Source organism: Urocampus carinirostris, chromosome 1, assembly GCF_059441175.1.
Source record: "Urocampus carinirostris isolate Australia breed hairy pipefish chromosome 1, RoL_Ucar_1.0, whole genome shotgun sequence".
In the NCBI taxonomy this organism is placed as follows: domain Eukaryota; kingdom Metazoa; phylum Chordata; class Actinopteri; order Syngnathiformes; family Syngnathidae; genus Urocampus; species Urocampus carinirostris.
Genome location: NC_142349.1, coordinates 31,683,149 through 31,812,595, shown reverse-complemented (window position 1 = coordinate 31,812,595; position 129,447 = coordinate 31,683,149). Strand labels below are relative to the sequence as shown.

Below are 129,447 nucleotides of genomic sequence, written 5' to 3'. Positions count from 1 at the left end.
TAATTACTTAAGATTTCTGGATCAAGGTTGGGTCGTTTCAGTGTGGGTTTAATAACGGCGGACTTAAAAGCTGCTGGAACTACACCTGAGGAGAGTGATATGTTTATAATATTTAGAACTGAAGGCCCAAGGACGCCAAAAAGACTTTTAATAAGTGAACCTGGGAGCGGGTCGAACTGGCAAGTTGTCGGTTTGGCCGCATTCACCACCTGTTTGAGATCATCAAGTGACAGTTCACTAAAACCGGACAATTTCCCAGGACAGCCACCCTGTCGTGCATCTGTAGATTTCAGCCCTTTAATATGTGTGGTCTTAATAATGTCTTTAGCAATTTCTTCCTGTATGCATTGAATCTTCTTAGTAAAGAAGACCATTAAGTCATGAGCAGAGTGCGTCGAACTATCTGCGATAGTCTGTTGCCTTGTAAGCGATGCTACAGTGTCAATAAGGGCTTTGGGATTGTTCTTTTGAGACGCAATCACCTTCGAAAGGTAGGCCGATTTTGCAGATTAAAGGGCCGCTTTATACTTTAACAAGCTGTCACACCAGGTTTGATGGAAAACCTCAAGCTTGGTAGCGCGCCATTTTCTTTCCAATTTCCTGCATTCTTGTTTAAGGGTTCTAGTTTCATCAGTAAACCATGGCGTGCGTCTTTTAGGACGTGATTTTAGCTTTATGGGCGCTATTGAATCCAGGACACTAGTCAGGGTGGTATTGAACTCATTCATGAGTGAGTCAATCGAGCCATTGTATGAAGGAAAGGACGCAACTGCTCCAGGAAGGAGTTCAAAGAGCTCAGAAACTGTGCCAGTGCTTATATTGCGTCCGCTAAATCCTTCAGCTTTTTTAACACTACATTTAGCTAGCACCTCAAATGTAACTAAATAATGATCCGAGATAACGGTAGTACACGGTAACACCATAATGTTTGAGGTTAAAACTCCTCGAGTCAGAATCAAGTCTAGCATGTTCCCATCTTTATGGGTTGGCAAATCAACCAGTTGATTAAAACCAAATGCATCAATTAGAGACCTAAACGCAATAGTAAGTGAACTGAGTGGGGAGTTCATATGAATGTTAAAGTCCCCCATAATTATAATTTTGTCTGCATAGGTTACTAGTTCAGACAAAAGTTCAGCAAATTCGTCTAAGAAAGTTGTGTATGGCCCAGGTGCGCGATAGATAGTTATTACATAAATTGACAATAGAGAGGACCGTATCACAAGAGCCTCAAACGCCTTGTAATTATTAGAGGTATGAGGATTAAATTTGAGCGATTTTTCAGAAATTAGCGCAACACCACCACCCATTTTCAACGTGCGTGCTATATGGCTACTCTCATAGTCTGGGGGAGAAGCATAATTTAGCGCTAAATACTCATCCGAGCGTAACCAAGTTTCACAAAGACCCATACAGTTAAATTTATAATCACGAATAATGTTATCAACAAGTAAAGCTTTTGGAGCAAGCGATCTAATATTTAACAGACCAAATTTTAGCTTTGCGGAATCATTTGACTTAGCTGAACTCTTTGTAGTCTTTGTCGAGATCTTCAAAAGTTGCCGCGGTTGCGGGTTTTCGTGTGCGCTGAGTGTAAAGCTTCGGTTGTCCGCCGAGGAATGAATGGTGAAATTAGTTACATCCTCGCGTCTATCTTGCTGCTTAGACTTCGCACGCTTCACACATCTACCTGCACGGCAACCACGCTTCTGTTTTCTGTCCTTACGGCGCCGTTGTCGTCGTTTATTAAGAGGAATAGCTGTCCACAAGGATGCCGGATCTCTTTGAAGTTCGCTCGGTATATCATAGGCGGTATAAAAAGTGCCCGAAAAGTCGAAATTTAGACGCCCACCCAACCGAATAAGTTCGTCCCTACTGTAAGTGTTTTTGGCCACGCATGTGTCCAAAAGTGAAAGCAAAAAAGACAAGAGAACGGCAATGAATAGAAGATTAGCTGGAGAGCAACTAGCCGCATGCATGCATCCATGCGCCGCCACGTTGAATCCAAAGCATTATATTTTTTTCCTTACAAAATACAAAACAATTTTACACCATACGTATGTTTTCAAATGCGTGTATTTATGTACGTAGTTGGTTGTTATTAATTATGAAGCAGTTATCATTTGGTATTTTACACTTGTTTCATTATATTCCTCTATATACACGAAGTTCACGGTTCAAGTATCCCAAAACACTTCCTGTGGTGTGTGTTGGGCAAATACAGCCTGGTGCCGGTCATCCCTTACCAGGCGTATTTTTGGGGTAGGGGTTTGCTGCCCCATGTTGAAACAGATTTCAACAGGTTTCAATGGTTACTAGAAGCGGGAGAGGCCTCCTAATCTTGTCGGTGTAAAACATGCTTCGACTCTTCAGAAATAACCTCTTTTTAATTTTGAGAATAACGAAAAATAAAAAATCACAATTCCGATTTTAAATGTTTCTGTTTGGCCACATTCACATCAAAGTAAATGCTTAAAAATAGGTATATCTTTATTGCTTTAACTACTACTGTGCTCTTTGTGGTATGCCACTGTTACGTTCTTTGCTATAACTAGCATATAATGTCTTGATGAATCTTCTGGTTCTTTTTTTAGAGGCAAAATGAGCATCCATTAATTGAAAAGTCTTTGAATCCTAGAAACCGAAAACAACAATTTTACGTTTTTGTTGCCAGGAACAGAATACAAATATTGCACACCTTTCTTCAAGGTTGATATAAATCCTTGGATTTTCATGATATTTGTTCCCCCCTCTGTGATGTTTGCCTCTTGTATAGGACTTACAGCGTTCCAATTCAGCTTCGAACATTTCGTCTTATCGATTGTAGCCCAAAAAGTTTTAAACTATGCGGCACTGTACCTCTGCTGTGTTCACACGTGATGCAAAAAATGCAATGAGAAATACCAGGGCGGAACACGCATATGGACAGTAGCATCAACTGCATGTTTTGTTTGAAACAAAAAAATGAGACTCTTGAAAGAAAAAGACAAAGAACTCGTTTGATTTATTGTTTCTTGATAACCAGATGGTACCTTCTCAGGGGTTGGTGGTGGATGGATCCCATGATCCTAAGGTCATCGGGGCACTATATCCTGTGGTGTGTCTTGGGCATGTACCCATCCCTCTCCAGGTAAAATGGCAAATTTGTGTTTTTCCGTACAGATTTTCTTCTACACCAAACACATAAAAAATGTACTCTGAACGGCAGAAACCTACTAGTTGATGGGTATGTCTACCGTGACGAAGTAGTACAAAAAAATGGTTTCAAAGAAAAACAAATGGTGCCATTTAGACAAAAGTAGAATTTGGCTTTCACATTTAGTACCTTGTGTCAAGGGACTATGTTGAAGTTGGTCAGTGCTTTATCCTATGTTCTGTAGCTTTATAGGGGAATAATCTGACACGAGACCTTATGTGCTGCAGGAAATTGCCCTATTTTTTCAATGCAAAAAAGCAGGCTACTTATCATTATCTTTGCTTTTTTCCAGTGATCAATCGTGTAACTAACATTTACCGATGGCAGCAGATATTTATGTTTTTGTTTTCTCACCTAATGCGAAAGATCCACAGCGAGAGACCGGATGGAAACACATGTTGGTTTGGAGAGGAATGGGTGCCACTAGGCTGTACTTGCCCAAGACACACCACAGGAAATAGTGCCCTCATGACCCTAGTGGTTAAGGGATCCAATCAACCAACTAATTATGTGCCTACGATATAGTACAAAACTCAATTCCAATGAAGTTGGGAAAGTGTGTTAATTGCAAATAAAAATTGATCCAAGTAAATTGCAAATTCTTTTCAACCCATATTTAAATGAATGCACAGCAAAGACAACATATTTATTGTCTTCACTCATAAACTTTATTGTTTTGGGAGAAAATCATCAACTCTGTAATTTGATGACAGCAACACGTGCCAAAATAGTTGGGACAGGTGTCAATAACTACTCAGAAAGTGGATGAATGGAAATCAACCAACTATTTGCAGGTGAACAGATGAATTAGCAACAGGTGAGAGTTGTTACTGGGTATAAAAAAGGGAGACCCGAACAAGCTAAGTCATTCACATGCAAGGATGGGGCGAGGTTCACCTCTTTGTGAACAACTGCGTGAGCAAATTGTTGAACAGTTTAAAAACAACATTCCTCAAAGTACAATTGCAAGGAATTTAGGGATATCATCATCTACAGTCCATAATATTGTGAAAAGGTTCAGGGAATCTGGAGAAATCACTGTGCGTAAACGGCATGGCCGTAAACCATTATTGAATGCCCGTGACCTCCGAGCCCTCAAGCGGTACTGCATTAAGAACCGACATCAATGTGTAAAGGACATCACCACATGGGCTCAGGAACACTTTGGAAAACCACTGTCAGTCAATACAGTTCGACGCTATATCCGTAAGTGTGGGTTAAAACTTTATGTTGCAAAGCGTAAGCCATTCATCAACAACATCCAGAAACGCCGCAGGGTTCTCTGGGCCCGAGCCCATCTAAAATGGACTGATACAAAGTGGAAAAGTGTTCTGTGGTCTGATGAGTCAGTTTTCCAAATTGTGTTTGGAAATTGTGGACGTCGTGTCCTCCGGTCCAAAGAAGAACAGAACCACCCAGACTGTTATGCACGCAAAGTGCAAAAGCCAGCATCTGTGATGGTATGGGGGTGCATGAGTGGCCAAGGAATGGGTAACCTGCACATCTGTGAAGGCACCATTAATGCAGAAAAGTACATTCAGGTTTTGGAACAAAGTATGTTGCCATCCAAACAGAATCTTTACCATGGGCGCCCTTGCTTCTTCCAGCAGGATAATGCCAAGCCACACACTGCACGTCTCACGACAGCGTGGCTTCGTAGTAAGAGGGTGCGGGTGCTTGACTGGCCTGCCTGCAGTCCTGACCTGTCTCCCATTGAAAATGTGTGGCGCATTATAAAGCGCAGAATAAGACAAAGGAGACCCCGGACTGTTGAACAGCTGAAGCTGTACATAAAGCAAGAATGGGAAAGGATTCCACTATCAACGATTCAACAACTAGTCTCCTCACTTCCTAAACGTTTATTGAGTGTTATTAAAAGGAAAGGTGATGTAACACAATGGTGAAGAAGCCCCTTTCCCAACTACTTTGGCACTTGTTGCAATTATAAAATTCTAAGTTTATCATTATTTGCTTATGGAAATAAAGTTTATGAGTTTGAACATGGATAATCTTGTCTTTGTGGTGTATTCATTTAAATATGGGTTAGAAAAGGTTTGCAAGTCATTCTATTCTAATTTTACTGACATTTTAAACTTTTTCCCAACTTCAATGGAATTGACTTTTGTACAAAGAAATATATGTATTAACTTATTTGGTTTGATGAGTGGTTAATATTACACTGCATACAAAAACAAAAAAAATCCCAAAAAGAAAGGCAGGGAATAGCCTGGCTGCTGGTCCGGCCTGCTGCTACGCTAGCGTACAACCAGCAAGCTGCTCAGTGCCATAGCTACACAGGCCGGGTGGCTTTAACTTCCATGACGGTGTGGCGAAAGTCCAAGTATTTCGATTTCTGCGAGGGGGGTGGGGTGGGGGGGTGATTAAGCCTGGACCGCTCAGGAAGTGCATGTTAAAATAAGTGGGGGGTCTTCGCTCATACCGGAAGCTGCATGGGCTTTTAAAGAATGTCCTCTAATTTCATTTTAATTTTATATAATGACAGAAAAATCATTCATTTAACTTCAATTATTTTTTGTGTGTGTTATTTTTTGTTGAACTACAGTTATTTCACTACAGTCGCTCAACTGTCAGCCGGTAATGAGCTTTTACGAAGGGGGCGACGCGAATTTGCGGATTCTTCCTTTTCGCGGGTGTTTTTGATCCCCATTAACTGCAGAAACTGAGGGATCTCTATCAACATTAGCAATATTTAGTTTACAGTAAAGTACAGTTGAGAGTGAGACTGTGTGTGTAGTTCTTAAAGCTGAGGCACAAGGCTCCCTTTCACACTACCAATTCATCAGTCTGCACCCCCACTGCTTTTTCAGTCCCACCAGCCCGAAAATACGCACACACTCTCACTCACACACGCATACACAATATCCTAAACTTAAGATCCCCCACTACTTCATCCCCCCCACTACACCCCCTGTCCCCCGATCCTTTTGGCTTTAGCAATTCTAGCAACCTCGTCCCCTCCACCCTCCAACTCTCTTTTGTCCCCTAAGCTTTGTGCACTAATTAACTACAGTTCAGTTCCCAGCAGGCTCGGGTCAGCCCACACTGTCGGGTGACGTGATTGACAGCTCCCCTTTGGCCAGAAGTACTCAAACGCAGAAAAAGGATACACGACGTTCTTTTTGCACGGTTTCCAGTTGTTAAGAGCAGGTAAATAATAAGGTAGGCAAGGGCAGACATCAGAGGCTTGACTGTAGAAACGTATCAAGTACACATTTTTTGCCAGAGCCTCTTTTTGGGTTTTGTTTCCGCGGGGTGCTGTAAGAATAATGACTTAATGTTTCTTGACAAAATAACTAAACATTCTTGAAGTAATTCTAGCAGAGTCCTTGTATAACCTAGTCTTGCAGAATACAGTATTGGGTAGGCAAAAGCAAATAGTGTAAAAGAAAAATCAAGGTTGGAAGGGTTACTTTACAAATGCAATCAGATACTGTTAGTAGTTACCGTATTTTCCGCACTATATGGCGCACCATGTTATAAGGCGCACCTTCAATGAATGATATATTTTAAAACTTATGCCATACATAAGACGCACCCCATTATAAGGCGCTATAAGTGCATGCTGGTTTAAGATCAGGTAATTGTGCAATTTTGTAATTGTAATCCTGTGCAGTCCTTCGAGACATTTTTGGGATTAAGGGCTATTTACGGTAAATAAATGTGACGACTTGACTACAGTAGAGAATGTAGTTACTTCATGCAACCTCTAGATGTTGCCACGCTCAAGGGAATGTCAACAAAATATTCAAAAAGGTCAAACTTTATTAACAAACAAGCTTTCCACAACTCCATTCACTCCCAAAATAAATAAACAGCCGTTTTATTATTTTCTCTGAGGTAAAGCATTTTCGTGACACATCTTTGACATCTTTGAACAACATCGACATATCATTTTATTTTTTTGTCCATTTAGTCAACACGCAAAGAAAAAAACGTCTGATACTGTTATTTTAAATGAAACGTTAGTGCAATCGCAATAAAGTGACACTCGTAATGTGCAAAAACAACGAGTGCAAAGCAATAACATAATAACTGTAAAATGTAAAACGTAAACACACAAAAGAAAAACAAAGATCACTCTATAAGCTCCTCATCGACGAATCCCTCGAATTCTTCTGCTGTGTTCGAATTGACCATATCTCAGTGAATGGGCCATCCAACACGTCCGGTGTTTTTGTGCCAGCGCTGTTGCCTTCATACGTATAGTTATCGTACTGACACTTCTGCTTGCCGCTCTTTGTTGAACAACCCACTGTTCAAGTGTCTCCTCTAACTCTGGCCATCTTGCTTTATTGCCACGGAAACTTTGTTGAGTTTTCCTTACTTGGCGGAGCTTATCTTCATCCTTTCTCCACTTCCGTACCATCGATTCATTTAAGTTTAACTCTCTCGCTGCCGCTCTATTGCCGTGTTGTGCTGCGTGACTGATCGCTTTGAGTTTAAACTCGGCGTTGTACGCGTGTCTCTTAACAGGAGCCATTTTCTTATACAAATGCACGTATGAAAGAGAATCTCGCTCTCTCTCTCTCTCTCGCTCTCTCTCTCTCTCAAACGTGACATTCTGAATAATTCTGCGTTTGTTTAAGGTAAATTGTGCTTTACATCTTCACCAGTCATAACCCTGGATTCAGACAAATACTGTATTTGTTGAATATGAATTAAGCAGTTTAATGGGGTAGCCATTTTGCCACTTAGTAAACAAATACAACACGAGCCCCGGCAACTACCAATCGTTTAATATTTCCCAGTATGCACAGCGCGAAAAATGGAGTCGGCGGCTGTTTCTCGTAGTTGGAGACCTTGCGAATTTAATATTGAGCCATATATAAGGCGCACTGTGTTATAAGGCGCATGGTCAGCTTTTGAAAAAAAACAAGACTTTTAGGTGCGCCTTATAGTGCGGAAAATACGGTACCTGTTGAAAAGTGTCATCAGTATCATAATCCAAATACCATAATGTTGCAGTAATGTAGCTTGATTACTTTTGAATTCCTCCAAAACTAATATGCAAATAAAATACAAAATAAACATAACAAAACAAAACTTTCTCTTTCACACGGCAGACTAGATATGATCTGTTTTAGTTTACATCAAGATCACATTCCTCCAGTGATTGTATAGTGGATTTTGAACAACAATCCAATTAGAAATACAAAAAGAAGGTAATCAAATTTAGTAAACGTTCCTGTACGTATCACTAACCCACTAATACACACACACAGACGAACGAAACTTCAAGCTGGTGCTAATTCAACAAAACAAGTGCTAAATTGAATTAAATACAGACAAAAAGTGCTTTTACCTGCAACACAGTGGGACGAACATGCAGCTGTGAATTAGCTAGTTGGTTGTCTGTGCAGTTTGTGCAACAAAATGTATGTTACTACTACGCACGCACATTGTGTTTAAGCTCCATCTCTCTCTGTCAATCTATTGTCAGTGATTGAAATTATGATACAATTCGTCAATCGGCACATGATCTGTACGTAAATACACTTTTGAATGAAATTGTAATCACAAAATAATCCCTCTTTCAACTAAATATACCTGTAATTTTTTTACGTCTTTTTTGTCTGTAACTGACGGAATACAGTTTCAGTTTTTATCCTAACTACAAAATGAGGTTACATGTATTCCATTACTCCACAAGTCTGAGAAAAATCAGTAGAAATGATATTCGTTATTGAAGCTAATCAGGTCAGAAACCATGGCAATGTCAAAAACTTACTAAAATAGTCAGTTGTATTTTATATATTATATAAAGCCATATTTTAGCCATATCCCCCCTAGTGGGAGGTGGCTAGAGTCATTTCTGACTCTTTTTGGGAGATTGATTCAGAGGAGGGGATTCCCAGCCCCTTCGCTCAACCCGACTGAGGTGTTGGGAGTCATTAGGTGACCAAACCCCCCAATTCCAACCCCTAATGCTGAACGCCAAGAAGGGAGGCAACGGGTACCAATGTTTAAGTCTTAGGTATGACTCGGCCGAGGCTTGAACCACAACCTCCCAGTCTCGGGGCGGGTTGTATTTTAAATACATGAATTCTAATATGCTCACACTCACTCACTAAAACGCCAGGGTCTTTGGGCACCACTTCCGGTGGTGTATCTTGGGCAAGGCTAGCCTGTGTGCGCCTATCACTCACCAGGTACGTTTTTGGGGTAGGGTTTGATGCGATATTGCGTATTGTTTCGCGCCTCCCTGTGTTTGAAAAAAAACGTTTTAAATAGAAAACAATATCATATTAAATAATTAGCACAAATACATGAACTATTATATAAATTAAAATTTATAAATATTGGTGGGTCGAAAAATTTGTCTGAATATTACCTAACAATAAAGCCTACCTAGAGGGAGCTGACATGATTATTGTTACGGGAACCCCCAAAAACAAAAAACCTTTTGAAAGGTTGGGCAAAAAAAGGGAAGAATATTGTGCAATTTGGTTGCATTGAGAGCTATCATAGCCTACCCGTATGGAGTTTGCATGTTCTCCCCATGCCTGCGAGGGAATCCTCCGGGCACTCCGGTTTCTTCCCACATTCCAAAAACATGCATGTGAGGTTAATTGGCCTCCGTCCAAATTGTCCCTCGGTGTGAATAAGCGAGTGAGTTGTCCGTCCCTGTGTGCCCTGCGACTGCCTGGCAACCAGTTCAGGGTATCCCCCTGCCCGCAGCCAAAGAATAGCTGGGATGGGCTCCAGCCCCACCGCGACCCTACTGTGGATAAGCGGTGCAGATAATGAATAATGGATGGGTTACATCAAGGAATCTTTTGCATCAAAGCACTCGTTTTCAGTTGCTCTACCGAATGCAGCAACATCTAGTGGTCAAATATTACAGGGTTCCTTTAATTATAGTTTAGGAATGTTCATTTTTTTAGGTTCTCCTCAAAGTAAGAATTTAGAAACTGGGATGTTTTAGCCTGATAGAAAGTAAGGAGTTAATTTTGTATCTGTTAACACATCCTTCTTTACTTGCTTAAAAAAGTTCGTATTCAAAAAGAGCAAGACAATTTGTTGCCTTAGAGACATAAGGTGTAATTTTGATGTCAAGGAAGTTCGTGCAAGAGAAAATCCCATTTCGAAATAAATAGTGCTTTATTTGCTTCATGGTGGCAAGTGACAGAAAAGCTAACATGAGCTAGCAAAGACATTTTTAATTGTATTAAATGAACCTAAAAAGAATCAAAACTACTCCAAATGCTACTTTGGAATATTGACTGTTTGGCACGGAATACCACTGCCAACATAGCAATTTATTTATCTGTTTATTTTCTCTATTTACTCAGATATGGCTTTTGAATATTTTGACCGTACTTGTTGTTCTGGCTGGGGGAAATATGAAAAACACTGACTAAAACTCTTCTAGCTTTACAGTTGACAAGTCAGGAGGGTTCATAGTCTATATTTTAGGCAGCCAGAGACACAAGAAACCCTGGTGCAAGTGCAGGAAATGAAAAGCAGCTCTGTGGGGCGCTAGTGTTAAGCCGACAAGAAGCGTTTGACAAAATACCTTCAAAAACCGCAAACTTGAAACTACTTGTGAATTATGATGTCGCCCCTGCACCAATAGCGTGTCTACGCGGAGGATAAACAACGTGTGAACGCCGAACTGCATGTTGCGCTTGTGCAGCTGCAGTTCTGCCGTTAATCTTAAATGAGTGTTCCGCCTCATGTTTTACACGAGGGTGCCATGTGTTTCCAATCTGCACTTAAAAGTCAAATAGCTAGCAAGGCATACAAGCCACTAAACCACTGGTAAAATGAGATTTGGTTTACAGAGACATTTAAGAAAATATCCTGGTCATTTTGCAGGCATAACATAAACTTTTTTCATTTTTACAAATTAAGAATAGATAACAAAAAAAATAACAAAGTAAGGAAAAAATGTATTAAATAACTATAATTGCTATCAATTCTAAACCCTAAACCAAGGGTCTCCAACCTTTTTCAAGAGCTACTTTCTGTTACTTATTACCGGGACGGGCACCCAGTTTGATGCATTTTTTTAGAATAACAACTTATTATGTTATTACTCTGTTATTACTATGTTATTACCAGGATAATTATTGGCAGAAGGGTTAGTAAACCACAAAAAATGCTTTACTAGAAAATCTAAATGATACAGCACTGGTGAGCTATTGTCAGAACAGGTTCGTGCGCACCTCAGCTGTCGTTAGGGACACCAGTTGGAGACCCCTGTCCCTAAACAAACTGAGCTCAGGCTAGCTGTGCAAGTAAACTACATGTTTAATTCTTTACTTAAGTACTTGTTTATCTGGGTACATGGTCATTTCACAATCTCCATGCAATAGACAAAAATCAAAGTATCAACTGTGTATGATTTAAAAATGATATAATAATAATAATCATCATCATCATCAACATAATAATAATAATAACAATAATAATAACAATAATAATAATAATAACATTAGCTTTTATTTAACAGCGCCCAAAGACAGACAACAAATAATAACAAAGACAGTTAAAAAGGGAGGACCATTTGAGGCTGTTAATGATGGAAATGTATCCTTGCATTTTTCACGATTACTTCTTCCAAAAGGTGGGGTTCAGCTTTTGTGACAGAATTCAGGCAGAAAATGGTGTTTAAATTGAAGTTAGCTGGTTGGCTAAATTAGTGAGCTAGTTGCATGTTGCATGATCAGAAAGTAAGTGAAGCTGTGAGATGCCACCTAGATATTTTAATTTTGATACATTTTGCACCATCTCTGCGTAGATTATTAAAGAAATCGATTTATAAATTGTGATAGGAAAACACAGTGTAACTCCTGCACTGTAAGGTTTCTTCATTTACCTCATGTTGAGGTTTTGAATTTTTCCTTTCCCTTATGTAGGTTTTAGATCAGGGGATGGTGTAATTATAGTCTGTAGTTTGCAATAATCTGTGGTCTGTGCAGCCCTTTGAGACTCCTTGTGGTAAAGGGCTATACAAATAAACGTGATAAATTGACTAGATGTTGCTGTATTGTGTAGTGCAAGGGAAAATGAGTGCTAACAAGCACCAAGTAAAATACAAATTCGGGCACACTGTCATGATTGCCCATTGCCCTCACCTTTGCGCGCTCATTTGGCACCAGCTACTGCTCGTTACCTGATTGGTTCCCCTCCTATTTAAACTCAGTACTCCATTCACTCCTTGTCAGTCCGTCAGCAAACCTCTGCACATGCAAGGCAAGCACGATTTGACTCTGGCTCCCGTCTGTCCCCTCCTGTTTGTCTCATCCTGTCCAGTGTCTTGCACCAGTATCCGGTATCGATCCCGTCTGTTCCGTCCGGTATCTACCTGTGTGTCCTGTATCGATCTCATCAGTTCTGTCCGGCCTCGATGTCATCTGCCTCTGACTTCTCTGTCTCACGATCGCCGCATCCTTGGCGTTTGTGTTCACGTGCATGACTGCCCCATTCTCGTAAAATAAAGCTTGTGTGAAAACTTTACGCGTCTGGGTCCTCAATGCATGTTTATTGGAGTTAAGACTGTTTCCATGCGCTGTACATCTCAATTTAATTATACAACTATATTTTCTTTCTTTTTGTTTTGTTTGTCTGTGTTTTTGTAATGCTCACTACATTATTATAAGGTTTTGTTGATATTTGTTATTTTCAACATCAAGCATAGTGTCACATGCATGGAAAACATCCAGTGCTAATCGTGAAATAATGAGCTCTGATTTACTAAGCACTAAACCAAAACTCATTATCAACAATTTCACTGTTGTAGGCGCACGACGGGGTTTGTTTCAGAATTACTCACAGAGGGTGATATTGATGATTCGCCACAATCTGTAATTTTTCCCTCTATTTTCCTTCTCCATTATTCATATTCTCCTCCTTTCTAATCTCTGTTGAGCTGACTCAGAACTCGATTGCGTTTGCCGACTGCCGACCGTTTGCCTCTCTAACGCTCTTCTGTGGCATTGATTAAACAGGCACCGGTGAGGTTGCGCTTTCCAGTCTTCTTCCAATCTTCCAATGAGTAGAGTTTCATTCAGATAAACAGGGTGTGGGCTAGATTTGATGGTTTCTCTGTGTATTCACTTGGCTCGAATGGGGTATATTTGCTGCAATTGAACAATTAGTTTATTTGGCAAAATCTTTGCTTTCTCTCTATTTGCATCCCTCGCCAGAGCAAGAGGCCAACACAGCTCCCACTGGAAGCAGCACAGGGAATAACGAATGTTGAGAATGAATATAGACAATTACGATCAGCAGCCGCAACAGAAAAAAAGGCACGTACAAACAGGACAGAGATGAATTACATGAGTGATCAAATTGGAAGGCAGCATGGTCTCCTTTCCCGCCTCTGAAGTGCTCTGGAAGCAAGGCCTCGCATTTCTTTATTTTTGGTAAATAATTTTTGGTGTGTGCAAGATAATTATGAGACCATATGGACTCACCAAAGATTGGATTAGTGAGTCATCTCATAGTAAAAGATGCTTTGAGATTCAATTGCGTTACCACGGTCTGAAAAATACAGGGACATTTCGTATTATTTTGAGCCTCCAAGTGGTAAGAAAAAAAAATCATTCGTTAAAGAGAAAATAGATTTAAAGAATGAGCAAAAATACACAAACTATCATACAAAAATGCATATTTTTAAGATACTCATTAGTCGAAAATCTTTTTTTCTACATAACATAAGGCGCACATGATCGCCTGTTATCTTGCTGCTACAGCTATACCCAAAAACGAAACACCATCGAAAAGGCTGGGCAAAAAATTTAATAAGAAAACTGTCGCGGTTTGGTCACTCCAAGTCTTCGTGGCTTGTATTCTCCCTCGTTCTCTGTTGCGCTCGTTTTCAATTGCACTAAACAATACAGCGACATCTAGTGGTCAAATATTACGCACTGTCCCTTTAAGAAAAAAACTCATTTACAATAATGTGCTTCAGTGCAACAAATTTCGAATAAAAAAAGTGATTGAAAATTGATTTAGAATTGTGTGTTAGTATTTATCAGAGCTTTAATAATAGTTAAATGAACAGTCCTTTCATAACCCACTGTTCATTTTTGCACAGATCCATTCATCGTTTTATCTCTTTTTCTAATGGATGGATATGAAAATGGGGCACATTTTGGTTCTTCTCTATCTGACAGGTGGCTTGTCCCACCAGGATGTCTGCTCCTCTTCCTACACAATCCACAAGGTTCTGCTGCCTGAAAGGTCACTCAGCAGGTCATCTTTTGGGGCCATTTGGTCAATGTACTATTGCGTTTTTGGATGTTTCATTCTGGACCGTGCTATTGATGCTTACTAGTCCTTGTCCTCTGTCTTTCCTTTAAGCAAACAGCCTCAGGGTGCTGCACTTGGGTGAGGAAAGTTCTTGTCTTCATGTCAGTGGCTTCTATCTTATCGTTTGGCCATCTTCTGCTACCATTTGGGTATCTGATGAGTGGCAGTGCGTTCATGGTTCTGACTTTTCAGGACCTGTCTTACTCTCTGGAGATATTTGACTGTGGGTGACTTCCTTGTGACCTCTTTTTTTCCATTAGCCTGTGGGATGCCAAGGTACTTGTAGCTGCCTTGGATGTCACCTATTATGCCATCTAGTAGGTCGGCTCTCTCTGTCCCAATCATCTTGCCTCCCTTTGCGTCCTTCCGGCCACACTTGTCTAATCCAAATGGCATCCCTATGTCATTGCTGTAGATCCTGTAATCTGGATCATTGGGTTTATTTCTCGCTCACTCCTGACGTACATCTTGATGTCATCCATGTAGTGCAGGTGAGAGATTGTTGTCACACTATTGAATCAGTACCCATTGCAGCGCTTTGCGATGATTTCACTGAGGGGGTTCAGGCCTATTTAGAACAGCAGTAGTTATAGCGGATCTCGTTGGCATATGCCACACCTGATGTTAACTTGGGAAATTGGCTTTGACTTGGCCTCTAGGGTTAACTTTTTCATTTCCACCAAGTTCTGGATAAGAGCTCTTAACTATCTGATGATCTTATACATTTCCAAACATTCCAGTATCCATGTATACCGGCCGGATATCGTAAAATTCTTTCTTGTGGTCAATCCAAGTAGTCCATAGGATGTTCTGTCTTACAGTCTCGGGCAACTGACGTAACAACTAGTAGCGAAAACTTGGCACTTCCAATACGTATCTGTGCTTTGCTCATGTATTGGGGCAAATGTTCACTATTAGGGTTGTTCATGATTAGGAATCTCATGCCTTGGGTCAGCCACTCTGGATGGTTCCCATCCCTCAGTCATGGGTCATCTGTGCTATTAGGCATTCATGGAATGCCATGAGTCTTCAGCAGGTATGCATGGATCCTATCAGGCCCTGGTGGTGTCCAATTCTTCATCTTTGACACTCTTTCTTTGGTGTCTTCTGTTGTGATGGGTCTTGTTTCTTGTTCTGGGATGTTGTCACTGTGGTCAGATCTTAGGTCCACTAAACATTGGGCATTGATGTTGTCAGACGTATATAAGAAAAGAACATCAGTTATTTTGCATTCCTAATATTTATTCAATTATTTTCCAGCTGCTTGTTCTCACTAGGGTCACAGGGGTGCTGGAGCCATCACAGCTGACTTCAGACATTGGGCAAAGGACCCCAGGACTCTTTTCCAGCTAGTTGCAGGGCACATGAAGATAGACAACCATTTACATGCTCACTCTAACCTACTAACAATTTTTACCTGATTTTTTATGTTTGAACATGATTGACCCGTCATACTAAATAACATTTTTAGTAACTGCTATTTAAGGTACATAGAGCCAGAAAACATTATTGTTATTTACTCGGAAAGAGGGAAGTTTTTACTTATGGGGCTTTAGTAAATTCAAAATCCCTCTGGTGGGAACCACCAGGAAAAGTATGTGTGTGTGTTTGAGTGTGGAGTCAAACTTTGGAACAATTTACAGGACAAGATCAAACAATGTCCAGATATTCATGTGTTCAAATTTAAATACAAAAAGACATTACTCGCATAATACACAGATGACGAAAATGGAGTATGAGTGATACTAGATATTGGAAATATTGCGTAGCAAATGGATGATTTACAACTATAGTTTACCTTGTTGTTATTGTTACTATTATTATATCATAACTGTTATTACTGCTATTGGTGTCTGATGATATTTAGTGACTATTAGCATTATAACATTAATAGATGGCTACTACAATGTTTAGAATATAACATGTGACTAAATGTAATTAATAAGGAAGATAAAGGGATAGGGAAAATAAGCATATGCTTGTTACTACCCCTTTTCGAACATGTTATGTTAACATTATTTTTGACGTTGAGTCAATGTTTTTGTCATAATGTTCGAAATAAAGTTTTCATTCATTCATTCATTCATTCATTCAACATAAAACAGTTTGACACAATTTAAGATGGGCAGACTCAGGTTTTTTAATTGAATTGTCTCCATTGACATTGATATCAATGTTTTCAAGCATTGTATGCAACAAGATTAGAAATGGCACTCCAGGGTAAACGTAATTAAGTAAAGTAATAAAGATAAAAAAAAAGATAAAATGACTGGCCTAAGTTGTAACAATAGTGCAAGATATATTTGTGAATGAGAAAGAATGGTGCATCGTAACAATAGTGCAATAAAAAGTAGTGAAATAACATTCAGTAGCAACAGAAAAAACAAATAAGTCACAAGGTATATATAGTCACAGTGCCATGCAATAATATATATTTTCAGTTTAATTTAGCAGTAGCAAAAAAAACAAAAAAAAGTCACAAGATATGTTTTCAGTTTTATGCGCTTGTTTAGGTTGGTGTTGGCCCTAGAGGAGAAGCTGTCTCTGAACCTGTTCGACCTTGTTCTGAGGGACATATAGCGCTTACCTGAGGGCAATAGGTCAAAGAGGTTGTGCCTGGAGTAAAAGTTGTGTTTTATAGTCTTAATGGCTATGCTACGGTATTGCAAGCCGGAAATGTCCTCTAGACTGGGTAACAATGTAATAGCCAAGCCCAGGTGAATACAAAATTAGATTAATGTTACTAAAATATTTAGTGCAAAGGAAGAAATGTTCTCATTAACTTTCTGTGAGCATTGATCATTATTGACAAGTGCTGCAGTCACATCGAAAGTTTAGAGACAATTGTTTATTGGTTTTATTCGCGCCAATCCAAACATTGAAATAATGATGATATATTAAAGAGACAAAAGGTTTTGCCTCTTTAAAAGGTTTAGTAATATTTGATTTTCAGGTTATGGAGGCAGTAATTTCAAGGCAAAATTTGTTTGAGAAAATTCAAGTCACCTGTATTTTATATGTGGTTTTCCCAACCGTCCACGGTCTACTCATCTTTCGTTATTATTTTGTGAACTGAATGCTCTGTAAGTCAACATATTAACCTGGGTATTGTAACAAGTTACATTATATGCATCTAATAAAGTCCTCTTGTCATCTGTGTTTTCAAATGGTCATTAACTTCCTGCATGATTAAGGCAATCGTGATCATTTTGGGTTTATCTTGCTTGAAATTGGCAGATGAAAAGGAAATTAATGACCCTTTCTTAAAATACAGAAGTGGATCATTTCCTTCCCCAAACTTCAGTCAGCCTTCCCATGACTTTGGTTAATCTGGTGGAATTACAGTCGGGTATTCCTTGTGCTCTTGTTAATGATCAGTTTGGGCCCTCTGCTGTAGCCTCTTTAATTTCTATGTTATCACTGTTTTGAAAATACAGGCACAATATAGGTTATTTGGTTGGATTTATTGGACCACACCACCAGATGAGATTGTAAATAAATTCAAAGATCCTTAACGCATGACAATATATTATTTTTTAGGAGATGCTATGCTATAAGCAGTATACTTTAAGGGGCACTGTGTAACGTGACCACAAGATGTCCCTTAGTGCAACCAAAAATTATTGCTTAAAAGCATAAGAAAGAATATTAATCAAAATGACATAATGACAAGAACCCGAACAGGATCAGGACTCAAATGCATGACGTTTCTCACACAAGCCTTTTATTTTACGGGAAATTGGGAATCATGCATGTTAGGCAGCAGTCTGGCATGGAATGATTGGAAGCCAGAGGCCGACGAGATTGATACCAATTGCCTTAGCGGATATCGGACAGATGGGGTCGATACCAAACAGGACGGGACAGACAGGATAGGTATCAAAACAGGATATCGAAAAAAAACAGGACAAACTAGACGGGAACAAAACTGGAAACTGATATTAAAGAACGGGACAGACAGGATTGATATCAAAACAGGATATCAAAATTAAACAGGTCAAACTAGACGGGAATGAAACTGGAGATAAATAATAAACAGGACAAAAATAGACGGGAACAATACTGTGCAGGAAACCGCACAGAGTCAAAACCCACGTCTTGCGGGGCAGAGGTTCGTTGACGGACTGACAAAGGGAGGGTGAGAGCGCTGAGCTTAAATAAAAGGGAAGCCAACTGTCGATGAGCCGCAGCTGGCGCCACATGGGCCGGGCCAATTGGGCGCCATGGCAACCGTGACACCAAAGCGCACCATTTTTCTTCTCATTTATTTGCCCAGCCTGACACAAAGTTTTTGGTTTTCTTCTCATTACAAACTACTACTACAGTAATATTACGACAGCAATACTACTAAATACACATTTCGACAAATACTACAAAAGTACGACTACAGTAATACAACAAAAATACTCCAGATGTACGACAAAATGATACGATGGAAATACTATTAAAGTACAACAGAAATACTACAATTAAAAATACGAAATTACTACTGCAAAAATAGTACAAAAATTAAACTACAGTGATACAACAAAAATACTACTAAAGTCAGACAGCAGAAATACTACGAAAATACTAGAAAAAAATAAAAATACAGTAATACTACAAAACTAAAAATACCAATTAAAACAGGGACCTACTACATTATTTCGTTTTAATTGGGGCCGTTTCAAAATCAATCTGATGAATCGATTTTAAAACAAATATAAATGAATATAAAATTTAGATATCGTATGTATATTTATTCATAAATGAAAACAATTCAATAGGTCTCCATGATCGGCTCTTAGCCAAATTTATTAACCCAAATGCGGCCTATGACTCCAAATAGTTGCCCACCCCTGCTCCGTACATAACTGGAGTTTTTTTGTTTTACCTCTGTGACGTTTAGCAGGACACTCACAAAGATTGCATCAAAAGCCTTTTTACAAGCTTTTACAGACTCTTTTTGAAATTAGACCGGAGTGCACGTGCGCGTCTTTGTGTGTGTGCTTCAAATAAAGTTTTAGTGTTTGAGTGGATTAGACTGACACGGACCACGGGGCTCTTTCATGGTATACTTTAAGTGCACGTTGCACAAATGACACCACAAATTAATCTGTACAGTACATAAAAACTATATTGGTCATGACAGTAAGAGCATGTGACTGCATGCCCCTTTGTAGTCTTCCACTTCTCATCCCTGAATAGGGTGGTGACAGAGGCCGAGGGGATACAAAGCCCTGCTTGCTAGCTACTCAAACACAAATTTCAAATCAGATTATAATTTAACCAGGCAACTAAACACCGGGCGACTGAATCATGATGCAAAATGATGTCTGGCCTCCTCTACGCGCTTCGTGGAATCCGAGCGTCTTCTAGTGGAGAGAGGTAGAAGTACAATATTTTTTTATTTTAAAAAGTCATTCCCGAAATGGTATATCCCAAGGAGTAAACATGCAATTATCCTCCCAGAAATAAAAAAACAAACAAACGAAAAACACAGAGACATACACACTAACACACAGTTTTATACAATTATGTATATTCTTATTTGGTAAAACCCATTTAATAACATTTTTTTAATGCGTTTCCCCCAAAACCTTAACTGAACTTAAACAGTGTTGTATTTCAAATATGCATAATTTCAGTGCACAGGTAATCCAAACATTAGATGAGGATAGAGCCTACCCCCAGCTATCTTCGGGCAGTGGGCAGGGGACACCCTGAACTGGTTGCCAGCCAGTCACAGGGGTTAGAACCAGCCGGAGTTCCCGGGAGGACATGCAAAGGTTACAGTACCTGGACTTGAACCCAAAACATCTGCACCGTGGGGCTGCGTGCTAATCACCCAGCTGCCGTGCAGCCCTAAAAACTAAATATTTCTTCTATTTGTTTTGTTTTGTTAGAGTTTGATATACCTTCTACCACCATAGGGCCCTAACTGGGGTTTGAACTGGTGAGGCTGGTCATCACACACTTGCTCACAATTATCTTAAACCCTTTAAAAGGACATTTCGATCAGCAAACTGTTAAGTCATGGCGTCCTTTCATTCCGGCACCACACAAGGTTAATTTGTTTATTTGTTCGTTTTTTTCGTTTCTCTACTCATTGGCAGTTACTAGTTTTGGTTGTAGTTTCTAGTTTGAAGTTTTTTTGTTTTGTTTTTGTTTTTCTTGTTTGGAACTTTTTTTTGTAGTTGCTTTGTGCCCACTTTTTTGTTTGCTACTATGGTACTGGTTTTGTTATGAAATACAAGCTTCTTTTTAAGCACCCCCCTACCTGCAATTCTTTCCCACATGGGTCCATATTCCTCCAAACTAAACAGAATGACTCAATGAATGTGCCAATCAAAATGTCCTTTTTGAAGGGGTTCAGGATAATTGGGCACAGGTGGGTGTAAATTGGCCACACCTGTGCCTACCTCAAACATTAAGGCCCTCTGGTGGAAGGCGTTATGTCTGACTCTAAAATTTTTACCAATATTAAAAAACAAAAATGCTATTACACAATTATGCATGGTTTAAGATTGATCATTTTCAACTTTGTCATCATGGCAGCTGAGGGGTTAGTGTATCCGCCCCACAGTTCAAAGTTCCCAGGTTCAAATCTTCTGGCCTTTCTGTGTGGAGTTTGCATGTTCTTTCCCACATTCCAAAAACATGCATGTCAGGTTAATTGGCTGGTGTAAATTGTCTTAAAGTGTGTATGAGCGAGTAAATTGTCTGTCTCTGTGTGCCCTGCAACTGACTGGCAACCAGTTCAGGGTGTCCCCTGCCCACTACCCAAAAATAGCTGGGATGGGCTCCAGCACCCCGCGACACTACTGAGGATAAGCGGTGCAGAAAATAGATGGATGGTTATTCAACATGTTTTCCCAGTAAAATAAGGATACTCATCCTAAAAATGAACAAATGAATGATAACAGATAGTGGATACTTTGTTCTCATAAGATTTTTTTCTCTATCAAAATTGTAAAAGTAATCAGACTTTCTAATTTTACTACAAACAGGTTGAAGAATAGAAACATTAATTAGATACCGGTGAATATAAATTACGTTATAAATCCCTGTGTGCGTCCGTGCTTGCGCGCGCTTGTGTGCATGTAAGTAACTTATAGGCTCGAAACGGCCGAACCGATTTTTGTCGAATATTACACAGTTGTACTTTAGGCCTTCGAGTGTCTTCAGCTAGGTTTCATGTCAAGGCACCCCAAAAAATACCTACAAAATCGATAAACATCTGCTTTTGTTTGGCTTGCTTTTGTGGGGTCTCTACCGCCCGATGGTGGCCGGATTGAGTTACCAACCACTGACCATTCCAAGCAGCCGAATCCAATCTACCATCAGCCAGGCAACATCTGGCCATTTTGCTTGTCATTACGTAAAATAATACTTTAAAAAAATAAAATAACTTCTTATCCTGTGTTCCGGCTGTTTAATATAACAAAGTGCTATTTCTTGTTAGATGAAGGGCAACAAGTGGACACAGTTTCATTGGACCCTCTAGAAAGCAATCCTGCTAACTGCCTGCTTTTCCCCTTTGTTCTTAGTCTCTTTCCGCTCCGTAATCTGGTGTTACCATCCCCATCCTCTCCTCACCTTCACTACCTCCTCGTCGGATTAGATTCTGGTCTCCCACACCTACAGTCTAATTATTTCAAAAAATCCTGTCCTGTGAAATTGATACATTAACATTTTTTTTCCACTGGTCATCATATACAAATGCAGTTTTTTGACTCACTATATGAATATTTCTAAGTCTGGTGCTGGTTTAAGAAAGAAGTTAGCTGGGTTGTGAGTTTATTAAGTTTTTGTGAAGGCCACATGGAATATATCTTTTTTTTTTTACCAAGTTAGGTCCCACATGAGCAAAATAGTCATTAAATTTATCGGTAATTTAATTTTTTGTTAGAAAAGATCTGATTGCTGTGTTTAATATATTCAGGTTGTGGGTTATTAGTTTGCCTGTTTGTGATTGTTTGATTTATAATGTCTCACAACTTTGAGTATACGTTTGATTTAGTTCTATTTGTTTATATATGTTATTTTCTGATGCTTCTGTCCTCTCTTTGAGTCACATTGTGCTCATTGAGTCTGTTAGTTTGAGTACCTGACGCATTTAGCCGCCTATATCAGTCGGGCCTTACAATTACAGCGATAAGTAGGATATAGCAAGATTTTTATTTATGGTGACGCATTAAGTCAGTATTAAATATTTATAGAAAAACTTGTGTATCTTGGTCAGTTATCTCCAGTTATTGTCATGATGACTGATTAGGATCACCTGTGCCCGCTCATTTGGCGCCAGCCGCTGCGAGCTACCTGATTGGTACCCTGTCCTTTTCTAAGCCCAGTCCTTTCACTGACCTGTTGTCAGTCCGTCAGCGAACCTCTGTTTCTACAAGGCAAGCACTTTGACTCGAACTCCCGTCGGTCCCGCGGTTAGCACCCGTTTTCCACACGTCTGTTTGTGATTTTCCCATTTGTCTCCGGCAACGACCTGGTCTACCCTTTGTTCTGGACGGGACAGTTATTCAGTTGTTGTAAACAATTGATCGATAGAGAAGATCTAGTCTTTTCTTTTTTTGTACATTGCAAACACTGTGTGGCCTGCCTTTATTTATAACCGCCATACATGCCTCACCTCACACAAACACAACAATCAATCTCCCTGATGTATGTTCTTGCCGCGTCGTCATAACTTACGTGAGCTTCCTTTTGTACTTTTTTTTTAGCCCTCTTTTTTTGGTGGCCTTACAAAAGAGTTGTGGGATTGGGTTGGAATCCACCCGGAACAAGGCAATCGAAATGACATCCGGTGGACAAAGAAGCTTCCCTTGGTGAATGATGAAATGTCATTTTTGTAGGTAGCTGCTACAGTATACAGTAGCCGCTGCCTTTGACTGAGAATCACAGGGACCAACACGAGCACTACTTGTTGTCAAAAAATAATCTTACAATCTTTTTTTTTAAATTAACTCAGTGTTTCTAATCTGGGAAGTCCTTAACTTGTGTGCACAATCGTGAAAAATGATAATACGTCCCAGTGTTTTTCCTCAACTGATGAGTCAGGACTCAAAAGTGGTTATGAGTCACAAGCCTTTGCCACGGCAAAATAATGCTAAGAAAGGAAAAGTGTAACAAAGGGTTATTTTAACTCCTTAACAGCACATGGCCAAAATTCCTTGCAAATGCGAGTTGACATCCCCTATTTTACACCACAGAAAAGGTTTGTTTACACATGTTAAGCATGGCCAAACACAGATACAGCGGAAAATACAAGAGATATGGATTTTATTTTTTTGAAGCCACTAGAGAGAAGCGTTTTGGATTTTTGAAGAAGCTGTACGTAATTTGCAACTTTGTTGATTTCTGCCGCCGTCTTTTGGCTTAAAGTCATGATTGCAGCCCAAGTAAGCTCATTCCTTATGCGTGTGCAAGTAAGGGCATTTCTTAGACGCACTTGAATAAACTCTTCTTTTTTAATCTTTCTAAAGGTTTGGGTTGCCGTTTGGACAGTAGTTGAAGAACTTTTATTACTTTAACCATTCTCATGGTACACCTACAAAACGTTTTTATTTTTCACAAACACGAGGACAAGCATGACTCCACTCTCCAGCACTCTCCCCGGCCCCCATTTCTTGAACCTAATGAGTTTTGCCCTGAACAGCTTTTAAAAGTAAGATGAAAACAGACAGGTGCAGTGGAAAATAAAGCATTAGGGCTCTTATGGGAATATCATAAACACATACCTAATAATGAAAATATTGAACTCTTAACTTTTTAAGGACACCTCAAATGACGCACCCCACCTTTAAAATTGCAGCTAATTGAGTATTGAAGGGAATTTCATTACTTGTGCAGCATGGCGGCGCAGTGGTAAGCGCTTGTGCGGAACAGTTCTGAGGTCATGAGATCGAACCTCCCTGTGTGGAGTTTGCATGTTCTCCCTGTGCTTTCATGGGTTTCCCCCGGGCACTCTGGTTTCCTCCCACATTCCAAAAACATGCATATCAGGTTCATTGGCCGGTCCAAAATTGTTCCTAGGTGTGAGTGAGCGAGTGCGTTGCCCATCTCTGTGTGCCTTGCGACTGGCTGGCAACCAGTTTGGGGTGTCCCCTGCCCACTGCCCGGAGACAGCTGAGATGGGCTCCAGCACCCCCGTGACCCTACTGAGGATAAGCGGTGCAGATAATGGATGGATGCATAATTACGTTGTTTTGGTTTTGACAGACTTTTTTATGTAAGTATATTTTACTGTCTCTGGTTCAAACTGCGCAAACCTTTCATTTAATACATTTGTAAAGGGGAAATTGTTTTAATGATTTGGGTCGAGGCTTGTGTCTAGGTTAGATTTTTGGGTCCAGTTAAAGACCAATGGTGTAGAGCAGTGGTTGGCAACCACCGTGCCGCGGACCTGTACCGGGCCATAGGTCATTTGGTACTGAGCCACACAGAAAGAAAAATAATGTGCCTTATACTTTGCCTACACTTTATTCATGCATACACACATGTTTTATACCCACAAAAACTCTAAACGCTAGGTTCACACGGCAGAGCTTAGATTTTAGGGGAAATCCAATTTTTTGTGAGATTGTTCTCATTTCTTCCTGTGTGAACGTGACACGACTGTCACGCAATCACAGAAGATTACACGTGGCGTCACACGCAATGCACTCATGTCTGCGGAAGTACTCATGGATGTTACCAGCGGAGCGTTGTCCTCCCAAATACTAATCAAATCCAAAACCTCGCTTTCCCTAATTGAATGCTCTGTGTGGAGGGATTTGAATGTAAATATTGTTAACTACCACAAGAGAATACCGTCGTTCTATGAATGAACTCGAGGGACATGTTGTGAATTCGCGATGCAATGTTGGCTGTCCTGTAAGTTACAAATGATTCATCTTCCATGAATGTATGATTTGATGACATTCCGTGTTTTTGTTCACCGTGGTTGTTCTCTGCTTCCTCCCACCTGGTTGAATAGTGACATCTGCCATTTCTGTAACGTGTAGGTCGCATAATTGCGTCTTGACCGTTCACACAGCAGTCCCATTCCAAAATATCGGATATGTATCAGATTTGGACCACATATGAAAGTGGCCAGGGTATGGTGTGAAAAATCGTACAGAATTTAACAGGTCAGATAAATGTCGCGTCCATGTAAAAAAATAAATCCCATTTACCTGCAGTGTGAACCTGAAGTTTGGATGAGCGTTATACCTACATTTCACATGAGTACACCACCGTAAATAAGCAGTACTAGATCAGTCGACAAATATCGCTGATCTTACATGCCAAGCGTTGAATGCACCGAGAATCAAGCCGAATTGCGGCGGTGTGAGCGCTGAATTCTACCCAACAAGATTGTAGATGACAAAGGAAAAGGCATTATATTTTATGTCATCATCACACTATTTTTACACACAATGCTGCGTTGTACAATGTTGTAATGGAGCATTATGGGAAGGAGTTCAGCCAAAACAATGTTGTACAGCGTGGCACTATGAGTAAAAATAGGGTAATGATGAGGTAAAATCTAATGTATTTTCCTATGTCATCCTCGTTCCTAGTGATTTAATGATTTCCCAGTGGAATTTGGAGAATTATTATTGTTATGTTATTGACATCATTACTTTTTTTTTTTTTATCGGGCTGGGCCGTGATACTATCATCAAACATTAAACGCGTCGGTGGTACAAAAGAGGTTGCCACCCATTAGTTTGGAGAACACCTTAAACAGATGTGTGGTTTGGAAATAATACACTTGCTGATGTCACTGGCACTAAAACAGCATAACTTGTACATAGTAATTCAAATTTGCTGGTATGTCTGAATGTAAACCAAAGAAGCAACAAAGAAAATGGCACAAGGAGGAATAACCTCAAGGGAAAAGAAATACAAAAACAAATAAGGAAAACCTATGCTGTGTCCTATGCTGTGTCAAATGATTTTCATTTGTGAGACTGCACATCTCTAAAAGCTTTACTTATCCTCTTACCAATCAATCCCTTCTTTAATATCAATACAAATCTGTTTTTAGGTGGATATTTATTTTCCAGATGATCTCAGACCTGAAGGTGAAGCTCTCTATCTTTATACTCTCTTTGACAGACCCTTGATGATTGTCCACACCTTTCCAATCCTCTTTATCCGATATGTTTTCCTCCACGCTTGCCTCCGCTGGGACACTTAGCTTTTATTATCTTTTAGGATGTGAACCGGAAGCTTTTTTTCCCATCTCATCGTCTCTTCGATTGCTTTTTCCCTCTGCGAGACCACAGCGGTGCATCAGAGAGGAAAACAAGGTCATAGATTACTTTGACCTTCAATGCGTCCAGTTTGAGCTATAAAACACCTACAGCACTGCATTATATTCCTTATTCCATTTTTTCTTAAAGTCTCTAAAAACTATGCACAAAATTAAGTGTTTTTAAATGTCTGGGTAGCAATAAATTGAGGTCTACAAGCTTTTAATTATTTGCGGCAGACAGGATAGCGATTTGGATTATTGGGTGTTTTTGTGGACGAAAGTTCGAGTCCAACAAATGTCCTTGTGTCCCCATTTTGTTTGTTCATTATTTGAATCGCCCCTTAATGGTTTATCAAAGAGTTATTACACAAATTTATAAATTTGACAATTTTAAAGGGACAGTGTGGATTATTTAGCACCCGCTATTGCATACCTGTCAACCTCCACGGCTCCATACCCGTACAAACTGTCGAATTTTCCCGTACAAAATACAAAATAATCGTACACCATATATATATTTTTTTTCTGAATGACGCATGTTGGGAAATCCCCAGGCGGTAGACGCATGCGATTGACAAATTTGCGTTTTTCCGCACAGATTTTCTTGTACGTCGTACTCATCTTAAAATGTATAAAAAACCTACTTTGTACGGCAAAACCGTACAGGTTGACAGGTATGCTATTGGTAAAAACAAAACATCATTCATGAAAAGGAAACAACATTGATTTAAATAATAAGCAAAAATACACAAATTCTCATTTTTTAAAATACTCGTCGGTGGAGAAAGATGCATTTATTTTTTACATCACTAAAGGTTCACTTAGAGCAGGCATGTCAAATATACGGCACGGCGGCCAGGTCTGCCCAGCTGGATGACACCCAAAATTTCTGATTATGTCAACAATGGGCAAGGTTCTAGCCCATTTCCATCAAAAGTTATGTTGTTTTTTGTAAATAAATACAAATCAACTACTCCTTCCAGCGCTAGATGGCAGATAAGGTGTGAAAATGGTCTGGTTTCATGTTAAAAGACAATTGTCTGGTAATTTTTCAACTTTAGTAGGCCCAGCCAAGTAGTTTGATCTGGTATGATTGCCTGTTAACTGCTAAACTCCCAAATTAAAAAATATGTATATAGTTTTTCCGTACAGATTTTCTTGTACGTTGTACATGTCTTAAAATGCATAATAAACGTACTTTGTACGGCAAAAACGTATAGGTTGACAAGTATGCATGCTTGACAAACGGTTTAACTAAAAGCAATTTAATAAACATTTCGTGAATAAATGAGTTGGTCACATGGCCAATTAAAAAAACCCTCCCCAGACAATTCTCTCTATCCCTTTTGTCGCCCAAGGGTTAGGGAAAAGGAGAACCATGGCTTGGTTTTGCCATGTTTCCTGGCTGGGGAGACGAGGCTGTGGCTGTTGTTTTATTGTCATGTATTTTGTGTATCTTTTTTGTATATCTTGCCGTGTATTTAATTTTGTATATATTGTTGTGTATCTTATCATGTAGTTTGTCATGCATTTCGTTGTGTATTTTGTTATTCACGTTGTATGATTTTCCATGTATTGTATTTTAATGTATATTGCCGTGTATTTTGTTATGCATTTTGCTGTGTTTTAGTGTGAAATTTTGTGTATTTTATTATGTCACCCGTCATTTATTTCTTTTGGTATTTATTTTGACACTTATTTTGTCGTGTATTTTGCAGGTCAAAATGTCTGAGCTTTTCACCCATCGGTTGATTGGTGTAGTAGCGGATTCGTTTATCACTGATCAATCAATAGGTTGAAAGCTCAGGTCACTGTTGTTGTGACCTAATACACAACAAAATACATGCCAAATAAATAAATGACATAAATAAATGAAAAAAAATGTATTTATGTCACAAATTTGGGTATTGTGTGATTTATTCATGCATTAATGTGCTTATGTCTTTGCATGCCATATATTTGTAGATCTTTATTCATCTATACATTTGGCTAGATCGGTCATCCATACATCTGTGATTTGCCAATGATACACACAAAAGGAGGGAAAGAGAGAGAGAGAAAGAGAGAGAGAGAGAGAGAGAGAGAGAGAGAGAGAGAGAGAGAGAGAGAGAGAGAGAGAGAGAGAGAGAGAGAGAGAGAGAGAGAGAGAGAGAGAGAGAGAGAGAGAGAGAGAACACATTGTGAGCATCCGAGGCAGTCATGGCACATTGAGCCACCAAGATTTACCATTCTGCATTCTGACCTGTCACGAGGACCAATATCTGAACTTTTATCCTTCACCTTTAAATATATACCATTTCCTGGAGAGTCACAATCTGCAGGTGTGTTTTCCTTCTCTATCATTCTCATAAGTTGAAATGTTTCATGTATGAAGAGCGCCTATGAATGCATAGCTGATTTATTGTAGTCATTTTCTTAGTGCTTCTCCACATTGAACTCATTAATATTGAGATGGTAATTCATTTCTAACGAACTGATATTTGAAGTCCGGCAACAGTGCACGAAGTCTGTGGGTTTTATTTTTGGTGAAGTTGCTCTAATCCATTTATTTATCTATTATCTTTTCACACAACACTTTACAATGGAAAAAATAACGCGCCATTCTTGGCTGCTGCAAAACAGCAAGCAAGGGGGGAGGACTAATGTCTGATTACATTATGTATTGCTGTTTTAAAAAAAATATAATTTTAATGATTGTCATCATTTCATTTTGTGGTGAAATGGTCGAAATGAATGTGAACAATGCGACAGTTACACATTAATGCGTATTTCGATAAGGAGTTGTGTGAATACATCCATCCATCCATTATCTTCATTGCTTATCCTCAGTAGGGTCACGGGGGTGTTGGAGCCCATCCCAGCCATCTTTGGGCAGTGGACACCCTGAACCGGTTGCCAAGCCAGTCGCAGGGCACACAGAGACAGACAACTCACTTGCTCATTCACACATTTAAAAAATGGCTGGATTTGATCCCATGACCTCAAAGCTGTGTCGCGTACGCACTAACCACTCAGCTGCCGTGTTAGTGAGAATAACTTGCCATTTCGAATTTTATGACATTATAACGATATGAAAACGAGAATTCCAGTGGCTACATAATCTAATGTTAGTTGCCATGGTTGTGTTGCTACGTGGCATTTTTTTTTTTCAATTATAGGCAACTTTGTAGAGTTCTCCACTTCCCCACAATTATCGAGTCCTCTTAAGAGCATTTCAGCTTTCTATAAGAGAACCGTTTTTTCTTTAGGGACTAGAGGGTACTCTTCCGTTCATGACCTTGAATACTTTGAAAAACGTTGAAAGGAATGGTCCAAATGCGTCAGACAATGAGAATGCTAATGGAGGGTAAATTCAACAGAATCAAGGAAGGACAAGAGTAAGGCAATGGCGTAAAACAGACAGCCCACAAGCCATATCAGTCCCATTAATGGATTCAATCCGGCCGGTGAGACAAATGACAACATGAATTTAACGTGGCAAACTTTGTAGATGAATTAATCTCGTCTCACCTTTTGATCACCAAAATAGTTTTTAGATATTTTTATCTGGAAAATATCCACAGAAAAACTCATAATCTCATAATTCAAAGTGTGGATAAATACACAATTTAACTGTGAATTCAACATAGTTTAGGACAAGGGTCTCCAACCAGATAGCCTCCTTAGACCACCTGAGTAGCCTGCGGACACGTTCTAATAATATCTCCCCATTGTGATATTAAAGTAATTTGATTTATTAACTCCCTTGATGTTTTTTAGTGGTTGACTGGGTCAATTTTCCTTTCATTATTTACACCATTTCAATATTGTTTGAACAACATACTTTAGTAATAAAATAAGTAAAATAAGGAATGTGTATCAAACTTGTAGCCCTTCAAGCTAATTAGTAACAAAAAGTGGCTTTCAGCTTTAAAAAGGCTAATGACCCCTGTTATATGAGTTTATGGATAGAAAATATTTCACACGGCATAACTCGCCTCATTTATGATTCCGTTTCTGTTGCCCTCAAGAAAGAGCAAGGACAAAGTGGGCGCAATGTCACAAACGTTCTGCACCCTCGCAAATCGTTCGGCGACAAACGTCTCCACTGACATAGGATGCCCCAGCGATGCCCTTTTGTGCAGCCTAAACATCTCCTGGTTCCTAGAGAATGCCACCCAGCAGGACATGGATGAAATGTGCTTGAGCGAAGAGGTCTACATGTCCATGCAACTGGGGCCCCCGAGGTCCCCAGTGTTCCTCCCTATCTGCATTTCCTACCTGCTCATCCTCCTGGTAGGCGTCCTGGGAAATTCCCTCACCTGCTCTGTCATCCTACGCTACAAAGAGATGCAGACACCCACCAACTACTACCTCCTGAGCCTGGCCGTGTCCGACCTCCTGGTGCTGGTTCTGGGCATGCCTCTGGAACTCTACGACATGTGGCAGAACTACCCGTTCTTGTTCGGGGAGGGTGGCTGCTACTTCAAAACGTTCCTGTTTGAGACGGTCTGTTTCGCCTCCATTCTCAACGTCACGGCTCTCAGCGTGGAGCGCTACTTTGCTGTGGTGCACCCGCTTAAGGTGAAGCAAGTGAGCACATCAACGCATGTTAAGAAGGTGGTGGTGGCGCTGTGGGCGCTGTCCATGCTATGCTCCATACCTAACACCAGCCTACACGGGATTGCGGTGCTGCCTCCCAAATTTGGGCGAGACTTCCCCCGTTCGGCCATCTGCCGTAAGTATGTCGTGTCGCAAATGTACACTGCTGCTTAAAAGTTTGAGGTCACCCAGACAATTTTGTGTTTTCCATGAAAAAGTCACAATTTTAATAATTGTCCAATGCCTGTGTTCTCTTGTTCATATCAATTTCTTCCTTTCGTTCGCCAGTCTCACATGTGGCTTTTATTTTGTCACTCTGCCCTAAGGGCCGGCATCTCGGAGGCACCTCTTCACAGTAAATGTTGGCATTGTTTTTTGCGGGTACTATTTAATGCTGCTGATGACCTGTAAGGCGGCGATTTTTCCAACTGCAGACTGGAATGTACTCGTCCTCTTGCTTGGTTGTGCCTCCCACTTCTCTTTCAACTTTGGTTCGAGGCTGGTTGTTCTTTTCTCTGAAAGGGACTAATACATACCGTTGTAGGAGATCTTCAGTTTCTTTAAGCTATTTGCCACACTAGGTAAAAAGACCATTTGGGATGCCACAGCCTTTTCTTTGAGTATTTAAAATGTCAGACTATGTGCCTGGTTTTGAATTCACAGAGAGTCCAACACAGTATGGTAGCTGGTAGCTATAATGGGAGAGGCCAAAAAGGAGACTTAAAATGCGTTTCCACTAAAATTATTTTTAAACTTTAAGAAAAAGCATCACAGGTTTGATTCATTTGTAATAATGCCTATATAAGTTAGTCTGAAATGGCTTCAAATTACATGTGACTTATATGTAAAGTATTATCTAAATTTAGTCGAGTAATATACCTCAGAGTATAGTTTAGGAATCTGTAACCAATGGCTCCCAAGCAATATGCGGCTCTTTTCATGAGTACATATAGCTCGGAGATATAATACAATTAGTGCAATTTTTATTAAATTGCTTTTTGTTAAACCATTTGTCATACATGCATACCTGTCAACCTGTACGTTTTTGCCGTACAAAGTACGTTTATTATGCATTTTAAGACGTTATGACGTACAAGAAAATCTGTACAGAAAAACTCAAATTTGTCAATTATGTGTACCATCCGGTATACACCGATTATCGCGAAACGGCAAATCAATCAAGTCAAACGAGTTCGCTGCGTTAACCTCTATCTCGGTATCGTTTTTTTGTTGCAAACGAAGCGAGCGGTTTGATGCTACTGTGCCATGCGCACAGTAAGCATCAAACCACCTCGGATTTTATGTGGTAGTTATGTAGTGAAAGGAACTCTTTTTAGTGAACCGGCTTTTTTGGCTCAACAAATTAAAGAGAGCCGGCTCTCAAACGGCTCACTTGCTTTGATGCATATTACGAACTATTGTTGTTGTATAAAGTTAAGAAAAAAAGGAAGTATAAAAGGAGAAAATGAAAAAAGACAGGTTTGTAGTTATCTCTTTTATCAGTGTATTACCAACAATAATTGAATGCAGAAAAAGAATTAATAATTTGAATTAAAAAATACATTATTCTACTTAATTACATTTGCATGTATTTTTTCCTTCTACAGTGATGGCCAAGCTACTTAATTTTTGAACTTTTTTAAAATAAACCTCAGTACCTCACAACAAAATGTTAATTACCAATATATATGATATAACGAAACACATGTACAATATAACATATTAAACTACATAAATAAACACGTTTGAAAAAAATATGGTGTAAGATTATTTTGTATTTTGTAAGAGAAAATCCGACAGTTTGTAAGGGCATGGAGCCATGGAGGTTGAAGCCGAGACAGTACATACGAGACAGTGTAAATGATAATCGAATGTTTTGGTGCCATTTTTGTTCCAATCGGTGTTCTTTTGTCTATTTGTTATCAATATATTTATCTAATGTGCAAAAAAGCACTTTTGCATTTAGTTTTTTTTAATGGCTAATATAAAATGTAAGAGGCAGTGGTTAGCGCGTGTGCGGCACAGTTCTAAGGTCTTGGGAACCTCCTGTGTGGGTTCAAATCCAGCTACCAGACTTCCTGTGCGGAGTTTGTATGTTCTCCCCGTGCTTGCGTGGGTTTCCTCCGGGCACTCCGGTTTCCTCCCACATTCCAAAGACATGCATTTCAGGTTGATTGGCCGGTCCAAATTGTCCCTAGGTGTGAATGAGCGAGCGAGTTGTCTGTCCGTGTGCCCTGCAATCGGCTGGCAACCAGTTCAGGGTGTCCCCTGCCTACTGCTCGATGATTTCTGGAATGGGCTCCAGCACCCCCGCGACCCTACTGATGATAAGCGGTGCAGCTTAATGAGATGAGATGTACAGTGCATTCGGAAAGTATTCACAGCGCTTCACTTTTTCCACATTTTGTTATGTTACAGCCTCATTCCAAATTGTATTAATTGAATTTCTTATCTCAAAATTCTACACAAAATACTCCATTATGACAATGTGGAAAAGTTTTTTTTTAACTTTTTTTGAATTTATTAAAAATAGAAAACTAAGAAATCACATTAACATAAGTATTCACAGCCTTTGCCATGAAGCTCAAAATTGAGCTCAGGTGCATCTTTTTTCCACTGATCATCCTTGAGATCTTTCTTCAGCTTAATTGGAGTCCACCTGCAGTAAATTCAGTTGATTGGACATGATTTGGAAAGGCACACACCTGTCTATATAAGGTCCCACAGTTGAGTGTGCATGTCAGAGCACAAACACCAAGCATGAAGTCAAAAGAACTGTCTGTAGACCTGCGAGACAGGATTGTCTTAAGGCACAAATCTGAGGAAGGATACAGAAAAAAAATTCTGCTGCTTTGAAGGTCCCAATGAGCACAGTGGCCTCCATTATTAGTAAATGGAAGACATTTGGAACCACCAGGACTCTTCCTAGAGCTGGCCGGCCTTCTAAACTGAGCGATCGGAGAAGAAGGGCCTTAGTCAGGGAGGTGACCAAGAACCCGATGGTCACTCTGTCAGAGCTCCCGCGTTCCTCTGTGGAAAGAGGAGAGCCTTCCAGAAGGACAACCATCTCTGCAGCAATCCACCAATCAGGCCTGTATGGTAGAGTGGCCAGACGAAAGCCACTCCTTAGTAAAAGGAACATGGAAGCCCGTCTGGAATTTGCCAAAAAGCACCTGAATGACTCTCAGACCATGAGAAACAAAATTATCTGGTCTGAGGAGACAAAGATTGAACTCTTTGGTGTGAATGCCAGGCGCCATGTTTGGAGGAAACCAGGCACCGCTCATCACCAGGCCAATACCATCCCTACAGTGAAGCATGGTGGTGGCAGCATCATGCTGTGGGGATGTTTTTCAGCAGCAGGAACTGGCAGACTAGTCAGGATAGAAGGAAAAATGAATGCATCAATATGTAGAGATATCCTGGATGAAAACGTGCTCCAGAGCGCTCTTGACCTCAGGCTGGGGCGAAGGTTCATTTTTCAGCAGGACAACGACCCAAAGAACACAGCCAAGATCTCAAAAGATTGGCTTCAGAACCACTCCGTGAATGTCCTGGAGTGGCCCAGCCAGAGTCCAGACTTGAATCCGATCGAACATCTCTGGAGAGATCTGAAAATGGCTGTGCACAAACGTCTCCCATCCAACCTGATTGAGCTTGAGACTTATTGCAAAGAAGAATGGGCAAAACTGCCTAAAGATAGGTGTGCTAAACTTGTGGGATAATATTCAAAAAAACTTGAGGCTGTATTTGCTGCCAAAGGTGGATCAACAAAGTATTAAGCAAAGGCTGTGAATACTTATGTAAATGTGATTTCTTAGTTTTCTATTTTTAATAAGTTCAAAAAACATAAAAAAAAAACTTTTTTCACATTGTCATAATGGAGTATTTTGTGTAGAATTTTGAGATAAGATATTAAATTAATACAATTTGGAATGAGGCTGTAACATAACAAAATGTGGAAAAAGTGAAGCGCTGTGAATACTTTCCGGATGCACTGTATACATGCATATATATATATATATATATATATATATATATATATATATATATATATATATATATATATATATATATATATATATATATATATATATATATATATATATATATATATATATATACTGTATATATATAATTTTTTTTTGTATGGCTTTTTGGATCAAAAGGGTTTTAGAGCCCTGGTATATCTGGTGATAAAATCCAATATTTATTTGTTAGAAAGCAGCAAGTTTAGGATTTTGGATTTCCCTACTTCACTCATTGTAAGATTTCTATTCTCAGAGTTGGTGAAGCCAAAATGGATGTACAACCTGATCATCCTGATTTCCACACTGGTCTTCTTCCTGCTGCCAATGCTGGTCATCAGCATCCTCTACCTTCTGATTGGGTTGCAGCTGCACAGGGACAAAACGCTGACCACGGTGGAGGACAGAAGAACCTTCGGTCCAGAAAGCCTCAGCAAATCCCGCAGGCAGAAAATGAGCAGACGTAACCTTCAAGTCACCAAAATGTTGTGTGGGTATAAATCTTAAAATATTCTTTTGTTTGATGAAAAACGTCACTTACATTGGAAAAACGTCGATACAAAACACGCCACTATGAATAATGCTATTACCGAACTGTGTTTTTGTTTCTCGCCACGGTAATGCTACTAATTACTTTTTCTGCTGTTGCATAGCTATTACCGTTATAGACCGTCACTAGTGGCGTGTTCCAAAGTTCTCATCTCATCTCATTAGCCGTACCGCTTATCCTCATTAGGGTCGCGGGGGGCTGGAGCCCATCCCAGCCATCTCCGGGCAGTGGGCAGGGGACACCCTGAACTGGTTGCCAGCCAATCGCAGGGCACACACGGACAGACAACTCATTCGCTCATTCACACCTATGGACAATTTGGACCGACCAATTCACCTGAAATGCATGTTTTTGGAACGTGGGAGGAAACCGGAGTGCCCGGAGGAAACCCACGCAAGCACGGGGAGAACATACAAACTCCGCACAGGAAGTCTGGAGCTGGATTTGAACCCACGACAGGTTCCCATGACATGAACTGTGCCGCACAAGCGCTAACCACTGCGCCGCCGTGCTGCCTTGTGTTCCAAAGTTTTTGTGTGTTATTACGTACGTTTTTACGTCCATATTCGTGTGAGTTTATGCTCGTTTTTCCGTGTAGTTACGTATGTTTTATGTGTTCGCGTTGTGTGACGTATGTTTTATGGGCATGGTTACATACTTTTTGTGCGTGTGTATGTACGTTTTTGCACGTAGTTTAGTACGTTCTACGTGTTTACGTACGCTTTGTGTTCTGACGTTTGTTTTCTGTGTTTTTACGTATGTTTACATACTTTTTTGTCCGTGTTTGCGTAAGATTTTGCAAAATAATAGTTTTGATTGTTTTTTTAAAATGCGCATTTTTACCTGAAATTTAGACAAGAGTAGTGGAAGATAAATTGGTCAGTTATACTATTTCAATGAATATCAATGTTGTATATTCAGACTGGTGTAAAGTTACAGCTCTTTCAGATATAAAAAAAATGTTGTTCGAGTCATTGATTGAGTCATTGGAAAGTGGCACTCCACACCGAAAAGGTTGCTGACCCCTGATGTAGTGTGTTGAAGGAAAGGTTGACTGCTGGTGGCTTGAGGCTTTTCTGAGGTCGCTGGCTTTGTCCCACTGGTTTAGTCGCTAGCTTAATCAAGCATGGCTGCCGATCTGGCATGGCTCGCTGGCTGCCTGTTGAGGTGAGACCTGGCCAGGGCCTTGATCCAGCTTATTCTCTTAGGACATGCCGTGCCTCCTTGTGGCTGGCCAAATTCAGACTGCCCTTGTGAGGTGAGACGTGTACCAGCTCTAGTTCCCGGGTTTCCGGGGATGGCGGACCCCCTGTGGTGGAGTTGTAACGGCAACCTTTGATACGCAAATTAAGCCCTTCCTAACCTCACATTCCAGCAGTATCAGTCAGATAACCTATCTATGTGATTGACTTCAAACACAATACAGGTATGCACTTCACATGTTTTGACATTGTTTGATCATTTTCTGACATTGCAAAACAGAATTCTGACCAAACGTTGAATACTCTACTGTATGTTTTTGTGAATGTTTACGTACGTTTTAATGCTTTTGATGTACGTTTTTGTGCATGTTTATGTACATTTTTGTGTGTTTTTATTGATTGTTATTTTAAAATATTGTTTGCTGTTTGATAACACAACTATCTGTCTGTTCAACTGACTCGAATACTGCTCAGAAAATTCTTTGACATACAAAAACTTCTTTGAAAGTAAGGTAGATAGTTATTTCCCCGGTAACTAGTTTCTTTTACTATAGAGTAATTCAGTCACTGACTTGGTTTTTGAAAGAAGTAATGAGTAACTACAACTAATTACTTTTTTAAAGTAATGCATCCCACACTGAGCACCACTCATCCAAGCATGCTCTTTGCATTTAGTGAGTCATACACAAGCAGAAAAATGAACTTGTTTTTATCCATCTAAGCGGCAGCCATTTTGTTGTTTGATGATTACTGAAAATTATTTAACCATTACCAGTGACGCTTGTAAAATCCACAAGAGTGTATTGACATGACACAAACAGGGGTTTTAATTATCGGGTAGTTGGGCTGGGTATCATTGATACTAATTTCTTGATTTATTTTTGACATTTTTTGATATTTAAGTCGCTCTAATTTATCTGATATCAAACAATGTGTATCGTTATGAAAGTTACATTCCATTCTGCCCAAAGCTAATTGGGGTTTTAATACCTGCGAGCTCGGGTCGGGCTGGATTTTTTTAGGCCTGATCTTACCTCTGCCGCCTCTATCCTGTGTGTCCAGGTGTGCTGGTGATAGTTTTCGGCATGTGCTGGGCCCCCTTCCACATGGACCGCCTGATGTGGAGTCTGATGGACACTTCGCTGGAGCGGCACCTCCAGATTTTCGAGCACATCCACATCATCTCGGGCATCTTCTTCTACCTGAGTGCCGCCATTAACCCCATCCTCTACAACCTCATGTCCACTCGCTTCAGAGAAATGTTTAGACACGTCTGGTGCTTCTCTAAAACTTGGAGGTTACCCTCCAATTTGGAGATGACGCTGCACAGCAGCCTGAGCCACAAAAGACAGAGATCTTCGGTGTTGGCCCGAAATAAGATGAACGGGGATCTTTAAAACAATGCTGTAAGCAGTTTTGTGCTACTTTTGCAAGATTTCAATATATTTTTGGGTTTGTGTTGTATTTTACGGGGAAGAAGAATGTCAAGCGTAGGATTATAGTTCCTGCCCTCAACACGACTATGTAATTTGAACCAGTGTCGTCGTGTAAGAGGCTATTTAATTTTTTAATAAAATGGAAATTGTAAAAGGCAAAATATATCTTTAAATGTTTTTTGGTAAGGAAGGTAACTCTAAATCTATCAAATCTAAACAACTTTATAAATCCCAATTGGTGTTTGTGTTAAAGTATAGTAAGTTAACTTGATACTACTGAATATAAATAACATTATCAATCTGTGTGTGTGTGCATGTGCGTGCACATGTTTGAATGTAACTTATTGGCTCCGAAACAGCTGAACAGATTTTTGTGAAAATTGACACTCTTGTACTTTAGGCTTCCGCAAGTGTCTTTAGCTAGGTTTTGTGTCAACGGACCCCCAATAAATGCCAAAATAATCGATAAACATCTGCTTTTGTGTTGTCTGCTTTCCTGGGATTTCTAACGCCCTCTGACTGGCAAATTGGGTACTTCAGCTCCCGACAACTGACCACTCTAAGTAACTGATCCCAATCTTCTATCGGCCATAGAATGCCGGACCGTTTTGCTTGTAATACATGGAGAGTTAAAGTGAGACTATGTAAAATTTGAAAAAATAGATGTTGCTGTATTGTGTGGTGCAATCAAAATCGAGTCCTTCTGAGCACAAGGAAGAATAGAAACTCAAGAGATTCAAAGTGACCAAACTGAACTATATTTTTACTCTTTTTTTTACACAGCCATTCAGAGGGTTTTTGGGGATATCTTTAACAGCAAGATGGCAGACAATCATGTCGTCTACCTCGACGTGAGACTTATGTTACGTAAAAAAATAGAGATTTCTTGACCTATGAGGATTTAAAATAAGCATGTTTTTATGATAGTTCATGGATTTTTTCCCTCATTTGTCAAATCAGTATTGTTTTTTTAATGGATGAAGTTTTTTTTTAAACCAATCAGAGGTGCTAAATAATACACAAGGTCACTTCAAAGATGAGTGAAATGATTTTGCTTATTTGGGGTGTATTTACCAGGTGCTGATTAATTGAAACGGCACTTGTTTACCTTTTTTTTTTTAATGCTAACATATTCAACTCAATACATATATAATGCAAACATACTTTGAAAACAAATGACCAGTACAATAAAAACTAAATAATGATAAATAATACTACTACTAATAATAAGCCTTGTAAGGATCGGTGTTACTGTCCCTCTGTTGTCCACATTGTTGCTTATCAAAAAAAAAGGCAAAAACATGTTCATAAGCACCAGAAAGGTTTTACATTTATCTGCGTATGATGTGAGGATTGAATAAATCATTTAATTACTTTTCATCACAGAAAATTCTACATTCCAGCCAAGGTTTTACCGTTTACCACAACTATACAAACTTCATTGGGGCAACATTTCCTCTTTATTTATTCCTATCATCAATTGTATATCAAAGATTGATTTTTTTTCATGACATTTGGGAATGTTCGTTTCACCCATTTTACATGTTGTAAAATTGCAAATATTTATTTATTTTTTCTTTGAATATTTAATATATTAATATTCATGAATTGGAGGCTCTGTTATGCTGTAATTCCTTAGCCTCCAGAGATAGTTTTTTTTCAAACACCAAATAAGAATTAAGAGACTGGTTGCATTTGACTTTTGGGCTATAGGTACAGTGTGTATTCTTTCTAGATTTTTGGTCAGACACAACATTTTGCCATTCAGGAGCATCAAGCTTAGGAGGTTCAACTGTAGATTTTGTAGGAGGAGACTTTTATCACATTAGCTAGCAAGGACCTCATTTCTGGGGGTATAAATGCCTTTAAAGGTGGCATTTGATATTATTATTGTTGCTAATGTTTCACATGTTGGTATCTTAAAAGCGTTAAATGTTTGTGCTATTGTGTTCATTTGTCCCATTGTGTTTACGCTAATGTTATTGTTATATTTTGAAATTATTTTAGCTGTCTTAATGCAGAGAGTCAATTTATTTTACCCGCTCTTTCTTATTTAAAGGACTTGCACTCTGTATTTTGCAAGGCACATTAGTTAAAAAGTAAACATGTAATCTTGCTGTACTGTGAAATTCTATGTACGAGATTTCGTTCTTGTGTTGCATCCTCCGAATGCCGCTTTTGTCTGCTCATGATTGAGGGCATTTATGCTCTTTAGCCTTGGATTGACAATTGCATGAGCTCCACTTTAAGCATTTGTGAAGCTTTTCTGCTCTTTGTTCTGCCCTAATGAGTCTTGGAATTTGTTTTCATATTTGCATCAAAACATGCTTCATTCAGCACGAAAATGCCTCCTGCACACAGCAGTTGAGGCCCGACTGGCTGAGGGACTTAATTAAAAGTATCTTTCATTAGGCGGTTTCTTTGCAACTCGGTTTGAGGATTTATGGGGCCACAACATTGAAGCAGGAAAAACAAAAAGATGCATGAGGACATTGTAATGAGTTTGTATCATTATCAGCAATCAGTATGGAGCCTTATCTAATCATAGAGCACATCAATGATAATCACAAGGGGCTTGCTCAAGCAAAAATAAAGGACTGATTGTGTCGTTTTATGCCAGATTTTTTGTGTGTGAGCTTTGAATTTGAAATAAACAGGATTCATTTCTTGAAGATGTGTTGAATTTGTGAAATGATCGCACAAACTAAAATGGACGTCACATAAACTTCGCCTAGCCACCTTTAACCGCGCATCAAGTTGGCAAGATGTACACTGCAAAAGGAAAGCGGATTTTTTTGCACGGATGCGACCTGTATCCGATCTGATAATGTCTGTCTGAGCGGAACATATCCGCTTTATTTTACACCAGACCTTGGTCCCTTTTATGTGTGGTCCTAAATCTGAATGGGACTGTTGTCTGATCAGTCAAGGCGCATTTATGCAACCTGCACGCCATCGTTAAACGTGGAAGACGTCACTATTCTGCCTTCAACCAGGAGGGAGGAAGCAGAGAACTCAACAACGACAGCCGAAAACACAGCGTTATTAAATCACACATTCATGTAGAATAAACTCTTTATTTTGTAAGTCACGGAACAGCCAACTTCGCATCACGTATTCAATACATGTCACTCGAGTTCATTCTTTACTCAATAGTATGCTCTAGTGGAAGTTAACATAATTTACATTTAAATATCACCACACAGACAGTATTCAATTGGGGAAAGCGAGGTTTTGGGTTGAATTAATATTTGGAAGGGACAATGCTCTGCTGTTTACATCCATGAGTACTTCCTCAAACATGAGTGCATTGCGTGTTACGTTACACGGGAAGATCAAATCGCATACAAGTCGTATTTACCGTAAATTCCGGACTATGGAGCGCACCTGATTATAAGCCGCACCCACCACATTCTAAGAGGAAAACCGATTTTGTACTTACACAACACAAGCCGCACCTGTATACAAGCCGCACGCGCCCACATTAGAAAATGTTACACGAACACAAAATTAACCCAAACCCGACTTTAAGTCCCGCGATTGAAACTAAATGTCCTTCATTAAAGTACACAGTCCAAAAATCACAGCCGGCAAAATGAACGGAAAATGATACCGGTACTTAAGGTTTGATGCAGACCTGCAGAGTCCGGGTCCCGTAAAAGTAATCCAAGGAAAAAAGTCTATATTTCCAAAGGTAAGGGTGGGAAAAATATATATCCACTATTGTCCGCTGCGTCCACATACAGGTCTCACCTTTACCCCACTTCCCGTCACCCCGCGTTTGTTCCACCCCTTCTTTTCATTCGCCTGTGCAAAACATATCAGAATAAGTGTCTAAAATATATACAAATAAATACATTACAAAAATATACAGTTGCAAATACATATTATTCATGGTTACACATATTTACAAAGAAAGACGGTACACCGAGAGTTTTCAAAGCTTTAGGTTGGATCCAACATGGCAACGCGTATGGACGTTGTGGCTAGTTGCTCTCCAGCTAACCTTATATTTACTACCGTTCTCTTATCCTTTTTGCTTTCTTTTTTGGACACATGCGTGGCCAATAAGACTTATAGTCGGGAGGAACTTATTCAATTGGTTGGGCGTCTAAATTTCGACTTTTCGGGCACTTTTTATACCACCTATGATATCCCGAACGAGCTTAAAAGGGCTCCGGCATCTCCGTGGTCGGCAACCCCAATTACGAGGCGACGGAGGCGCCGTAAAGACAGAAAGCAGAAGCAGGGTTGTCGTGCAGGGAAGTGTGTGAAGTCGAAGAAGCAAGAAGGACACGAAGATGTGTCTAATTCAACCATTATTTCTTCATCGATCTTGCGGGTCAACCGACATCTGAAACTCAACGCACCCGAACGGCGACATCTTGTGACGATCTCTACAAAGACTTCATGTCACAATCACCCGGATCGGGAACACCTGTGTTCAGGATTTGGCGCCAACAGCCAGGACAGCTGATTGGCGCACCCTGTATATTTTAATCCCCAGCTTCCGGTAACACTTTGTTCGATTGTACTATGCGATCTGTTGCCATCTGCTCAGAAAGCCCGTACCTCCGACTCTTTGCCTGCCTCCTGTTTTTCTACCTGATCTCCGTTGCCGACCCGTTTCCGAATCTGCCTACGACCTGCCCTGCCCGCCTGACTCCTGATCTCTCTTCCGAACACAACGACGCCCTTCTTCTCCAGCCCCAACCAACAACACGACGACTACGCCTGTCCGCGACCATTCCCGCCAAGCCTTCACCCGCCTGTCAAGTCTCGACAATCCGTCAAACAACGGATCGAAGATTCACGTCTTGTCATTCCTTCCTTCCAATAAAAACCAAGAAACGAGTGCAAGTGATCTCAGTTTTCCTTACATCCTGCCTGACACTTCAGATAAGTTAAATGATTCAGCAAAACTAAAATTTGGTCTTTTAAATATTAGATCGCTTGCTCCTAAAGCTTTACTTGTTGATAATATTATTTGTGATTACAAACTTAACTTGATTGGTCTCTGTGAAACTTGGTTGAGACCAGATTAGTTTTTACCGTTAAAAGAGACTTCTCCTCAAGACTACGTGAGCAGCCATGTAGCACGCACGTTGAAGAAGGGTGGCGGTGTCGCGCTAATTTCTGAAAAAAAACGCTCAAATTTACTCCTCGTACCTCTAATAATTACACGGCGTTCGAGGCTCTTGTTATGCGGTCCTCTCTATTGTCAATTTATGTAGTAACTATTTATCACGTACCAGAGCCATACAAAGCTTTCTTTGACGAATTCGCTGAACTTTTGTCTGAACTAGTAACCTTTGCAGACAAAATTATGATTATGGGGGACTTTAACATTCATATGAACTCCCCACTCAGTTCACTTACTGTTGCGTTTCGGTCTCTAATTGATGCATTTGGTTTTGGTTGATTTGCCAACTCATAAAGATGGAAACTGTTGTCGAAATGTTGGAGAAATTGGAGGTTCGATAATCGAGAGAAAAGTCTTCTCATATGTGGATAAGGATGGACAGGAGCCAGCCGCGTGGAGGGAGATGTCACTTTATTGATGCGTCAATGGAGATCTCACAGAGCTAGGAACATGACAATGTATTTAAAGCTGGTAGTGACGATTAGGCTTCGATTGAGTACACCCCAAAAGGCGGTCCTGTATCACGTATCAAGTACAGAGCGTCCCGTCCCTTGCACACTATCTTCAAGGAAACTTAATGTCTGCCAAGAGTATCTTCAAGGATGTCTACCCGACCTTTTCCCACAACTGTAAGCAAGTCTTTCTAAATTTCTACATGTATGCAAATCTATTCTACAAATGCAAGTGTATTTACCACAACATATCCCCCCTTTTTTTTTTTTTTTCTTCTGTTACCTTATCCCCCCTTTTGGGAGTTTATACTCCCACTTTGAATGGAAATTAAAATCAAAAATGAATACAGGGTAGTGGTAAAGTATTACAAATCAATAATATCAATACACGGACAGAGTTTACGCGAATCGAAAATAAAATAAAATTCTGGCGGTCAGCCTGCTGTGATCATTCTAACTTTCATTGTTCATGTTTCATTTACAAAAACCCCCAACACTCCAAACATCTGACCCATGCACTAACCCCCCCTTCATTTATCTTTATCCGTACATACTGGATTATACACGTGGACCGTCGACGGTTGATCGGTACGTGATAAAGGTAAATGAATAATTGAACTGATAAGTGATAACAAATTTTGGTAACAGTCGTCGATACATTCCAAGATGAGTGCAAGACTGGATAGTGATATCCACATTGGCCTTTGGCCTGACCCCCGTGAACAATTTGAAGACCATGCACTGTCGTATTCGTCAACGGGTGTCGTGAAGTCAGATGTTGGAGTGAGTGTTCATCCCAGCAGGCATCACGCTCAGTTTCCATGCAGCCAAAAACCCGGAAGCGACGATGCATCCTGACCATCCCAGACAGCAGCTTGCTCCCCGGCAGTGTGACATACCAACAAAAGAATCACAATTAGAAATCAATATATTTGTTGCTGTTATTCCTAGTGCTATATAGTGTGTTGCGTGTTTAACAATAGTGCTAATTGATATCGTATTCAGTCCAGATCATCATATGTGTCTCTTTCCGCAGATGCTCCATTTTTATTATAATGTAGACTGACTATTAACGTTGCCAGATAAAATTCAAGGTGTTGAATTTAGTTGAGTCATCTGTTCCTCCTCACTAAGGAATAGGCTTGGATATTTAATCACTAACTGTGCTAATTGAGCTTCCGCCACCCTAGTATTAGCCACTACTGTCATTTGTTCTCCAAAAGTCTTAAGCATTCCTCTTTTAAGAATAGGTATGGCACAGAAACACAACAAACACATAATTATTACGACAGTTAGTACAAAAATTTCCCCCTTCGCTAACATACCACCCCAGTACCCAAATGTAGACGAGAACCAATCAAAAGAAATATTGTTCTTCTCAGTATTCACTGTCACTTCATTGCTCAACTCACGAATTTTTGACAGTGCTTTTTGTGAAGCTTCCTGCTTCGGCTGTGTTTAAAGGTATACAGGGAGTGCAGAATTATTAGGCAAGTTGTATTTTTGAGGATTAATTTTATTATTGAACAACAACCATGTTCTTAATGAACCCAAAAGTCTCATTCATATCAAAGCTGAATATTTTGGAAGTTGGAGTGGGGCTTTTTTAGTTTTAGCTATTTTAGGAGGATATCTGTGTGTGCAGGTGACTATTACTGTGCATAATTATTAGGCAACTTAACAAAAAACAAATGTATACCCATTTCAATTATTTATTTTCATCAGGGAAACCAATATAACAGCTCAACATTCACAAATATACATTTCTGACATTCAAAAACAAAACAAAAACAAATCAGTGAGCAATATAGCCACCTTTCTTTGCAAGGACACTCAAAAGCCTGCCATCCATGGATTCTGTCAGTGCTTTGATCTGTTCACGATCAACATTGCGTGCAGCAGCAACCACAGCCTCCCAGACACTGTTCAGAGAGGTGTACTGTTTTCCCTCCTTGTAAATCTCACATTTGATGAGGGACCACAGGTTCTCTATGGGGTTCAGATCAGGTGAACAAGGAGGCCATGTCATTAGTTTTTCTTCTTTTAGACCCTTTCTTGCCAGCCACGCTGTGGAGTACTTGGATGCGTGTGATGGAGCGTTGTCCTGCATGAAAATCATGTTTTTCTTGAAGGATGCGGACTTCTTCCTGTACCACTGCTTGAAGAAGGTGTCTTCCAGAAACTGGCAGTAGGACTGGGAGTTGAGCTTGAGTCCATCCTCAACCCGAAAAGGCCCCACAAGCTCATCTTTGATGATACCAGCCCATACCAGTACCCCACCTCCACCTTGCTGGCGTCTGAGGCGGACTGGAGCTCTCTGCCCTTTACCGATCCAGCCACGGGCCCATCCATCTGGCCCATGAAGACTCACTCTCATTTCATCAGTCCATAAAACCTTAGAAAAATCCGTCTTGAGATTTTTCTTGGCCCAGTCTTGACGTTTCAGCTTGTGTGTCTTGTTCAGTGGTGGTCGTTTTTCAGCCTTTCTTACCTTGGCCATGTCTCTGAGTATTGCACACCTTGTGCTTTTGGGCACTCCAGTGATGTTGCAGCTCTGAAATATGGCAAAACTGGTGGCAAGTGGCATCTTGGCAGCTGTACGCTTGACTTTTCTCAGTTCACGGGCAGTTATTTTGCGCCTTGGTTTTTCTACACGCTTCTTGCGACCCTGTTGACTATTTTGAATGTAACGCTTGATTGTTCGATGATCACGCTTCAGAAGCTTGGCAATTTTAAGAGTGCTGCATCCCTCTGCAAGATATCTCACTATTTTTGACTTTTCAGAGCCTGTCAAGTCCCTCTTCTGACCCATTTTGCCAAAGGAAAGGAAGTTGCCTAATAATTATGCACACCTGATATAGGGTGTTGATGTCATTAGACCACACCCTTTCTCATTACAGAGATGCACATCACCTGATATGCTTAATTGGTAGTAGGCTTTCGAGCCTATAAAGCTTGGAGTAAGACAACATGCATAAAGAGGATGATGTGGTCAAAATACTCATTTGCCTAATAATTCTGCACTCCCTGTATAAGTACAGCATTCCTCCTTTATCATATGACACACGCCTCCTTTACTGGCTAAGAGAAAATCGAGGGCCTGACGATTCTGCCAGGCCATCCTAGATGTCTCATGTAATTGTTCTCCTATTGCACTAAAGGCCTCGTTAGTGTAATTAATAAAACGTTGCTGGTTGTAATAAATGTAATTAATCCATTCTGCGTTCTTATTCGGAGTTATCCAGATAAACATTGATTCTAATCCAGACTTAATTTCATTCCTAACTTTAAATTCCTCTGGAATTCCTCTCGGTTGTCCGATGGTATCTAGATATACACGTCCACTCGGAATATATGTTCTCTTTACTGCGGCCAATTGTCAACAAAAATATTTCATTCAATTACCTTTTCCCCTTTTCATTTCTTCCTTTTGTCACTTGCATGTCCCCCTCTTCTCTTTTCCTCAATGCCTACTATCTCTTCCCCTTTTTACCGTCCTTTACTAACTTTTATCTTTCTGTATTTGTAACTTCCTTACTTGCTCTGCCAACAATCCATTTTCTACATAACTTTCCCTTCTCCTACGCCCTCTAACACATGCTTTTTAGCCCACTAGTTTAATGGGAAATTGACATATAACCATCTCACTTATTTATTTATTTATTTATTTATTTTTCTTTCCAAACCAATTCAATCTACTATCTTAGCTTCACCTACTTAATGTGAAAATGACGTGCATTGATCTACAATGATTCATCTTACTCATTTTCATTCGACTCAATGAATTTTTCCTCCATATTCAATGAAAAGAAAGAATTTACTCACGCTATTCCACTATTCTCGTACAACAATGCTTTTCATTCTCAAATTACTCCATTCCAATTCACTCAATTGGATTTTTCCTCGTCTTCACATTCCCTAATCTTCCAATTTTGAACTGAAAACCGGAATAGGTTAACTTTTTTCTTTTTGATATTATTCTATCCTTTCTTGGTGTTATTCTGGCATTAACATAATCTAAAGCACCTAAAATAACCAAACATAATTTTTCTAGACTTTTCACCCCTAAATTCATCGTTTTCCAACTGAAAAAACATTTATTTTTCCGGGAACTCCATAGGCTCTCGGACGTTATGTTGCACACCCTTAGCGTCAAAACGATTTCTATAAAAAAAAAAACGAACGTTTTCGATTCCTAACGAGACGTGCCATCGGTTCTATCTAAAATAATACATTTTAAACCGTCTTCCTCTTTAAAAACGTTTTTCTCGTCTCAATGAGTACTGTATTGTTCCCTTTTTCCTTTTCCTTCGATATTTTTCTGTTAATCCTTTCAGTTACGTGGGCCGATTAAACGCTGGACAACCATATAGACAAGAAAGATAAGAATACAGGAAAGAATACAAACACTTACAACATTGAACAAACATAAAACATAAAACAAGACAGATGGCCCACAAAAATTTAAGTTAATTAGTCTAATTAAGTCAGTGCACATTGAGACCATGTACCTACACAACTACCGAGTTAGGGTTATGGTTTTCCTCTTCTACACAATTTCCTAATTTAACGAGACGATTCAGTTTTATTAAGACGACAGCAGTGTGCGTGCGTGTGTGTCGTCGTATCGATATTAATAACTAAATGGAGTGGAATGGAACTATGATGACTATAACATGAGACCTAACGAGACGTCACGCTCTATAGAGAATTTATCGACCTATTTCATCATCGCCTACAATCAGCTCAAAAATTTTTTCCAACATTCTGTTTCCTAAAAAGAACCTAAAAAGAAATCCGTCATTAAAAGCGCAATTAACCACCAGTCCATCGTCCCAAAAACAATGGTTCTAAGTCAAGGGTGGGCAAACTTTTGGCGTCACGAGCCTGGGGACACATCCAGTTTTTCTCATTTACAGTTATGATGTTATATTTCATTATATTTATTTCATGTTTATCTATTTTGTGTATATGTATGAACCCCTACTGAACACCAGCATACCTTCAGGGCAATTGCAGTTGATTCAACAAGGTTCGTTTGCTTTCGGAACGGACTAATCCCGTTTCAATCCAATTGATTCAAATTGATAATGTGTTTCGATTTACAATAGTTTCATCATTCCATATTTACTGCTAGAACCAATTAAACTTATAAGTAGAGGTACAACTGTGTTATTGTAGTTGTGCACGTATGTAGTATTTCTGTCATGTCCAGCATGGTCGCCGTGGCGACCGTCTAATTTGCGTGTGTCCTTCTTAAGGGCTTGCCCGTTCTGAGTAAAAGCCTGTTTTATGAGTATTCCTAGTTTGAGTTCCTGTTTGCCTGTAAGCCAGTTGCTGTTTTGTTTATTCCCTAAGCGTTGGACAATTTTGCTGAATAAAGTAACTGGTCGTTAAGCGATTGAGTTCTGGTCCGGTCTGCACTTAACTCAACCATTTCTGCAGTAGTATCTTATAATATTTACAAAATAAGATTAAATAAGATTCTGTAATATTTTCGAAGTCTGTTGTAGTATTTTTGAAGGATTTTTTTTTTTAGTAGCGCTAGTATTAATGCTGTTGTAGTTTTGTAGCAGTATTCTTGCAGAATTTCTGTAGTTGGTCTTTTTAGAATTATAGCCGTACCATATACTATGTCCCGGTTTTCAAGCTCTATATTCCATTTTCTAGTAATTTCATAGAATTTCTGTAGTAGGATTTACATTATTGTAATATTTTACCATCCCATTTCTTGTTCTCCTTTGGTTTACTGCACATGAATGGCTGGATTAAACCCTAGAGGTTTAATTCTGACCCAATTGTGGAAAAATGTATTTGATAATGTTACTTCCGGCGCCGTCACGAATGGCAGCCACTCCAGCAGCTCCCGTGTTATTTTCGCTACTTTTGTGATTTATTTATTTGTTTATTTATTTTTGCTTACTTTATCAGTGCCTTGCAACACTTGGATTACTTTCTATCCTATGGATATGGGTTTCAACTCGCAAAAATACGTACATTAAACAACACCACCTACATTGGACATTACCGAATCTTACTGCAATATGTATTCTGTGTAGCACTATTTAGTTACTCTATATAACATGCTAAAGTGGGCATTTGCACGTCACACTGGGTATTTGTATATTGTATTCTTTTGGCTTTATTATTGTATTGTTCTCAGCTCAGGGATGCTGCTGGAAATGTGAATTTCCCTCAGGGGATGAGTAAAGTATCTATCTATCTATCTATCTGATTAATTCGTTCACCCCTGTGCTCAGCATCTTTTTCTATAATAAAATTTTATGTATTGCGTGGTACGTATCTTCTTATTCTAAAGCAAAACAACATGTTATGTCTATGTTTATTTGCCTTCAATTAGATATTGATCCTTTTAATAATTTCCTTTTATTTTCATAGCTTATCTATAAAAATACTGTTATATGTTCTGCACAATGCTGACAACTTTTTTTGCACTACAATGACTATTTTTCACCAAATGCATATTTACACAAACCTCAACTGTATGTAACATTTTAAATGCACATTCTTGTGTAAATATTGTATTAATTATAACTATAACCTTATCCTTTCCGTTCCTTTACCTAACTCTGAAGATGGAGTGTCATGCCAAACTTAATTGTCAGTTACAATATGTGAACCCGTTTTGTAACTATGTCCGTAAAGGTATATTCCATTCCATCATAAATGGTCTGGATTTATATAGTGCTTTTCAAGACCCTGGGGAACTCCAAAAACACTACCTAATGTGTTGTTTTTCATACTTTTGTCTCAAGTTTTTCATACCCAATTTTCAGCAAATTATCCTTATTTAAATAACTTATGTTGTATGTTTGTCTTAGTGTTTCTTTTTCCTTTTCTTTCAGAATTAAAGCAAAACAATATACTAGGTTAACTTTTTTGTGGAATTCAGGGGCACTTAGAGTCTCGTTAAGTTTTATCGTGATTACGTACTGAGATGTTTTAGTGCACAGGTGTCAAACAGGCGGCCCGCGACAACACTCAGTGAAGCGCAAGAGAAAAACAAGCTGCAGGTTGAAATATGTCAACTTGATGTTGGCAAAGCCAGGTGGCTCTCACAAACGCTGTACTTGTATATTCTTTCTCTCTCTTCCTCCCTTTTTCTCTCAACCATTATCTCTCCTTCACTCCCCTCGTCTCTCTTTTTCTCTCAGTCTTTTTAATTTATTTTGCTCTCTCTTCATTTTCTCTTTTTTTTCTCTTTCTCTCTATTTTGCTTTCCCCTTCTCTCTTTCTCTATCATTTTCTTTCCCCTTCTCTCTTTCTCCCCTCCTCTCTTTCTCTCAGTTTCTTGTTTTCCTTCTCTCTTTCTATTTTTCTCAGTCTCTTGTTTTCCTTCTCTCTTTCTATTTCTCCATTTCTTGTTCTTTCGTCTCACCCTCTCTCTTTTTCTCGCCCTCTCTTTTGCACTTTCTCATTTTCTTTCTCTCTAATGTACTAGTCCGGCCCCCGAGAGAATGTTTGTTCTTTAGTGTGGCCCCCGAGTTAAAATGAGTTTGACACCCCTGTTTTAGTGAATTAGCCAGGTTATTCAATTTCTAAATTTTTCTCTAAAGTTAAGTACTAGTAGACATTAATTATCTTAGTTTAATTGATTTCCATTCATTTCCCATGCAGTTATATTTTTAAATCACCATGATATGTCTCGAAATCCATTAATCCGTTATTTTTAATTCTTTTAATCCTTTCCAGGATTGATCAATCTTTTTCTCATTGTCTTCTAAAAAAAAATGCTCTTTTCCATAGACAATGTTTCATTTTAACTTAACCAAACCATAAGTCAGCTATTGTTTCACATTTATTAATCATTTGTCGAACGTAACACTCATTCTAAAAAATTCAGTGTGGAATCAATTGTCCTAAAAAACTGCCAACTCGAACTCAATGTCAAAAATTTCTAATTGTCTTTTCATCCCTCTGTAATCATAATCTCTTATTGTTGATTCGATATAAAGCAATACCTACTTGTCACTTATGAATTATCTTGTTGAATCGTATTTATTTTATATTACTATCTTAATCTTTTATTCCGCGCAACAATCTTCGTTTTTACGCAATTGTCTTAGTTCCCTTTGTTTCTTTTTTTTCTTTTCTTTTTAAAAGAAATATTTCATTCAGTGACTGAAATAGCTTCAGCTACGTTATTAATGATTTCTAGTCTCGAATTTTCTTCCCTGTGATAATATGTCGTCATTTTCAAACTTCTTTCAATTTTTTGATAATTCGAAATCATTCATACCACTAGTAATCTATTATTGAATATGAGAAAAACTAAGGAAACAATCTTTTTATGTATTACGCCTCTTTTGAATTTGTCCATTTATAACCAACGAAAAGATGGACACTAAAATTATGGACGGTTTCCAGTCGTCTTCTTTGTTTTACTCGCCCTTGCTTTATTAGGAGCATAACTACACGTCTTAAAAGTTCTTACCCTTTTTCCATTCGCATATTCAACGAGAGATGATTAGTTTTGTTATTTAAACATTCTTTCTTTTTAAACTATTCTGTATAATTATCTTGTATTATACACTCAGTGTTTTCATTTCACCATGTTCCTGTGTCCCAGATGCATCATCCATGCTGGGGACGCAAACTTTTCCTTTAAATTGTCATTATCATTTAATTCCTCTATAACAAAGATTCAACGCATTACATCATCGTTACTTTGGTCTTGCTGTATGAGATTTTATTTTTCTGCACGCCGACCTTAGCTAATGAGATCTCGTCGCTTCGAGATTACGTCATTGCTGTTGGTAATTGGTTAAGTCAGTCTTTTTCATTGGACAAAACTGCTTTTTTCTCAATTTATTGAAGAGAGCCAGCTCATAAATGCCCTTCTTGCACTTAACTTGGTATTTAGTTCTGTAGTTATTTATTTTTAACTGATGTAGTGTACTATGTCTTTGTTTCAAAGTACTATATTGAATCGTTAGTTTTGTGATACTGTTTAGTATACCTCTAGGGGCATTTCTCTATTACCGTATTACTGTCGTAGTATTTCTACGGTACTTTCATTCAGCGATTTTAATTTTCACTGTGTGACGTTTTGAGTGTTGAGTGACTTAAAATTCGACTCCCTCCCGCCGTCACTTATGAGTGCTGAGGCTCATTTTGTCTGTCAATTTGTCTCAAATTATTGATTCAAAACCTGATGCAAGCCAAGTTATGTTGTGAAAATGTCAAAAATTCCTACAACTGAAGATACTTACGTATTTACTTTTAGCACAGGCGCTGGGCAATGGAGTAAAAGTGCGCATGTCCTGTTTATAGTTCCTAACACTTACCCAATCAAAACGTTTGAGTTTCTTTGCTACAGCTTCTGGATAAAACGTTCGTTCTCGGTTAAGGTTTTTTCCTGCGAGTTTTTATTAGAAATGTCTTGATAGTGAACCTAAATCGTTTAATTAGCTTTCTTATAAAGTATTTTTAGCAATTTACATCCAAAACAGGGACTGCTGGTGTGACTACGTGACTGTAAACTGGAGTTACTGGAGTTTTCCATAACATAACATGAGCATCACCTAGAGGCAGTGAAAAATAGTGCTTATGTGGGCACTGTGACTCTCCTATTCATCCTGTTAAGCACTTTTATTTTGGTTGCACTCCACAGTGCAAAGACATCTTGGGGTCAATTTATACACACTGTCCCTTTAAAAGATTTCGAGTGCATGTTTCTTATGAAACCATATTCTAAAAATTATATTTTACACATTTTCGTCATATCTCACATTTTTTCTCTTTTCCTGTAATATTTTAATTTTGGTACTTTCGAGCTTCCATACCTCAGGGCCAGTGAGCCCTTCATGAGGTAAAATGTACTTGTACTTTCCAAATCCTCAACCGTTTTGGCATGTTATACAGTAGTGTCACACTTAACCGGGCCGCTGTCTCTAGGATGCGTCATGGTCTGCAACTGCAGCGTCGCTCTTTGGATCTCCGGTTGCACTTTCGGACCCGCAATTTCCATTCGCCGCTGCGATTTCTCGAGCTCTGCTCCTAGTAACAATCATATCAGACAATTTATTATCACACACAGCTTTGTCACCCACATCTTGTTTTCCTAATTTAACGTTACTGCCCTGTTGATCTTGCTTGGTCTCGTTGACGGTGGCAGCGTGAGCCGTGGTACAGTGGTTCAGATGGTACCCTTTTGAGCTGCCCTCGACCTGGACTGCGGCCGGCGTTGCCCTCACGACGGTGTACGGTCCCTCACGCCTCGGATGGTTCCTCTTTCGTCGTAACCTTGATGTAGACGAGATCCCCTGGGACGTCTTTTCAAATGGTTGTTCGACCTTGGACTCTTGTCTCTTAACCAGCCGGTAGATGACAGCCGTCAATTTTCTCATACAGTCTCTCAGTTCAGTTTGTAGTTGCTCAAGTGGCGGCCCCTTATAGGGACCTCCCAGATGCGGCGCTGGTCTGCCTGTTAGCATTTCATGCGGTGTTAAATGCGTGATCCAATGAGTTTGCATGCGATAACTCATCAGCGCTAACTGTAGCGCATCCCCTCAGTTGAGCCTAGTACTCACAAAGATCTTGTTTATCTTTGATTTTAATATTCCATTTACTCTTTTCCACCATCCCTTGACTTTGTTGATAAACCTCACCGAACCGTTGTTTAATGTGTAGTTTTTGTAAGATGCCCTTCACGACCTTTTGAACAAATGTTATCCGAGCTTATTTCTGACGGTATGCCAAATCGCGGAATAACTTCTCTAATCAAAAACCTAATTACTGTTCCCGCACCTAGATCTTTTGATGGCACTGCTCCTATTATTCCTATTACTCCTATTATTATTATTCTCTCCGTCTACCGTGGCCTGTAAATACGGAGACCAGTAACCTTGTTTTTTCAGCTATTTCACACCCCCCCCTTGCATAATATTTTTAAATTGTGCACTTCTTTCTGATATAAAGTCAAAGGTATTCCCCTGTTACCTATTCTCCTTAATAATCCTCCTGATGCTCCTGCATCTGGAGACACATCACCGTTTTCCTGGAAAGCAGATTCAAAATACAATTTTAGCAGTATTTCTGTGTCAAAAATAAAATAATTCACAATCCAAACGTATCAATATTCCTCAGATTTGTAAACACTACGTCAATCAACAAGATTCTAGCGTGATTCAATGCAGACTCGTGTTGTTCGTTATCACCGCCTCGTCGACGGCCTTGGCCGTCTGGCTCAGTCCATCGTGACGTTCCACTCGTAATCCGCTGTAGGAATGCGCCCATGAGCTTTATCAGTGCCACACTGACCTTGGTGCCCAGTTGTCTACCTCTTTCTCCTCGAAACTGGCTGCAATCAGTTCAGATTGCCCCCTGCTCACTGTTTGAGGACAGCCTGGATGTGCTCCAGTGTCCCCACGACCCTGCTGTAGACAAGCGGCGCAGACAACGGATGAGTGAACGTCTTTGTTTGTTCTTTACTTGTTTTTCTGTCCATCTTCAGCCTTTTTCAACAGTGCGTCTGACTTCTGAATCCTGTTAAATCGGTCATGTTTACAAACTCGGATGTTTAGTCTAGGTTTAATGACCATGAAGACATCACCTTAGCAATTAAATTCTTAAATTTTTCATGGTCTTCCTCAAGATCGAGTAATCTGCTCCTCATTGTCTTTTGAAAATGCTTGCCAAATTGTTTCCTCAATTTACCCAAACTATACTTATCACGTTTATCGGAACAAGATCTCACAAATCAAAAGGCCACACGCAAACGGAGCACTTGACGAATTAAGTAATCCCTCCACTTTTATTTATTTTCCATACAGCAAAGGAGCGAAAGACGGGGGAAAGACGGGGGTGGGGCGGGAATACACATGGTTGAGCTCAACTCACACAGAGCGAAAGACGGGGGAAAGATGGGGGTGGGGTGGGGGTGAGCTTTGGGGGCGAGAAGAACCCACAAAAAAGCAAGACACTTTAACGCACATACAAGACCGTAAAATGTAGAATAAGCAGTCACTCCATCATTCATCCATGCTTCCTCAACTCCTCTCCCAACGCCAAACAAAACCAAAAAAAAAACAAAAAACAGTCAAGTATAAATCACCCGCGCACTCTCACTCAGGCGGCCGGGGGAGAAACCGAACCGAACAGAACACACATCCACAGACAGAGAGACACACGCACAATTAACGCCAGCTGGCACACACACCAACATTCCCGAATGAGACATCTCCCAGACTGAAAACATGTCAGCAATTCTCACACATTCTTTGTATCGCTTGTTTCTATGCGAATATATCTTAATAATACAACATCTGATTACTGCTCATTTTTCTAACGTCGGTATAACCTTTCAGATTGTAGAAAATGGCGAGGTTCCATGCACCACACTTTTTCTCAAGTGCAAGGTTACATGTCCGACTCCCAATCATCAATCGACTAGGGAAACACATAAAACATGCCCCGTATTAACCATATATAGATCGTCTACTCTCGAACTGTCACTTCGCAAATGATGACGTCTTATCACAGCTTTACACAGATCTCAAGACAATCATAAATATACAAATACCGACGCCGCTGCACCTTTTTATCCAGGTAAAATTAGCCTTTTTCCTTTTTCAAGCAGCCTACGTCCCAAAACAAACAGGATTCTTTGAGCACCGAACTCCCGGGACAAAAAATAAATCTCAACTCAGTTTACATATCTCATCCGTCCGAACTTGGGCCTGACTATAGACGGAAAATCCCACGTGCACGCATTTTCATAATTTAGCTCCGACGCCACAGGCTCCCGTCCTCCCACGAATCTCGACAAGCAAACCGAAATAAGGAGAGAAAAAGCTTTCCTTACCTCGCGCTCATTTGAGACCGTTCCACTGAGAAGTCTTTTCCCTTTTCTGTTTATTTAAGTGCCAAATCCACGTTTTTGGGCGCCATTTAAATGTTGTCGAAATGTTGGAGAAATTGGAGGTTCGATAATCGAGAGAAAAGTCTTCTCATATGTGGATAAGGATGGACAGGAGCCAGCCGCGTGGAGGGAGATGTCACTTTATTGATGCGTCAATGGAGATCTCACAGAGCTAGGAACATGACAATGTATTTAAAGCTGGTAGTGACGATTAGGCTTCGATTGAGTACACCCCAAAAGGCGGTCCTGTATCACGTATCAAGTACAGAGCGTCCCGTCCCTTGCACACTATCTTCAAGGAAACTTAATGTCTGCCAAGAGTATCTTCAAGGATGTCTACCCGACCTTTTCCCACAACTGTAAGCAAGTCTTTCTAAATTTCTACATGTATGCCAATCTATTCTACAAATGCAAGTGTATTTACCACAACAAAACACGCTAGATTTGGTTCTGACTCGAGGAGTTTTAATCTCAAACATGACGGTGTTACCGTGTACTACAGTTATCTCGGATCATTATTTACTTACATTCGAGGTGCTAGCTAAATGTAGTACTAAAAAAGCTGAAAGATTTAGCGGACGCAATATAAGCACTGGCACAGTTTCTGAGCTCTCCGATCTTCTTTCAGGAGCAGTTGCGTCTTTTCCTTCATACAAAGGCTCTATCGACTCACCCATGAATGAGTTTAATGCTACCCTTGCTAGTATCCTTGATTCAGTAGCGCCCATACGGCTTAAATTACGACCTAAAAGACGCACGCCTTGGTTTACTGATGAAACTAAATCCCTTAAACAAGAATGCAGAAAATATGAAAGAAAATGGCGCGCTACCAAGCTTGAGGTTTTCCATCAAACCTGGTATAAAGCGGCCCTTGCCTCTGCAAAATCAGCCTACCTTTCGAAGGTGATTGCGTCACAAAAGCACAATCCCAAAGTCCTTTTCGACACTGTAGCATCGCTTACAAGGCAACAGACTATCCCAGATGGTCCCACCCATTCAGCCCATGACTTAAAGGTCTTCTTTACTAAGAAGATTCAATGCATACAGGAAGACATTGCTAAAGACAGTATTATTAAAACACATACTAAAGAGCTGAAATCTTCAGATGCACGACATGGTGGCTGTCCAGGGAATGTGTCCCGTTTTAGTGAACTGTCACTTGATAATCTTAAACAGGTGTGAATACGGCCAAACCGACAACTTGCCAGTTCGACCCGCTTCCAGGTTCTCTTATTAAAGGTCCTTTTGGCGTCCTTGGACCTTCAGTTCTAAATATTATAAACATATCACTCTCCACAGGTGCAGTTCCAGCGGCTTTTAAGTCCGCTGTTATTAAACCCACACTGAAACGACCCAACCTTGATCCAGAAAGCTTATATAATTATAGACCAGTGTCCAACCTACCGTTTCTTTTTAAAGTACTTGAAAAAGTAGTGGCACAGCAGCTGAATGATTTCATATCCGAGAACAATCTTTTTGAATCAATGCAATCAGGATTCAGGGCTAACCACTCTACTGAGACAGCTCTGATTAAGGTAACCAATGACCTCCTACTGGCAATGGACTCTGGCGCTTCATCACTTTTGCTGCTGCTGGACCTTAGCGCTGCTTTTGACACAGTGGACCATAATATCTTATTAGAACGGTTGGAAAAATGGATTGGTCTCTCAGGAACCATCCTCTCATGGTTCAGATCCTACCTCTCAGATAGGACGCACGGTGTTAAATATGGCGAATTTACATCTGAGCCCTTTAGTGTTACCTGTGGTGTTCCGCAGGGTTCAGTGCTTGGCCCCCTTCTTTTCAGCATTTACATGCTCCCATTAGGTGATATTATTCGCAAGTATAATACCAGTGTCCACTGCTACGCAGATGACACTCAACTATATCTTCCGTTGGAGGAATCTGCCACACTAAATTGTAGAAATCTGGAGGCCTTTCTCACTGAGATAAAAGAGTGGATGTCACTCAATTTCTTGCGTCTTAACTCTGAAACGACCGAAATGTTAGTTATTGGTCCATCTAAATGCCGCGACTTATTCTCAAAAACTGCTGTGAACATTGACATATGTCACATCACACAGAGTGGCTCAGTTAAAAATTTAGGTGTCATATTTGACCCCGATCTGTCCTTTCAAACACATGTGAAGAAAATTACTAGAACCGCTTTCTTCCATATTCGTAACATTGCTAAAATTCGTCCTATACTGTCTCAGTCGGATGCGGAGATTATAATTCACGCGTTTGTTACCTCCCGTCTCGATTACTGTAATGCACTGGTCTCCCGAAGTCCAGAATCAAGAGTCTTCAGCTGGTACAAAATGCCGCAGCGAGGCTTTTACTAGGACAAAAAAGTCCGATCACATCACCCCGATTTTGGCTAACCTGCATTGGCTCCCTGTTAGCCTAAGATGTGATTTCAAGGTTCTCTTAGTATTATACAAAATCATATATGGACTTGCTCCCTCATATCTTTCAGATCTGATTTCCCCCTTTGTTCCGGTCCGAAGCCTTCGTTCTGAGAGCGCCGGTCTTCTGGTGATCCCAAGAGCCAAGAAGTGTTCCGCTGGTTCGAGAGCATTCTCCATCCGGGCACCAGTGCTGTGGAATGCTCTTCCCCCTGAGATCCATTCTGCAACCTCAGTGGAAATGTTTAAATCTAAGCTTAAAACTCACTTCTGCTCTATAGCATATGAATAACCTATACTTTTCGTGGACAATATCTGTATCATTTGTGATTGCGGCATCCTTTGCTGTCTGGTAATCCTGGAAGGGGGATACCACATGTGCGGTCTCTTCTCAAGGTTTCTTCATTTTCCTAATGTTGAGGTTTTTTGAGTTTTTCCTCGCCCTCATGTTGGTTCCAGATCAGGGGATGGTGTAATAATAGTCTGAAAAAATAGTGTAATAACCTGTGAAGCCCTCTGAGACTCTTTGTGATTAAGGGCTATACAAATAAAAATGACTTGACTTCACTTTAATAATAATAATATAACTTTCATCCCAAACGGTGCCTGTGACAGGGCAGTTAATGGTAGCAACACACTAGCAACACGCTCGCAACACAGTAAACGGGTCTGTTAAAAAAACATACCGTACTTGTAAAAATCACGGTAAACCGTCCTCATCTTCTTCCTTAGAACTGAAGCCATCAAAGTCGTCTTCCTCAGTGTCGGAAAGAAACTTTGTCATATAGACGTCGTCCCACGCTCCCGCAGCCTCCCTCGCGCTGTCACTGTCGCTGGAACTCTCATCCACTCCTGATTCTGTGCCCTCCTCTCCGTCGCGCAGCAGACCGGCTTTTCGGAACCCGGAGCCAAGAAGTTGCAGTCTTCCTCGGCGCATATATTCCACCGGTCTAAATCTTACCTTTTGTACTCGAGCGCCGATGGCGGCCGTTAGGAAAATTACATAAATTGGCCGCATCACTGAATAAGCCGCAGGGTTGAAAGTTTGGGAAAAAAGTAGCAGCTTATATTCCGGAATTTACGGTAGTTGGGAATGTGAAAGATCTCACAGAAACATCGGATTTCACCAAACAATCAGTTTTAAGCTCTGCAGTGTTAACCCAGGCGTTTTATCTTTGTTGTCAACAATCAAGTCATTTCATCATATGTATGCTTTTTGTTGCTGTTTTTTGTACAAAAATACCATCCGTCTCTTGAGGGGAGGTATGTCAGGATCTAGTAAGCTACCTTCCCCCAGAGGGGGGCAACCGGGTTTGGAACTGGACATAACTGAGCCCAATCTCCACACACCTATCCCCAATTATTCCAAGACTTCTTGGAGAGCACACTGTGTTGGGTCATTGCATTTGCTTACAACCATCCTGTGTTCTCTTACTACAGTTGGTTTAGTTTTTGTCTCTGGCTTCGACACTGTTTGTTTTGAGACCTGGTTTATTTTTTGTTGTTGTACCTGGCTTTTGTTAAGAAATATGATCTTTTGTTAAGTACATCTGCTTCCATTCCGGTTTCCATGCATTTGTATCCACCTCCGCAAACGTGACAATATGTGGCATTCACAGTATTCACATTACACGCTGAACATAGTGAGGACTAAACTCAGCTTTGACCTTGCTCCTCGACTTCTTAGCCATGTTTGTATATTTTTCATTTTCAGTGTTGAGACTATTATGATCCAAAAGTATGCATTCCTGGATTTTTTCCTGGGAACAACATTATCAATAAAACTTTGTAACTCTGCTGTTGTTACTATATGGTGTGTGACTGCATTATTCCGCTACTTAATAAATTGGAGTCATAAATGTCTGTGACCACAGTTTGGTGGATTATTCCGTATTATTCAAGTTGTCACACACAATCCTCGATCCTACAGCAACATTCATTGAAGGTTGGGCATGTTTATATTTACCTTCAAACTATAACTTAATACAGTTTTGGGGTCGACGTCGCAAGCATAGAATACGGGGATGCTGAATTGCTCTTCATGGAGATATTCTCACTACCGTATATGTTCACATCAATACCGAATTTACATCTATAAGATATAATACTAAAATAAGGGGGTCTTTTAACAGCATATATTAAGTTGTGTGTCACCAGTAGTGAATAGTAGGCAGCGTATGGGTAGGGGGACATGGCTTATACAGGAAGCCAAGAAATATGAAGGGTTCATTGCTTCCCCGGGTTGGTGTACATGTTTTCTTCCATTTTTATAATATGTGGCTTTTCGTTTTTAGGGGGTCGGCTTCTATGGAAGTATATATAGTAATTTCTAACAAGACAGTTTCTTTCTGAGTAACTTTTTGGTGTCAGTAATCCCACAAAGTCCAGTCAGTTGCTTGGTGAGTATGTCTTCCTCTCACATCTATTTTTTAGATAGTTATTCATCTATGTATTTTTAGTTAAACAATTTTATTAAATTATGTATTTTTAACAGAACCACTTTTTTGAAATATTTATGTATTTTTGTAACTCATTTCAAATGATTTTTTTATTCTTGAACGAATCATTTTTTTAATTCGTTACTTATCTGTTTAAATGCATAAAGAATTTGAATATATATAAAAAATATAGATATGTCAAAAAAAGCAAAAGACATGGCTTGTTTTTCAACAAAGATATAAAAGATGCAGGAGATACAATGCTTATTGTATAATATGATACTCATTAATTGTATGATATGATACTCATTATTTTGGTAAAAAATGTTTTTTCTCCAGTATTATTGTCTCACAGCTCTGCCTGTTAATGCTTAGGTCTGGCTCATCTTACACATACCCAAAATACATCCTGGAAAAAAATGGCCGCCACCAGGCTGTCCTTGCCCAAGAAACACCACCTTAGGTGGCGCTTCTACAACCCAGGTTAAGGGATCTGTGAACCGTGAATCTTGGTGTAGCTGTATTATTTTTTGAATGAAGTAACTACTAACTGTAACTAATTTGTTTTTCAATAATGCACCCAGTACACGATTGTATGGCTGTCAGCACTTTCCATGGCTGTAATCGGTTTGTGTTCCATTTCCTACAACTGCCTTTTACACAGCAACATATGCACATCCAAGGACGCAGTGAAGCGTATTTGGCGACATTTACTTTTATTTTGTCTTTCAACGACTGACAGGAACTGAACCAAAGAAATAAAATGAGAGTGCATGAAAGCAATGGAGGAAAACCAGTTTCTTCTCCTGTCCTACTAATTTAGTATAGAGAAATGAGATTAATGAGCCACTAATCCCCTCTAGTTTAAACAAGGACAATTCCAATCAATTTGAATGAAAAATTCTTAGTGCTCCCAAGAATCAGATTGGATCATTGTTTCATTTTTTTCCCCCTCTCAGTTATTACATCTGCAGTATTAGCAGCCAATAATTTATGTCTGACTTTATAAGAGTTATGAGACTTGGTGTAATTGCACATGCGACCACTGCAAATTTCCAAGGTAAAAAGAGCGTTATAGAGTAGCTAAATTTAAAAGGAAAAACGTCCATGTAAAATGGTTTCAATGTGTTGGCAGAAAACAAAACGTTTGCTCATTTTGAGCACCATTTTTGTCATGTTAATACCTTAAATATTATTTTTACATATTTTCCTAAAATGATTGTGAAAAGTCACATTAAAATTAAACAAAAATCTTAACAAGTAAATGTTTTTTATCATTTATTTTAAAGGGACACTGTGTAATATCTGCCCACCAGATGCCGCTGCACCGTACAGTGCAACAAAAAATGAGGGCTAAAATGCACAGGGAAGAACATAAACTATAGAAACTCAAAGTGACCAATCTTCACTTTTTTTTTGGTGTCCTGATTCATGATGTTTTCTGGCGGACCTTTGAGTAGCAAGATGGCAGATAATGACATCAGCTCCTTCTAGATGAGCCTTATGTTCAATAAAATAAATTGACAAAAATTAATTTAAAAAAAAAGCGCATGTTTAAACATTAGTTCATGTTTTTTGATTATTCATCAAATTAATATTATTTTTATTTTATTAACCACAAGGAGGCTCTAAACAATCCACAATTTCCCTTAACATATTTTAAAAAAATCCCCAATGCTTGTAGCTTTACACTGAAAAAAAGAAATAGTATGGTAAAATAAGAAAAAAAATAATGAATCAATTACTATCTACAATTCTGTTGAGAGATTATTTACTGATTTTTACTCCATATGTTTTATTTTTTTTAATCGACTACATTTTTCCTGAATGCTATAAAAAAGAATGCAGTAAAATAAGAAAAGTATTTAAAATCAAAGAACTATAATTAAAACTGACAACTGAATACCATTTTTATCTATATGCTTTAACTGCACAGACATAATTCCCACAATTTCTAAAAAAAGACAGCAATTTGAAGTTCTGGTGTTGGTTCGAGGTATTATAGGTTCATACTGTTACTTGAAGCCCTTTTAACTGCACTAAAGGCCTATTTGGTGCATTATTCTTTTTCTGCTAATTAGTGCAAAACAAGAACGATAAGGAAATTGTAGGAATGAAAAATGCATCATAACAGCCCAGAGTAGCATCATGTTTGCCAGATAGCTGTGAAGTGTGCAACAAGCCCAGAGGCTACTTTACACCCTGTGTCCATTTTGCACAGTGTAGTTAATTGACTCTTTATTAAGGCTAATGAAGTTTGTGTTCGCTTCACAAGAATCTTCCCATAACTTTGATGCAACTCTCCGTACAGTTACACAGTAGATCAAGGATGGGTAGAAAAAAGGTTTAACACAGAAATTATTCTCCCCAAAAAAAATTGGATCCAATAAAGATTTAGAGCAGCGGTAACCACACTTTTTGAGTGCCGGGCCGCATTGGGTTTAAAATTTCTGCGCAGAGGCAAGACCAGCAAGAATAATTTATTTGATTTTCATTATCTGCCTTATGGGGGCAGCACGGCGGCGCAGTGGTTAGCGCATGTGCAGCACAGTTCTGAGGTCATGAGATCGAATCTCCTGTGTGGAGTTTGCCTGTTCTCCCCATGCTTGCGTGGGTTTCCTCCGGGCACTCCGGTTTCCTCCCACATTTCAAAAACATGCATGTCAGGTTAATTGGCCGGTCCCAAATTGTCCCTAGGTGTGAGTGAGCGAGTGCGTTGTCCATCTCTGTGTGCCTTGCGACTGGCTGTCAACCAGTTCAGGGTGTCCCCTGCCCTCTTCCCTAAGACAGCTGGGATGGGCTCCAGCACCCCCGCGACCCTACTGAGGATAAGCGGTGCAGATAATGGATGGATGGATATCTGCCTTATGTTGATACTTGAAGAAGGGGAATAACAGATTACAGTGGAACCTCGGTTTTCGAACGCCTCTCAGTTCGGACAAATCGGCGTTCAACCAAAAATTTTGAGAAATTCTTGCTTCGCTGTTCGGTCAAAAAATCGGAGTTCGAACGCCGGTACGCCAGGGTGCGATGCTGAGCGGCGTACGGGTGTTTTAGCCCCTAATTATGCCTCAGAAGAAGGTCGGTGAAAGCAGGACAGGTGAAAAAAAAAAAAGGTTGTTCGTCCAACTATTGCCTTTAAGAAAGACATAATAGCTAAATATGAAAGAGGTGTACAAATTTCCGATCTTGCTAGTGAATACAGCATGGCTAAATCTACTATCAGTACGATAGTAAAGAATAAGGAGGCTGTGAAATCGAGTGATGCGGCTAAGGAAGTTAGCGCTATAAGTAAGCAACTGCCGCAAGTTTTGGAAGAGGTTCAAAAACTTCTCTCCCCACCGTCCACCACAAAGGTAAGAAATCCTATTCATAATCCTTTTTTTATTTTTACACGTTCATGTTAGCGTAATCTTTCGTACGGAAGATTACGATAACGCGAACGTACGATTAGCCTGGGTTAGCTTTGTTTACGTAAAACATTCAGGGTGTTGGAACGGATTAAAACGATTATACATTACTTTCAATGGGAAAAACGATTTTCGGTGATCGACCAAATCGGTTTTCGAACAGGGTTCTGGAACGGATTATGGTCGAGAACCGAGGTTCCACTGTACTTCTTTTTAATCCAACTGCAAGGGAAATTAAGATCTAAATGTCCCTTTTGTACTATATTCTATACCCTTGTACCCATTGCATAATCTTACTTTTGTGATCTTTATATGTTTTGGCACTTTGGAACTTATTCTCTTGACCTTGAAGGCGCTCGCCCCTGAAAACAACTCGAAATACAATTACTGAGCATAAACGTATAAAGATCACAAAAGTAAGATTTTATATTGGGTATAAGAGTATAGAATATAGTATAAAAGGCACATTTAGATAATGATTTCCCTTACAGTTGGATTGAAGAAAAAGTAATCTGTTATTCCCCTTCTTACATTTTATATGAGCCATTTAAAAAAACTAAATGCAAAAGTGCTTTTTTTGCACATTTGATAAATATATTGATAAATAATAGACAAAAAAACACCAGTTGGCACCAAAACATTCAGCAATCATTTACATAGTTAATATACATTATGTTTCTACCATTTAACCGTCCCATTGTCCTTGGATTAAAATGGCCTAACACTGTTTTGGTGAAAACCCTGAAAACCCCTCTTGAATTATTAACTTGAAATGTAATGACTTTTCATGGATTGGTCCCAACAGTAGAAAAGGTAAATGTTTTTTTTTTATTCACATATATATGTAAGCTGTATAAAAAAGTACTTTAAATGAAGAAAACACAAGGGTAGGGTGGGCAGGATTAAAAACCTTGATGGTGGTGTTAGCAAACGTGACTGCTAATTTCTATGAAATCTAATTAAAATTCCAAAAATTTCCAAAAATCTTCGAACTAACAAAAGTATTCAGAAAAAAACATGATTTCTGTCCATGCGTTACCTTAGGGCAGACACAAACATGTCAATGTACAATTTAGGTTGGGTACCTAGGCATCACTTTGTTAGCATACGCGACATATATATTTTGTTTTATAGAATAAAATACATTTGAAAAAAGCTTTTAATTAACTTAAATATTTAAAAATAGGATTTCTGTAAAAAATATATTTGATAAAGGTTTTTGAGTTTTTCCTTGTAGGTTTTAGACAGGGGATGGTGTAATAAGGGTCTGTAATGTGCAATAGACTGTGGACTGTGCAGCCCTTTGAGACTCCGTGTGATTAAGGGCTATACACGTAAACTTGACTTGACTATTTGGCAACGGGCCATAGTTTGCCCACCTCTGATTTTTAGGGCCTTGCCGAAAAATCAATTAATATGCAACTTGGCTGTTGCTCGTATGGAATTACGCATTGACTGTAGTCTTATATTGTCATACAACGCAGGATATTCGATTGCCCAATATTGTAGGTTTATTGCATTTTTAAATGATATATTTTAATGTTGTTTTGAATTGTAAGCAGTACCTCAATAACGTTGACATTTGATCGAAAACTGCGCAAAAATAATTGCTGTAGCCTTTTTTCAAATGAAGTAATTATGAGTTGAGTATTTTTGTACTTGAAAACATTTTTTCCTCCCGTGTCATAAAGCCTATAGTGATAGGAAAACCAAAAGCATGTGCTTATTTACTTGTTACATTCAGAAATAATATAGTGGACCGTTTTCATGTATTTAGAAATGTATTGTGAGACATTTCATTAAAGCTGCTTTGAAAAACACCCTGGATAAAGTTTATGCTTGCAAAAGAAAATAACATACACAAAGTAAAAACAAAAAACGAAACAATAATGTACTGTCCTTCTTAAATGTATTAGACGGTCACATGATGCATCAGGTTAACCATCGTTAGTCTGATACGACACTGGTACATTAACTGAAATCATATAATACATGAAAATTTGTGTTCCAATCAAGCAGTGTCCCAACTTAAGAGTTTTCAAAAAGAAATGAGTATATACTCTGGTTCCTTGAGATGCAGTTTCAATTCAACATAATGTAAATTGTCACACTGCATCAATTAAACCACCGTTTAGAAGGGCCTTCAGAGACAAGCCTCCCCCAATCAGTGTGTCGGTGTCTTCGCAGAGGATTAAAAATAGAAGAATGGTAGTTATATTTTACTATTTTGCTACATGTGTTTATGTGCCAAAAACATCAACTGAAAGACAACGCAACTAGCAGTCCGTGTATTTCACACCTCGGCCTTCAGAGATGGACTTAGGTAAAGTGTTGTTCGCTAACGACCCTGCTCTACCAGTCGGCTCTTTGAAGTGAACGACACGAGCCGGCTTCTTACCAATCAAGAGTCGGATGCCTTAGAAATGCTTTTTTTACATATTGTGATTGGTCAATATGCACGGCTGAAGTAAAGCTTCGTGTGTACTTTGGCGGCAAATAAAGCTTCGAGTTTATTTCAGGCTCGGCTATCAAATCAAAGTTATTCAGGCGAGTTCGGGAATACATAAGGGTTGGGTCGGGCTGAATTATTTAGGCCCGATCTTACCTCTGCTGTAGATTAAAAAAAAAAAAGTATGTTTTTATATGTTATATTATAATTCAGTAGAATGGCTGACTCCCTATTAGTGTGTGAGTGTGTGTGTTAATGGGTAAGTGTGACGCACATTGTAAAGTGCTTTGGGAGGTCTTCGTTGACTTGAAAAGCGCTGTATAAATGCAGACCATTTACCATTTAGAATAGATTTTAGACTTTGGTGCATTACCGCCCCCAGGCTGACAGTTTCTCACAACTGCAAAAAGGCCTTTTTGTCACCAACTTAAAATCTGATTGACTGGACCAAGTTTCATTGTCACTATGCTATGCTTCAGGAGGGCCTGGAGATATTATTGTAAAGGCCTCCAGAAATATTTCTGAGCCTGGCAACAACTAATAGCTGAAATGTGATTGGTTAAATGCCGAAATAGGAAAACGCACATGTGGAAGAAGAGAAACCAGGGGAAAAACAAAGAAAGGTAGCCGATAGACAATTTGAAATGATTTAATAAGTATTCATGGACAGAATATAATTACATCACATGATTCAGATATTTTTTTAAGCCAGCAGAGAAGGTCGTCCAGGGCCTAACGGCCCACCACTGGCAACTTGAAACTATATTTTCTATCGTACCAACTGCTTATTGTTTTTAAGTAAGTTGAGTCATTATCTACCAAAAGATTCTTGCAAGCCAAGTTTTGGGCTTGTAAGTCAGTGACTAAAATTAGGCAATCTCATGTCTTTGTAACTCAAGGCACTGCTGAAAATTAAAAATCAATTCCAAAATTCTCATTCCCTTTGACAATGTTGGATGCACACTGAAATTGAAAGACCGTGCCTGGAAAAAAGGATCTAGAAATGCTACGAGCATTTGTATATTTGTATTTAAAAAAAAGTCTTAGAAAAGGTTTTATTCTGACACGGAACGATAACCAGACATTACAGTAACAACGTCACAAAAAATGTGAAACTGCATACCAAAAACTATCACTAATGTTATGCTTTGTAAACATTGCGGTTACTGAACAACCGAGAAGAAACAAATAAGCACAAAATTTCACTCAAAGACCTTTGGGACAGTATTTCTTTTCAAACTTGGGAACGTCGAACTTGCGAAGGCAACCTTTGTAGTTCATGTAGCGGATCTTCCCAAAAACGTCTCTCTCTGCCCAGCCTTGGTCGTGGATGCCACAAATGGACCACATGCAGCCTAAACACCAACCAGAGAAACCAATAAAAAATGACAGCCGTTCGAGAAGTAAATCATTATTGCTCTCACATATAACATCAGACTCTCGCACATGCACTATACTTTAATAGTCACACCCAGGCACAAACAATAGTATACTCTCTCGGCCACACCACTATAATCTCTCACACATACTATAATACTCTTATACACACACTACTATACTCTCTCATATACTAATATACTCTCTCACACAGAATTCTAATATCACATACACTACTGTACTCACACACACATAGTACTTAAGACTAACACACTATTACACGCATTCACACACACTACTATACTCCCACACACACATACTACTATAGACCACTCATACACACTCTTAGGCACCACCATTCATTCTCACACACTATTAAAATTGCTATTGCTCTAGGGGTTTTACACAACTAGTATGCAATGCTCACTGATCTGTGTGTATATGTTGTACAATTCGATGTCAAACTTGAGTTGCTAAAAGTATAGTAGCGGGTATGAGAGAGTATAGTAGTATACACAAGAGAGTATAGTCATATGTGTGTGACAGCATAGTAGTGTGTGTATGATAGAACAGTAATGTGCGATGGAGTATAATTGCGTGTGGATGACCGTATAGTACCAGTATGAATAAGAGAAAAGTAGTAAGGATGTGAGAGTATAGCAATATGTGCGAGAGAGTAGAGTAATATGTGCAGAAGATTATAATAGTGTGCATCTGAGAGTATAGTACGTGTGAGAGAGTACATTACTGTATGTATGAGAGTATAGTACTAGTATGAGTGACAGTATAGTAGTGTGTATGACGTACCAACGAATCCATTGGGATCTTGGCCATCCAGCTCGTAGCGATCATTGAGGTAGAGGGCGATGGAGAGCGCCTCCTCTGGTGAAGACGTCCACTCTAGAATCTTTTTGGCCCAGTACATTCGCAGGAAGCCATGCATCTTGCCCTCAGATACCACCTGATACTAAAGGAAGAATAAGATATTTGGTTTGCACTCAACAACACTTCAACATATTCAAACATAACCTAGGTCATAGGAGGGTAAACGTCTTGAGTCGAAAGCCGCATTGCACTAAAAATTTGGAATAGGGCCCGGGCCTATGAGGAGGAAATTAATTATTGATTTAATACAGTCTGGAATCTGATACCTTGGCAATACTTGAAAAAAGACAGATCCAATGTTTCTCAATAAATATACTTGCAGACTTTTAAATGTCATATTCCATATGATTTTTGTTTAAACGGGTCATCAAATTTGTTTTCATATCTATGTATATATATCTATATATCTATATATATATATATATATATATATAATCTCATCTCATTAGCTACACCGCTTATCCTCAGTAGGGTCGCGAGGGTGCTGGAGCCCATCCCAGCAATCATCGGGCAGTGGACACCCTGAACTGGTTGATATATATATATATATATATATATATATATATATTGTCCCTTTTTTAAGCAATAAATTTGATAATATACATTAAAAAACAAAAATAATTTGGACAAGCTAGTTTTTATTTGTATTATATTATTTTTTTGGCATGAAATTCAATTTATATCTTAATAAAATATATGTTAAAAAAAGCAGGAATAGAAAAACATTTTTTTTTTGTTTTTTTTCCCCCAAGAAAAAAGGACCTACCGTATATAAGGCGTCAGGAACCTATGGCTTGTGAGCCATATTAGACATCTGGCTCAGATATAACATGCACATTTACTTATTGCTTTCTCACATGCGAAGCCGAATGAAGCACGTGCAAAACGGGAAGGACAATGAACATATACAATGTTCAGTCCTGTATATACAGGGAACAGTTTAAACTTCAGTTTACAGTCAAGGTGTCACACTAACAGACCCTGTTTTGGTTGTACATCGCTAAAGAAACTTAGTATGGAAGCTTATTAAACAATCTATGCTCACGTTTGAGACACTTTATGACGAAAACCCACGGAACAAACTTAACACCCAAAAACTCTAGCAACCCCCAGAGAAATTTGATTGGGTGAGCGGTAGGAATGGGCAGAGCTATACACTCAGTGCTTGCATTGCTTTGTCCCCCTCGCCCAGTGTCGTTTGCATCGAAGGTAACTATGTTATATTTATATTTTTACATAATAACTTTGCTCGCACCTTGTTTTGAAACCATTATTTAGGACAAAAATGTCGGTCAAATTTAGCCCCGATCTCTTAAGTAACCGAAGGAGGGAGACAAATTTTATATTGTATATTTATATGGGACCCAGTCTTTGGCATTACTATTATTTCATACATTTGATCAAATCATCAAATCTCACAACGCGAAACAAAATCTGCTGAAGAATTAGCTTCTGTCTGGAAAGCAGGTTTGGTGGTTAGGTTGAATTTCGTCCCAAAACACATGATGTGGGTCTCTCAAAAAAAATCTTAATATTTGTGCTTCTATGGCTCTTTGGGTCAGAAAACACTGACCTACATGAAGGGAGACTGGGGACAAAAGCGGCACCAAAACAAGTTTTATTTTTTCCATAATATCACATTGTTAATTTAAGTTGCTTTTAGACAAAAAAAAACAGAATAGTCAAAATCATGAGCTATGCAGATGTTTGTTTTGTTATCTGTATTAAGAACAGTTTCAAGACTTTGCACTTGAGCAAATATAACAGCTTATTATTGGAAGATAATTTAACTCTCCTGTTATCTTCGGGTCAAAAAGACCCGCCACTGTGTTGTTCAAAACCCAGAAAATAAATCCCCTAAATTATATTTCATCTAACTCTAAACCTTGTGTTTCTTAGATTGGTCCCAACAGTCGAAAAAAAAAATCTGTTTTTTATTCACATTTCGATGTAAGCTGTATAAAAAAGGACAAATATGGTCCTCAAAAAGGAGGACAACGTGAGGGTTAAGCAAAAAACCCAATCTGGACCCAAAAAGTTCCCTTATGTTCGTTATTGTTATGGTAAATCTCACTTTTACCGTTTTTATCCGGCAGGCTGGATTAAAAAGGTCGACTAGCCGTATGTGGCCCCTGGGTCGCAGTTTGCATAGTTAGTTTTAGGTAGTTAAAATATATCTTGCCACCTTGTATTTTAAATATCCCACACATATATAAAGAAAACCCTCACTGATGTATCCAACAAAACTGCAGTTCTTACTTGACAAAAAAAATTCTCTATGTATAAACCCCTAAAGGTTTTTATAACTGAAACTTTTGTAGACAGTGGCAGCTCAAAAATAAACTTTTTGTTAACTTTATTTCAAATGGCTTGGCAGACGTGCCAGGGACACAACCATTTGCAAACAAGCAATTCAAACGTTTTTATTGTGTGAGTGATGCAGGGGTTCATTCAAGTCGAATTGTGGCAAAGGAAAAATACTATCAAGCACACTCATACCTATCAGAAACTGACTGTGTATTCACCACCAGGGATAGGCAAATAACAAACACAAGCCTTATTCTTAAGATATCAATTTCTCGCTGTAACCTGTCAAAAGAATTGAAAAGTGAGATTAGGAACTTATTTTAAACTAATCTTACTGTAAAATCTTGCCTTATCTAAATGTAATTACATTTTTTTCTCCAAGCCACAGTCATAACGTGCAAGTACGATGTGATACCTTTGTAGTTTTCTTCTTCGCCCTTGATGTGTCTAGGTCATGTGTTTTTGGATCGTGTGTCCATTCAAGATGGCGATTACAAAGGCGTGCAGCTATTTACTACTGCGTGAAAAAAAGGAGGATGATGGTTGCATAACATAGATGTGTCTTTGTGGGTTTTTTTTTCTCTAGCGGAGGTTGCAGCAGAAATAGACTAAACTGCATTTGCTTGTCATCGTTCCTCTGGGATTAAAGGAAACCCCAGAAACCTCGCGTTGACGCCGATGATACTTTTTCATAATAAACCTTACCAACACAATGTAGTACTTACACAAAGCAAGACAGACTATGTAGATTACCGTGACAGTATTACTATTGTACGATGTTGTGGTCGTCTGCTACCAGTGGCCGAGATGATCCGGATTAGAGGCAAAATGGGCAAAATGAGATTAGTCAGTTTAAAAAAATGTTTTGTGGTGTATAAAAGTTATCAAATGGCGTTCACAATTTGAAATGTTAAAAAAAAACGTATGAAATTCAGGGAAAACGTATAAGTTAAACAATACGCGATCTCCGTGACTCCTTTTAATCGTCATGGCACTCATAATAAACTCTTATTTATCTTATTACTATGTGATTAACGGGCAGCACGGCGGAGCAGTGACTAGCGCATGAGCGGCACAGTTCTGAGGTCATGAGATTGAACCTTCCTGTGTGGAGTTTGCATGTTCTCCCCGTGCTTCCGTGGGTTTCCTCTGGGCACTCCGGTTTCCTCCCACATTCCAAAAACATGCATGTCAGATTAATTGGCCAGTCCAAATTGTCCCTAGGTGTGAATGGGCGAGAGAATTGTCTGTCCCTGTGTGCCCTGCAACTGGCGGGCAACCAGTTCAGGGTGTCCCCTGCCCACTGCCCGAAGATAGCTGGGATGGGCCCCAGCACCCCCGCGACCCTACTGAGGATATGTGGTGCAGATAATAATGGATGGATGGATGCATGTTTGTTTGTTTAATGTTAAATTACTATTTTAATATATTTTAATAATCAGAAAGATTTATAACTATTTAGGGCTCACTTGGATGCTTTTGGGAGGACAGGAGCGGACCAATAAATGTTTTATTATTTCATATCGGGAAATTGTGCTTGACACACGAGCAATTTGAGCTACGAGCACAATCCCGGAAGGAATTAGGATCCTGTGAAAGAGGTACCGCTGTAATATTTTTTTCGCTTGTGCATGAGGTTGTACCTGAGCTGCGTTCCACAGCTTGTCGTGTGTCTTTGCCTTCTCCAGCTGCTCTCTGGTGTACAGATAAGGCCTCTTGTCCTTGGCGTGATCTTGCAAGGTCTTTCGAGCCCATTCATAAGCCCCTGGAAAAATAAAGCATCAACAAAACAAAGAAAAACGGGTGAGTCTACCAAAGTGCTTGATGTGCTGATGGTATGAACTCCATTAAGCTTAATGTCTCAAATATTTCACAATGAAGAAAGTCAAGTCATGTTTATTTGTATAGCCCTTAATCATTTTATATATATTATATTATATACCACAGCCATATCCCCCCTAGTGGGAGGTGACTAGAGTCATTGAATACCAGATTGATTTAGAGGAGGGGATTCCCAGCCCCCTCGCTCAACCCAACTGAGGTGTTGGGAGTCATTAGGTGACCAAACCCCCCAATTCCAACCCCTAATGCTGAACGCCAAGCAGGGAGGCAACGGGTACCAATGTTTTTAAGTCTTAGGTATGACTCGGCCGAGGCTTGAACCACAACCTCCCAGTCTCGGGGCGGGCGCCATACCCCCAAGGCCACCGAGCTGGCACCCTTAATAATAAAGAGTCTAAAAGGGCTGCACAGATAAAAGACTATTGCAAACTACAGACTATTATGACACCATCCCCTGATCTAAAACCTACACGAGGGCAAATAATAAACAGATATTGTCAACACAAAATATAGGTTATTCATATGCTATAGAATAGAAGTGTGTTTTAAGCTTGGATTTAAACATTTCCACTGAGGTTGCAGATGATCGAATCTCAGGGGGAAGAGCATTCCACAGCCCCGGATGGAGAACGCTCTCGAATCTGCGGATCTCTTCTTGGCTCTTGGGATCACTAGTAGACCAGAAAGTATTCTAGGTTGAAGGTTGACTTTTTTTCTACTTCTTTAGCAAATTTAAGATTAATACAACAGACTTGTTTCCCATTGAAACCAAGCCTGACACATTTTCTTTGGGAGGGGATTTTTTTTAAAACAACCAAAATAAATCAATTTAAAAATCTGAGCTAAAACCACTATTCTGTAATGTTTGATTTGTTACATTTTTGAACGGTTTTGTATTTTGAAACAAATAAAGATATACTGTATTTGCAAGGCTATAAGGCACACTCAGAAAACCCAAATCCGTTTGTGTGCTTGGCTGACGTTTTTTGATGTTTACAGGATGTTCCGTGGCTTTTCATTACGAAATGTAACAACAGTGAACATAAATTGTTTATTGAGCTTCCATATAAAAAGATACAGTAAAGATGTACACAAAACAGGGTAAATTAGTGTAACACCCCGACTGTAAACTAGTTAAAACTGTGCACTATATATATACTAGGCCAAACCATCAGAGTTCCGTGTTGCATTGGCTTTGCATGTCATGAAGTGTGCTTAGCTCGATCCAAAGTCAGAATGACGTAAAGAACTTTTGCACGTGGCGGATTTATATCTCCGAGCCATACGTACTCATGAAAGGAGCCATATCTGGCTTGCGAGGCATAACTGTCTTGGGCTGTAATTGTCTATAAAGTTCCAAGACTTTAACTTACCTTGCACGCTGTCGTATTTCTCATTATAGAAGCAGAAGTTGTCTGTCAGCTCCCTGCGAACTACGAGCTCTTCGATGAAGGGCGCTACCGATTCGCTTGCTTTCTTTCCTTGGCGTTGCACTGTTATGGCCACACGCTGGGCAGACAGGTGTCCTTAAGGCATTAAAAATGTACACAATCACATGGTGAGCACAATAGATGGATGCTCTCTAAATAATGCATTTGGGGGAGGGCAAATATTTACTTTTTTGGTATGCATTTGTAATTTTTATCTAAAATAAACAACCAAAACAAATAAATCATGTCTATGAGAATATTTTCTAAGCGGCATCGATATATATACGGTACTTGAAGTTGTTTGGGTTTTGCTGGTCATTTTGTTTTTTGAAAAAAAATTGTGAATATATTCTACTATTTATGGTTTTAACAGCACAATTATTTCATTCAATAAACTTAAGAAGTGTAAATTTTAACTTTAATGAGTCAGGGCTTGTAATTAGGGAGGGATGCTGGGTGCTGAAGTCAATAATAAAAAAATAATACACGTTTATATGATATCTCATGTATTTTCCTTAATATTCAAATACAAATGTTTTTTTTTTTTAAATGAAGCAAATTTTGACCACTTCGAGGTGCTAAATAACACACAATTTCCATTTGAAACGACAGTGGAAGAGGTCAAACTATACCAAATAAAAAAACTATTTCTGTAACATGGCTGCCTTTTGTGATATGTTCAAAACAAACTGTGGTTAAAATGGCTTAACTGTAGAAATGAAAACTGGGAAATGCTTTTGCCACGTGGATGTAAACGGCAGGCACTTCTCACTTCTTGGTGATACGCTGCTGAGATCAATGGCTCTCTTGAGAAATCAATAAAAGAGTACTGTGACAAAAGCAATCCAGCAGTTGAAGGCTTAGCGGCAGCAGCAGGATCATGTGGGAAATTGCCACACGGCTGCATTTTGGATGGAAGCAGCAGAGTCCACGCGACTTTGGCCAAGCTTGAGATCCATTTACTCAGAGTGTGTCTTTATTGAGTGAGACCCTTTCGGAAGCACTTAAAGCTACATGTGCATGGTTTCAATTTTTTGAATACTACGGTTGGTCGAAAAAGAAACTTCATAGTGGAAAATTTGGTTTTAAGAGTGGTAGGGAACAAATTGAACTCGTACCGCAAGGCAGAATACTGTGTACATTTTTGCAATTATCTTAACCCCAGAAAAAAGGTAACAAAATCAACTATTTATGCGCCTTCATGTTAAGCAAGTACGATTCAGAGTCAAACTGAACAAACATGTGTACAAATGAAATCATCAGCCTTGAGGGCTATACTGACCGAAACGGATCCAAGGGGAGAGTTGGCTGAGTGCAGCCTGGTTGGGATCATTACGATGAGTGCCAAACAGTTTGAGGCGAACGTCAATGAAGGATTCCAACATGGCCATTCCCGACTCAGCGCCAGGCTGGGCCCACTCGGGAGCGTCCACAGTTTTGTCTATCTGCAGGGAGGCCAGGGTTTTGGACCAATCCACTGGCTGGAAGAGGGAAGGGCACACAAAAAACAGTTAATTTGTTGAGTGTTATAATAACATTAACATATCCGTTATTGTCATTGTCATAAAACATTATAAGCATTATTTACCGCGAAAACAGATGTGGCACTCCAGGAAAAATATTTTAAAAAGACTAAAGAGAAAAAAGAGAAATAATGCTAGGATAAAAAGGACAAGATTTACAAGTTAGTGCTTGTAGACTGGCTTGGAAGGATGTCAGAAAGATAAAATGAAAATGCAATAAAAATAGTGCAATGACACTAGCAAAAACATTTCTCCAGAGTAAGAACTGAGAAATAAAATGTAAACCCACATAGGCAAGATATATATATTTTTTCCCAGTCTCTTGTGCTTTTTTTGGTTTGCGATAGCCTTGGCGAAGAATATGTCACTGAGCTTGTTAGTCATTTTTTTAAGGGATCTGTAGCATCTGCCATAGAGCAGAAAGTCCAAAAGGTGGTGGCCAGGGTGAGAGGAGTCCATTATAATCTTGTTGGCTCTGCTGCGGCAAGCTGGCAATATCCACTAGAATTGATAGAGAGCAGACGACGATTTTTGGAGCTGTGTTGATGACTCAAAGTTTTTCTGTTGCAGCTGTGCTTCCATCATACCACATCATGATGTTGTATACCACACCATGCTCTTTGGCTCTGTAGAAAGACGCCAGCAGCTTCTGTTCCAGGAAGTTTTTCCTCACCACTTCCAGGAAGTGGAGCCGCTTCTGGGCCTTTCCTACCAATGTTCTGGTCTTGATAGACCAGGAGATGTCATTGGAGATGTTCATACACAGGGGTTTGAATGAACAGATTCTCTCTCCACACACTCCATTCATGATAAGTGAAGATCGGTCAGTGTTTTTCCCCCTAAATCCTGAGTTTTGTGGTGTTCTCTAGTTAATTTTTCGAACACGAAATTGTCAGGGTCTACCATACAGTATACACCATCTCAAACCCATCAGAAAAGAGACCGACCAAGGGAATTTGTCAGATGACTTAACAATTGTGCTTGTGAAAAGTCAAAGGTGTAGTGGGTAAATGGCAAAGGTCTTAGCACACATCCTTGGGGGAATGTTAGGAGACGTGGTGAGCAAGTTTCACAAACAGTGTGCAATTAGAAAGTCCATAATTCAGCGACAGGTGTAAAAGGAGAGCCCCAGGTGGTGAATTTCTCGATCAGGATCTTTGTCATGACTGTATTGAACGCAGAGCATCCTCACATAGATTCCCTTAATCCAGGTGGCTGCTCCAGGCTTAAGGTAATTACAGTAGAGCGATCTGCCCTGTAGCCAAACTCATGAGGGTCCAGTGTTTGGGGTAGAGTCTTTTATGTGCTGGAACACAAACCTCTCAAAGCACTTCATGACCACAGGCATAAGTGCAACAGTTATGTAGTCATTAAAGCCAACCACTTCTGATGACATCCTGGGGCTAGGTATGAAGGTGGAGGTTTTTGAAAGGATGGAATAGTAGCCTGTGACAGGAGCTGGATGTAGCGTGTGGTGAATACCACAGACAGCTGGTTAACACAGACCTCAAGTGCCATCCGAAGTACTCCACTAGCTGGCTTTATAGTTCTCAGCACAAGTCTAACTTCATGCTTTTGAAGTATTGCAGTAAAAATGTTATATATTTTGTTTGGTTAAAAAGATGTACTGTTACAAGCATGGATGTTCCGATACCAGTATTTCAGACAGAAACCAATGTCCATCCTCAACTCTTTCATAGTACTTAAAGATAATGATTTTTTTTCTAAATTAAGTCATACTGTTAGAATACCAACATAAATTTGACCAATGAAGCTAAGCCATAATGTTAAAATCAGTTATTAATTCAAGGAAAAAATATTTTGAAAATATTGACAAAATAAGTCAGAAGACATGATAATTTACAGCAACACATCAAGCCCTAGAAGAGCTATACTATGAGCCGATTCCGATATTTTCTGAAATTCATAAAAGAGCCGTATTAATAGTTAAAACCTAATATCTGATCGGAACATCCCTGGTCATTATCTGTGATTAGTGACAGTTAAATAATGAACAAGGGTTGCTTACTGTGGCCTGCTTTGTTGCTGTGTAGGGATGCTTCTCAACCCCAGGAAAATCAGTGAGGAATTCTGGTAAAAGTTTTGTAATTTTCCCCCTGATTGTCCTGGCAGCATATTCAAGTTTAGGAGATGCTATCCAGCAGGGAACAATATTGTGGGCATCGACCTGTGCAACAAAATCGGAAGCACATTAAACAACAAAAATCAGGGAAAACATATAACGCATTTCATTCCTTATTTCCGTTTACCTGAATGAGTGGAACATCATCAGGAAGCGCTTTTTTCACATCATCCAAGTGCTTCAAAGGCTCCCTCAGGGGTAAAAAATCTGTCACGACCGCCCCAAAGCCTTTTTCAGAAACAAAGCCAGGCACTACTTTGCTAGCAGAGCCTTGCAGCAAATGGAACTGAATGTCTAAAGATTTGCATTCCTGTTTAACAAAAGAAAGGACGATTTTCTAAATTGTCCCTTATTGCTTATTTGCAATCACTATCTACCTTGGTCATATCCCTCAAGAGGGGTGACCGACAGCAAGACACACACATACAATAACAAAGAAAATAAAAGGGAAATAAATAGCAAAAAAAACAACACACAAACATTTTTAGACCATGGCCAACCCAATTGCCCAAACACCCAAACAAGTTAGGCACCTCGGCACCCAAGTTGGTCATGCTTTCAGCCCTCCAGATCAACATGGGACACCAGAAAGTGGCCATGTCACTCGGGTTAGGGTGACACAAAACACTCTTTTGTTCAACAGCAGGGCCCGACAGCTTTCACTGGTTTACCCCTGCCGCATCATACGGGTGCCCAGCCCATCCTTAAGAACGCGTCCACAATCCCACTATCCTTTCACAACACCTCTCCACTTTTCTATAACCAACAAGAGCTCTAGCTTCCATTATATTTAGACCTCTTTCCTGTAGTGCACTTATAACACCATCCATCCACGTCAATCGCGGCCTTCCTCTTGGTCTCCTTCCATTGACTTCTGCTCTGTAGATCCTCTTCAACATTCGCTCCTCATCCATCCTCTCTATGTGTCCAAACCAACCGAGTACTCTCTTATCAACACGCTTGCTCAGTTCCACGACTACTCTAGTTCTGTCTCTCACAATTTCATTTCTCAGTCTATCCAATCTTGTCACTCCTAACATAGTCCTCAAACACTTAATCTAAAAAACATTCAACTTCCTTCTTAAATCTGCGTTCAGGCTCCAAGTCTCTGCACCATACAACACAGTCGGCACAATCACACTCTCATACAATCCCCTCTTAACATCCATACTCATACTCTTGTTGTTCATCACTCTCCTCAGGGCATCCAAAACCTTGCTTCCTTGACTCACTCTGTGCAATACCTCACACTCCATTCCACCAACTGCAGCCACATCACAACCTAAGTACCTAAAGCTTTCAACTTCTTCCAGCACCTGTCCATGCAACCTGATTTCTAACGTCATGCCCACTCCATCACGTGAACACTTCATCACCTTACTCTTCCCAACATTGACAAATAACTTACGCCACATACTCTTCCAAACTCCGTTACCAACCTTCTCAATGTTTCCTCAGAATCAGCCACAAGCGCTGTGTCATCTGCAAACAACAACTGACTTACCTGCCACACTGTTCCACTGTTGTCCATCATGTCTACACCTCTGCCAAATACTCTTGCATTCACCTCTCTCACCACACCATCCATGTACACATTAAACAGCCATGGTGACATCACACACCCCTGTCTCACACCAGTCAACACAGGGAACCACTCACTCGTCTCACTCCCTACTCTTACACATGCTCTGCTGTTCATATAAAAACTCTTCAATGCTTTCAACAACTTTCCACCGACTCCATACATCACCATCACTTGCCAAAACGCCTCTCTATCAACTGTGTCATACGCCTTTTCCAAGTCCATGAAAGCCAAATAAACATCCTTACCTTTTGCAAAATATTTCTCACACACTTGTCGTACTGCAAACACCTGATCCACACATCCTCTTCCTTTCCTGAAACCACTCTGCTCCTCCATCACCACCTCATTCGTTCTTTGTCTCACTCTCTTAATTAAGACTCTTCCATACAGCTTACCCGGCACAGACAACAAACTGATACCTCTCGAATTGCTACAATCATACTTATCACCTTTACCCTTATACAATGGCACCATACATGCACTACACCAATCAACAGGAACCACACCACTTAAAAAGCATACATTCAACAAGCGTACTAACCTGTCATTCATAGCTGTCCTACCTTTTTTCAGGCATTCAGCAGTACAACCATCCAACCCAGGTGCCTTCCCCCCTTTCATTTCTTTCACTGCCTCTTGCACCTCCCATGTTTCCACAGGCTTCACATTTAAATCACCCAACACGGGCATTCTCTCCATACCATCGATCGCCTCGACTCTCACTTCTCTCCCATCCTCCACATTTAGCAACTCCTCAAAATACTCTGCCCATCTCGTCCTGACTGCACTACCGCTAACCAGCAATCTATCATCCATATCTTTCACTTTCTCTTCCTTTCCAGACTCACTGTTTCTTACTCTTTTCACTTCTTTCCAGAACACTTTCCTCCTTTCCTCAAAGTTCACTCCTATCTTTCGACACCATTCATCATTTGCTTTTCTTTTCGCTGCTTTCACGTTTTACTATCATGGGAAAAATGTAATTTTAGCTGTATTTGAAATTAATCAAGCAAAAGAACTAAATTTCATAGGTGTACCTTTTCAACTTCTTCCAGTCCTTTAAGCATGAAGCTGTAATGTCTCAGTGTGGACAACTCAGATTTTGGAACAAACAAGCAGAAGCAGATGTGCAGAGGCAGATTCTTCTTTGTGGCAAGGCGTTGGGCGTAGATCAATGCCCAGTTATCTAAAGGAAAACATATCCTCATACAGGGAGTGCAGAATTATTAGGCAAGTTGTATTTTTGAGGATTAATTTTATTATTGAACAACAACCATGTTCTTAATGAACCCAAAAGTCTCATTAATATCAAAGCTGAATATTTTGGAAGTTGGAGTGGGGCTTTTTTAGTTTTAGCTATTTTAGGAGGATATCTGTGTGTGCAGGTGACTATTACTGTGCATAATTATTAGGCAACTTAACAAAAAACAAATGTATACCCATTTCAATTATTTATTTTCATCAGGGAAACCAATTTAACAGCTCAACATTGACAAATATACATTTCTGACATTCAAAAACAAAACAAAAACAAATCAGTGACCAATATAGCCACCTTTCTTTGCAAGGACACTCAAAAGCCTGCCATCCATGGATTCTGTCAGTGCTTTGATCTGTTCACGATCAACATTGCGTGCAGCAGCAACCACAGCCTCCCAGACACTGTTCAGAGAGGTGTACTGTTTTCCCTCCTTGTAAATCTCACATTTGATGAGGGACCACAGGTTCTCTATGGGGTTCAGATCAGGTGAACAAGGAGGCCATGTCATTAGTTTTTCTTCTTTTAGACCCTTTCTTGCCAGCCACGCTGTGAAGTACTTGGATGCGTGTGATGGAGCGTTGTCCTGCATGAAAATCATGTTTTTCTTGAAGGATGCAGACTTCTTCCTGTACCACTGCTTGAAGAAGGTGTCTTCCAGAAACTGGCAGTAGGACTGGGAGTTGAGCTTGAGTCCATCCTCAACCCGAAAAGGCCCCACAAGCTCATCTTTGATGATACCAGCCCATACCAGTACCCCACCTCCACCTTGCTGGCGTCTGAGGCGGACTGGAGCTCTCTGCCCTTTACCGATCCAGCCAAGGGCCCATCCATCTAGCCCATCAAGACTCACTCTCATTTCATCACTCCATAAAACCTTAGAAAAATCCGTCTTGAGATTTTTTTTGGCCCAGTCTTGACGTTTCAGCTTGTGTGTCTTGTTCAGTGGTGGTCGTTTTTCAGCCTTTCTTACCTTGGCCATGTCTCTGAGTATTGCACACCCTCTGCTTTTGGGCACTCCAGTGATGTTGCAGCTCTGAAATATGGCAAAACTGGTGGCAAGTGGCATCTTGGCAGCTGTACGCTTGACTTTTCTCAGTTCACGGGCAGTTATTTTGCGCCTTGGTTTTTCTACACGTTTCTTGCGACCCTGTTGACTATTTTGAATGTAACGCTTGATTGTTTGATGATCACGCTTCAGAAGCTTGGCAATTTTAAGAGTGCTGCATCCCTCTGCAAGATATCTCACTATTTTTGACTTTTCAGAGCCTGTCAAGTCCCTCTTCTGACCCATTTTGCCAAAGGAAAGGAAGTTGCCTAATAATTATGCACACCTGATACAGGGTGTTGATGTCATTAGACCACACCCCTTCTCATTACAGAGATGCACATCACCTGATATGCTTAATTGGTAGTAGGCTTTCGAGCCTATACAGCTTGGAGTAAGACAACATGCATAAAGAGGATGATGTGGTCAAAATACTCATTTGCCTAATAATTCTGCACTCCCTGTATAATAATAATAGTTACTGTAAAGCAGGTGTAGGGAACGAATGACTCGCGAGTCAGATATGGCTCCTTTAACGACATAGAAACCTTCTTCGCGACTTTTCAATTTTAGTATAAGCGAAACCGAACCAATACAGACAGCTAGTCTTTTGGTCCAAAATATATAGACCCTTTAATTTGTTTGTAAACATTGTTATGTATCTGGTGAAGCGGGGCTTAGCCTGGAGGCAAAACAATACTTGCGCTGGACAGAAGACCAAAGAAAAGAAAGCTGTCATAGCTGCTAGTCTTCATCATGTTGTGTGTTTGTGTGCCAGAATAGGAGAGAAAAAACGTTAGTGATTGTAAATTGAAGTTTTACAGGATACCAGCAGTGAATTGTGCATTACAGTGAAAAGATTGGAATGAGGCACTCATTAACAATGCCTCAGTCCAATCTTTTCGTCTATTATGACACTGAAATACACACTGTACACTTATGAAGTGCATCAAAAATCAGCGATGAATCACGAAATTTTTAGATTTACAATGAACAAAGAAAAACAAGAGTAACTTAGAACTTTACACGCTAAAGTGACACCTGGCTTCCTTTCTGGCACTCATCAAAAATGCCTTGGCCCAATCTTTTCTCTTTAATGCACAAATCTCTTCATGGTCTTTGATCAGGAGTGTCCGCTGAGATCCTGTAAAATTACAATTTACGATCACTAGCAATTTTGATTTTGATTCTGGCACACAAAACACAACATGATGACAACTAACAGCTACAGCAGCATTCATTTCCTCTGACTTCTGACCAGTGCAGAAATTCTTTTGCTTCCAGCTTCAATCTAACGGCTTGTGTGACATAGGCTTAAAAAGTGTCTATAGAGCAACATTTCAACTGCAGTTTACAGTCACGGTGTTACACCAACAGACCCCAACTTGGCTAAACGTCTCCAAGAAAAATATGTATTTGGAAGCTCACTAAACAATCTATGTTTACTGTTGAGACACTCTGTGATGAAAACCAACCGAAAAAACAGTAAACATCCGAAAACGCCAGCCAAGCCCCCAGAGCAATTTGATTGGGTGACCGGCCGGGGTGGGCGGATCTCCACACACACAGCACACTTCCCTAAATGCATCCGTATCCTTGGCAATAGTTTGTAAAATTTTTACAAAAAAACTCTGCTTGCACCTTGAAACTGTTATTTACGGTCAAAATCAGCCATGACTATCTTTTGAAGAGTCTTATTTTAAGGGGTATAATTGTTGATATGGGAAACAGGCTCTGGCATTATTATTATTTAATAGATTTTATCAAATAATCAAATGTCACACAGTGAAATAAAATGATCTGAGCGGGTTTTGTTTTTAAAATATATGCCTTGGCTCTCTGATAATAATATAAAGATTATTTATATATATATATATATATATATATATATATATATATATTGCTTTCATGGCTCTTTGGATCAAAAAGGTTCCCGACACCTACTGTAAAGGGCCCCAAAATACGGATGTTTGTATGGTACCTTGAACTCTTTGGTCCCTCAGCATCCAATAAAGAACGCCTTTAGAGTCTTGCTTTACTTCTTGCGTGTCTGTTATGAATCGAACACGTTTTTTGTTGACTTTCATGTCCTGATTGTTGGACCTGTTTTGCTGGACAAGGTCTTGCAACCAGCCTGGTTCTTTTTTGCTTTCCGGTGTGGAAGCTGATTTCTGGTGCTTGGCACTGGGCGCAGATGCACCAGCAGATGTTGATTTGCGCTTTTTGTCCGACATGATGTTAGCGAATGATTTCGTCAAGTAGGAGACAAATGAGCTGTGAAACAAGAACATACAGAAGATACAAACCACACAATGCAGACATTCAGAACAGTGTTCACTAGTGTGCCGACTTACGTTCTCGAAACACAATGCTTCATACACTGCAAAAAAGGGGGTGGAGGGGGCTTAAAAACACAGATAAGAGGTGATACGTTTTAAAAATGATCGCTGCAATTTCAATCGAATACCGTGAAGGCACAAGAGTGTTTGGGTTTAGCTAAGCGCTTACGAAAGAAACGTGACGTCACAATTTTGTAACACTGGTCCCCGTTCCATTACACACGACTCGAGTTATTTTCCTTCAGTAAAATGGAAAGAAAAGACTGACATGGAAATTGTGGATATACAGGAAAAAATACAGGGTGTGCATGTTTTTTTACGCAGACAAAGTGGATTTGAACTTTATGAACATGTTGCTGCATATTTTTCATGTCACATTTTTAAAGGTACGGTGTGATATTTGACCACTAAAGCGCCAATGTGTTTGATGTTGTGCAACCAAAAACAACGGCTAAAAAGGACAAGGAGGACTAAAAACTATGGAGACTCATAGTGACCAAAACACAATATTATCCTCCCTCGCTTTCTCTGCCAAGCTTTTTGCAAAGAAAAATGGTAAATGGTCTGCATTTATGTAGCACTTTTCAAGTCAATGAAGACCCCCCAAAGCACTTTACAATGTGCTTCACACTTACCCATTCACACACACTCTCACACACCAATAGCGCCATGCAGCCATACAAGGCGCCGACCTGCTTATGTGGAGCATTATTAGGGTCTCAGTGTAGAAAACGCTAAAAGAAAAACAAGAAGAGGAAAACGGTAAAAAGGGTGATTAAATATAAGGAAAAGGAAAGGGGGGGGGGCGAAAAAAGGGCAAAAAGTAAAAGGAAAAAGAAAGAAGAAACAAAACAAAAAGAGGGGGAAAGAAAATTATGAAAAAATGAAAAGTTAAAGAGAAGAAAAATCCTAAAACAGGTGGGTGGGGTGACAAAAATTGGGAAAATTAAATAGAAAAAAAGAAAAGAAGTAAAAGAGAAAAATAAAACAGGAACACTGAAATATATCGAAAATAATACTTAAAGTTAGCCAAAATTGTTTTACAGTGAAACATGTTTTCACTATGTTCTGAATCTTTTATGTTTTCTTTGAAGGGAATAATTTAAAAGATAAAAACAAAACATTAAAAACAGGTTTTGAGGGTAGCCATGGTGGCAAGATGGCAGCCAAACATGACAGGTAAAAATGTTTATTTCTCGACCACCAAGTGTTTAAAAGTGCACTTGTACACGATAGTTTATATGCTGTATTTTTCTTATACTTAAAATGAGTACAGTATTGGTTTTCGTTTTTCCAGTTTTTTTTTTTTTCAACATAAGGCAGTAAATAATACACACTACGCTTTTGCAGTACATACAAATTTTGCAATGACTCACACATTCTTTAGATTTATAAGATACAAAGAAAAACAAGAGTAACTTTTAACTTCTTATGCTAAAGCGACACTCGGCTTCCTTTCTTGCTCGAAAGTAGAAGCGAGGTGCTAAACGTAACTACTGCCGACCAATTCAGTCAACTACACAGTCCATAATGCAACAATTGTAAACGCGCATGCGCAGTTATATTCAGGTCTGAGTGGGCAGTGAGGATCCAGGCCAACAGTTTTGCTTTCAAAGGCTAACAGTAGGCTACCCCGGAGGTTTTGTAGGGTTTTTATTTATTTGTTTATGCGTTATATAGGAGGGCATTTACACGCGCTGGCCACCGACATGAATAAACGTAAATTTAAAAAGCCGTTTTTTCGCGACAAGATGGACATGTCGCTAGGTAAGGTCTTTTTGTACTGACGTTTGAGCCTCAACATAAATTCTCAATTGTCGCTGTCAATCAGCTTCATTCACATACCTGTCAACCCCGAGTGACAAAAAAACTGCAAGTCAAACTAAAAAAAATATATGGCACTTTCTCCCCCTTGAAACTGTATTATATTTTTTTTCGGGGATTTTATTGAATAAGTGTAAAATACTGACTGTGCATAAAGGTTGACAGGCATGGGTTCAGTAGTTCTCCCATTTTATTAATGTATCGTTTGACTCCCAATAATTGATCTATTAGTCAAAGTCGTTTTGCACACCCATCGGGTAGTAAATAAGTTGTTCTGTAAAATTAAGTGACATTCATTTGTATAGCCCTTAATCACAAAATATCTCAAAGAACTGCACAGGCTTCAGTTACACCTTCACCTGTTCTTAAACCAACATATGGGCAAGGAAAAACTCAAAAACCTCAGCATGAGGAAAATAAGAAAAAATAAGAAGGAGTCTCACAACTGGTTATTCCCCTTCCAGGATGACCAGGGTGCAATAGATTTAGCATTGGGTAACGATAAACAAAACACACTAACATCAATAAAAATAATAAAAGGTCATATGTAAATTTGTCCAGAAACAATGCCTCAAGCCTGTAAAACAGTGATGGGCACATTACTGAAAAAAGTAAACGGTTGTTAGTTACTTCATTTAAAAAGTAATTCGATTACTTCCTAGATTAGTAACACCCAAAAGTAGCACATTGCTATGAAAGTAACTATCTTGTAACAAATTGAAGCTGACACCCTAAACTGGTGAAAATAGCCACATGATAAAATAAATGGAAGAAAACGTGTACTAGTTGTATTTTGCAGTGTTTCTGTTGTAATACTTCTGTCATAGTATTTCTGTAGTAATATTTTTCTGATAGTGTTTTGAATTATAGTATTATGAAGTGGTACTTTTGAAGTATTTCTGTAGAAGTATTTGTTATGTTTTTCCCCCAAAAGTACTTTAGTAATATTTGTATATTTTTTTTAAGCATTTACATATTATTGTTTTTATCATATTCAGTATTTTTGTAATATTATGTGTTGTATTTTTGTAGTAATTCTGGGGTAATATTTCTGTAGTATTTTGTACTGCAGTATTTTTGTAGTACTGTATTTCTATACGATTTTTTCTTTTCCGAATGAAAGCAAAATAATACAAGAGGTCCCTGTTTTTAAGCGCTATATTAATATTTAGTTATGTAGTGCTTTTCTAGTATTTCTGTAAAGGTTTTTTTGTTATGGACACACGAAAGTGACAACAGGGACAAAGTTGACTCCATAAAAGTTATCCGTCTTTAGGGCCCCCTAGTGGTCGGGGTGCCCTAAGCAGCCGCTTAGTTCGCTTATGCCTTGGGCCTGTTCTGCGCTTACGTTTCACCTTCCCCCTCCCCACAGGCTGCCTACTATTTGCTACTGGTGACACACAACCAAATATTTATGCGCATATAACCTGATCTCCAATTTCAGTGTTTTTTTTAACAGTTGTAAATACGGTTTAGATGTGAGTATATACAGTAGGTAGAATATAAAGATATCAGTGAAGAGAAATTACGTGCTCTCATCTTCTGTTTTTGAGACAGCGCCACCATAACTGTTTTCAGTTGTATTTTGTAGGTATATATAAACATCCCACTCTTGTCATCTGTTGTATTCAGCATTGTGTTGCAGGCGAAAGGAGGGCTCGATATGACGCACCATGTAGTAATGACAGTTGCGTTACAAAATGTTATCAACTCTTTTCAATAGTTGTTATTGAAAAAAGTAATAGCGTTCCAGGAATGTGTTTCTTTCTAATGCGTTACTCTCAAAACTGTCCAAGAGGTAAATGACTTGCTGTGACATTTGCATTTTCGTTGCCAATGCTCTTGTGTTTGATCGTCTGGAGCAGATGACATCATTCGGTTGAATAAAAAACAACAAAACACTAAAAGGAAACAATACAACAAGAATCAACAAACGTTGCGCTGGCGAAGGACTCCTCAAACACAAATAAACAAGAAATCAAGGTCCAGAAATGCAAAAGGTAGGGACAGTTTTTACCTTGTCATTTGCATTATTCACAACAGTTGGCATGTTGTAGGTGGCATGCTCAGAGGAGGAGCAGCTGCAACTAAATTAAGATCTCGGGTCATGCCAGGTTTGCAGCGAGGTCAGGGTGTCTTCACTGGCCGGGTAGCCCAGAGGAACATGTCTGTTCGCAGGAAACTCTCTCAGGTAACTCCTGACTGTAATGACCGGACTTTAAAGCCCACAGATAAACCCCTAAATTGGCCAGAATTTTGTGTGGGCCTTACCATACGTGCCTTGTATGGCAAAATAAAAAAATTGGAAATGCACACTGGTGTATCATCATATTTGTGCAGTTATTGCTGGTCACAATTGCATAACAATGACGGTAACAGAGATTGAATCCAGATAGCATCATTACCACTAAGCCACTAAGGACATATACAATGTAAGAAAAGGCATTAGGTCTTATTACGTTATCACACAATTTTTAGTCACAGTAAATATGCAAAGCTGTAATAGTAAGATGAGATAATCATTTGATCCTCATTATTTCGGAACGAAATAGTTTTGCCCAAGTATCAGTATTGTCACACGCCGCTACCAGTCAATGTTAAGGTCTAGCTCATCTCTGAAGAGCGGGATGATGTTTTATACCGAAAAACAATAGCGACCAGATAATAAGGTGCTGTATCTGAGTCCGATCCAGAGGCTTGTCCTACTACTGATAACCAGTACTATTTGTTTTCAAACAAAACAGCCTTGAGAGGAATGTACTTGCCCAAAACACACCAGATGAAGTGGTGCCCCTACGACCTTAGAGGTTAATGGATAGGTGAACCATGAACGTCAACCAGATACAAATGTTAGAGAAATGAAAACCCAGAAAGTGTTTAAAAATCTGTACAAATTGTTGTTTTACGTTTTCTTTGATCAAATTAGGAATTGTTGATGTCAAACATTGCTGAATACTTGCGGCCATGCGTTTCTATATATATATTTTAGGACGACTGAATTACTTACCACAATGCCTTTTTCTTTATTCAATTCAAAGACTTTGCTATACAATACTCTGTTTCAGTGGTCCCTGTGTATTTTTGTGTGTCATCTGTATCCCTAGTAGTCTAGTAGATGGGATCAAACACTTCTTATTTGTAAATCTCATGAACATTTGTAATGGAATTGTATTGTGGAAATGCAATTTAAAAAAAAAAGTTCTTTAAAACATTTTTTTTTCCTCTTAGAAAAATAAAAAAAATCCCCAACATTTTCATCAATACACTCTGCCTGTTGAAGGAAAGTTTGGGGTATCTTCTTTGGACAGAAACACTGCCATGACCAAGAGAAACCACAGTGTAACACCTGTCAACAGACCATTTCAACTGCGACGAGGGTGAGAAAAATAAAATTATGAACGCAAATGGAAAAGTTTTGACTTTGTTTTCTTTCCAACAAGAAATCTCCCTCAGACTGATGCACGCCAGGCCATGTTCCTTCATCGCAGAGGACTCAAGGTAATGTGTGTGTGTGTGTGTGGAAATGAATCTAATCATTTTGACAAGTCCAATGATTTTTCAACTTCCTGAATCTTGCTCCTTGCCAGGTTCATACTTTGGTGCAGAAGCCAAACCGATCCACTCTTGTTCAAACCCGCCCGTGAGTTGTTCAACATCGTGCTTGTCTTTCATCAATAATTAGTTGGGATGACATTTTATATTGGCACCATTCAACATTGCACATTAAATTAATTCAAGCTGAAATGTATAATTAAATGCGCCAAAGAGCTCCACTATCATTGATGGGATTATTTATGTGGACGATTGAATTCTGTGTAATGCCTTTATGACTGTCTTTTAATGATTACTTTATATTCGCAAATTAACTAACATACAGTAAAAATATCTAAAATTCACGAATGATAAATAATAGTAATTATAATGAAAACTTGTCTTCTTCTTTTTGCAGTTTGCGATTACCCTGATATTGAATAGTAAATTAACCTCTTACCGGCCATCGGACTGTTGATAAACAAAGTCGTGTCTTCACGATGTCACCAGTCACTGAAATACATCATGCCACATGTCATTTAGTAGCTTAATTTCTTGGGATTCAAGGTATGATGACCATTTTGGAATGTTCTCATCACACAAACATCACAATCAGTCTGAAACAAGATACCCAAAGCTTTTACTGCTCCTGCACCCCCGTGACCCTACTGTGGATAACCAGTGTAGATAATGGATGGATGGATATATAGCTTACCCATAAGTCCCCTGGTAGGATTCCCCGCAAACATGGACTTGTTACATCCAGGACTGTCCAGTGAATCCAACAGTGTAAAATATTTCCGCAAGACACATGATAATGCCAACAGATAAGAAAATAAAAAAATCTGCCTAAAATCATTTCTGCATCATTGGACGTTCCTTGTTGCAATCTGTCTGTTTCCCCTTATAATTTTGTTTACAAATAAACAGACTCGTAAAATTATTTCCAATATGGTCGTTAGGTTTAGAAAGTTACAGAGTTACAGAGTATTATCATGAGTGGTCTTGGTTTTCTTTTATTTCAAGATTAAAATGGGGAAAGTAAGAAAAATACAGTCAAAGTTCCAACCCGAACCCCAAAAAAGATGAAAAAGGAAGAGTGTAGTCGAGCGCAACTAAGAATTTCTCATACATGCACGCGCAACCAAACAAGCCTGACAGAGGCTGCAATGATTATTTTAGCTGGAAGATGGCTTCAGCAAGTAGAATATTTCAAGCCCGGATTACCTCACCGCTCACTACAATGCCTGCCTCACAAATATTCTAAATTCTCTTGCCCCCCTGAAAACCAGGACTGCCACATTCTCCACATCTGCCCCCTTGTTTACACCCGCTCTTCGGTCAATGAAATCAAAGAACCGCCAACTCGAGCGACTCTATAAGAAAACCGGCCTTACCATCCATAAGGACATGTACATTACCCATACAGCTAAATACAAAGATCAAATTGCACAAACCAAATCCAGCTACTACTCCGGCCTCATCCTTTCCGACGAAGGAAATTCAAGAACTCTCTTCTCTGTCATGAACAAAATCCTCCAGCCACCAAATTCTCTCCCCCTCCACCTGTACTCCACAGCAACCTGCAACTCCATAATGGAGTACTTCAATCACAAAATCCTTAAGATTCATCACCAACTCCATCAAAACCTGTCTGCTCCCTCCCCATCTGAATTTCCTTCTCCTTGTCACTTCTTCTCCAGTTTTGCTCCACCCACGACTGCTGAATTATCCAACCTCATACTCAAATCCAAGCCCACCACTTGCCAGCTCGATCCCCTCCCTTCATCCCTTGTTAAATCCTGCCTCCCTTCCCTGCTTCCTCTCATATCTGCCAATAACCACTCCTCACTGTCTTCTGGTATTGTCCCATCACTTTTCAAAACAGCTGCTGTTACCCCTACGCTGAAAAAACATGGTGCTGACCCCAACAACTTTGACAACCTCCGCCCCATCTCCAACCTTCCATTTATTTCGAAAATCCTTGAAAAAACTGTTGCTGCTCAACTCCACTCGCACCTGTCCCTCCACTCTCTCTATGAGCCCTTTCAGTCTGGTTTCCGCCCCCTCCACAGCACAGAGACTGCCCTAATCCGTATTGTAAATGATCTCCTCATAGCATCTGACTCCGGTCTAGTCTCCATCCTCATCCTCCTAGACTTGAGCGCCGCCTTCGACACAATCTCTCACCCTATCCTCCTCAATAGACTCTCCTCCATTGGTCTCACCCATACTCCCCTCAGTTGGTTCCATTCCTACCTCACTGGCCGCACTCAGTTTGTCCAGCTGAAATCCTTCACCTCAAAGCCCTCCCTAGTCACCACAGGTGTACCCCAGGGGTCTGTCTTAGGTCCTCTTCTCTTCATCGTCTACCTCTTGCCTCTTGGTCATATCCTCCGCAAATTTAATATCCACTTTCACTGCTTTGCTGATGACACCCAACTCTACCTCTCCTGCAAACCAAACTCCATACTCCCACCTCCCTCCCTCACCTCTTGCCTTTCCGAACTCAAAACATGGTTCACAACAAACTTTCTTAAATTAAATGCTAATAAAACAGAATTCCTCCTTCTTGGCACCAAATCCACTTCATCCAAAGTAAACATTTTCTCTCTCAACATTGACAGCTCCTTAGTGTCCCCCTCCCCCCAGGTCAAGAGTCTGGGTGTCATCCTGGATAGCATGCTTACCTTCCACTCACATATCAACACCATCACCCGCACTGCTTATTTCCACCTCCGCAATATTACCAGACTCCGCCCTTCCCTCACCCCCCGCACCACTGCTATTCTTGTCCACAGTCTTGTCACATCCCGCCTTGACTACTGCAATGCTCTCCTCTTCGGCCTTCCTCAAAAGTCCCTCCATAAAATTCAGCTGGTTCAAAACGCCTCTGCTCGCATCATCACAAAAACATCTTCCCAGCAGCACATCACCCCCGTTCTCCAACAGCTACACTGGCTTCCTGTTCAGCATCGCATCAGCTACAAACTGATCCTATATACATATATGGCGATTCACAACCTGGCTCCTCCTTACCTGTCCGACCTTCTCCAGGTGCACGTCCCCACTCGCTCCCTCAAATCCTCGTCCTCCCTCCGACTGTCAGTGCCCCTTGCCCACCTGAGCACCATGGGAGCCAGAGCCTTCAGTCGCGCTGCTCCCAAGCTTTGGAACAATCTACCTCCGGACCTCCAAAACTGCACACCTCTCTCCACTTTTAAGTCCCGTCTAAAAACACACCTGTTCAGGACTGCCTACAACACATAGCTTCTCCATTTCCTATGTTTTTCTGATTTTATGTCTTGTTTTTATTTATTATTTCGCTTACAACTTTTTAAATTGTATTTTTTCATTGTCTGTACAGTGTCCTTGGGTGGCCTGAAAGGCGCTTTTAAATAAAATGCATTATTATTATTAAAGTGGCGGACAGCACCTTTGAATGGTAAATGGTCTGCATTTATATAGCGCTTTTTGAGTCAAAGCGCTTCACAATGTGCTTCACACTTACCCATTCACACACACACTCAGACACCAATAGGGAGTCAGCCATGCAAGGCGCCTACCCTGTTATACAAAGAACAAACCCAATTTACACGCACAAGCATTGGTTAAACAAATAGATATACTGAACTTTATAATTTTGTATTTATCTATTTTTTACAAATACTGTAACTTCTATACTTTCAAATTTTAATCTCACTTGATTTCAGGACACTTTTTAACTTCAAATAATCCTTTGTTGCAATCATGTGGACGTTATGGAAAACTGCCTTTACCTACCTGAAGGTGGGGATAGCAACCCAAAATGTTGAAAATACTCAATTGGACCCAGAAAATATATAAAAATATGTATAGAGCCCCCCAAAATTAAAAGCCTTAAATAGGCATTATTACTGAGGAAACAAATATTGTGTCTAGCTATATTCGTTGTAAAACGTAAAGAATGCGTCCAGTGTGTACCTACAGAAAACATATTTCGCATTATCGTTCATTTTTGAAAAAGCGCCAAGGAGCTACTTTAGGGTGCCAAAGAGCTCCAGAGCAAGTTTAGCGGGTCGTAAGTCCAACATTACTGGCAATAAAAAGCATCTTCCTCTGCCTTTTGGAGCTTTTTTCCGTCCAGTGTTTTTTTTAGCCAGATGGCATCTAGAGAAAAGTTATACTGGAAACGTTTTGCATGTACATAATGTAGTTCATCAAGCCGTTTTACTACGTGTACAACTCAGACCGCAACGTCATAGACGCAGAGGCAGACAAAGGCAAAACAAGTACGGGGTAGACTGTTTAGCCAATCAGAATGCAGAACACGATGCACGAAGAAAATCTGCAAAGTTGTGAAACTGTGTTAAATCAACCGCGATACAGGAAGGGATTGCTGTATTTGACATATTATGAGCCTCACATAGGTGAAGTTAACATGTTGCTGGTACCAGTACTCTTAAAAACAAAAACCTTGATGAAGACAGTCACAAGAAAAAGAAAAAATTGGTGATGTTTGGTCACTCCGAGTCTCAGTAGTAGGTATTTTTTCTTGTGCGTTTTAGCACTTGTTTTTGGTTGTAATGAACGATACAGCAACTTTTAGTTTTAAAATAATACAAACTGTCCCTTATACTTCAGGATTCAAAGTTGATTTTTTGAAGACTTCCTACAAGGTGGGAAAATGGTGATATCTTTCTCATCTTTCAAGTTTGAACTGTGCTGAAAATATCTATATTATCACTTAATCTACCAAAACTGAATTGTTATCCAATATGCATCTTCTACACACAACATTCCATCATTTGACGCTAAATTTTGAAGTATTTTCCACCTGAAGGTTGTGTTTTGATTTTTTATGAACTGTATACCTGGGCTTGAGGTAATATTGGTCCTGAATAAATCCAGCGCTGCCCGACCCAGGCTTGCAGGTATCAAAGCCTGACCCATCCTGATCACGATCCAATAACTCAGTACTTCTCAAATAGTAAGCTGGGCTACATTAACCTATTTTGCAGGTCAGAGCCCGAAGTAAACAGGAAATTTCATTTTATTTGTGAGGCCTCAATGTTATTTATGATAACAAATATAAGCCTGTCTTTTGTAACAAAATTTAAGTTAAATAAGACTGTATAAACGTTGACATCTTTTATATTTCTGTGTCTGCAGAGTTTACATTAATCGACAAATTTACATCACGGACAGACTTTTTTTTTTAAGCATTGACGGTGTGTTATTTTGACATGTTGAAAATTAGGCCATAAATGACCGCAGCACTACGTTCTTCAGAATCTAGCATGGTATTTTAAGAGAGAGTGAGGCAGAGGGACATAGAAGAACAATGAGAGACGGATAATGAGTCAAGCGGCAAGGAGAGAGAGGCCCTGCCCAACCAGAACGTAATGATGGACATTTTAGGTCCCTTAGCCAGCCTAAAATTTGAGTTGGCATTGCGCTTTAGATACTACCACTGGGCTTGATTGGAGCTTTCAGAGATCATGAATATCACATTTGCTTGTCCACTAGGTGGCGTGCCTCAACAAGTAGCACTGGAGTCTTGACTGTATCCATTGACAACCCCACAGCCATGACTCAGCCTGAGTAAGACGCTCTCGCCACCAAGAATTGTGACAAGCGGAAAAACTCTGACTCCTTTGACCATTTGTCTGTCCTTAGGCCTCCTTCTGCTTGGACTCTGCATCCCAGAACAGCTCGCTTAGCTACAAGCGCCGTAGAAACAGCAGCGAAGATACCTAAAGGAGTTCCTCTCCAATTTGACATCAACGCCGTTGGCAAAGCAGTAAGTCGTCAAATGTGAGAAAAGGCACAAAAGCGGTCCGCACGTCTCACTTTGAATTTCCCCTTCGGAAAGCGATCATCGATGACCTTGAGCGAGAGATTCCGCATCTTGAAAGAACGACGTGCTCAAATAAGTAAAGGCAGCAGATTTGTTGTGGCCAACTGGACTTGATGGGGAAAAACTGGCAAACGAGAGGTCGCGTCGCTGATGGCAGACTCCTTTACTATTCTCCACACTTGTGCGTACTAAACGAATGGCATACACAACGCCGCTTATTCACTGTAGTGAGATAACGAGACACTGGCAGCCACTTTACCAGGATTTGGCTCTACATTATGTACAATACATTTCATGATAGACATGTTTTTAATTTTTACATCATATGTATGTATATATATATATATATATATATATATATATATATATATATATATACACCTCGTCCTTTTGCATAAAATCTCACACTCACTCAAAGAAATCTCTAAAATGACTTCACCCAAAAATGACTTTGTGATTTCAAACACGAAATCAACGAAAAATGTATTATTGACAGATATAGACAATGATTTCTCTATAAATAACTCTCTAAGAAGACAATGTGGGGCTATTTAGATCGGGGTTTGGCAACAAGCAGCTCTGGAGCTGCATGAGGCTCATTGGCGCTCCCTAGCGGCTCCCTGGTGCTTTTTAAAAAATGTTTGATAAAAGAAAATGTTATGGTTTCTGTAGGAGAACAAACTCGACACAAACATTCTTAACATTTTCGAATAAATATATAGAGTGTTCAAAGGTTTGGCATTCCCTAGACAATCATGTTTTCTATGAAAAGTCACACTTTTTTTTGTTAACCCAATGAATCGCAAAATAAAAAGGATAGTCGAAACATCGTGAAGGATTGAAGTAATAATTTGTATTTGAAAAGAAAGTATCCTTCTAACTGAATGAAAATGTCTAAGTGACCTAAAACTCTTGAACAGTAGTTTATATAGAGTATGTGTTGTCCTCCTTCTAAGGCTTATATAAAGCTTTTACTCTTTTGCAGCTCCAGACGTAACTTGTTTTTTGTTTTGTTTCATATGGTATTTTAACATTTTGGGTTGCTAACCACTGATTTAGATAAAAAACGAACCAAGATACACGTTGGAGATGTGGACTTGAATGTGTAATTAAGTAGAGGCTTTTCCTTGTCACATCATTGGTTTTATTTAGGGAGCATGTTAGAAAACATGAAAAGGTGAAAAAAATAATCTCTAAAGATGAAATGCAAACTTTTGAGATATTTATGATTTAGACTTAATCCTTAAAAACTGAACCAGTATTTGTGTTTACCTCCAGTTTGAGAGGAGAACTCTAACCTTTACCGAGCAGTGGTTTTATTGTCCGTATCTCAATCTCGTAACCTCAAGACCTCGCCTTTGGAAAAACTCGATTTGCCTGTTGAATAACAATGTTGTTAAAAGGACAGTGTGTCATTTAACCACTAAATGTTGCCGTATTAAGTAGTGAATCTGAAAAGAATCCTCAAAAGCAAAAAGAATAATAAAAACTATGAAGACTCAAAGTGACCAAACCACACCATTTTTCAATTTTTTTGTCAAGCTTTTTGTTTCCTTCTGGGTAATTGTAGCAGCAAGAGGGCCAAAAATTATGTAAGCTTTCTCTGGGTGAGGCTCACGCTAAAGAGGGCGTGCGTAGTTTTGGGTGTCCCTAAAAAGTTTAAAAATAAACTCTATCACTATAACGTGAGCGTTAGAAATGCCCAACTGAGTTCAAAGAGCCTTTATATATCTGCTTTAATTTCACTTTTACCCTTGGTGTTCCGGCCGTTCAGCGTACTACGCTGGGGAAAAGGAGGCGGAAGGCGGGGGGAGTGATTTTACGCACATACTCGTGTTTTTTTTTTTTCTTCTAGGATGAATATGTTGAAAGTCATGTTTATCTGTATAGCCCTTAATCACAAAGTCTCAAAGGGCTGTATGGAATTACTACAAATATACAATACAACTACAGTAATATTACAGAAATACTACAATGGAAATACCACAAAATTACTAAAATAAGGACCGTTTCAAATACAGTCCAAATGTCAACCGAAACCCCCAAAAAGATGAAAGAGGAAGAGTTTATTCAAGCACGTCTAAGAATTTCACATACTTGCGGGCACAACTAAAGGAGCTTGACAAAGGCTGCAATAAGGATTTTAGCCAGAAGATGGTGTCAGCAAGTAAAATATTTTAAAGTTACAGAAACCACCTTCATGGAAAAAAACTACTAATGTAAAAAAAATGCACATTTATATAATTAATGTATTTCTGCTTATCATTCAAATCAATAGTTTTATTTTACCCAGTTCCCATTTAAAGCTAAATTGCAGCATCAGTAATTACAGACTAAAAAACATGAAATTTGAATATTGCTTTTATTTAAATACAATGAAATTTGCAATGTAACAAAACTATTGGCATATGAAATTCAAACACAATTTTAACAAACATGGCTCACTTCATTTCGTGTGCCTAGTGTCTGTAAACACTAGTCTTAATTTTTCTCAATGCTGGCGTCAACTCTGGTTCGATCTCCCGGGCCCCTCCACATTTCATTCACTTCACAGGCTGTCTTACACGAGAGTGCTGAATAAAAATGAGGTAAGAAAGTGGTTTGAAGAATAAAAAACATGCTGAATGGCAAAAAAAATATTTTGTGTACGAGACCACCAGGGGGAAAAAAGAAAATACACTAAGAAAAAGTTGGGAAATTGGGCATCCGGTGGAATTGTTTTAATTAATTTGAAATGTCAATTTAGTTTGACTTAATTTGAAGTTTAAACATGAAAAACCCCTCTACATCAGTACAACAAACAGTAACAGACAAGGAAAAAAAAAACCATCCCAAATATTACCTAAAATCTTATTATTTTTCTGAGCAGTGTATCAGTGGTGGGCCGTCAGGGCTTGCAAGGCCTTCTCTGCTAGCCTTAAAAATATCGGAATCATTGGATGTTATATTTTGTCCATGAATATTGGTTCAACGATTCCAAATGATCTGTCAGCTTCCTTTCATTGCTTTTAGTCCTGGCTGTGTTGCTCTAAGATGTTTGCTTTCATATTCAAGCAATGAATTGATCACATTGCAGCCATTACTTGTTGCCAGGGGCAGACATCTAACCAGAGGCCTTCACAATCAGTTCTTCAGGCCCTGAGACATAAGTGAAATGATAAAAATAGGTTTAGCCAATAAGATTTCAAGTTGGCAACACCCTCGGCCTTCTAGAAGGTGTAACGAAACGTTAGTGGTTTCACAAACTATGATTGGCTAGGGGGCGCTAACGGAAGTGTGAAAAAAATCTGTGTCCACTGCTTCTGTCAGACCTTTTCAGCCCAAAATCAAATAAAAACTCATACCAGAAATACAACAGGACAGGCTCAACTTTCAGCATTAGCTTCAATGGCGATAGAGAAGAACTTCATGATGGAACTGAAACTCCCAGTGAATCTGTATGACAGAGTAATTGAAAACTTCCTGAGGAAAGGAGGATGGATTTTGTGCACAAATAAAAATGAATTTTGGTGAGTAAATTGTGGCTATACCCCTAAATAATAGTGCAATTTTATGAGTTTATTATCGATGCGTTTTTATAAGCGCCGAAGCTGTAAGTGCAGTAAAAGTTTTACAGCCACAAAAGTTATTGAGGGTTGGATATATTTGGACGTCGCGCTACTGAAGGCATAGGTGTGAAATCACCGGCCCACCACTGATCTAGATAATGTGCATTTGAAAGTAATGAATCGACGGTTTTGCATCTTTGGTTACAAAGTAGGTTGAATGAAATTCACAGCTTACACTTCAGCCCCTGCACCCGAACGGAGGTCAGAAAGTGTGGCAATAGCATTTCACTCTTGGTCAACAACTCCGGCATCGGATCTTATATCAGCAGGTGAGGAGTCACCCTTCAAGGCTTCTTGAATAACGTACATTCATACCGAGTCTCGTGAACTTGAAATTGTCAACGGCAGAGTTAGTGTTTCGCTTTAGTCTGAATTCCAGGTCACTGTGCTTCTTTTCACCACTACGTGTAAGGGCAGAGGTTCTCAAACTGTCGAGGCCAGGAAACTGAAGGACCCATTCCAAATGACACACTCGGATGACCCTAAATTAGTGGTACACAACAAGTAAAACGTGACATTTTTGTCTTTTGTAACTGTATATAAAAGTGTGATTCAAGGAAATAGTGTTGGTCTTTGCATCAGTGCGGGTATGTTTTTAAAGTGATCACATGATACTGGGGTTGGCAGAATAGTAATTGCTCCGTGTCGGTGGGGATACGTCCCCTCTGTTCATGGCAAAACTACGCCCTTGATCAGAAATATCAGGAGAAAACGGAGCAATATCAAAGGGATTAAAGATGGATTTATACCAAATTAGAATGAAGTATTTCATCAAATGAAAAGTTGTAACAGATACCTTGGTTCAAATCATAAATTCAAATGTGAAAACGTTGCAATTGCAAAATCTTGTTCAAAATTTTGTTGTAGTTGACTGACTAAAATGTGCAATATCTTTCACAGTGGATTAATAATATATTGAATATCACGTCTGGAGGAAGGGTGTCTGATTTAGACAAGTGTATTGTTGAAAAAAAAAAAAGACTGGTCATGCAAAAGTGAATCTTTAATTCATGGGAGGTTGTGTCTTAAATGATACCTTGTGTTAAATTCATTCTACAATTGAATTTAAAATATTCACTGCTCAATTTATGAGAACATGGTTAGCAGAGGTGATATAGACTGTCATCATTTTGGCATATATATAAAGCATCTTCACATTGCAAATATTGCTTTGTTACACTAAGAATTGGCTTTAGGCTCCTTATAAATCAAGCCGCCGCCACAATCTGGGAAAATGTCTTTTACTGATTCAGTAAGAATTGAGTGAAACAATAGCACAACTTCCATTTTCCTACTTTTGGGGTTTAGATTGATGCATCACAATCCGTAAATGGCAACCTTTTGACATTAAAAAGCAGGCAATTTTGTCACGTGCACAATGGTCAATTTGTGTCCAGAATTTAAAAAAAAAAAAAACACCATGCTTTTACCAAAAATGTAAATCTAATGCGATCAATGGAGACTCGGTCTCGCTTTAAAATAAAGCAGCCGGAGACTAAAACACTAGTCTGTATTGTGTAGTTTGATTTTGAAAAAGCGGATTTTTATGTGGTAAAAAGCGGTAGTCGAACACGTCAATTGGTAGTTTTGGCCAGTATGCTAATCAAATAAGCTCATATGATTGGGGCAAAGCTAACGGATTAGTCAATTTATCAGCCTCTGTTCAGCATATTGTTAACTCAAAACGTAGTTTCCCAATTTGAAAATGAGACAAACATTAGCATGTGTCAACCACCTGTTTATATGCCGTGGTTTATTCGAGCAGAGCCGAACTCCAGTTTGAGAACCCCCGACGTAAAACGTAGCCAACCAAACCCCAAGAGGGTCGGCCGTATTTCCCCCCCCCGAACACTGTTTAAAAAAATGACTGCTACGTTCTCATTCCTTTTTGAATGTACGGTAGCAGCTCTTGTAATAAATAAAACATATGCTAGCAGAAATCAAATGACAGATAAAAGGGTTTATGGACACATAGACAAGACTTTTTCTTTACAGGAGTTTAGCAAGGCTAAAAATGCCCACCAAAGAACACTTTACACACGAGGATCTTCCTAAAAAAATATTTTTCTTCTCCCGCCTGCCAATCAAATCCGCCTGAACGCAAGACAAAGGCTCTCCCTTTGTCCTTTCCTTTGAGGACTAGCGCGGGTCATGGATCAGTTTTGGACCCGTGCAGTCCTCACATGGGCTGACGAGGGAGGAGCCAAGTTTCAAATAGAAACCCAAATTATTTGGCCGGGTTCACACCGCAGAGCGTAATGCGCAATTCCGATTTTGGGTAAAACCTGATGTTTTTGTGAGATGGTTGACATCTCCGATTAAACGTTGATGCGACTTGATTTCCCGTGCAAATGCCGCAACTGGTCAACATGCGCAGAATAGGACAAGCGACATCACAGGCAATGCACTTGTGTTTGCGGAAGTACTCATGGATGTTATAAACAAATACCAATTAAATCCAAAACTTTCTTCCATTGGGTGGGATCTGAATGTAAATATTGTTAACTAGCACTAAAAGATACTATCGCTTTAAGAATGAACTGTAGCAACATGTGAATCCGCGATGAGATGTTGGCTGTTCAGTGAGTTCCAACATTAACAAGTGTTCATCTCCCATGAATGTGTGATTTAATGACACTATGTGTTTTCATCCGTCGTGGTTGTTTATTTCTTCGCTTCCTTTCAATTGGTTGTAGGCAGAATAGGGACATCTTCCGCATATAATGATGATGTGCAGGTTATGGGCCTTGACTGATCAGACAACAGTCACATTCCAAAAGATTGGCTGTGTGCCGTTTGGACAGACTTGAACTGATCGAAAAAAGGTCGCGTGAGTGCAAAATAAATCCGATTTCCCTGCGTTGTGAACCTAGCCAAAGATGCAGGCTGTCCAAATTCGTCTCCTGATTGCATTAACACTTGAAAGGCTCACAGGACAGACACATTCGCACACATTCAGTAAACATGCACACGCATACAAACACTGCACTTTGTTTTCGAGCTGGTGGCTAAGAGGGCAATCGTTTCTCTTAGAATGACGTTCAATACAGTCAACCTCTACTTTTTCCACAGCATTTGAGATTTTGGTGCTCTGCCTGACCCCGAGGCGCCACAACGTGGCATAGAACAAAAGGCTATAATGGGAGATTTCTCTGCGGTCAAGGGAAGAAACGTTGGAGGAAAATTTCAGGAATCGAAAATCTGAGGGAGTCACGTAGGTGGATAGGGTTGAAAATGTTTTGCTTCAAACAAGGGTTAAACTGATAGCCATGGTCCAATAATCTCAATTTATTTCTAATCCCAATTTATTTTTTGCATGGTAAGAAGAGAGTTTGACGTTTCCAATCTTGTTTTTGAGCTTGAATATAACTGGGCTTCTAAGTAATAAACATGTCGAAAAATACATTTCACACAATTCCTGTAGACTTCATTACCTGCAGTGACGGCTCAGTGCCACTATTTATAAATTAATGAGTAGAATTGAGAAATTATCCTACTAGTATTTTAAAAGATTTTGTTGTATTTACTGCAGGAGTGGTCAACCCAGTCTTCGAAAGCCACGCATCTCCCACATAGTTTTCTAATAAGCAGATAATCTGCATTACCCGAGTTGGGAAGAGAAACCTCCGAAACTTGCGGCTCTCGAGGACTGGGTTGGCCAACCCTTGAGTTTATGTATTTGCTTGTCATTTGATGTACCTGCAACTCGAATCTTTCTGGCTTTAATCAATTCTGTGATTTGACATGAAGGATAAGTTACATTTTTTTTACATACCATTCAATCATAAAATTAGGTCAATCCCTACGAGGGCGGCCATTTCGTGGACGTGGCCCGTGGTGAAAATGAATTTGACACCCCTGGTGCAGCGCAACTAAAGATGAGTGCTAAAAAGCACAAGGAAGAATACACACCTACTGAGACTCAAAAAGACCAAACTTCTCATTTCCCCCCCAACCTTTCACAAGGTTTTTGATTACTGGCGGTACACTTAGCAGCAAAATAGCGAACAATAATGTCAGTTACCAGTATGTAAAATAAATTTGCTCATTTATGATTTACGAGGATTTTAAAAACAGCATGTTTGCATGGAATTTAATTGTTTCTTGCTTATTATTTAAATTTAACATTATTATTTTTTTGTTCTTGAAGTTTTGGACCCACTAGAAGGCACTAAATAATACACCCTTTAAAGGAAAAATAATAAGTCCTCCTCAGATGGGAGAATAGGTTGGTGAAATGGATCGAATGATGGGCTCGGCGTCACAAATCCCTTAAAATTAAGGAAATCTGGGACTATTAATCATTTAGCTAATATATTGTTGAATATCCACCTGAAAGTACATCTTTTAAGGTGTTTTAGAAATACACTTTTTATTACTTATGTAAATTGTGCGTTTATATATATTACATTAATTTTTGTAGGGCAATTTTTTGTTTCAGAGGCGGTCATTGTTAGGGGTTAGCATTACATTTGGAGGTCCGTCCGGATCCCTTGGAGAAAGTGGAAATTGACTGTAATTGTACTTGTAGTTGTCGAAACCCGTAGCACTTTTTTTTTTTCAAGCGGAAGTGACGCTGGGTTGCGTTTGGCTAGCGTCGAGCTGAGGAGGAGTCTGTGGGGCCGTGCTGTGTTGTTGCTGCGGGTGTGCAGGATGCGCTTGAGGCAGGGGTCCGCTTGCCGGTTGCTGGGCCCCGTGCGAGGGCTGAGTCTGAGGAGGCGGTGCCGTGGGTAAGAGCCCAGTGGAAGGGCCTGCTGACTGGGCGGGAAGCTGCGAAAGTTGCTCGCTGTTGGCCAGAGACTTCAAGACGGCGTTTTCCCGCTCGAGCACAGAGTTCCTCTCAAAGAGCTCTTTGATCTGCTCCTTTAAGACCTCCACCTCCTCTCGCACAGCGTACATCAGATGGCTTTTTACCAGGTCCTGGGGACAAAGAAACAGTGTCTCATATACTCGTACCATCATTTCAAAGATCAATCTTCGGTTTATAAGGCTTATCAAATCAAATGTATTCGTAAAGCACCTTTCAGGCAATTAATTTCCACACAAAGTGCTGTATTAAAACATTCAGCATACAATAAGACAATAAAATGTTCCTGCTCAGATGTAAATGTAAATGGTCCGCATTTTTATAGCGCTTTTCAAGTCAACGAATCGCTTTGCAATGTGCTTCACACTTTTCTATTTTACACACTAACCGATAGCAGCGTCAGCCAAGCAAGGCCACTACCTACTATCGGGGGCATTAGGGATTCAATGTCTTGCCCATGGACACTTCGACGTATAACACGGAGGAGCCGGGACTCAAACCTGCGACCTCTTGATCCCAAGACGAGCACTTTACCTCCTGAGCCAATGCCTCCCCCAGAGCATTTGCTTGGAAAAGGCTGGTCTATTAGTGATTCCAACAGCCAAGAAGAAATCGGCAGCTTCGAGAGCGTTCTCTATTCATGGTCTGGTGCTGTGGAATGATCTGCCCTCTGAGACCTGGTCTTTTGCATCCCTTTTGAGACTTTTTGTGATTAAAGACTATAGACTATGTAAAGAGCATACTCCCCTTCACAGTTTACAGACAAGGTGTCAAATCAACAGACCCCATTTAGCAGTACGTCACTAAGGAATCATTTCTATGAAAGCTGAATAAACAATTTAGGTTCACTGTTGAAACACTTCACGATGAAAACCCCAAGAAAAACTGTAAATGGCCAGAAACACCAGCCAGGATGAGCGGTATGGGTGGGCGGAGCTGTGACACAAAAGCGACACTTCTCTCTGCCAAGCACCGTCTGCACCAGGGTAAATACGTTGGTATCCTCGTTTGCAGCACTTTTTGACATTTTTACAGAGCAACTCTGCTTGCATCCTTTTTTGGAACCATTATTTAAAAAATGAAAGCGAAAATGAGCCGCAACGATCCTGAGTAATTGCAGTTTAAAGTGGTATATTTATTGATATGGGACACAGGCATTAATTTAAATAATCTAATGGCTCACAGTGAAATAAAATGCGCTGAATATTTGGATTTTGTCTGAGAGCGCATTTGGCAATTTTGCTGAAATGAGTCTTTAAAAAAAAATTATATATATATATATATATATATATATATATATATATATATATATATATATATATTACATACATATTACTGTATATGTAGGTCCCTTAAATCCAGAGTTTTCCCCCAGGGCCATCACCAGCCTAAACAGGCATGCACAACTGTGAAAAATAAACATTTTTTAGCTTATTTAGGAACCTTTGGTGCTGCTAAATGTTATTGCAATACTTTTCATTGCATTACTGTTACAATGGACTATTTTCCGTTGCACTTTTATTCCAACTTTGTCCAGTCTCCAAGCACTGCATAGTAAATATTTTTGTCTATTTATTCTAACAGCCTTTTCGCCAATTCTTCTCTTTAGAATATCTTGATTACGTTCTTACTCTGGAGTGCCATGTCTAATCTCATTGCATACACTGTTTCGCAACGTTATCAATGACGATAAAGACAAATATATTAAATAAATTATTCAGTCCTTTTGTTTCAGGCTCATTCTGGTTAACTGCAGATTGCAAAGCCATCTGCAAACATCAAGATCCATTGGCCTTTCCAGTTTTTCTGTGGGGGCCACGGCACAGTGGGGGAGAGGGCATTTAGTCAAAACTGGTGTATGAAAAGTTTGATTACAAGTAGTATCCGCACTTCTTTCACTTTGCAAGTCTCCCAGGGCAGCTGTGGCTTACTTCCACCAAAGTGTGAATGTGAATGAATAATGAATCCACTCTAAATGGTCCTTGGTAGTCCCATAAAGCACTATAAAAATCAAATGCATCATCATCTAACCACATTAGCCAAATACTATGTGCACTGGTGCAGTTCCACCACTCACACATACTCCACAATACCACTAATGTGTTCTTCAATTGCGTAAGTTTAATATTGCGTTAGGTGTAACAGGATAAAAAATTCTTGAGTGACACATCCTGGACATTCATGGTTCTGGGCGTAATGTAATCAAGATACAAAAAAATGTAATTATATTCCGTTACAGTTACAGAAAAATAGACATAATCAAATTACACGTACATTTAGCTAAACTAAGGATTACTTTGTAGGATTAAAATTTTATTTAAAACTGTATTTTGCGTGTATAATGAGCTAATAGGCGAATTGTATCGTAAATTCAATCACTAACACGAGAGAAACAGAGGGAGATGAGGTTTACATATGACGTGCGCGAGCTGTATCTGTTGGACAGAATGTACAGACTAGCAATTTACACACCAATGACTGTCAGAATGTTTTGCAGGTAAAGGAATTTTTTGTGTATTTTTTTCTCTTTCAATGTAGTACTCATTTTGTTCAATTGGCGCACACTTGCAGTTTCGTGTGTGTATTGGGCTTTAGGCAGCAAAGTTGCTCGCATTTGTTGCGTTCAGTGACAAATGGAAATTGTATTATCTTCTTTTTGTATTTTGCAGTTAATTGTTGTTCAAAATCCACTATTTGACTTTATCTTTGCAGTTTTTTGTTAGTGTAGCACGGAAATGGTTAAAGTAAGAAAAGGCCCGTTTCAAATGCAGTCCAAACGGCAACTCAAACCCCAAAAAGATGAAAAAAGAAGACTTTGTTTGAGCGCGTCTAAGAAATGCACACTCAATCAGCTGACTGAGGCTGTAATCATGATTTTAAACCAGGAGATGGCAGCAGAGAGTAACAACGTTTCAAATTCCGTAGTATCTCAATTTATTAAAGCTCCCAATTTGATATACCGTATTTTCCGCACTTAAGGGCGCACCCGGTTATAGGGCGCACCCCCAAAAAATAGTTTTTGGTCCTATATCTTCCATACATAAGGCGCACCGGATTATAAGGCGCTACAATGGGAACGTTGACAAAACAGTCAGATAGTTAAGTCAAACTTATTACCCCCTTAACATTCCCAAAGCTTGCAAAGAAGCAAATACGTGTCGAAGACACGTGCGGATGCGGTGTCCGTACGATGTCACTCGAATGCATCGTTCCAAATATCATTCGGAAGGTTAAAGTCTTGGGATTTAAGAAATGCCAACCATTCCTTAGTTTCTATTTTCTTTTTCGCTCGCAACTTTACTGTGCATATGACAATAAACACTTGGAATTGAGTTTAATTTGAAAAAAGACCCATCACAGAAACATCGATATCACTCTGAAACAAGATACTGGGAAAATATATAGCCGGAGTAGCTCACCGAAGTCGTTGCGTTCAATAATAATGTGCAACCATGGTCCTCTTATATCCCTGAGTGTAGTAAATCCAGGAGAGTAAAATATTTACAAATACAGAATGGTAAAACATGTTTTCTTTATGCCGTAGTCAACCAAACTTGCTATTCACATTCATCTTTTTCGGCCAATTGCAAGCTTTGTTTTGCCCCTTTAGCCTATGCGAGCCTGTAAATGATAAAAAGGATCCGCCCCCTTTACCTCTGAATAAATTTAGCCAATAGTGATCGATTCAAATGATGATTGACACATTGGCTGGGAAATGAAACGCCGGCATATGTATCCCAGCATACACCGCGGACCACATCGCCTACGAGGAGAAATGTAGTCGGCGGCTGCTTGCCTTTGTTGCGAGACCTTGCGACTTAATATTGATCCATATATAAGGCGCACTGTATTATAAGGCGCATGGTCAGTTTTTGAAAAAAATAAAAGCTTTAGGTGCGCCTTATAGTGCGGAAAATACTATATGTTAAATAAAGGGATTTAGTTCATTATTGTTACAATGGATCGTATATTACCAACCTACTTAGACCTGTGAATCTTGGGATTCACTTTTGAGAACGTATGGATTAAAGTTAAATTAATTAAAATAATTTAAAAATAAATAAGTAAAAAAAATAAAAATGTAAAAAATAAATTAAAAGTTAAAGTTAGATTTTCATCACGATTCAATTACACATTATCGCTTTGATGTTTCCTGATGAAGAATATGACAATAATTCATGATTTACTAAATAATACATACAAGGTTAACTATTGTGAAATACTTTGTACATTTTATACGTAAACCCCTTGGCCTTTAAACCTTAAAACCACAGTCTTTGCCATTCTGCAAAAAAAACTCCAATAGTCATCATTTCACACATCCTTTAAAAACGTCAAGATCAATTATAAATGGAGTACTCACCATAGCCTGCTCTATTTTATTATCAATGGCAACAATATTGGTTCCAGAGGCACTGCAACAAAAAGAAAAACACAAGTCAATTGAATGCACAAACCACAAATAGAAAAATAAATAATTGTAAATAATTCATGTTAGATGCCACAATACAATGCGAGTTAGGTCTGAAGAGAATATTAGACAAGATTAGTGCAAAAAAAAAAAACCAACACAAAAACACTCCCATTTGTGATAAAAGCTAATGAGCGTATCCAAAGCACCCAGCTAAAAATTCAACAAGTTCGAAGCAATTTTGAAACTCCAAAGCCTTTTAAGCCATTGGATTTGGTGTCATGTGGCCAACATTTAATTACCTGCAAGGCGTGCGAGAAAGCAACGGGCGCGTCCCTACCCGTGTCGGGCCGGTGGGACAGCATGGGACCTTGTAGGAAAATCTACACGGCATGCTTTGTCCTCCGGCACCGACCGCTCGCTTGGTGGGCAATTGCGGAAAAGAAGGCCATGGTGGTGCAAGGGAGGCATTTAGAGGGTGGAACTGTCACCGCATTTAGAATAAAGAAACATGAACCAACCACGGAAGAAGGAGGGGGCGGGCACAGAGACTGCTTGTATTTAAAATCATTACTTGTCGTCACTACAATATCACTACATAGTAAACCTTTCGACCACAAACCCTTTCATGAACTTTAGTTTCACCCTGCGCTAACAACCTGACATAACATTAAAACTGTAGGCCTCACCTATCATTATCAAATAGGACATATCCATTGAAAGGCAACATCAAATTATGCAGGGAAAACAAACAGTTAGGCATAAAACACTCCTAACTTAGAATAGGTGAAAAAAGTAAGTTATTTAGGTACAGCAAGTTAAATGCATTTACCTTAACAAAAATGTTTCACACATTATAAACATGCCTTGACTGCCCTCTTCTGGTCGGAAAAGCTGTAATGCATTTGGTGATTGGTTGACAGAGGGACCAAGTAGCTCTAATGCACAGTAAACTTGGAATATTTCCTGCATACAAAGTTTGATGCCAACATATTTCTGAGCACATTCAGCACTGAAACCACTGACATGATGAAAAGAGGTATTATTTGACCAGAGTTGGGAAACATTCCATCTGAAATCTCGACTTAAGATCATAGCCTCAGGGTGAAGCTAAATCTCTTTACACTACAAATGTGTGTGGATTGTTCCATAAATATATCCTAGCAGTGCTTCACAATTTTTATTGGAACACGGCACATAAGATACATTTGAAGACATTCAATGCCTCATTACTTTAAAGAAAGAAAAAAAGATGGGTATAGTAGCCACTAAACTTTACAGGGGTGTCAAACTCATTTGACCTCGAAGGCCGCATGCTAGGAGAAAACCATTCTTGCGGGGGCTAATCAATTAATGGCATAAAAGTGTACCTTAGCTGGAAGGCTGAGGGTCTTTTTGGAGGCTGACAATTAAATTAGGATTCAGAGATTTTAAATGTTAAAGAGATTATATAGTTTGTTTTTTCTTCAATATTTTTCCTTTTATCTCTTGTAGTGTTGACACAACTGTGGATGTGTAAAAAAAGCAAAACAACTAATGAGTTAATGTCTACTACAGGTTTATTTTAAACTCTGGGAAACTCATGCAGACTGGAAATATGTAAAAAAAAACGCATACAAACACGAATTTAACTGATTGATTTAATGATTTAAAAGTTGTTCTGCTCTTTTTAATACAACTATTTACCTGAAAAAGGAACTTAGCTGTTGGATTTTGCATCTAATAAATAAATGAGCTAAGGCGTCTTTAAACTTCTACAAAGACACCCAGGTGCTATCTCTTTAATTTTCATATTGCCATAAAAAGCACGTCCATGACTTTGATTCTAAGTAAAATAACTTCAGGCTGGGGTTTCTCAATGTCCTCTGGTTGATTAATGATGGTCAACAAATACAGCTACAGTGGGTGCTTTGCGAGTGGCGCCTGGCCTTGATGACATACAGTGGATATATTCAAAACTGTAAGTCATTGATGTCATGCAGCTTAATTTTCCCTTGTGCATTGTATCGCATGCTCCATAAATTGATGTGGTGGGCTACATTTGGCCAACAGGCCACGAGTTTGATACATATGCCCTAGATATACACATCTGCAATTTTAGATGGACATATTTGTGCCGGGCACACTGTGTACTGATATTATAAAATTATCCATTTTACCATAATTTCTGATGTATTGCTGCCAAAAATCCATAATCATCGGATAAATCTTGCATAAGTGCACAGATATATTTTCGAAGAGAATGCTTTAATGCACTCTTAATAATAATAATAATAATAATTTCCTTGTATTGTCATTCTGTGTAACAATGTACACAGAACGAAATGTCGATTGCACCTGACCCGTTGTAGCGAGCCGATGCAGCCGCAGCCAACAGAGGGCGCCGCCGACCACTTTTTAAGTCTTAGGAATGACTCGGCCGGGGCGCGAACCACCGACCTCCCAGTCTCAAAGCGGGCGCCTTACTTGTGGGTTTGATTAACATTCAAAATCGTCTTTTTTTTTTTTTAAATTAATAACAGTGCACAACTCTTCTGAATCACACAAGCTGGGAACAAAACGTTTTCACTTAACTCTTTGGACAATCACCCAAAAACAAACTCGACATCGAAAAAAAAGCCCTTTTTCAATTCAGACCGAAGCGGTAGATAAGAAAACCCATCTAGTTTAAAAAGACGATTATTTATCTTCCATTTCAGAACAAGATGTTCTGTTCCCTAATACACTTCATTTGATTGTAATAAAGTCAGTAAAGCTTTCAGTAGACTAAAGTCAAAAGGCTTCGCAGATGTGCAACCTGTCAAACTGTCACATCATTTTTCGTGTATGACAGAATTCATTGGAGAGGACCGGTATTGGCTATGTGCCAAGCCATTGCACTGTGAAAAAGGCCAGTGGCAACTGATGCGTTCAGTAACACTCCAACAAAAGACAAACACATCAGAAATCACATGCGTGAATGAACAGTACAAGAGTCAAAAGTCTTGGGTCCATATTTCACACAAATTATAGGACTCCACTCAAATTGGTTAAATGAAACAAACTAAATGTTAGATAAACTAGGTTATCTCAAACAACTATTCCCAGCAAACTAATCTGTATTTAAAATAGGCCTATACAAGATAGTAAATGTTAAGTCTGCAAAAGTTGTTTATGTGTTAGGGGTCGGCAACCCAAAATGTAGAAGGAGCCGTATTGGACTAAAAAAACAAACAAACGAAAATTGCATAGAGCGACAAACCATTAAAAACCTTATAATCTGGTGTAATTGCTTTAAAAAACTTAAAGAAATGCAATAGAGAAGTCTAATTCTTGAGGCCATTTTTATTTTGAGGATTCAAAAAACAACAATGGAACATGCATAATGTATCCTTGATTGGCTAAGAAAGAGTTCAATAAAACATGTAAAAATAAAATGGCAGCTTAGGACGATGCCTCTTTAAAAAGGGACGGAGCCTGGGCCGCGCAGCTCTTCGAACACAGGGCATTTGCGAGAGAGGGAAAACAAACTGAGGAGAACAGACATGTGGTTTAGCACTGAAGCGGAGTTCTCCAGGCAGAAGTTCAAGCCTAAGAGCCACGACTCTACGTCACAATATAGAACGTTGCTTTGTTTAAGGCGATAACCAGTGTCATGTGTTTTTACAATCATATACTAGTGAGGGAGCAAAAACATATTTTCCTCCACCATCTTTTTCCAATTTGTAACCATTTTTGGAAAAGCGCTAAATCACCGGATGCGGCTCCTAAACCAAAGGTAGCCTACCAACGGTCTAAGAGGATGTTATGGAAAGAAAGTACAAAAATAATTAATTAATTAACTAAATAAATAAATACACACTGTTGAGGAAAAAGACAAATGTGCTTTTCCTCTATACTCCACAGCTGCAATTATCTATTTTGTAAGTTTTATGTAATGTTATATTTTTTAGAATTTGTCTGTGAATGTAGCACTATTGTCGGGCTATTCTACTGTCTATATGAAATAGGCAGCATTGTTTGTTACATCACAACATCGTTGCCAAGCAACTTATCCTGTCTGTGGTGTTTTCCATTGTGATCTTAATTCTCTAACATAACTTGATAAGATTAAAACTAAAATCATCTCAACAGATGGTGAATTTTGACACAAATACGCTATTGACAAAGAGGGAAAGCACCTCACATTGAGAGGTGAAAAAAGTTGCAAAGTACTAATTTATTATCAATAATGACAAAAGATTTTAACTTGAAGTGCCTGATGCGGTCCACACACAGTCAACACATATTTGTTTTTTTTATCCTGAAAAATGTAATGAGTCACTCCTCATTAGCTCTAATTTGATCGCATTTCAAAATAATACCGCATAACACAACGGCTTTGTGAAGCAGAAATCAGGATATACAGCAGCTACTCAACTATTTGACTGAAATCCAACTTCACTGGCCAAAAGGGCTTGATTTGAAGATCTCCATAAGCCAAAAATACGAGCCGGAATAGTAAAATGTGTATATTAAAATATGGTTGCCAAGTTTTTTTCAACCATTAGCTGCTGGGTGGAGAATATATTTGAAAACACTGACGCAAGTCAGGATGGCGATCAAGCCAAACCCATATTAAGACAGCATCTGGAACTCAGAGTTGAACTTCCAGGAATAGCTGGCACACGGCAGAGACTTTTGAAGCAATAGAGTGAATGACTCACAAAGTCAAAGTGCGCTCTGCAAGGCTCGACCAACACACATGATCCTGTTTAAGCCTCCAGATCTGACGTCAACCAACAAAGAGCTTGTTTGAATTGCTGACTTCCACAACAAAACTAGCAGTGTAGTTCCCTGGGTTGAGGCAGTGTACTAAGTAAATAGTTACCCTGTCTGCAAGGTCAACACTCAAAAGGGGTTACGAGGATGAGCTTGCCAATGAGGAAGTGAACTTTCTCTGCTGTTGATTTACACAGAAGCAACATGTCTCTTTTTATGATGGGCTTGATTGGTTTATGGCTCTTGGATGTGTCAATGAAAATATCAATAGAAAGAGTTAGTGTTATTAATACAAAGCCCGCAAAAAGGCTAGGGAAAAAAACAACTTTTGTGAAATCTTCCTCATCTTTCTCTGTCTGTTTTTGACTGAACCAGAAACTATTTTGCTAGTTTTGTGTCCTAACCAGTAACTTTCCCATCCTAACACAAAACTGTCCAGTTAGTTCTTTTTTATCTCAGTTAAAACAAGTGTATAGTAGTTGTAAATTATTAACAATTGTTTTATAGGTTTGTAAAAAAATATATGTGCTTTCTGTGTCACTCCTCTTTATAAATGATCCAAAGCATGCAAAAAAACAATTTTCAAGAACAAATACAATGATCACAGTATTGTGAGCTTACGTGAATAAATTAATATGACATTGAAAAATAAATGTTGTGAGATTTTTGATATGTCTATGAGAAGTCACTTGGTCCCTTCAGGGCAACTAATTTCTCGGTTTTTATATGTGTGATTCTCAAGATGGAAGACATAATTATGTGGAAACTTCTTCCCACAAACCTAAATACTTGATATAAATTCAAAACAGGACCAAAGGTCACTTATTACTGGCCTCCCATTTTCCAATAATTTGGTGAATATTACTTGGCAATTTAGCACCAAAACAAGCTGTCAAAGTCACAAAAGTATCAAGACATGGCGTGACGTATGACGCTATCATTAGCCAACGCGTAAACATTAAAGAAGCAATACATTTTCGGTTGAGAACGCAAAAATCATTAAGGTACGAAACTAATAATGGTTCGCATTAGGGCACATCATTTTCTGGTTAAAAGGCTGAACTAGCAAGAAAGTTTCAAGTGAGTTTAAGCGTGTCTCGCTGAAACCAGAAACATTTTTAATTTCTTGATACAGGTACTTTATAAACCTTGGAACAAAACCTTGCACGAAAAGGTAAGTTTAGGAGTAAAATATTATGTTAACTATGGCAACAGATGAATTTGTCAGGTACACGGAACAATATTAAATCTATGTTACAAAGATATTTAAAAATTAAAACAATTTTTTTTTTCGAGATGGGAGAAATAATGACAAATACTCTGAAATATTTACCTGAGACAGTGGGATTTTTCTGGTACCCTTTGCCTGAAAGGAATTGGAATAAAAACTATACTAAATGAAAGAATAATGAAAACACCTAGAAAAATAACTAAGAAAGAAGTCCACTTACAAACTTGGGCTAAACTGACTGATAAGGATGCCGAAACGGAAGCCTTTTATTTTTTGACTGCCCCTGTATATCACAAGCAGTTGTACTGAAGGCCAGTAGGTCAGACTTGAAATCAAATCCACAGAAACGCATGTGTGAATAAAGACGGATCAAACAAACTTAAGCCCCTGATTACTTGAGCATGCTCATTTCAACATAAAATACATTCATTTCAATAATTCACCATATTGAAAGAAATGTTGGCACTGTGTCCATATTGTTTTCAGGGAACCTCATCCAACGTAATTCGCAATGGATGAGGAAAAAACCCTGTGTTAACATCGAGATCAAACTTTTCACATACTGTAAAATGGCACTCAATAATTTCAATGGCACTTAGCATTTTAAATTAAAATCCACTAAAACCAATTCTTCTTCTAGTAGGAGAGTTTTAAGCCTGTGAATAAAGCGGATAATTAAATTAAATATGGGCCCATGTGATACAGTTAGAAATGTTGAATAAGCTTTTCTGGAAACTGACAAAAATAAGCAGAGGGAATGCCAAACAAAAGCTGAACTGCACAGGGAATAATAAAATTCATTCATGCCACATGAGTGGTCATATGACTAAGAGGTTATGAAGGGTGTGAGCAGCTTGCTTACTGGGAAGTGAAACTCGATGCGAAAACTAAAAGTGGATGAACGCTGAACACGTGCCTGTTTGGGCTGCTTTTTTAATCGCCTCTCAATGGTATTGTAGATGCCGGCTTGTTGTGGAAACTACATAAAACAAAGTGGGAAGATGTGAGTCCAGTTTTCATGATGGCAAATAAGTTACATTGTTAATCTATTCACAGACAATGAAAATTAGAACAAACATTTTCGTTGCAGTCAGCTTTTTTTATGACTATGTGTAGGCATTTAATACCGAGTTTAATGCTTTAAAAAAATCATTTTATCGGAATGGAATGGAATACATAAGATGGAATAAGTTCACCAAAGATATGTCAAATCCAAAACTCCAAAATGTGGCTGGGAGATACCACAGTATCCCCAAATAATCAAAAATGGAAACGCTGTGACTTCTGAAAAATAGTATTGAGAGAAACTGGTGAACCCAAGTATAAAGATGAAAAGGATAAAACATTGCAAACATTTGAATGCCGCACAACCCAACTCCACAATACACATATACACAATAACATAAAATTATAGTTCCTTGGAAAGTAAGACACTTTCCCACGTCTTCAACCAGTCTTATCCTTAATTTCAAATATGCTGCTCATGCATATGCAATGTCTTCTTCCTTGAGAAATAGGAAAAAAATCTTTTTAGTGAGTGGTGGTATTCAGTCAAGCAATATTGCTTTATATTTCCTAGTTAGAAACTGTCAGATGATCAGTGTATCTAAAACAGGTTTACACAGTAAAGCAGCATTAAGTTCTCTTCACACAACAATGAAGCACCGCACAATATAGTATACATTAAATATTCCTAACACAGCTGCTAAGGGTGTCAAACCTGTTGGTGCTGCAAATGCTATACAGAACTAGTTGGTAAACTGAAGTGCCAAGGTGAGAAAGTCATTGTTGTTATTGCTGAAACCTACAGCGAGTTCTCAGCGGCTGCCTGTCCTTTGCTGACCCTATTTTCATTTAAAATACAACCAAATCTTAGTCTTTTATGACACAATGTCTCACATCTTTAAATACTTCTTTCTGTCTGAAGCGATTCATCCACGTGAGATAAGTGCCAATATGTTGACCACCTTCTGGTTATTGCTGCGGTCTACAAATACATTAGTGAAGGACGCCGTTACCTCACCTCTAACCCTGAAGTTCCGGTTTCGCTTTTGAACTGGCATTTAAAGATTAAATATAATGCTTATTTTTTTAAAGTTAATTATATTATGGGTAATGTGATATACAGACATGAATGCCCTTGCGGCCGGTTGGATAGAAGTGAACGTAAATTAGTAAATTAGGCCTTGCTGAGCATAAACAAGACATTGGAACAGTAAACACTCGATACATTATGGCATGCATTTGAAGCAAATCATTCTATTTCAACTTTACAAACCTATGGCATGGATAATGTACCAGAATCTATAAGACGGGGTGACAGACTTGAGAGACTCCAACACAAAGAGTCTTTTTGGATTTACACAGAAAGAGACAACAATTTCCAGGTCTCAATGTTGAACTAGACTTTACCCCTTTTGTTTAACATTACTTTCGAAAGGTAGTGAAAATGCTTATATGAATGTATAGTACATAAACCTTATTTATTTTATTATTATTGTTGTTGGTCTAATGCAGGGGTGTCCAACTCAATTTCACTAAGGGCCAGATGTAAGTTATCAATGCAACTAAATGTAACTGAATGTTATGTAAAATAAATCTAACAACTCTCTCATGAAAAACAAACTTTTAATTTATTAGTCATGAAGTCACAAACATTGTAGTTGTATTGAAAACATGTTGTTCCACATAAATAAGATGTTATAAACTAAATATAACAAAATGTTCTTGGACATTTTAGGGAAAATGTATTTCTCAATTCCTGTCATTGGCATTGACATGGAAACACTGCTGTGTATTGATGTTGAGCAGTCTCTTTTGGTATCATAATTGATAATTTGGGGCGGCAGTAGCTCAGGAGGTAGAGCGATCGTTTTAGGATTAAGGGATCCCAGTTCGAATCCCGGCTTGTCCGTGTTACATGCCGAAGTGTCCTTGGGTAAGACACTGAACACCCAATACCCCCAATAAGCAGGTTAGCGCCTTACATGGCTGCACAGATCACGGCCACTATTGGGAAATGTGATAATGTAAAGCGCTTTGGGAAGTCATTGACTTGAAAAGCGCTATATAAATGCAGATCATTTCATTTCATTTCATTTCATTGACGGATATTTGGGAAATGTAGTTTTTGGTTAATATACTCTTCCAACCCATTTATTCTTAGACGCCCAAACATTTTAAGATTTTGCAGGCCACATAAGATGATGTGGCATGCCATATTTGGCCCCCGGGCCATGAGTTTGACACATGTGGTCTAATGGAGGCTTTGCAGTATATTGATGAATGGGTGTCTAACATCATTTCAATGGATTATCCCTGCCCATTTAGGATAATAGCATACAGGTACTACTAGCCTGACACTTCATTGCAGCTTGCCCTAAAATGTGACATTGCCAATGATTTAATCAAATGGCCATGTTGATTAATAGGATTTGTACCTGGACTAAACTTTGAGTAGATGGGGTTTCTCCTTTTTTGAAAATGAGACAGAAGCGCACCAACAAAACTCCCTTATTGAAGAAACCAACAATTCTGTGAAGCACTCCTGGATTGTGATTGTCGTGGAACCTTTTTTTTGACCAACAAAAGAAAGTCATTTTTCAGATTTTATTACGATGTTCTTTAAGCACAATTTTTTGTTTGTTATTTGCATTAATCAATACATGATCATTAAAATGTGTTAATGTAGCATTAGTAAGGCGCCCGCTTTGAGACTGGGAGGTTCGGGTTCGCGCCCCGGCCGAGTCATTCCTAAGACTTAAAAAGTGGTCGGCGGCGCCCTCTCTTGGCTGCGGCTGCATCGGGTCAGATGCAATCGACATTTCGTTCTGTGTACATTGTTACACAGAATGACAATACAAGGAAATTATTATTATTATTATTATTATATACGAGTAACATCCTTTTAAATGAATATTTTCCATAACATTTTACATTTAAAATTGAGCAGCAAATCAACATTATATGTTTACTATACGACACCAACAGTGTGTCAGAAAACAGGGGAAGGGGAAGAAAAGCGAAAATATTGGAAAAAGACAAGGTCTTCATTGTAAAGTCAATTGGGCAATTCCACTCCTGCTGCCAAGATTTTCTAGACTTGTTTCATGCATGTTGCAATCAGCAAAGCGTCGGGCTACCAGAGCAACACTGCACACATTTTTGCACTCTTGCAAGGCCCAGGCCAGTCCATTGCAATTTGGTACTGTACCTATCACTGTGGGCCTTTGAGTCCCTTAATCTGCTGCCAGACTGGAAGGCCTGGAAGAAAGCCTTGGAGGGGTTCCTGTCCCAGCCAGATTCAGGAAAAGGGGGGAGAAAGAAAAAAAGAAACAAGGACAGTTGAGTTGAAACAAGAAAACAAGATATTTGAAATCCCAAATAAGGTTGTGGTTTGTTAAAAAAAGCATTTAATTTAGCAGCTTGACCTATCAGGGAAAAGAGAAAATACCATGTATGATATTTATTTACCATATGGATTAGCTGCATGTAAGAATTATCTCATTGACCCTCCTTTGGGCTTGACATAAGTCTTTTTTGTTTTCTTACTCTGGCAAAATGCAATCAATTGGTATGTTTACAACAAGGCAATAATCTGATTGAAAATTGAACATTGCAAGTATTCTATAAGCTAACTCGAACATAGGGCATCCTTCATGCATCTCATTTGACTACTGCTACAATGATCCACTTCAGTCCTGTATGTCAATTCTCAGAGTTTTATGTAGGTCTCCTTTTGAAAATAAGTCACTAGCTTACAGTGATTCAAAGTATAAACTGTAAATATTAATTTTGTGTTGAAAGAAGAAGATATTTGACATGTTTGGTTACGAGAACACCATGTCCTGCAGTAACGGATGTGCACTGGAAAAGGGAAAGGAAATCCCCATGCTGCCCTCTCGCCCAGGACTCATGTGTGAATGGACACCAGCACACACGAAAACTTAGATAAACGATTCCACAAACCACAAAGACCAAATCCAAACAAACATAACTTAGCAAACAGTGACAAAAAATGGCTGAACACATACACACATCACATACAGGAATGAGGAGTTGATTTACAGCATGTGTGTAAGGACAAACACCAGGCTCTTTTCCTAGAAACCTAACACACAAACACAGGCATGTTTCCTGAGATTACCTCATAACTAAAGCCTCTCACAAAACTCGCTCTATACTTCTGCACACTTTTGCTTTGACGGTTACCATACTTAAACTCCTGAAAGCACGGGTGTGCCAATCCATGCCACTCCCTTGAGACAAACTCTTCCTTCACAGCTTAAACATCAGAACATACAAACTCAGAAAAATGCTGAAATGATCAAGGTCAGATAGATAACTTGCAATGAGTTAAGAAACACTTGATGGAGTGCGGGTACGACAGTACAAGTAAACCACAAATTGATCCGTATCTTGACTACATGGCATCAGTTTGGTACATTAGATAGGTGCCTCTCATTATTTAGGTTAATTTACAGTGCAGGCTATGTTAATCAATAAACCAGAACTGCTCTGGTTGCCACTTTTGCTCAATGACCTGTAACTTCTACTGATATGTCACAAAATCCCCAGTCGGACAAAGACCGATGCGTATTGTGCTACTTGTACGCTCTACATGTGAAAAGTCTGTCAATTGAGACTGATTACAGTCGCAAAATATGTGGTCTGCAATTTCTTTCATCTATTTTAAAGAAACTTTATTTAAAAATATGAGAAAAGGGGCCAAAAGTGGAACATGAAACCTAATCTAACTACTAACAATTACGTGTTTTCACATCAATATAAAAAAAAAGGTAAGAATAATCGGGAATTTTTTTCTTCAATGTAACAACAAAGTAAACAAACATTACGGCTCTTAACATGACAAAAGAGTCAATCCATAAAAATGTCTTGTTTATGTCTCGAACATTTGTTATCATAAAGTAAAGAATATTCATTCAGTTTTAAATTATGTAGATTTGATTAGCAGAACATTTAGAATAGCTGGTAATTATCTTTTAATAACTACCGGTACCTAAATATTTCTTAAACAAGTCTGTTTTCTGCATGATGAAATATTAAGCAATCAAACAGTAAGATTCCCAAGGTACAAACTTCTGTAGTTCACTGGCCAACCACAATATTTGACATCGACGTAAATCTTAAAACTGAACCCGTCACAACGTCATTAGCTGCCAGAGGTCACTGAGCACAATTGTCAATCTGAGAAGTTTTGGTAATGGAGCTCTCACTTCACAAGTATGCTGATCGCTTTATGTTTATTTGTACAGTTTAAAGTCAAAATACTATATTTTCTGCAAGGTATAAGCCCACTGCAACATAATAACAATTGCGACATCAACTGGGATCGTTCCCAGGTCAAATATTATGAGATGGAAAAGAAAGAAAAGCCCTGAAGCTGCATTTGCCTTCATGCTTTCTAGGAATATGTCTTGAGAGGGAAAACACAGGTTTGAGTTAGTTAACTTTTCAGGAGCGAAAAGTGCACTTGAATGGTAAAATAAATAAATATAAATATATATATATATATATATATATATATATATATATATATATATATATATATATATATATATATATATATATATATATATACAGGACTGTCTCAGAAAATTAGAATATTGTGATAAAGTTCTTTATTTTCTGTAATGCAATTAAAAAAACAAAAATGTCATACATTCTGGATTCATTACACATCAACGGAACTATTTCAAGCCTTTTATTATTTGAATATTGCTGAATTTGGCTTACAGCTGAAAAAAACTCAAAAATCCTATCTCAAAATATTAGAATACTTCCTCAGACCAAGTAAAAAAATAATTTTATAACAGCAAAACTAAATCAAACATTTGAAAATGTCCATTGATGCACTCAGTACTTGGTTGGGAATCCTTTTGCACGGATTACTGCATCAATCCGGCGTGGCATGGAGGCAATCAGCCTGTGGCATTGCTGAGGTGTTATTGATGCCCAGGATGCTTCGATAGCGGCCTTCAGCTCATTTGCATTTGTAGGTCTGGTGTCTTTCATCTTCTTCTTAACTATACCCCACAAATTCTCAATGGGGTTCAGGTCAGGGGAATTAGCAGGCCAATCAAGGACAGTGATGCCATGGTCAGTGCACCAGTTACTGGTGGTTTTGGCACTGTGGGCAGGTGCCAGATCATGCTGGAAAATGAAATCCTCATCTCCATAGAGCTTTTCAGCAGACGGAAGCATGTAGTGCTCTAAAATCTCTTGGTACACAGTTGCATTTACTCTGGACTTGATGAAACACAGTGGACCAACACCAGCAGCTGACATGGCTCCCCAAACCATTGCTGATTGTGGGAACTTCACACTGGATTTCAAGCAACCCTGATTTTGCTCCTCTCCAGCCTTTCTCCAGACTCTGGCGCCTTGACTTCCAAATGAAATGCAAAACTTGCTTTCGTCTGAAAAGAGGACTTTGGACCACTCTGCAACTGTCCAGTGCTTCTTCTCCATAGCCCAAGTCAGACGCTTCTTCCGTTGTCTTGAGTTCAGAAGTGGCTTGACCATGGGAATACGGCTATTGTAGCCCATTTCCCGGACACGTCTGTGAACTGTGGCTTTTGATACCTGGACTCCAGCTTCAGCCCACTGTCTTTGAAGCTCCCCCAAATTCTGGAAGCGGCTCTTCTTCACAATTTTGTTAAGGCTGCGGTCATCTCTCGTGGTTGTGCAGCGTTTCCGGCCACATTTTTCCCTTCCAACAGACTTTTTGTGGATATGCTTTGAAACTGCACTCTGTGAACAGCCTGCTCTTTGAGAAATTTATTTTTGTGTCTTACCCTCCTGATGGAGGGTATCAATGATGGTCCTCTGGACAGCAGTCAGATCAGCAGTCTTCCCCATACTTGTGATTTACTTTACTGAACCAAGCTGAGTGTTTTAAGGCTCAGGAAACCCTCGCAAGGTGTTTCGAGTTAATTAGATGATTCAGGTGATAAGTTGAATAGCCTACTTGTATACTTTTTCATGATATTCTAATATTTTGAGATAGGATTTTTGAGTTGTCTTAAGCTGTAAGCCAAATTCAGCAATATTAAAATAATAAAAGGCTTGTAATAATGTAATGTATGTAATGTAATATCGTAAGTAGTCAATTTGGGGGAAAAATGGAGGGTAAGGTTTTGTTTTGTTTTTGCCACCAGATTTTTGTGAAGCAAGCCACTATTGGTAGAATTTCTTAGAAAGCCTGTTCACATGTCAGAAAATAATACGATTGAATGCATACATAGTTTGTTAGTTTGTTTTCCAAGATAAGTCCTTTTTTGCAAATTTGGTTGAGGGTGCAGGCATTAGTTTGCTTGAAAAAAAAAAGAAGCTTTTCCTGCATAATTGCCCAGTTTCACCTTCAGTTATGGTAGGCGAGTATGCCATATCTAAGTAGAATGCAGAAGCTTGACTTGTTAGGGAGATTTGCTCTTTGTTCCACTGCCCACACCTAGTTCATCCAAAATAAATACCTCTACTCTTTAAACCTTTTGCAGTATCTGAATTTCCCAACGGCACCCCCGAGGCACAATTTATGCAAATTTTGAAAAAGCTGAGGAATACCCAAAACAATGTTATTACAGAGTCGCATAGTTGTTTTACACCTTGGTTTGCCGAAACCCATCTGGGAAAGATTAAAGCAAAGTGAATCATGTTCCAAGTATGCAAGCTGCATCTTGGTTCTCATTCCTTTGGTATCCGTTTTTTAGTCTGAGGGACTATGGTGGCGAGTTGAAGGATGCCATTTTATCTACAATGATCTCCAATAAACTGAACCTTGAAACACATCAATGTGAAGTAAAATATGTAAGTGACATGAGCTACAAAAAATAAGGAATATTGCAGAGTAAATGGATAAAAAGACCAGAGAGGGTAGATGGCTGACCGAACTCAAGTGTCATACAAGATGCAAGTTTCCCTTTGCACTTTCCTCAAGCTATTGGGTGTACCAGCGTTATTCCCTAAAGGAATGTCATTCAGCACTTCATCTGCTTATTATAACTGCCAAAGCTCATCTGTCAAATGCTGGTCCACAGGTACTGATTAAACACCACATTCAATTGTTACACGTACAATTTAGCCTTCAAGTCAAACACTTAAATGGAATGTAGAGAAAATGTATATAAAAAGTGTGTTGGGTCGGCACGCCCCACTGAGAAAGCTCTTATCAGCAAAATTGTATCACGGTGGAAAGGCCGCTGCTTCATGTCTATGTCTGATAGGGCTGAGCTGTGCTAAGAGACCCCCTGCTCTTATCAGTAAGGGGGCTTGGTTTCCAGTAACTAAAATACAATTGGGCTTCAAAGGGTGAACTACATACATGCAAAAATCATATGATAATTTAGACTTTTAATTTGTTTCTTGAGCTGCCAAAAGCAGTGTACGGGGCCAAGGCAAAGGCAGTGCAGCCCGAACTTGGCTCCAATTTGCTCTTGTGAAAATAAAACCACCCGAGCTGAGCTTACCAATTCAGTATACATTTATCACCACTATAAATGAGCACTCAGGGTTTGTAAATATTCACAAGATAAAGTGAGAAAAGCACCAACTAAAGGAGAGTGTGAGTTCATCCCATTGAAATTATTCAATAGAATCTGGGAGAGATAAGGTTTATCAAAAAGATAAAGATCTTTGAGGCCTACTTTAAGATGAACGTAGAGCAATTGGCTTTTTAACAATCATTCATTTTCTGTGTGATCATAATTACCAATTTGGACATTTACTTCATCAAAGTGCAGAATACTGACATTCACAACAATGCTCTTAAGTGAAGAAAAGGCAAGACATTTAACTTAACTGATTTAATGGTCGTTTTTAACATAACTTATTTGGGTGACAACTCGATCAATTTCCCGTTCCACGTGTATCTGTATTGTGCAGGTATGAATTGTCTAGGCGTTGTGTATCTCCAATGACAAGAACCTGACCGTCACAACAGGCCAACAAAACTGTTACTTTATGCAACCATGTACTACTTATGAAAAAGAGCTAGTCAAATGACTACTGGTAATCATTACTGCAATTACAAACAGGATTAGGGAAGAAATTTGGGCGTGTGACACGTTTGTTTTTCCCTCGAGATGCGATGTTTATGTTTTGAGTAATCTCATTACATTTAAGTATTTGGGGATCCAGTTAACTAAAATTGGGTAATTCAATGTTTTTGTGTATTAAAAGTGCATGAACAAATACTAACTATGGTTTCTAGTTTTACTTATAAATCAAAGAATGGTACAGATTTAGTTTTGGTAACACTGATTGATATGGAATGTTACTTCTGTATCTAGTTTACAGAAAGGATTTAAATCTTAAGATAGGTACAAACATTTGACAAGAAAACCATAACCTTCTTCAAACGTGACTCGTATAATTGTGTTTTTGGGTAAGTGATGATCATTTTCTACAAAACGAGCTACATTACTTTTTTTCAGGACAAGTGAGAAACATTTGACTTATTTCCTTCCTCTTATTTCACTTCCTCCAAAACGTCATCTCCTGAACTGCTGCAAACTGGAAGTCACAACTTAGTACGTTGGGATTTTTATATGGATTCATTTTATTAACTGTAAAGCAATATTCATGAGACAATTTTTCTATTACACTCAATATAAACAAAACTGGGATTGAGTTACATGTACAACTTTGTTTGAAAAAATATATGAATATATTTTTTTGTGTATGAAATAATTAAGATACATTTGGTGTACAGAGCCAACCCAGACTAGAGTAACACTGCAATATCTTAATTAAGATTACCATCATTATGAAATCTTCACCCAAAACAGTTATTTACTGCTCATATTATAATAAATACAAAATTAACACATTACTAGGGATTCAAATTGTATATTCGTCAAAATGGCAGTTTATTTTAACGTAAAAAAGTATAAATCATGGGAGCCAATTGGGAGAGTATTCAGGGAAAGGTGGACATGTTTCTTTTATTTTAGGATGATATGAACCTTTGGATAAAATCAACATTATGAAACATTAAAATTTACTACACTGCCAGCCGCGGTAAAATGGACACAACATTTTTAGTTAAAATGTCACTGAAAATTTCTAAGGAAGATCTAGTTATGCCGAGATGACAAATAGTGTGTGTGATGGGGACTGAATAACATGAAAGCAATACTTTTTTGGGAATTTGCACCAGTTAAGGGTGTATGTACCAAACTACTCCGCCAAAGTCACCTGTGATAAGAAAAAAACAAAACCTGAGGACCTGAAGAAGATAGCACACTGTGTGCAAACAATTCTCTAATAGGATTTAATAAAAAAAATCAGCACTTTCATCAATTATGCTCCAATTTTCAAAATGCCAAATCTTCAGAGGGACATTGAAGCACTTTTTCCAACGATTCTTGAACAGCAAGATCTTGACAATGGAAGTCTCAAAACATAGAAAAGCCTTCTTGCAAACTACAATTTGCAATGTAAAATACAAAAAAATGGATAGCAAGAAAATAAAATGTTACCTCTCCTCATCCCCGTCGACCGGTATGTGAATTCCAAACAGGCTGTTAACAGTTGGAGCAGCCAGCTGCAAGCTTGCAGGCAAGAGGGGCTTCACCAGATCCTTCCCAAATGACTGTGCATTAACAACATCCGATTTCCTAAGATTGCCGCCTCCTTCTACCTGTCCAAATCCGGCTGTGAGTAGATTGTGACCCGCTAAAACCCCCGGTGTTATGCCTTGGTTTATCTGACTTGGAGTCAAATTAGCAGCTGTCACCTTTGGCATAGCAGCACTGGAAGCACTGGGCACAGCAGTAGGCACAGTAGGGGGCACACCAGAGCTTGCCACAGCGACAGGCACATTTTGCACACTGGAGGATGCGGGATGAAGACCTTGGGTTTGGGGTAGTCCAGTGATGGTATACTGACTAAGAGAAAGTCCACCAGGCATTGCAGAACTTCCCATTCCGCTGGTCTGGTTTTGAGCCGTCTGTCCAGCATTTACAGTGACATCCCCAAAATGACCAACAGTAGAAACTGCAGTAGATCCCTGGGGAATAATGGGGTATATTGCTTGTCCTATCGTGTGTGGTCCTGTGGACTGGCCGGACACTGAAGGTGACTGCGGTTGATGGAACTCAGTCTGGATCTGGCCAGGAAGGTGTTGTCCCACAGGATTTTGGTAGGCTTGGGTCTGGGCAGATGGAGGTATAATGGGGGACTTCAGCATTTGAGAAAATCCATTACTGGCACTCTGTGGAGCAGCAGGGCGAAGGCTCACCAGTGCAGGTTGGGCTTGGACAGGAGTGGGCCTGCTACTGTTGAGTGCAGAACCACTGGCAGCATGTTGCTGAGTAACTAAGTTCTGGTGCGCTGACGTCTCTGCCGATTGCAAGCAAACAGCATCCGGCGAAGCACTGGATGCTGGATTTGTGTGTGTTACCAGGTTAACCACAGAAGTGCCAGTCTGGCCCAGCCCACTGTCTCTGTCTGCAGCACCCTCTGATGCCACGCTGATATCTCTTCTCGTTCCTTCTGCAGTCCGATTCACTACGCAGCCATCAGACTCTTTCTCATAAAATTCTGTACATGTCCACCTGCCTCTTCTGAAAGGTTCTCCTGTACTATGGTCAAGTTTGATAACTCTGAAACGGGAAGTAAAAGTCACTGTAGAGGAAGCAGGAGCAGGAGGCAGACCTGGGCTGGGTGTTGCAGCTGGTAGGGAAACATTGACGGAAACAATAACAGGGCCGGGATTAGATGATGGAACAGCTTGTTGCTGTGTAACAACGGCCCTACCGCCGCTCCCCGTGGGCATCTGAACCATACCAGACACTGGAGATTTCTGAAACTCCCCCGAGGGATTGACTGACAGCACAGACAAATGAGGTAAGTGAAACGGTGCTATAACCCCAGTTGATTCTGTCTCTCCAGTGCTATTTTGCTCTTCTTCGGTCAAAGTCCTGTCGCACGCCAACTCGTGCTCCATCTGTGGAAGTTCGTACATCCCTGACGAAACATCCTCTGCTTGGGAGTCATCCGGGTCCTCAAGGCTTTCCGCATCGTCCGCTGTTGTGCCAAGAGTAGCCACCTGGGCCTGAGTCACACTTGTGATTTGGAAACAGCTCTTCTTCTTGGCCGGCATTTTCGACATGGTAGCAGGCTGATTCCTCACCTCGAGTGCGTCTAGATCCCCCTTCACCAGAAAAGGGGAGGCTGAAGGTTACTGAGCAGGTAACTTTAAGTCCTGTCCATCAGGCGGTGTTGTTTTCTGGGCTCCAGAAAGTTGCTAGACGACACACAATCAGATAGAAATAGGGTTAAGAGAAACTGAGGTGCATGTGAGCCATCACTTTCACTTCTCCGGATGCGATCAACACGCAGACTTCCAAAGGCGGGACGGAAATGTCTTATGATCCATGGGCCGCCTGCCCGCCTTTTGGTCACTCCTAATGGTCGCCGTAGTCTCTGTGTAAGTTCCAGTGATTCGCAAGGGCGCTTTGGGGGTCCCCTTAACCTTCGTAAAAAAAGCTATCGAGACAAGCCAACTGACTGCCGCACACTCCCCCCTACGTCGGAACAAGTAAGCGAGGCATCACCTCCGAAGTACTCCCAAAAACCCCTCGCCCTGTCAACTCACTTCACCGCTCACTTACCATGAACGCAACTGCGGTCGAGTTAAATAGATAAGACACGCCTCAAAAGACTGTTTTTTTAAAAAGAAGAAAATATACATATGAGAACCACACCGCTACCTCCCGCACTGTTTGACAAGATGGCTATATTCGTATGTTGTATGCTAGCGCGGTGCATGTTGGGTAGACTACTGCGGTTGGTGCTGCCTTCATGTACCAATGAAAAAGTCAGACATCCCACGCATGACTAAGGATGACAGAAAGTGAACTATGTCAGGATATGGCCGAGTCTTTAGGCGAGTATTCTGTTATATTCGCATGTTTATTTAATAATTATGTTCACATGATCCCACACTGAAGTAAGCAAGGGTCCCCTTAGTTTAAGTAGAGTTCAGTATAGTGTGCCCTGCTC

At 39.3% G+C, this 129,447-nt stretch overlaps 4 protein-coding genes across 7 annotated transcripts; 2 read left to right on the top strand and 2 right to left on the bottom strand.

Moving 5' to 3' along the window:
• The first annotated feature begins 30,746 nt into the window (after positions 1 to 30,746).
• On the top strand, positions 30,747 to 38,887 carry LOC148374323 (neuromedin-U receptor 1-like). The gene is made up of 3 exons (XM_088354899.1): positions 30,747 to 31,428; positions 35,577 to 35,810; positions 38,135 to 38,887. Exons 1-3 carry the CDS (start codon positions 30,747 to 30,749, stop codon positions 38,467 to 38,469), a joined length of 1,251 nt encoding a protein of 416 aa, XP_088211025.1. The 3' UTR covers positions 38,470 to 38,887.
• A 29,437-nt stretch (positions 38,888 to 68,324) lies between these two features.
• cpdp (CPD photolyase) lies at positions 68,325 to 85,624 on the bottom strand. The gene is made up of 10 exons (XM_088334962.1): positions 85,444 to 85,624; positions 85,071 to 85,363; positions 81,821 to 81,969; positions 79,326 to 79,508; positions 79,085 to 79,243; positions 76,815 to 77,013; positions 75,476 to 75,628; positions 73,904 to 74,025; positions 69,876 to 70,035; positions 68,325 to 69,046 (listed from the first exon to the last, which is right to left on the bottom strand). Exons 1-10 carry the CDS (start codon positions 85,464 to 85,466, stop codon positions 68,898 to 68,900), a joined length of 1,590 nt encoding a protein of 529 aa, XP_088191088.1. The 5' UTR covers positions 85,467 to 85,624; the 3' UTR covers positions 68,325 to 68,897.
• Positions 85,625 to 86,998: 1,374 nt separating this feature from the next.
• On the top strand, positions 86,999 to 97,451 carry LOC148374321 (UAP56-interacting factor-like). 2 transcript variants are annotated; one of them, XM_088334958.1, is made up of 9 exons: positions 86,999 to 87,195; positions 89,118 to 89,252; positions 89,367 to 89,443; positions 90,481 to 90,629; positions 90,693 to 90,750; positions 90,840 to 90,892; positions 96,292 to 96,366; positions 96,442 to 96,565; positions 96,638 to 97,451. In XM_088334958.1, exons 1-9 carry the CDS (start codon positions 87,096 to 87,098, stop codon positions 96,734 to 96,736), a joined length of 870 nt encoding a protein of 289 aa, XP_088191084.1. In that variant the 5' UTR covers positions 86,999 to 87,095; the 3' UTR covers positions 96,737 to 97,451. The 2 variants fall into 2 exon arrangements, with proteins under 2 accessions (XP_088191084.1, XP_088191083.1); XM_088334957.1 differs by having other exon boundaries at positions 89,310 to 89,443.
• Positions 97,452 to 98,965: 1,514 nt separating this feature from the next.
• Positions 98,966 to 129,205, bottom strand: LOC148374320 (TSC22 domain family protein 2-like). 3 transcript variants are annotated; one of them, XM_088334954.1, is made up of 5 exons: positions 129,057 to 129,175; positions 126,921 to 128,689; positions 119,633 to 119,707; positions 109,401 to 109,452; positions 98,966 to 105,150 (listed from the first exon to the last, which is right to left on the bottom strand). In XM_088334954.1, exons 2-5 carry the CDS (start codon positions 128,552 to 128,554, stop codon positions 104,791 to 104,793), a joined length of 2,121 nt encoding a protein of 706 aa, XP_088191080.1. In that variant the 5' UTR covers positions 128,555 to 128,689; positions 129,057 to 129,175; the 3' UTR covers positions 98,966 to 104,790. The 3 variants fall into 3 exon arrangements, with proteins under 3 accessions (XP_088191080.1, XP_088191079.1, XP_088191081.1); XM_088334953.1 differs by having other exon boundaries at positions 126,921 to 129,205; XM_088334955.1 differs by lacking the exon at positions 119,633 to 119,707 and having other exon boundaries at positions 126,921 to 129,205.
• Positions 129,206 to 129,447: the final 242 nt, after the last annotated feature.

Excerpts from the sequence above, each read along its gene's own strand:
- cpdp (XM_088334962.1), bottom strand. The coding sequence starts at position 85,466 with ATGAAGCATTGTGTTTCGAGAAC. Across the intron at positions 85,364-85,443 it reads AAGCATTGTGTTTCGAGAAC|CTCATTTGTCTCCTACTTGA; the intron begins GTAAGTCGGCAC and ends CTTGTTTCACAG. Across the intron at positions 79,509-81,820 it reads GACTGGAAGAAGTTGAAAAG|GAATGCAAATCTTTAGACAT; the intron begins GTACACCTATGA and ends TTTGTTAAACAG.
- LOC148374323 (XM_088354899.1), top strand. The coding sequence starts at position 30,747 with ATGTCACAAACGTTCTGCACCCTCGCAAATCGTTCGGCGACAAACGTC. Across the intron at positions 31,429-35,576 it reads CCCCCGTTCGGCCATCTGCC|AGTTGGTGAAGCCAAAATGG; the intron begins GTAAGTATGTCG and ends TTCTATTCTCAG. Across the intron at positions 35,811-38,134 it reads TCAAGTCACCAAAATGTTGT|GTGTGCTGGTGATAGTTTTC; the intron begins GTGGGTATAAAT and ends CTGTGTGTCCAG.
- LOC148374320 (XM_088334953.1), bottom strand. The coding sequence starts at position 128,554 with ATGTCGAAAATGCCGGCCAAGAAGAAGAGCTGTTTCCAAATCACAAGT. Across the intron at positions 119,708-126,920 it reads GTCGACGGGGATGAGGAGAG|GAACCCCTCCAAGGCTTTCT; the intron begins GTAACATTTTAT and ends TGGCTGGGACAG. Across the intron at positions 109,453-119,632 it reads TCAAAGGCCCACAGTGATAG|TGCCTCTGGAACCAATATTG; the intron begins GTACAGTACCAA and ends TTTTTGTTGCAG.
- LOC148374321 (XM_088334957.1), top strand. The coding sequence starts at position 87,096 with ATGCGTTATATAGGAGGGCATTTACACGCGCTGGCCACCGACATGAAT. Across the intron at positions 90,751-90,839 it reads TTCATCGCAGAGGACTCAAG|GTTCATACTTTGGTGCAGAA; the intron begins GTAATGTGTGTG and ends GCTCCTTGCCAG. Across the intron at positions 96,566-96,637 it reads TCAACGCCGTTGGCAAAGCA|CGATCATCGATGACCTTGAG; the intron begins GTAAGTCGTCAA and ends CCCTTCGGAAAG.